At 38.3% G+C, this 129,329-nt stretch overlaps 2 protein-coding genes across 2 annotated transcripts; one reads left to right on the top strand and one right to left on the bottom strand.

Moving 5' to 3' along the window:
- Positions 1-7,691: 7,691 nt before the first annotated feature.
- On the bottom strand, positions 7,692-105,431 carry LOC139737320 (SH3 domain-containing kinase-binding protein 1-like). The gene is made up of 16 exons (XM_071647993.1): positions 105,357-105,431; positions 66,367-66,524; positions 62,210-62,397; positions 56,460-56,851; positions 46,804-47,025; positions 44,935-45,134; positions 38,643-38,766; positions 36,757-36,944; positions 35,741-35,789; positions 30,573-30,617; positions 24,585-24,736; positions 21,642-21,771; positions 20,743-20,873; positions 13,958-14,317; positions 9,503-9,761; positions 7,692-8,169 (listed from the first exon to the last, which is right to left on the bottom strand). Exons 1-16 carry the CDS (start codon positions 105,358-105,360, stop codon positions 8,021-8,023), a joined length of 2,751 nt encoding a protein of 916 aa, XP_071504094.1. The 5' UTR covers positions 105,361-105,431; the 3' UTR covers positions 7,692-8,020.
- Positions 105,432-105,810: 379 nt separating this feature from the next.
- On the top strand, positions 105,811-123,764 carry LOC139737339 (pre-mRNA-processing factor 17-like). Its single transcript, XM_071648017.1, has 12 exons — positions 105,811-105,996; positions 109,495-109,581; positions 110,561-110,690; positions 111,539-111,616; positions 112,997-113,139; positions 114,017-114,113; positions 115,326-115,540; positions 116,145-116,292; positions 116,873-116,988; positions 117,858-118,068; positions 118,837-118,981; positions 123,579-123,764. The coding sequence occupies exons 1-12, from the start codon at positions 105,811-105,813 to the stop codon at positions 123,754-123,756; spliced, it is 1,734 nt and encodes a 577-aa protein (XP_071504118.1). The 3' UTR covers positions 123,757-123,764.
- The last annotated feature ends 5,565 nt before the right edge of the window (positions 123,765-129,329 follow it).

The following is a 129,329-nucleotide window of genomic DNA, read 5'->3' as shown; positions in this document are numbered from 1 at the left end:
TTATGGCAAAAATTCAGAAAGACATGGGGAATGTGAAAAAAAAAGTTCTACTGTCTCATTTCTTGAACAAAATATGTTGGGATGGAATAAAGTATTTGATAATTCTATTGAAAGCAGATGATGTGAGAATAAAAGATACATATACATATGAACAACACAAAAATTCAAACACTGAAGAATAGTGATCAGAATTTTGAACAATCCACTTTGAGTTCATAATATCTTCAATAACAATTATGGAGATCTGAAATCCACATCACACAAGCTTTAAACCCACACATCTGATGAATGAATCACCTATGACCCTGATAACGAAATACCAAAGCACCATTGAAATAATGTCCCTAAGTAAGCCCAAACAATCTCTTAAAAATCATGACAAGAGATGACAGAAAAAAGTACAGTCAAACCATAATCAAAATGAAGAAAAGAACAAGCAATTGAAGAGCTTGTTTGCAAAAACCGATAAGTCCATATTTGCCAAATGGAGATATATGCGATTAAAGGTCAAGAAAAATAAAGAGAATAATAAGAAAATTTTTGCTTCTTTCGACCATAACTTAAAAAAATATACCTTTACATGAAGTGACCAATGTATCATTTAAAAGGTATAATTTTGTACTTTATGACAGATATCGTACTTCAAAATCTTCAAAAATGGACTTATCGGTTTTTGCAAACAAACCCTTCAATTGAAGAATGAGAGGCATGAAACAGTAGGACACAAAAGGATGGCCGATGAAACTGCAAGAAATGGATTAAGACAACAGTGGGTACACAAGGGACATATAAAATGTGCCACAGAAATCTACTTACATGGAGCTGTGGATTACAATCAATACCATAGAAAATAAAAATATATTTGACAGTAAGACTGACGTTGTAAATGGTATAGCAAGACAAAAATATGCTCACAAAGATATACAGAGATGCCGCGGGCACTGGTATTTCCAGGCACATATACAATAAGCAATATTACATGATAATGTATACACACCTATGTGCATCTACACCACAAGCAATATTGAAAAATAATCTGTGAAACAAAACAAAATGAAGCAAAAACTTCTAATGGAATGAATTTTTCAGGAATGAAATGAAAAGGGTAAGACTTGAAGAAGGTGGAAGAATAATGACTCTGCAGAAGAGAATTTGGTCAAGCTTTAAATTGGAGGAATGATGATCCTGAAAATGCATATTCATCAATTATAATTTGTCTTTTTTTTTGAGGGGGGGGGGGGGGGTAGGAAAAACTTGACCATCAAAGCTGATATACTGGACAACAAACACACACATACACACACAAACCCTGACCAACAAAGCGGGACAAGATCACAATGTTTAGAGATAGAAACAGGTGTATACTAGGGGGAGAGGAGGTATATAAATATTTACTGTCAACACATATTGGGCTGAGGCATTAACTTAAAATTCTCACATTGTGCATTTCAATACCACTGCTAATCATTGCCATTATGGGGGACCTTCAATATAGCATGGACCACCTAAAATTATGACAATTACATTGTTATATCAGGCTTCTTCACTATATCAGAGCAAAACAACAACAACAACAACAAAGAAATATAAAGAGTTGGGAGGCACAAAATCACCTTCTTATAAGAGGGTTTGTTTATAAAATATATATTACCTCTTTAATGATGACATTCCACTGCAGTACTTATTACTCATTTTTCTTTTTTTTTATACACGAGGACTATGCTACTGTGCTTTTGATGTAGAAAAAGCCTAACTGTTCATGAAATGTCACTGGTAGGAGGGAATGCACGTTAAAGATTACTTAAGAACATGCTCAACAGGTTTATCAATAAAAATGTGAATTGGTATGTAACAGAAAATTTTTCGGTGAATGATTGCAGTTTACACTTGACTTATGGGAGTTTTTTTTTTCTTCAAAAGGCATCACAAGCCAATTCATTAAATAGCAAATTCAACCATCTACTAAGTAATTCATGCAACAAACAAATTCACAAATTGTAACCACAAGCCTGCATTTCAACAAAGGGGAAATTTGAAAGCCCCTCTGGTTCTTTATTAAAATTAATATCCACAAATTCGAGTATACACACCAGTGATAAGAGAATTTACTGAATGAAAGACAATTTTCTTCTGATATATAGAGTAATATTCATAGCATAAGGTTTACCTGACTTAAACTGAAATGAAATGAGTTAACATAAATTCAACTGATTTGCAATTTGGTAGCCATTTCAAATTTACATATCTCACATCGCTGCATCAATTTGAAAGATTGTTCAAATTCCATTATGCAAATACTTTCAGTTAATCATGCTCAACAAAGTAAGTACGATTTACAATTTGTTTATTTACACGTCTTGAGTACATGAAGAACAGGTTAACACAATACCGCTTTCCTCTGTTAGACAAAGTTGTGGTTTTTATAAAAGCATTCCACTTTAATTGTAGACTTTTAAAGACTACATGGCATCATTAAGGAACAACAAAGCTAATCCTCACGATGTGCAACTCCTTTCTTGGCACTGAACAGAAAAAAAGAAAGTATCGCTTACAACATCTGCTATCACATTTACACTAGTACACTCTTTGATGGGGAAAAATATGTCAGTGTGTGTGTATATTGGATTGTGGGCATACTTGGAAGTACCAATGTAAAATGGAATATTTGCTTGAATGTTATTTAAATGTTCACGGTCATGTGATTAAAAAAAAAGCAAACAAATCATTTGCTGAACAACATTGCTGCACATCACACTGTATGAAATAGCCACCTAGTTTTACATTAATCAGACATCTGACCATAGTTCTGGAAAACAATCATGTCCATTTGGAAATTCACCCCACGTCACAGCAGCTAGACAATTTGACAAAAATATTCACCCAAAAGCCATGATGTGATGTTGCACAAATTGAACATAGCTCACTAGAAATGAAACGCAGCTTTGATGTAAAGATTGGGTGTCAAGTGTGATCTGAAGGGGGCCAGATCATCAGAACTGAGAGATAATGAATAGCAAAAAAACTATTCTCATACAGTCACTCCCGTTATAACAAACATGGTTATAACGAAATCCCGGTTACAACAAAGTAAAAATTCAGGCCGCAACATTATCAGCTCTATGTATTTCTATTGTTTATTTGTTCGGTTATAACGAAATTTCGATATAACGAAAGAAAACTGCCGGTCCCGACGACTTCATTATAACGGGAGTCCACTGTATTAAACTCCTTTGTTAAGCTATTTCTTTCTAACATATTGCAAACATCTTAAAGCAAAAATTTCTGTACCCTGTGAGCACATGATTGTATATATATATATATATATATATATATATATATATATATGTATATATATATATTTTCACTTACATATATTTATATATACATATATATATATATATATTTATATATATATACAACACACATGGGAGTGATATAAATTCTTCAGTTTCAAACTGCTGTGTACTTTGCGCTGTTGCTTTCTTTCTCGTCTTCTGATAGCGCACTACAAGTCTTTAACAGCTGAGCAGATGTGATGTATTAAATATGGGCCCACCATAGAATACAAACACTCATATTACTGCGGTGCTCCCTAATGGGTTCTGAAGGATGATGGACTCCTGTCAAAAAACAAACAAACAAATAAAAAACGAAGACTTTCGCTTTGACTGCCAAACACTCAATGAGGTCATTCATCAATCACAATTGTAGACCCTGTGTTTGGCGTCAATATTTTACGGCGCCATCACCTACGGGTAACGACTGTCTCCCTAATGGTCAGCTGCTGGAGCAGTAAGGATTGTCCACTCCACTTTAAAAGTGTAGTGTACACACAGTGCCTTAAAGACGGATTCCACTCAGTGAGCAAGTGAGTTGCGTTTGCTGACTCTGCGATGATGCCTGCTCAGTGTTGTCTTTAACCCGTTGAGGACTGACTGATTTTGCTACAACATGCATTTCCCACAGACAACGGGTTAATACTGAATGCTCCTTTTTTTTTTCTTTCTTTCTTTGAGAGGTGAATGTCTTGAGATAAACTAAAAACAGAATGGCATGTTGGATCATCATCTGGATGCATTTTAAAAGATTGGTATACGGCAGTAAGTATTTCCATGTGGCCCACAGTTGGCACAAGACAGAAGTGGACGGGGCACCCATTTCTTTGGGTATAATCCCTTTTCAAGATTCAGCAGAGAAGCTGGGGGTAATTTTCTGTTATACTGTACACCTTTGGCTAAACACCGCTGTGTGCACAATCTTAAAACAGATTCAGACTGACTATGAGAAGGTTGGAGAGTTGGCAATCCTCACACATCTGTTATTAAGGCACTTGTATAGAAAATAGCATGAGGTATTACCAACTTATCTCATCCTACTCATGAATCAATTTACCCGTTGAAGACGAGTCCTGAGTATACTCAGACACGTGTCTATGCGTGTTGTAGCAAAATCAGCCCGTCCTCAACGGGTTAATACCCCCAGAAAAATGTTAGCTCTGCCTTCTTCCTCTGCCTTCCATCATTGACAGTAATAGCCCCTCTGTAAACATTAGCAATTTGTGTGTATGTTGGCACAATGCATACAAGCTGGTTCCTGTGGCTTTACTATAGATGACACAATGTCCAAATTTGTAGCGAAAACAACTGTTAATAGGAAGTAATAGCAAAAGACTATGGTGGCCAAAGTGTTTTCCCCTCTACTATATATATACTACTTCTCTGAGGACCAGGACCAGAGGAGGGACATTCCATGTCCCCAGTAGTATACATGTAGCTGCATAAATGGGTTGTGTATGTGTGTGTGTGTGTGTGTGTGTGTTCATGTATGTGTATCTGTGTGACCATATATAGGATGACGAAAGCAATTCAAGAAGCATTATTAAATACATGTAAATGTTGGTGTGGTCCCAATGGTAAGAAAACCAGTCGTAAAAACCTAGGTTGTCAAGTAATACCTTATGATCACACAATCCAATGAGACATGCAAAAAAATAATAAGTTTTTGGTTTTCTCTTTCTCATTATTTGTACTTTGAAAATGGGAGGTACGATGTGGTCAACAGCAGCCCGCCAAAATCACAGACCACAGACGCAACTTTTCCTGCTACACTACACTGAAACAAGGTAAATGAGTAAACTGGAGTGAAAGCGCTGAAAAATAATCGAAACAAACAGTGGAAATGACCGCCAACAAGCGGGATGTTTACACACACCTAAATCGAATGTGTGGACTACGCTTTGAATAAATGGGACTAGATGGAAAGACAAGAATGTTATCACATGGAGAAAGACTGACAGTATGCACAAACAATGTAGTCATATGTTTGATGCACCCACGGGAATATTTGCACCTACCCAAATCTGGAGGAGTCATGGTATTCCGAGGTGAAATGCTGCTCTCACGTAAAACGTGGTATGGTGATTTTTAAAGGACTCAAGCTGAAATACGTCCTAATATGAGGGCCGGCCTCCTAAATAACAACTAGCAGAAAAAAAAAAAAAAAATGGGAGTACATTTTGCAAAAGCAAGAATTTTCATCAACACCTCAAATACAACCAACAAATATTCACAACAAATATAGAGCCTTTTTTCTTCACCCACAACATCCCCCCCCAAAAAAACATAAATCAAAACAATGAGGTATTCCTGCCACATAGAAACATCTGGCAGATATAATATCCCCATACTGAATTTATGGACAAACATAATTTCTAGGATTGCATATCTCTCATTGGATATGTCAGTTTCTTTGAAAGAGAAATTGTACAGCAGCATTTGAAGAGAAGAGTTAAGATAATGCATGGATTGTCTCATTGCAAGACAGAAAGGATTTGATTGATGAAAAGGAAACTCAGATTCTGGGCAGCACTTGATAAACTGAAAACAAGTATGGCCAAAAGATGTAAAAAGCTTAAGTTTGTCTGCCAACTGGAGATTTCATTCTCTTTGCTTCCTACGGAATTTACAGGTCTCAAGGTCAGATGTACTCTAGGTCCTCACACAAGCGAAAAAGTCAGGCTTGCATACAACTTTGATAATTACTCTCTTCTACAATCGGCAGTTTGTGCACGGATTGGGAGGGCTTGTTAATGAAAAAAATCTTGATTTTAACACATCCTACTGTCAGTAAGTGTCAGGTGTATGTGTGTGTGTGTGTGTGTGTGTGTGTGTGTGTGTGTGTGTTTTCTTTTTTAGGGGGGGGGGGTTGCCCTTTTCTAAGATAGACTGGTAGGTCATTGAATAGCCAAAAGTTAAGGATGCTTGAGTTTCGGGGCGTATCCTATCTGCTTACACTTCGCAGAAGATGCATTCCAAAATGAAGCAAAGAAAAAGAACAAGTAAAAGTAATAGAATGACAATGGTAAACTTGGCGTACTCCATTAATGAGAATGACGTGTCATTAGAAACAGCACGGACAGACTGCTGCATGTTTTCACTTCTTTCCAGTGTGCTGTAACTCACGCTGTATGATATCTAGCAAACTTACTGTTAAATTTTCCGAAACGCACGAAAGCATAAGACGACTGATAATCAATTAAATATCACAATCCACACAAAAATTTTGAAACAGACCACTTATTGTTACATATTCTTGTTTTAAAAATGAATACAACAGACATTTTAGCATTCAGATGGTGCACCTACTATACTAAGCAAAGTATAAATATTTCATCATTCTGAAAAAAAAAAGTATGGGGCCATTTTACTACTCAAAATGTTCTGCAACAAAAATCAGTAGCAAGAAATGTGCATCATGGATTTGTACAAGATCATAAGCTCATAAAGCCCCCTAGAATATAATTCAGATCAAATATATGCAAAATACGTCTTCTTCACAATTATAAAAAATACTTATAGCCATGTTGATTAAACCAACTATGCACTGACACAATGTAAAGACACATTCACTGCACATAATTCAAAATCTAAGGTGTGGATGAAACACAAACCAAATTTGGTCACTCTGGAAATTGATGTAGAGTAAAGCTTTGGTCCTACTGCCACACATATTGCGCTGTAATGTTAACCATTCTTCTTCAAGATTATTACTTGGAGAATCTTTTCACGTTTAAACCATCACCACCGTATCTGGTTAGCTGAAGTCATCTTAAATTGTATGGATGAAGGTTAATGACACGTTTCTTTGATTTTTGTGATAAATTTTAAAGAAACAGAGTGTTATTCATACCAGAGGTATATTACATCTCCCTGCTTAGGATTTACCTTACTCTCCTTTACTCCATGACAAATGTATTGACCATGAAATCACTGTGCTAAGGAAATGATATGTACACATTTGGGTTTTTTTCTCTTGTGAGTGTGAATTTCATAGGGCCTGCACAAGGCATTCAATGAGTCCGTCAAGCCACATTCCAGATGCTCAAAGAGTATCTGTGATATTGAGATGAATATCATATATATATATATATATATATATATTTATATATCCGTTGGGTATATATCCGTCGGGAATATATGGTTTGTTGAGGGTCGAAACAGACCACTTTGTCAGTCTGCCTGAAGATCGCGACAGCGTGAAACCGCCGGTAGCAGACAAGGCACCAAAACACAGGTACGCCTATATATTTATATATATATATATACATACATACATACATATATATATATACATATACATATATATATATATATACATACATATATACATATATATAAATGTATGTCATCTTTTTAAACTCGGGTAAATATACACACACAAAGACAAGCATGTGTATTTGTGGGACGGGAAGGTGAAAGTGGACAATACAGTAAAGGCGGTAGGCTGATCGGTCAAATAGCTGAGTAGCATTTTGTGCTCATTCTGAAAGAAGGCGAGGACGACAACGATGATGACGACGACGACGATGATGATGGTGATGAGGATGAAGGCAAAATATCAGTCTTAGGCAGATGCAGCTGTTTCTGTCTTTTTTTTAAAAGAATCTTTAAATCCCCTTTGCTTCGTTCTCTCATCCGGAAGTTTAAAACAAAATCCTCTGGGGCTGTGGTTACCATGGCAATCAGTCTCCCTCCATCACAAGTTTCTTTATCCGTTCTAGTTCCACCTGCATCATCATCCGGTGCTTCTTCTCCTCATCCACCTCAGTCATCAACTTCTTCACCTCCTTCTTGAACTCGCTCTTCATCGCCGCTATCATGTCATGAAGACCTACAAAGCGGGGGAAAGAGACGAGTGATGAAGTTAGAAGCACAACTATGCCGCATCTGACATTTTCTACTTTCATGTTACAATGGTATTCCATTTTCCCGTTTATCATGCATTCACACAACTGAATTCACACACTCATGAATATAAAATAAACACAAAGAAACAATGACACAAATGAGCCAGTAGGGAGATTTGGATTTGCAACGCAGACGATGATTGCATTGGCTGTTCTTCTCTCTCCCTGTGTCGCGTAGCAAAGTAGCTTTAGATTATGTGAAGACACAACTTGTAAAAAGTAAAATGGCACCACCTTATGATCAGTGCATCAAGTAGCTCTCTGTGATGTGAATTGAGCGGACATAAAAACAGCCGAGAACGTGTAGTAAAAACTCAGATGATGCAAGCTATAAATAGATCGATTTTGATATACAATTCTGCGCATGCGCCAAACATGTTTTTTTTTCTCTCTGAACGGCTGTGTCGCAAAAAATCTGAAGCTCCCTAATACTTTGGTGGAAAAGCAAATGCGATTAGGGGTCTATAATAAAGCTTATATAATTAGAATCTACCAGAGACAAGGATGTTCATTACAGACAGGAGAGGATATACAATGCATATGTTATAAAGGGACATAAAAACAAAATATCAAAACTGTTTCAATAGGAGGCATCAGCATAATGTCAATGGTTGCAAATATTTTTGATACACTAAATTCACTGTGATCTGTTACTGCATCACTGAATTTATACACTTTAATACAGATGCTGATGTACCATCTGAAACAAAATATTTCAAAACACTGTGATCCATCCAAAGTATTATGATGCAATTTACGCATTCTAGGTCATATGCTAAACCACATCCACACAATGTATGTCGGTTGACCACTAACCGTGATGCCACAAACTTTTAGGGATTTGTAAAAAATACACAAACAAATTCAAGGGAATTTTCTAAGGGAAGCAGCTTATTTACAAAATTGAGTATTCGATGGGAATAAATACTCAATTGCATATTGATGAACAGTACAATGCTAGGCACTCTTGCACAATGACTTCCCATAAATAACAACTTGCCACAATAGCAGTTGCCATGGCAACAGCTATGAGGCCTCAGTGCTGATGGAAGTAGCTATGGAAGCTGTTTGGAACAATGGATATGCACAGTTAGGCATCTTGTGCACTAGGACCCTGTACGTTCCACTCACCTGTTCACCAGAGGTAAGGGTATCATTTTCAGCACAAGGCCAAACTGATAATCGTTCTTGATGCTCCAACAAACACACAAACAGACAGACAGACAGATGGACACATGCACACACACGGGCACACACCTTTGATTTCTTTCTTCAAGTCCTGCACAAGTTCTGCCGTCCCTGCACTGTCGCCCGAGGGCCTTGCCTCCGCCAAGCTTGCTACTCCTGTTGCCGCCGCCGCCACCGCTGTGGGGTCTGCCGTGCTGATGGGGGCGGGCCTGGGCGGGGCACCGCTGGTGTCCGGCTTGGATGCCACGGATGTGGTGGATGAGGCAGCCACAGAGGGCATGGGTGTGGTCTTGGGCCTACCTGGAGGGGCGCTTCCATTCTCAACAGACTGCCAGGGGCAAGGACATTGATGAAATAGATGACATGATGGAATCGGTGATATAATGATTGGGACATACACCACAGAAATATATTTATATACTCTTTGACATACACATATATTAGCATAATTTATGGGAAGCAGACGGATGGTTTTTTAATTGATGTAGATATATTACATATCTTCAAATAACTTTGGTGTGCTAAATGATCTCTTTAAGTCAGGAAATTCTGTCAACTGAATTGCTTTGTAGTTTTTCTGTACACATAAAAGAGGGGTGACTCTGATTTAATATAGCAATCTGCAAGCATTCCTTTAAAATATGAGGCATTTGTTTGGTGTGCCCTTTATCATTTTAATGATTACAAAATGAAAAAAATGGCTATGGCTTCAGGGTAGATGGTATGAAATAAGCAGAAATTTACCTGTGTCCAGCCTTACAATCTAATATATCTACTATGAAATATGAAATTTGAGGTATGGTATACACAATAAATGAACGATTCTAAACTATTCTGTAAACTCACTTTCCCTGTCTTGATTTCACGTACCAGTCAAGATTACAATGTGATGAAGATCGCAGATCTAAGAAATTTTGGCCGAACGCACTGTCTTTAATGGCACTAAATTATTCCTGCTGATCCTCGCAAAAGCCTGAATATATTTGACCGATTCATAATGCTATCCAAATGGAAAGATTCACAGCTGATGATTTGTCTCAAATTATGAACCCCATGGCAAGTCATTCTAAACAATCTTTTCGTATATTTCCAAACACCTGCCCGATACCGTCTTCTGGAAAATAATTCCACTGCTTCATAGGAAGAGATTGCAAACTAATACCTTTCTGTTTTTGGTCCCATACTGTACTGCTTTCAAAGTATAAAGTATGTTTACCTGACTAAACTCTTGGTATGGTCTAAAAATCACATATCAGTTTTTGGGAGGAGGGGTTTTGTAGAGCTATTGAGACTTTGAGTTTCTGGAGAGAAATTAGAAAGCAAATACACAGCAAATGAAAGCCATAAAAAATTGCTAGTTCCTGGTTAAATTTTTATTACAAGGTGAGTTTAACATTGCATTTTCTTTTTTGTTCCATGTCTTTGTTTTTGACTGTTAATAAAGATCGTTGTTATTATTTTTTGATAACTAGCATCAAAATAATAATTATCATTTTATTTCAATCTCTTCATTTTTATTTTCATTTATGGCATAAAGCAGACACTATGAAATGCATTGGTGGTGGCATGGAAAAGCAAGAATGATACTCAACCTGCGCCAGAAATTTTCTTTTCTTTTCTAATCAAAGGTTGACAAATGAACACACACGAAAACATACATACACACACAGACAGACAGACAGACACACACACACACACACACACAAAATAAGAAGCAGGGAAATAACTATAAATGCCAGCAATGGGCCACAGTGTAAATAAATTGTGCCCGCAAATGACTACTCTTACTTTTTTCCTTACCTCAGTTTCAATTTGAAGTGCTCATGTTACTACATGTACTCCTACTACTGCCACTACTAATAGTAATATAAATAGTCATGGCTTTAATAATAATAATAATAATGATAATAATAATAATAATAATAATAATAATAATAATAATAATAATAATAATAATAATAATAATAATAATAATAATAATAATAACAATATCAGTAATAATAATATAATAACAACACTACTACTACTACTAATAATAATAATGATGATAATAATCATAATAATAATAATCACGATCATTTTTATTATAATTATCATCATTATCATTATTATTAGTTTCATTCTTATAAAATCAAGAAAACAAAATACTACTTCGAATGCCATGTCTTGGGCTTATGAACTCTCCCTATCAACAAATCATATCAAGACTCAATTGGCAAATTGGCAAACCTGACGTATAACAAGACAAGACTAAGTTTGCTCTAAATATCATTTCATCTTCCCTGGGATGATCCAAATAATATGTACATTATATGACTGAATTGTGCACCTATGCCCAGATGGAAAAAAAAAAAAACTGGCATATTCAAAGTTCTGTTCTAGTGGGCACAGCGGAAAAAAACCAAACAAACCAAAAACCAACAAACCCCCCAAAACCCCCAAAACAACAAAAAGTACCCACACATGACACAAACACATGCATTGGGCAAACCAAGAAACATAACGTTGGTGGGGTGACAAAACCTCGTATCTCAATATTTGGTGAAAATGAGTTTTCTTCATTATATTGAAGCTAGGAACCATTACTATGTAATTCCCAATCCTTATATGCCCATCTGCAAAATTAAGGTCACAAATGATAAATAAAAGTTGGCTGTTTCCATAGACTTACATGTTATGGCAGCCATGTTTTTTAGCTCTCCTGAACATTTGAAATTTTTGAGATACAAGGTTTTGTCACCCCACCAACGATAAGTAAACAACATACTGAAACACACAATGCATTGACATGAGTTTCCCAAACAGTTAATGCACCAAGATGCAAGTCCTATTCTCACACAGTACTAAAGGGGAAGTTTCGTCCCGATGATGTGCACAGACTCGCTGAATGCAGAAAGACTTGTGAAACACTGAGGTGAAGGTTTTTAAGAGAAAAAAATTGACAGTCCATCCAAGAGTTCTGAATGGTTTTAGTTCTTGTTCTCCCTAGTAATACCTTCTCTTTAATGAGATCAATCAAACAAGACAGAGATAACATGATATGGATTTCACAAATTATTTTATATTTAATGAAAAGGACACAGTCCCTCTATGCGTCAGTGAGATAAAGTCACATCTGCCTTGACTTGTGGGGGAGCATGGTGAAAGGTTTTTTTAAATTTGTGTGAAGTTCTTTTCATATTTTCTTAGTATTGTGATATATGACTGTGACAGGACAAATGTGAAGTTCAGTTCCTGTCTGTAGAGGGCGCCACATGGGATTGAGCAAAAATTGTAGCTAACATATTGTGACTGTTGAAAAAGTTAATCTATTTTTTTTTTTAATCTTTCACTGAGTGCTTTACTAATCTTTATGCATTCACTGAATTTGCATACATGTTTGGAAACTTCCCTTCTCATAGCACATGTGATGTTATTTCCCACACAATCACAACACAAAATGATGTTAAATTCTGACACCTTTAAACAACAGACACACACGGAGAAGGAGATTTTCCCAAAAAAATTTCCTCTCTCGGTTAATTGCAATCTTAAAAAACACAACAGGAATCAGTTAATAAAGGAAAAAGAAAGAAGGAAAAGGAAGTCATAAAGCTGAAGTAATGTTAACTGCAAATTGCAAACAGATTTGTGTCAAAATTCCCTCTCACACCCAGCACTACAGAATGAGGTTTGAAATCACCTTTCACAAAAATTATTCTAGTGTCTTTAAAGGTCAGTGTCTTTAAAGGTCAGTGTCCCAAAGGATGTGACCATCTTTTCTTCTCCTTTAAGTTGGAATTCTCTCTTCACAGGAGACCGGTAAGATGTTGAGACATCAATCAAACTTTTCTTTTTTTTTACAGTCAGTGATTCATGAGTAGGAGCTCAACACAATGACCCTTGATCTTTTTTTTAGACATTTTCTTTTCTTTTTTTATTTGGCAGGTGCAATTCCACTGTTCAGTATGTATGTGGATTTATGCTAGTACATTTACAATATGAAAATATATGTAGCAAAATTCAGATGTCATTGTACTATCAAAAAAGTAGCACAGTGATGTATAGGTATTTGGTTGGCTTGTAAAAATTCAAAGCTACTAACCCTTGTTGTGCCAAGGTCTTTAGGCAGTGTGTAAAATGCTATGGGATTTTTTTTTTTTTTTTTGCCAATTAGCACTTATAGCACACAAAAGTTAATAAAGGAATAAATGGCAAATGATTACTGTACAAGTGGAAATTTTCGAGCATTTGGTGCAACCAGAAATCAGCACGAATATTTTTGCATGTCATATGTTCCCCTAATACATGTCTTGATTCTGCGGAATCAAAAACACACAAAATTCATCTCACCCGGCCAAGTGCGAAAAATTACTCGCCCAAAAGTAACCACTTTTACGGTACATGTATATCATTGTACAATGTACTTGCTTCAGATCTCATTCTGTAGTGCTGATAAAAAAATAAAAAAAACAAGGCAAAATAAAATTGGTTAAAAGAAGGCACATCCAAAGAACTCTGCCTTCTCTTAAAGCGCCCAATCACCTGCAAGCCACCAGCATGACTGACGTTTGCTTTCTGGTTGCGGTTTTTCAACTCTGTCTTCCAAGGAGGCTCGTTGCTAGGCGCCGGCTCTTTGGAAGCAGAGATGGAAGAGGAAGAAGGGGCGTGGTCGGAATGGCGGGGCGGGGGATGGTCCGGGGGCTGGGGTTTCGAGTGGGGGATCGTGACCGGGGGGTGCGTTTGGGTCGGGGACTTTGAAGGCGGGGTCACGTCGTGGGTTTTGAGGGGGCTGTCGGTCTGGGCTGGGATGGAGGCGAGGGGCGTGTGGTTCTGGAGAAGCTTTTTATGCTTAGAGCGGGGCAGTATGGGAGGGGTGTCCGACGGGGGAGCGCTGTCCACGCTCTGTGGAGAAGGGCAAGATTTGGGGAAGGTTACTGGAAACATCTATGTGAGCATGAGCGCCAGCTTGGCTTGAGAAGAAGAAAAGAGGGGGGTTAGTGAACATCAGAACAGTCTGCAATTTGGAACCATACTCCCATACTGAAGTACCATTTGATTGCTGTACCACATTTTCATTACATTTCATGAAGCGACAGTTTCATTTAAAATTTGTGGCGATTCACTGCTTTGCTTAATTTTTGTTTTTTTAGAGCAGTTGATAGTGGTTGTCATGTAATCTTGTCCTTTCAAACACAAGTCAGTTAGGTTGACCCAAAAGACATATCATACTCCATGACTGTCTAAACAGCTGTCTGACCAGTTACAATGTACTATGAGCTGTTCACCTTGAAGAAAATATGCAGCCTCAGATTTCAAATGAAAGTGCATATACACTATAGTTGTGTCAGCCACACAGTCTGGATTAACAGTTCCAAATTACAAACTGATTTTTCATAATATTGAATTTACACAGTGTATGCTTTTCATATCTATATAGATATGCCATCAACACAGAACATGAAAAAGATTTCTGCCCTGTTGTATAAATATGATGTCCAGTTAGAGTGTTAGATATACCATCCCATGTATTCCGAGTCATCAAAACGTCAGTTGTGCATCCAAACAAAAGCGGCTATCTCAAGAAATCTAGCTAGCATGCTCTCATGCATAACAAAAAATTCCATGCAAAAGACATGACACATACAAAGCATTCTATGTAAGCACAATCCAGAAATGCTTGACAAAAAACAAACAAACAAACAAACACATGCAAAAATGCTTCTAGCTTTCCATGCGCACAATTCTTCATAGCACAGACAAAAATGTCTCCATACATGATGGCAGTCAATAAAATCAGATATTAAATCAGACAACAAGATTGAATTCTCTGCCTTAGTAGAGTGCAAACACAACATGTGAAATAATAAACAAAAAGAAAAAAATGATACGGCTGGAGTATTGCTTTCTATTTCTATTTGTGTGTGTGCGTGTGTTCACAATCAAATGTGGGGCATGCTTGCCTGACTGTGATACTTTGATAGATAGTATATAGATAAATAAAGAGGTAAAACAACTGTTAAAAGTAACAAAGAAACTATTTAATGTTTTTTAAACCTACCACACTAAAAGATTTATCTATCATTTATGATTTTTTTTTAATGCAAATTAAGCTTTAACTTGTTTCTATCTTTTTTTTTTCTTTTTGCAAATGCATAAGAGCATGAGAAGAACAGATTGATTTGCAAAGATCGGTTGCTTTCGAGGAAGAAATATTTGAATAGACTATGCACGTTGCTGATGCCTTTTGAAGACTGCAGGCCACAAGTGATAAAGTGAGATGGTGACATCACAGCAGTGACAAGCAAAGATATCACGATCACAAAATCATTCTCAAAACCACGCTAAAGTTGATTTTTCTTCTTCTTTTTTTCAGCAGCTGCCAAAAGAGAGATCTGCAGGTGTTCAGTATGAACCTTCAATATAGCACCTTTGTTTATGAGGTAAGGAGAGAAAATAAAATTGAATGGATGATGACAATTTGCAATCATTTTCTTCTTCAGTGATGTTGAGAAAGATTGATTCTAAGCCATAATAACCTGTGCTCTTTTCTAGGGCTGCCAACATTCAAACGTTAAAATAAGGGAAGTTTTAAAAAGTCCTCAGAGAGCTACTTTTGTGCTATATGTATTGTAAAACCAGAAAATGTTCACTCTTCTTTTGATTTTGCAAAATTCATGACAGCCAAGATTTGCCAAATTAAAATGCATGTGAAAGTTCTTGTCTACACCATAATGCACTGGATTGATGCCAGTGGCAATTTGGAAAACTTTCGTTCACAGAAAAAGGCTGTTGGCTCCAATTCGCAAACATTTTTATGCTGCGAATATTTCTTGCTTTACAGCATCTCAATAATCAATATTGTTCCCATATCAGGAAGAATTTCATATTCTTTTGTCAGGATGGGGGAAAAGAGTTAATTTTTCAGGAAGTTGGATTATTCCATGCAAAAATCTGTGGGGTAGCCCATAAGAGATTGCTAGGAAAGAAAGAACTACATATCTACATATCTACACACACTCACACACATACAGTAACCACAATCACACTCACATAAAAACCACAAATATCTAGATCGCCTTTCAACGCACTGCATGTGAGAAGAATGTTGGAGCGTCAAGAAAGCTGTGGACACATTTTGTACATTAGGAAATGGACACTGTAAGAGTGCTTGATGTCAGATAGGAGGTAGATTTCGAAAGCCTCGTTCTGATTTGATTTTATCACCTTGTCCTGAGATGGCAGCTGAATGGGCGGTTTACGCAGGGACTTTTTGATGTCCCGACTCCAGGGGGGAGGTTTTGCGGGCTCGTCGGGTTGGGGGGAGGTGGCGGTGGCAGTGGCGGGGCCGGGGCCGGGGCCATCGACGGCATCACCCCATGTTGGCGATGAGTTGGCCAGGGGTGAGGGACCTAAGGGCGTGGACATCTGTGTGCGTGTGTTTGTGCATGTGTGTGAGTGTGTGTGTATGTGTGTGTGTGTGTGTATGTGTGTGTTTTTGGGAGGGGAAAGGTTAAGTAGGGGGGGGGTTAGGTTGGCAGTGTTGGGTATGATGGGGGGGGGGGTTGCAGATGGGTGTTTTGTCACATGTAATGAGTACAGCATTGGAGCATGACCACGTTAGTTTCGATAGTGGGGGGTGGGGGAATGGGTGAGTGGCATATATAGTTGAGTTTGATGAGTGGTGAGATTAAGTTTTGATCCATTGTTGCCAGGTGGTAGAAGGTGGTAATGTGATAACAAAACTTAAGAAATTATATTATACACAGGATTACCATTTGATGTTGTGAGATATCAGCACAAAGATGATATTTTAAATAAGCAACGTTCCAATAAGCAAGATTCCAGATGGAAAACAAGGGGTAATTTTTAGGGTAGCCCAACAGCAAAGCGATAACACAAAGAGAGGAATGTACAACAGACACATTTTGAGATATATCATCAGTTTTAAAGGATACATGGAACACAAATAGATTGCGGTTTACAATCATCAGACATCAGAACACAGTATGGTATTCAATGTTATGATTAAAAGGAAATGTTCATGCCAATTTATTTTTCAGAAATGTGTCAGTCGTTAGTTTGGAAGATGGGTTATTCAAACATGGTTTTGAAATGAAATTGGATGGAAATCAGTCCAGATGGGCACAAAATAGGGGTGGGGAATAAAAGGGGGAGAGCAAAACAAAATATAAATGATACTTCTGCAAGCAAAACCATTGCAAATAAATCAACGCATTAGCATAAAATGCATGCAAAACAGTAACACACTGTATTAACTTGCCAAAACTAAGGCACAATATGCAATTAGAGCTACAATTATAGGGTGTAAATGAACACGACTTGGAATCTGAATTCAGCTGTGAAGGACTGCATTTGTAAACTGCTGCCCCTAAGTCTTCTGCTGATTACAATGAAATAAGTAGCCACTTTGCTATTTCTCTAGTAAAACAAGATGATTCATGTTTTGTATTGCATTTCTGTAGTTTTTTTTGTGGCTACCACTCTTGGATAGGAAAATATGTGCTGTGAGCTATTTTGAGATCTTAAACATTTTTTTTTCTTCTGACAAATCAATTATTATCTACAAATTTGGATAATGTACTCATAAAACAAAAACCTAACATGTGCTGAGGAGACAGTTGGTAATTCTAATAGTCAATTTATTATTTCAACAAGTCATGGAGAACTCTGAATAACATGGTCACATGCATAATTCCAATTCTCAAAAAAGAATTTGTATCTAATTTTGATCTTGTTTTTATAGACTCTTCAAACTGATACGCAAATGCCAATAGCAAATTTGAAGTGAAAATTTTAAGAACACATTAAACTACAACCACAGATCAGAAAATGGAAGATATACTACAACAACAAAAAGATATCGACTGTTCCACTGTGCATACATTCATGCACTATATAAAAGCACATTACCTGGAATATCGATAACAATAAACAATACGCACTGTACTATCATGAACCATAACACTAAATGCATGCTTAGTACACTGTATACCAGGGCCCTGTTTTATCAAGATAAAGTTAACTTTATCCAACTTGAAGTCCGCTATAACTTTAAATCAACTGCAAGTTTCCGTTTTACGAAGAGACTTAACAGTCGATTATAGTTATAGGTGATCACCATGACTTAATTATTGATTTAGTCAAAACAAAAACACGGGACGAGGCTGGTCTCCGGTACTGTCTGCTTAAAAACAATACAATACTTTAAGCAAAACAAACAACACAAACATGATTGTTTGCCATGGCCACGGAAGCGTAGTCTGCTAGTGCGACGCAGTATTATTAGCGCTACAGCCGCTGAATTAGAAGTACATTGTATCTAAGTTGGCAACAGAACCGTAAAATACGCCGTTTTGCGTTGTATTGAAGAAAGTAGGTCGATAGATCTAATAGCACATCTCGAGCTCAACGAAAATCTGCGTACGCGCGTACCGTAAAGATTCCGCACACTACGTAGGGATTAATTAAACACTCAATCAAGTATTCATTGACAAGGATCTAAACGTACAGTAACTGACTGTCCAAGGTGAAGGTCATGTAGGCCTATATCTATGCATTGTTTCAAGTCTTAATTCAATAGGCTGAAGTCCTGTGTGTTTACGTGTAGGATTATGGAAACTTGTGAGAGTGTGGTGACTACAGTAGCTTGTTTTTACCTCTACGGCGCAGATCGGCTTTGTAAAGGATAGATCGCGAGTCTACATCAACATGTCGAAATTCTAGACTCTAATAGACGTTCTAATCTGCAGTACGTGTTACGGTAAGTACAAACGACTCGCTGAACGTTACTTAGGCCTAACGTAATAAGCCTATACTGGTTAGCCTAACTTCTAGATCTCAAGTTACTGTCGTACTCAGTGCTATAGAATTAAACTTCATTTTCTGTATAGGCCTACTAAACTGTTAATTAGTATCTATTGACGAACTAGCTCTACGTAGGCCTACGCACGTCAGGAATCACTGGTTTCCTCTCATATGAGTTCTTTGGCAAGATACGCATTGCACATAGACGCGGTTCCAGTTATAGTTCCGTACTCGGTTACTTGCCCTCGCTGGCGATGGCTTGATTGGCGGGCGGGCCGAGGCGCCGGGCGCACAGGCTGGGATTGAGACTGCTGTCTAGGGTGTTTGCGTGCAGCAGTCGCGTAAGCAATGCGTGCCGATCGTGAATTTCATGCAAGGAAAAGACCATAATTACATGAAAGAAACGCAACAAAATGTTAAAGAAAGGTGAGCAGTTAACAGACAAACATTTGTGACAAGACCCCAGCTAGACTAGGAAAGTGCGACAGTCATCTTTCTTCTGTAAATTGCCTTACAATTGAGTCTACCGAGACTGTTTCTACTTAAAGTTGATATTTATCAACTGTTAAGTTAATCATGGATTTGGAGCGGTTGAGAAAACTTATATGTTGATCTTGGAGGAAGTTAAATTTTTTTCCAACTGTCAGTGTCTTGATATAACGGACTTCAAGTTAACTTGGAAGTTAATCATAGATTAAGTGGACTTAGAGTTGATATGAGAAGTTAATCATGGATTATCTTGACTTAACGTTAAATTATCTTATGATAAAACAGGGCCCAGAACACATTCATATTAATCATTGGAATGATTTCTGTACAGGGGGTGCTGGCACTTTTTTATTTTTTCCCTATTTTTTTTTTTGGTTCTTTTTTGTTTTTACATGACATAACATTATATTGTAAGTAACGAACACCATTGGAATCGCAAGTACAACTATACCTGTTGAAAAACGGTAGAAAATAGACAGTCTTTATAGTACATACAGGTTGTATCACTGATGGCCCCCCCCCAAAAAAAAAAAGAAAAAAGAAGAAAAAGAAAATAAAATCCACTAGTAAGACAAGTAAATATATGTGAAGCACACTGCTATTCATATATCATTTATTAGCTCAGGAAAATGGTCAGTATGGACAGCTCAAAAACCACACACTGGGAATCACTGACAGAACGGTGTGGAATGAATACAATTTGGCATCTCCATGTCATTGATTAATCAAAATATGAGATAATCAAAAGTTATAATATTTGAAGCAGGAAGACTTTAAAATCCTATGACCAATGTTGTATCACAAATTGCTGTGATTGCACAAATCCATACGGCAAGGTTCCAAATGCTGTTCTATAGTGTCATATGACACGGCACAATGCTACATGCATGTCCAATATGCACAGAAACATGCACACACATTTAATTGACTTGGAAGTTGAGTAAAATAAAAAATGGGGGGGGGGGCAGGGAGGAAGACAGATTGGAAAGAGGGGTTGGTTGGTGGGAACTTACATTTGAGGCTGGCTGCACTCCCGGACCACCAACAGTAGAGGGCGGTCTCCTGTTACCCACAGCTTTTGGTCTCGAGAGGTTGAGGTGGGTGAGCTTCTCCGAGCTGGGCTTTATGTCGTCAAATGTGGCTTCTGGGTAAGACAGACAGTGGAGAAAGAGATACAGGATATTTGGTTGTTTATTTGCTTGTTCATTTGTCTGCTTTTGTTTTTTACTTTTTTATTTTTTTGGGGGGTAAAAAACATGATTGACTGGTGCATAATCATTAAAAACTCTGTTAGATATTTACTATATTGTTGAATGGAAATTAGAATTATGACAGACTGTCCTTCTTCATGATAGCCATAGAGCCTTCCATGTCATGTCATTTCAAATTGGACAATTGCGGTATATAGTGGAGAAGGCTCCCAACCCCCAAACCAAGACCCATACTTTGATTCCAGTGTGGAGATGATATCCACGGACAAGATATTGCATACACCAAATATTTCGCAAGGATATTATTTTTGGGAATTTAAAGAGTTGGGTGCTAATTGCGAATTTAAAAACACGCAGAAATATCAACTCTCATCCCGACATGAATGCATACATTTCGCCGTTCAGTACTGTACTCCATAATCGCGAACTTCACCACTCCCAAAATTGTCGGGAAGTCCCGACTCGCGAAAAATCAGACTTGCTGAATATACGGCATATACAGTATTCTACCCAGCAAGCCTCTCCTAAAGGGCCATTCCACATCACGTTCATATTGACTTTAGTACGTAGAGCAAAATCTAATGAATTCTAAATGAGGTAAAAGTTGCACCAAAATTTGACATAAATTACAAACTTGAGGAATTTGAAAGTGGCACATACACTGTAGTTGTGCATCCCTTTGAATCTAACGTAACCCATACCTTTTGCGTCTGCTTTCCCTGCTTCCGTGCTGTCTTTGCTCGTGTCTAACGAGTCGGCGCTTTTGTTGTGGACTTTGGCAGCAGAGGGTTTTGAGAGCAGGGGAGGCCTCTTTGAAGGCGGTGGGAGGACCTGAGGGTAGGAGAGGAGAGATGCCGTTTCAGATGCTTGGCAAATATACCGTCTGTCCCAAAAAATGCAATGGGACCCTCCACAATGATAACTTTACTAATAGTGAATCAATCAATCTTGAACCTTGAACCTTGAAGTATCAATCCCTTTCAGCAGCTCCTTGGAACTATCCTGGGATGGTACAATTTCAATACAATTTCAGTGTATGATACTATAACTTATTACCCACATCTTTACAGACAATCACATTCAATGGGCTTCCATGGTCAAAGAGAAGTGAGGATTTTTGTAGAGCATGTCAGGAATCCCCTCCCTCCAAGTTCTGTCCAATGAGTTCACACATTAAGATGCAGTTCCAAGAGCATCCAAGTGCTGAACTTGGAAGAAACAGACCCACGACATGCTTTACTGCGATCCCCATTTCTCTGTGACCACTTAACCAAACTGAATGGGATTTTCTGTAAAATGTAGGTAAGATGTTAAATTATAAATAGCATTCAGACAGTTTAATCATATCGAAAGTTATCAATGTGGAAATCCTCTTGCAATTTTTTTTTTTTTGGACATTCGGTACTGGCATACCAATGTAGCATATAACAATGTAGTAACTACCTTGAGGGGAATATTTGAAAATATTAAATGGTCTACATAAATACTGATCAGTGATTAACCAAAATGCAATCACATGATTACTGCAGCAATAAACAAGGCAAGTGCCATAATGTGTCCTGCCCATTCGTGTACAAGAAATTGTGCCCGAATGGGATAGAACAGATAAAAAAAAGAGATATAACCGATAAAAAGGGATAAAAAAGGGTACAAATTTATGGCAAAAAAGAAATGTGCCATAAAATCTTAACATTGGGCACTTAAAGTTCGTTGACCCCTGCCTGTGACCTTTGACCTTGTGGTGACCATCCACTCCCCAAGAGACATCTACCATCCAAGTTTGGTCACAAACGGACCTATGGATCAAAAGTTATGACCCATAATAGAAAAGCGCCATAAAAACTAAACATTGGGCTCTAAAAGGTCGTTGACCCATGCTTGTGACCTTTGACCTTACCATGTGAGCTCCAACGGCACCATAACATGAATGTATTCCAAGTGCATCCATCACCCAAGTTTGATTGCCATTGTAGCAACATGTGCTGAATTACGTGCGATAAGAGAGTCTTGCAAGTAAACTTTAACGTATGACCCCAAATGACCTTTGACCTTATCATGTGACCTCTTATGGCACCATAACATGAAGGTACCCCCAGTGCATCTATGACCCAAGTTAGGTTGTAATCCAAGCAACTTATGTGAAGTTATTTGTCAAAAGAGAGTCTTGCAGGTAAACTTTAACATAGAAAAGAGTATTGCACATACAATTGTACTCTTTAATATATGACCTCAAATGACCTTTGACATCATCACATGACCTTCGACAACACCATAACATGACCTCCGACAACACCATAACATGAAGATACCCCTAGTGCTTCTATCACCCAAGTGTGGCTGCCATTGCTGTAACAGTTCCCAAGTTATGCATCATAAGAGAGTCTTGCAGGTAAACTTTAACATTTGTGACGGACGACGGACGGACGACGGACGATGGACGGACGCCACTTGGATCCCTTAGTCTCGCCTTCACCTCCGGTGGGCGAGACAATAAAATTGTTATATTGCAAGTAGTGACAGCACATCAGATGATATAATTCCACTATTTAACTTGCTGCCAATGGGGCTAGAATGAAACCATTTGTATTTCTGTGGACCAAACAGTATAAAATATAATTATTGCCATCTCTATTATTGACAGTTGCTCCGGAGTTATGCTTTCTCCTTGAAACAATATTTTTCAGCGCTTTAGAAAGATATAAATCCAGCAGGGAGGTCAAGTGTGACATTACACCTCTAAAAAGACAATATAGGTGCATAATATTGCCCCAATGCAATCTTATCATGGAAATATACACTGCATGTATACAATACGTCACTCTTTGGTGTGAAAATGTTACTAAGGGAAACTTAAAGAACAACCTGGCTATGGGAGTCATGAAAAGATATGAATGTTTCTCTCATACAATGCCTATGACATAACTCCTTGTAATGGCACTTGGTATGCTATAAAACATTTGAGGGCCAGCTGATTTTGCCATAGCACATATTTCCAATAGACACCTGCCTGAGTATACTCAGGACTACATGATGTAGTCTTCAACAGATTTAGAGCTCAGGTGAAATGATTGGGCCAACCACAGACATGTTCAGCAGCAAGAATATAATGCCACTCCTTTCATATGTCAACTCCACTGGCTGCCAGTCAAAGCAAGAATATCCTTCAACCTTGTCCTACTAGTCTACAAAGTAGTCAACAATAAAGCTCCAGCGTATGTTGGGGGAGTGTCTGGTACGACACTCTCACTCTAGGTGCACTCGTCTTTCGTCATCCGTTACCTTCACTCCACCACGCACTAACAAACTAGCTGGCGATGTAGCTTTCTCCTCTACTGCTCCCAGACTGTGGAATAAGTTCCCTCCTCTTCTGAAATCAAAACCAACACTTGATCACTTCAAACAAGATTTGAAGACCTACCTAGTATTATAATATTCCTGTATGTGCACTGGACTTGTACTGTCACTGCCTGGTAATTTGTATATATTTATCTCCTATGGCGACTAGGGGTGACATGTCATAGCGCTTTGTATCCAGTGGAAAAGGCGCTCTAAAAATGTCAACTATTATCATTATTAATATAGTCGTCAGGATAAAATGCACTGCATTCTATTCAGTATGGGAGGACAAATCTATGGGCCCTCACCTGCCGAGCCCCAGCTGGCACATGCCTCTGCTGACCGTTGGTCGACGATTCCTTGCCCGCCGCCTTGGGCCCGTCCTGGGACGACTGCTTGGCTATCGATGACTTTGGCGGCACCGCCCCTTTCTGATCTCCGCTCATGGGTCTCGTGGGACCTGGCATGGTTCAAACCGATATTATAAAGACTCCAATTAATATCAAAGCAGTCGTGTGTATCTCCCCACGTTAATGCTTAATGAAATTAACAAGGATTTGTGAGCTTCTCTTGTCACTTCTCACACACAGGCCTACACAAGAACAGAACGACTGACTTGGGGAAGAAGTGTGGAATGTACTTGCAAATGGCAGTCGCCGTTTAATAAGACTCACAGTGTGTGTGAAGCAAAATATCACACAATACACAGACCTAACAACTCCCATGTGGCTGCAATTACGATACTATAAATATTTGTATATACAAAATGTATGCAGTATGTATATGATATTTGCATGACAAAGCAGAAAAAGGAATGTATGGGATTAGTGAAAAATGTTGCAGTACTGTCTTACGTAGACTGATGTAGACTGAGTAAGCAGACTGAGTACATAAAAGGAGTATTTAAACACACACACAAACACACTTACATACAATTTGTACATACATATATAGCTTCTGATAAACAATATATGTGACCCGCTACAACAAAATGATCCTAAAGTCGGGCGAGGTCGATTATTTGAAAATTGCATGACACAATTCCCTAATCTTTCTGCTTTAAATTGATATATAACACATCTTATAGAAATAATCGGCTGCGGAGATATCGATGTTTAAAAGAGAGCATGTCAAGACGTCTGGGAAATCACTGTTTCGAGAAAAGCGCCCTAAAAGTTCTCCTTGCGACGCAATCACAATCAAGAGACACGCAAGTCAGTATTCACCTCCTGATAATAGAAGTTAAGCCCTAGCAACCCCCGAAATGCTCATTCAAACACAGCGTCGGCGGTCTCCTCACCGACCAATCAGTGACCAGAATGTCAGGAGAAGCGGCAAGGCGTAGCGCAACCCGCCCGCACGCACCAGTTGACCGGGCAGTGTGCGAGCTTCACGCTTCGGTTAGCGGCAAGCAGCAAACTGACCAATGAGATCACTCTGGTCGTTGTTAGGGGCGGAGCCTATGTGTGGCGCTCAATCCAAATGTTCGAACCAGTTTCTGATTCGTTGAAACGCCAAAAAACATGGCCCAGAAAAACGCTATTTTTTTGTCTTTCCTTTCATCATTTTGCTTCAAAATTTTGACAGATGATAGAAGACATGTCAGACTCTAATAATATGTCAAATTCAGAAAATCGTAAGTTTTGACCAATTTTGATGCTCTAACTTCAAACTCGATTTTCACGGCTTCGACTGTGCGCGACTTTAGGACCATTTTGTTGTAGCGGGTCACATATACATTGTACACATATCGAGAGAAGAAATGGCCATAAAGTAGAGTCTGTATGGGCATTATTGCATTATCAATAAACAGGACCTCTAGATTACATTATATATTCCATTTTATTTTAGAAGAATAAAATAAAGTACAAAGAGAGCTTCAGACAGTTCTTCTTAAAAACAAGTATTTTCCCACAATTCACAGCTGAGGCACATGGAAATGTGCACTATGAAATCTACAGAAAAAAAAAAACGGTCAGCGGTAGCACTGATACCTGAAGCCGTAAATTTCACTGACCACCACTGAAAAACATTACCTGGCAACCTTTTTTTTTTTCTTTTTTTTTGCATTGTGATATAAGAGCACACATATAAATTTCTCAAGTGCCACTTGAAGATTTATAGTCAGAGGGATACAAAATATTTTCACTCTCAATTGCACCAAACGTATCGCTTTTCAGAGAAACTGCAAGTATACGAAAAGTCAGATTTCGCTGGCGGAGATGATACACCTTCCTGTGCACGCCGACAGCAGTGTTCAATTTCACATGGTAGCATCCTTATATCAATGCTCCATCATTCATTTCTGCACGTAGCTCTCTCGTGTTTAGTGAACAGCAGTCTTGGATCAAGCTGTGACATATGACTCTCTTGCTCGCTCCCTCTCTCTCTCTCTCTTCTCTCTCTCTCTCCTCTTTCTCTCCCTCTCTTTCTCTCGTTCTCTGTCCGTATCTCTCACGAGGTTTCAATGGGACCTCTAGATCTGCCAAACAGCAAACTCTGCAGAACTCTTGACTAATTCCAAGTAATCATGTCCTTCGACAAATGCCATGGAATGAATGCAATGTCTTACAAGCGATGCTCTATGATATCCATATACTTTTCCAGAGGGAAAATGGTAAACATCAAGCAAAAATTACAAATGAAGAAAAGGTTAGATGATTCCAGCACCATCCCTTCCCTGACACCCATCAAGTTAACAGAGCACCATGGAATATATGTGGTATGGTAATTTTGTGAAAGGAAAACCACTGGTTCGCAAAACGGTGCCATTATTTCGCACGCCACTGCATCTGTACATGATATAGCAGATGATAATGGTAATCGTTAAAGTACTAGACTTCTTCTAGCAATCGTCTGTGGAAGGAGGTGGAGGCTAAAGAAGACAACTTCTTGCTGTTACCATGGATACATGTGCAGCAGAACTCACATGATGATGATGATGAGGATGATAATGGTTATGAAGATATAGCTAGGAATGTTATTGGACATACCAAATTTATCAACTCTGGCAACACCACGCACAGCCATGTACAACATGTATATAAGAATAACTAATACATTGGTAGTCATAATATGTTATATACAAATGTATATCATTTCCAGCAAGAGTTTTAAAGGTGGAAATATTGACTGTGGATGATAATTGTTACTGCTCTTCATGATATCCATATGCAGCGCACAACAAATGCATCATGACACAATTGTTAATGTTAATATGACAGTCTAATTAAAGGCATTGTTTAACAATGTTTGCTTGTTGTAAAATACATGAGCTGCATTATCCTACATGCTTCCAAATTCACTTGCATCATGTATTAAGAATGATGGTTAAAAAAAATAGGAAGTTGAAACTCAGGTAGATGCTTCAGAAGAGTGAATATCTGGCACTGGATTTATCACACTTAATCCACCCCCCCCCCCCCACCCCCCGTATAATTTTGAAATGAACAATTCCAGAAAAGTTTACTGTCTCTGTAATATTTGTTCAGAGAATTCTGCACAGCCCAACTTTCACAAACTTTTGTATGCTTGACTGTCCCTTTATCCATCTCTGAATATCGTCACACAGCTCAGTTAAAACAGAGTTTTTTTGGTTTTTTTTTCTAATTTTTTAAGTGGTGAGCCAGTATGATCATATGCACTTACTGTCTTCAACCCAATATGTTCCTGGTGAAATCTTCCTGCAGGAATTAAGGAATTATTATTTTTTTGTTGTTGTTATCATTCAGTAAATTGGCACCTCGAATATTAACTGCAGGGCTCTACATTAGTGGCGGTCCCGTGGCCTGGGGCCACTAAAAAGTGACGTTGACCCAACAAATTTTCAATAAAAAAATTTCTTCTGGTTGCCTAATTAGGCAGCTAGAATTCAAAATGAATTTTTACATTTCTTTATATTCCAGGTCACTCCATTTCTTTTTTAGGCCACAAAAATTTAAAAACCAAAGATCTTAGTGGCCTGAACGGGCCATCAGAGAAAAATGTTAGTGTTGAGCCCTGCCTTTTGCTGTTCATAGAAAGGTTATGGGAATGGATTAGATTCTGTAAATCTGCGCAAAACCAAAAAGAAATTGTACAAAAATTGGCAAACAGTGAGAGAAACAGGAAATCTAATCTTTCATAAGTTGCCAATTTGAGGATCAGTTAAAACTTCACAAATGACTGAAATGTCTGCAAATAACACAAAGACAACTGTTTTACTCTACCTTACAGAGCACTGACAGTAAGAAGTATGGAATCATGGTAGTGAAACACAGCATGTAATCACAAAAGCGTGCTACTGGTTTCTGGGATTTGAGGGGTCAAAGTTAGCACTTCTATGTCCTTCGTGACCGTCCGACAAACAATGGATACCTGATGCCCAGCTGCGTCCCAGACAGCCTCACATACACTTCCTTCCCATTTGCTCTCTCTCATAGCTCTATCTGGAGGTGTTCCAAGAACATCTCACACTTCCCCCTTCTGAAGAGAAATATTTACAATATTCCACACGAGGCACTTTAACCCTGTAGCGTACTGTTCGCCAAATGGCACGTACGCATGCTCGTGGGGTACGCTCGTGGGGTGCTCTCTCCGTCGATTGGCACAGATACCTGGAAACTAATTGTCAATGAATGAGATTACCTACTCCACTTTTAATCACTATTGTGTGACAGTGGCCTTCCAGTTGGACTGAAGCACACTGTTGCATGTGAATGGGATTACAAATCTACAGCCAAGTCTGGTATGGATACATTTACTGAATACCATTGAAAAAAACTTGGCAAGCAAGCAAGCTGAGCGAGGTACCTGGGCACACTAAAAGGTTAACAGACATGTAAAATCATTTCATTTATATGTTTTTATTTATGAGTAAGAATCAAAGAGTAACCAAACCCTTGGCATATTTATACAAGGGGTGTACACTAAGCATGCCACATTCTGACTCAATGGGAAATTGCCTCATCCAGTAGTCAACGTATTTTCAACATGACTCCATTGTTCAATCAGTGGATTTCACAGTTAGCACTGTTCTTTGGCCATACATGACCTTATATCTGCTCATGGCTACAGCACAGCCACAAAACTCATTTCTGCATCTCCATGGTATTTCTCTTCTGAGTATTCTGGGAGAAATTCAGCCAAAGATTCAAGAAAATGCTTGATATACTTTCAAATACAAATTGACAAAATTGAAAAAAGAAAAAGTTTTAAGATGTTGCTTTTTCGACACGTCACAGGTAGTGAATCAATAAATTGTGCAGACTGATATTCATATTGATTATCCAACAAATTCTTGTGCAAGTGGGTCTATAAATATCAATAGAGCAACAACAAAAAAAAAAATTGTAAAGAAATAACTATAAACCAATATCCACAAGTGACAGTCATACCGGACTGAAAGCACTGCAGCAGCTGAAAATACCTTAAACTAACTTACTGGTAATCTGCATATTCCCAAAGTAGAGAAGTGGGTATATATATTCGATGCAAATTTTTCAAGCGGAACTCACTCACACACAGATATCATAAATTCATGGAAGTCTGTGCCACTATTTCATTCAACTGAGCTGGCAAAGAGTAAATGAACTAATTACAGTAAGAAAATGCTGCAAAGTTTCCTCTCCAACTCTCCCAAATATCCCCAAACAGACAAACAAAGATGAAATAAACAGAAAGTCTAAAAATGTCTCTCCAGTGTTTCAGATGAAACCCACAAAGTAAATATTAAAAGCAATCTAATATCAGAGTTCAGTTTAAGTTTAACCCACGCAACCAAAGTAACAAATCAGATGAATAGTTCAAGATAACTGAAAATGTGAATCAAAAAGCACAATAAATCTATTGAAGCAGATGAGCTGACAATGATCTACAGCAGCAGAATGAATGATGTCATATGAGTAGGTATATGGAAACTACAAGCAAAATAAAACGACAAAATAATAAATCAAAAATGAGCAGAAACTTGTGCTATCTAAGGAACAGCATTGATGTATCCCTTACAAATTTGACTGTGAATGCTGATGAATACAGGAAATGATGAAAGAAATTATCATGACCAAATGAGAAGCTTTTTAGATATGGGAAAAGTAAACTCGCAACATCAACAGAAATGCCGTGGTGATGTTTATGACAAAGCACCATTGATTAGTATGTTTGGGTATGTGTTTAGAAATAAATGTACATATATAATATATGCATGAAATTGCATAAACATATAGGTATTGTATATATACAAGCATAGAAGAGCATATTACAAATACATGACTCCTCCTTTCCCGCAGATAGCATAAAATGATATAGTTTGTGCTTACGTGGTAGTAGAGGAGGCTGCTCACCACTCAGCGGTCTGACGGGCCCTGATTGGTCCAACAAGTCACGAATATGCATGAGATATTTTGTATTCTCTAACTCAAAATTTAGCTTGCCCCCTAGACATGTTGACTAATTCTAATGAAAGGTTGGCATAATAGGGAGCTTTAGATTTGCGACGCATATGTTTGAGACGATTATTGCATTAGCCGTTTTCCTCTCTCCCCGTGTTGTACTGCGAAGTAGCTTTATATCATGCGGAGAAGCAACCTATAGAAAGTAAAACGGTGCCCCCATACGATTGGTGCATCAAGTAGCTCTCTGCGTCATGAATTGAGCAGATGTAAAGACAGCCTAGAACGCTCTAATAGTGAAAACTCAGACGATGAGAGCTACAATGTATGAATAGATGGATTTTGATAAGGAATTTTGCAGATGTTCAGAACAGGTTTGTTTGTTTTTTTCTCTGAATGTCTGCGTCGCGAAAATCTAAAGCTCCCGAGTATCTGTTAGGGATACTTACTGATGGTATTTATTACGGAGGATAATGTGAAGAAAAACTTTCATTCTGAATTCAGGTCAAATCTTATATGAGTGACACGAGATGAATGCAAGAAAAAGGATCATTGCAATTAAAAAAACAAATATGAAGTTAAAGGAATTTTTTAAGTTGAACATACTTCTGTGAAATGAAACTACTGATCAAGAATACAACTTTGGCATTAAAATGATGAACAACTCAGTATCTAAAGTTTACTACAATTGTAATTAAACCTCAGATAATACATATCTATGGCTGATGCTGTATCTGTGTAATACATATATATATATATATATATTTCTTTCTATTCTTCATAAGCATTTAATGAGTGAAAGTAAAAAAAAAAAGATAATCTGAGCCCTCCCTTGGTCATTTCATTTTGTTTATTCCTGTCGCAGAATTTTTACAAGCCTCTTATTAATTGCTAAATCTGTATCAAACCATAATCTTAAATTGGCTCCACATTTTACAAACTGAAAGTTTCCTGTATCACTCTCAAATGTGCATTTTTTTCTTTTACATTTCTTTGTGATTATGTGCAGCTTCAATAAATACACCAAATTTAATCTACACTTTTTCCCAGTATATGATATGCAATCATATTAGAGTTGCCAATTTGATAACAAGATCATAGCTTCTGCAGCAAAATTCCCAAGGACTTGGTGGGTTTTAAATAAGAGGGCACAATGTACACAAATGTTTATCTACAGTTTTCATCATGTTTCAGGGGTTAAAGCCTTTTGCTAACATTTGCAGATGAAAAAAAAAACAAAACTTCAGTGCTTCAGAATAGTTCTAAAATGTAAGTTAGGGATAAAAATAACCAACATGAAAATGTCAATCAGTATACATGTAATCATTGGTAAAGTATTGGTGAATATACAAAATAAGAACAATTTGGTTTTATTAAAAACCGTTTCGAGAATAAACCGTCACCAAGACAGTTTATTGAGAAAACTAGTGATATCTCCTTATATTTGCAGCTTTATTGCAAAATTTCTGTATGGTATGCCATTTTGTGATACAACTGAAATACACATATGCATCAAATGTGACATTTCATGCATTTTTTTATATTTAATCACTGCTCCCAATATTAAATAGTGGCTTTAATACAAGACAACAATAAGCAGGACAGTCCTCTAGAAGTACTGTACAAAATCCCAGCAGAGAATTTGAAGAATGAGAGGAAAGGAGTCCACTCCACCACGAAACAAACACTAAAGCTGCCAAGAAGTCAAGATTAAATGCTGAATCCCACAGCCAAAATAATCATCCCCATGCCAAAATAACGAAATACCATGAGAACTTAACGTGCTCAATATTCTACATGTACATCTACAGTGTTGTTTATCAAATGTACCCTGTATCATCTTGACACAAATTGAAACATGAAACAGGGTGAATGTGTTGGACTGAGAATGTGGCTACTCTGAATTAAACAAATTAAAATTCAAGTCTGTTTGTTATTAAATAGTCCACTATTATGGCAACATGTCAAGTACAAGGATAAATTTGTTCCTATCAAAGGTTATGTGGAATGGAAGTAAGCACCCAATTCTGGGGGAGCTTCGATATGTATGTGTCCTCTGTGCATAAAATCAAGACTTGCATGAAGATTAGAGGAATGAAATCATGAAAAAAAAAAAAAGAACGAGAATGGCATCATTTAACATGACTTGGAAAATAAAAAAGAATGATTTTTGCCACTCTTTTAGAAAGCCAAAAACAGCCATAAAGAACCTACAGCTCTTACAGATAGTATCTACAGGCATACATCTGATTTGTGGGACTATTAGATGATGGGCACATTCAAATCTATTGGGATGTGTTCGCAGTCATGAAATAATACTGAGGGGCTCATCATTTGGTTTATTTAAGATAAGAGGGAAAGTCCTGGATCAATACCCAGTCGTAGAGTAATTTGAACATAGTAGCTTCTCTTAAGAAAAACTTGACTTAATTTAGATAAAAACGATTGCATCAGTAATTGATTTAAGTTATTATATGGAATGCCAAATGTGAAAAAAAAAGAGTTATTTGGACTTGCTTAAGGCCAAGTACCCTAAAATACACAAACACAGATGTATTATGTATGGGACTAGTGCAATTATCTATTAATTTCTTTTAAGGCTGGGGAGGGAACCATTATTTAGTTGTTTGGTCTCAACCGTTTTCCTTGCTCATTCTCATGTCTACCTACCCTGCATGCTGCTTTGTGAAAGTTAGAAGAAAGGAGAGCAAACACAGAAAATTTTCCAGAATCTTTGTCCCAAACAATATAATGGCTCTAACCTCAATTAAATTTAGAAATAATGTCAAGAGAGAATGAAATAATGTTGGCAGAAAATGCAGAAATGGCTCTGTTATCTAAGTGCTCCACATTCCCCCGCATTTTCTTGTCAGATGATAACGAGCTTCAGCTCTGCGATGTGAACGCTAAAGACGATGCTATTAGGCAAAAGAGACAGTCATTTCCATAGTCCACCAGGGAGGCTGCGTCATCTTAAAGCGTTCACAGTGCAGATCTAAAGCTTGCTAATACATGATGCAAACAACACGCATGTGTATGTTTCCTGTGCGTCTTGTTCTAAGCATAAATTCCCACTAAACGGCCAAGCCTTTTTTTTTCAATGCTGAATTAGAAATGGGTTGACTGCAAATGAAGACTGCAAAAACAGATTCTAGAATGAGAATAAATGGCATGTCCCCAAAAACAGACAAGAAGGGGGGAAAGAATAGCACTGTCTATACATGCGGGTATATCACTAGAGGAGAATGTGGACCATGCAAATCCTCTGACTTAATCAGGTTGAAGTCATATAGAGGAGAAAAATGAAATGTCCATCCTGCGCCACCAGAGCAGATACTGTATACGCCATATATTTCATGGTGTTTTCATCTTCATGCAAAGCTCAAGTGGAGCAATATCCTTGCAATCAACAACATGCCAAAATGATGCCATGGGATAAAACAGAAATGCAGAGCATAATACAGTGGACTCCTGTTATAACGAAGTCCTTGGGACCAGCATTTTTCTTTCATTATATCGAAATTTTGTTATAACCGAACAAGTAAGCAATAAAGAACATAGAGCCAATAATGTTGCGGCCTGAATGTTTACTTTGTTGTAACCGGAAGTTCATTATAACGGGAGTGCACTGTACAACAAGGTGGAAAATACAGCAATGGGCAAGTTTTCTCTTTGAAATGGGATAATTCTTATTTCTCAATCCGTCTTTCCTGTGGCTCTCTATTGCAAATTCATCTGTTGTCAAGATACTATTATACAAATCTTGATTCGTCGATTATTATGGTCATGCAATATATGGCGTATACAGTATGAAAACGGTATGGAATGAAGTTTGATCTGATTGGTGGAAAAGTATATTTGTGGTTGTTTTCTTTTATCTGTCTCGGTTGGCTTACGTGGTAGGATGCGTGGCGGCTCGCCACTTGGGGATTGAAATAATCCTGTTTGATGCGCAGAATATTAGGACGTACATGTTGGAGAAACATATCAAACATCTTTATCATTCCGCTGATCAACAAATTTTTAAAACATGCAAACATAAAAACAAAAAAGCATCTGACATAAGACAATGTGATAAACATTTGGTACAGTCAACATATATGTATGTCTGAAAACATAACACATTACACATTGAACATTTCTCAAAATTTAACAGATGACACTGCTGGTGAGCATTTCATTGTAGTTGTTGATTTGTGTGTGTGCTTACATATATATATATATACACATATAATACAAAATTGTATCAAGAAATAGCCCCTCAACACAAATTGCTCATGGATAGTGTCAGCGACTAGCATTGCATGGTCTGCTCTAAAAAATGTCCTCATCCAAGGGAAGAGAACTGTGTATGACTTTGTGATGGCTCTACTGCATTGACATGAGCAGAACAAAAGAAAAGCCAAACAAAGAAGAGCACCTCAAGAACTATGAAATAATAAACTAAAAGGGGAGATGTTATTGGTTTCCCCACACTATTAAACCAAATAGCAGTTCTTGCTCAAATGTTTCATCAACTTATAAGTTGTATCATGGTGCTTATCTACCAATTTGCAAACAAAGTTTTGGGATTTTTTTTAATTTTTTTAAAAAAAATCTTTGAGCTTAGGCTAGGTGGACAGTGTCTACATGAATTATTGTGGTAAACAACAAGTGTTTTCAATCCTAGTAGCACCTACTGGTATGAATAACACTTTAGCAAGATTCAGCAATTCTGTTTCAAAACCAGAGCGCTGACACAGTGCAAGTACTCACGAATGTAAATTAAAGAGCTGGCACACAATGTTTTGCACTGTGAGTGCATGCTACAAGTATTTAAAATCAACAAAGAGGATAGATTTCTGAGAGCTCCTGTGCTTTTGTGAGTCATGAAATGTGTGGATTTCCCCTTTAAGATTCCTCCCCACCACCGTGCGGTTATGACATTTAGCGTGCAAAAAGACACAGCTCTGCTGGAACACAACTGGCAATCACTTAAAGTGATGAAATGATGGATAGAACCTGAGATATGTCTCAACATAGAGGGGGGGGGGGGGGGGGTTCACTTTTTAGAGAGAGATGGAAAATGTTTGGAAACTTTTTGTGCCGTCCCTTACCTGACGTCGGTCTCGCGGGGCCCGGGGCTGGTGTTTTCTTCTTGGACTTCTGCAAGAAAATCACGCCCAGAAACTGTTAACTTCGGGAACAACTTATCATTGAAATGAAACTACACATGCATAAAAAAAAAAGAAATATTTTCATGTGTCATTCCATAACCTTGCCATTGGAACTTTTCATATTCTTTTTTTTTTCTATACTTCTGCAGCCATGATCTATCTGATAAAAGTAAATAACTACATACGCTGTATATTTAGCGAGTCTAACTTTTCGTCAGTCAGGACTTTCTGATAATTTTGCAAGTGGTTAAATTTGCGATTGTGGAGTGCAGTACCGAACAGAGAAATGTATGCGTGCACGTCACATTCTGATCCCCAAAGTTGATATATTCATGTGTTTTTAAATTCACGTATAGCACCCGACTCACAAAATTCACAAAAATTCACCTAGCAAAATATTCAGCATATACAGTAGATGGTTGTTACTTGTTCACTTTTTTCGAGAAAATAAGAAACCTCTTTGTCAGAAATATGAAAGAGCATACAATTCTAAGAGGAATTCAAATTTTACTTGATGAAAATCAGTTTTGAAATGGCTGAGATATCCAAAAACAAAGTCACACAAAGTTGTTCCAATAAGAGGCGGGTTCCACCTTTTATTAGGACCTCTTTATTTTTGATATTTCATCCATTTCAAAACCAATTTTCATCAAACAAACTTTGAATTCCTTACTAGAATCATATGTTCTTTTATATTTCATAAGAAATTTCTTATTATCTTGCTCAAGAAGTTGGAAAACTGAAACCCAATCTCAACCAAAACTACACCATCCCTTTAAGATAAGGGGAAGTTGGCGTATCAGGGCTAAATAGAGCTTAGTGATGAGGTTACAGTAAACATTAGGGTTAGGTTTAGGTTTAGGGTTAGAGTTTGGGTTAGGGTTAGGATTAGGGTCTGGGGTAATTGCCCAGGGGGTAATTGCCCTAGACCTGGAAGTTGGAGTGCAGCCACTTACATCTTCCGGGGGTATCTCCTCCGTGAAATTATCTGGGAAGACACCCTCCTTGCCGTTCAGTTCGCCCCTCCACCACCCACTGTCTCCTGCATCTTTGTCGAGTACGACGACGATGTCGCCTTTTCTGAGCTGGAGCTCGTCGTTGTTTTTGGGATCGTAGTCGAATATGACCCTAACCCGACATATACCTGGGAAGGGCAAAGAAAGTAAATGTACAATGTATGAGACGCTTTTACCTCATGGTAATGATGACATTACCAATATACTTGTAATAAAAATGAAAGTAATGATGATAACAATAAAAATACTTTTACTGCTACTGATAATACACTCACATTAATGATACTACTAACTAAATAATAATAATGATAACAATAACATACCTATGATGTGCATACTAAAGACACTATACCAAGGAATGCTTTTCAGAACAAGACGTACACAAGAACACAGTGACAATCCACAAATAAATCCCAATGTCCTTTGCACACAAGGCAGACAATAGGCTAATATCAAAGGCTGGTCTTGTAGTTCCTACATCATCAATGGCAGATAAAATCTTTTTTTTTTTTTTTCATTTCAATTTTGGTGAACAAACCACAGGGAAAGTCATGAGTTATCAAATGACAGCATCACCTCAGCTAATTTGCATATGGGATGAGACATTTTAAAAATTTGTAGCTCTCAATTTCTATTAACGTGTAATTTCGATGAGAACTGCCGTATTTATGTTGCCCAATTTTGCTCTCTCTATTAGACTTGGTGTTGAATTTCCCTGTAATGTTTTCTACAGATTGGAGTATTCAAGACACGAGGTAGCGATCTGGAATGATTTTGAAATTAAATGGGTAAAAATCAGTGCAGTAAAGAATGACATGTCTACCAGACACTTCCTCAAACTAGAGTACACATGACAGACCTTCCCACTGGACTAGAAAACTGTAAAGCAAGAAATATTCGCGGCATGAATTTTATTGCAAATTGGAGCATACAGCCTTTTTTCACGGCAACAAATTTTCTTGAATTGCCACTGGCATTCAATGCATTATAGTGTAGACAAGAACTACTGGTGCATTTTAATTTCACAAATCTTGGCTCTCATAAAATTTGCACATGCAAAAATTACTGGTTTTACAGTGCACAGAGCACTTAATTCACAGACCACACTTTTACCCCAACGCATGTATAATTTATATCAAAGCAATCTTTAGTTTTGCTATGCCTTCTTAACAAACAATGTATAACCCAAAGATATCAGCTTATGACAATACACAAAATGTGTGCATGCAACTTATCATAATCAATTTGGCTTACCATAGGTGAGTTACATCAGTGAATGACCACATTATGTATAGTTAACAACAAAATTGTTCATACCCCTCAGAAATTATTAGTTTTGAGCAGATTTCTCACAAGTGAAGGATGGAGTGATGGTGATTGGGTGTCAACTTTTTACTCATATTTGTCCTCTATAAATTGACATTAATTACAGTTTCATCTCATTTGCATAACAATAGAAATGTTGAGATATAACAGCCAATCACCATCACCCAATCCTTCACTTGCAAGAAATCTGCTCAAAACTAAAAATTTGCCAGGGGTATGAATAACTTTGTTGTTAAATGTATATAGCCCTATTCAAGCCAAAACTTGGCTGGTAAAATTACAGAAAAAACAAGAATAGTCGGAAGATTAGTTGATCCTGACCGCGAGAAAGAAACCAGAGAACTGATAAGGAGCTTGACTGTGGAAGAATGGCTGTGAGATGAATGTAGGGTATGAGAAGGATGACTACATTGTTGTATGTAATGATACATGTTGTTAACACCTACATCATATGGACACAATACTTCTTGGACATACACAGTACACAACAAGATGCAAACCTTTTGCGGAATGGTCGGTGTGGTCCTTCTCTGATTTGGCCTTCTCCTTTTCGCTCTCCTCCGCTTTCCTCTTCTCCTCGGCCGCATTCTTGTCGGCGCTCGCCTGGTCTTTTCGGAGGGACATCTGTGGGTTGAATTGATACAACTGCCTCAATATTGCACCAGCCACAAGAAATGACGCATTCAAATGGTCAGGACAATGTCGTGCAAAGCTGACAACCCCCGAGACTGACATTCCCACACTGGACAATGCGGTCACGTGTGAACTTTTCTTCTAAGTGGTGTTGGATTTGTTCCAAGAATTGAATCACAGCTCGGGTTTCCTTGCATTAAAAAAGAGACGCGAAAGGGATTGAGACAATACCTACACATACACATGTAAGTGGTGACACCTGATTTGGGATTGCTTCTCAAGTGTTTGATTAAATATCGAGAATCAACAACCTCCAGCGTATGACACAATGGGTGACCACTACGCTCGATGGGCGAGTTTCCGAAGCTTATCCAACTGCAAGTATTGGTCGTTAAGAAATACAATACCTGGGACTTGCGCACAATCAATTTCACATTCTCACTGCTTGTAAGATGACAGCTATGAGGGACCATAAAATTTGAGTCCAGGTTTCTAGATCTCAATGTTGTTTTGCAAAGCACAAGACACTTTGGCGTCATAACAATGTCACACTGAGCCTGAAAGATTATTATTGATATACAATTGTATGTATACAATTGTATACAGCTGAGCCTGAAACATAATTATTGATATACATGTACAATTGTATGCATACAATTGTATATCAATAATTATGTTTCAGGCTCAGTCTGCCTTTGTTGTGTCGCAAAAGTGTCTTTCACGTTGCAAAGCACCTTTACACTTTTGTTGTTCTTAAAATTCACCCAAAGAAAATGTTGAATTGTTTGTGTTGGAATAGAGTGATTACCATAAACATCGTGGACAGAAATTTGATGAGCACAGAGCAATAAACTAGAACCTTGGCTGGTATACAATGAAAAATTAAAAATAAACTGCTCAGGTATGGTCAAAACTGCCATGGAGTAGGATCAATAAAACTGAAGACAATTTTTTGCTTATATGAAGAAGTACAGACTTGCACACAGGAGAAAATTTTCAGCATTTGTGAAAGATAGTCTAACAATGGTGATTAAAACTATTGTGCTATTTCTGCACGTGTGAATATGAAACTCAGTTTCACTTCCTGCCCCAAGGCAAGATGAATTCCTACACTGGTTACATGTATGTAATGGTAATGGTAGTATATGAGATGGTTACACTGAGAGAGTTAAGCTGGTATGACAGAATGAGAACAGACCTTAAAGGACAAGTTCACCTTAATATCGTCGGGTGCCCGTGCATTGGCCGCTAACGCAATACAATTTGTATTGCGTTATCGTCGGTCGGGTGCCCGTGCATTGGCCGCTAACGCAATACAATTTGTATTGCGTTAGCGGCCAATGCACGGGCACCCGACGAGATACATGTATGTGGATTGAGTGAATGCAGCAATGTCAGTAGAACGCATCGGTGAAAGTTGAGAAAATTTGGACAATCTGTTCAAAAGTTATGAATTTTTTAAAGTCTCTGCACAGTCAACGCTGGATGAGAAGACTAAAACAGTTTGTGATGTCACATGTGTAGAACAAAATAAAGCTACTCTCTGTACTTGTTGGGGGCTAGGTAATCACATACACAGCAATCATTATCAAATCTACAAAATTTTAAAAAGGGACTTCATATATCTCCACGAACAGCAAATACAACATGCTAAAGAATGATAGAACTAACAATATGGTTTACTCTAATGGTACCACTAGCATGTTTATTCACCAGCCTGCTTTCTTGTAGGCCTAAAAGCAGGGACTAGATCACAAACAATATACTTTTCTCACAACGTGGTTGAACATCACACTCGTCAGAGACCGAATTACCACCATCTCACTCAGTGGGAAGGGGAGGGGCTTGTTAGAAGGGAAAAATGAAGTTAGTGGGCATGGCCACTTATCTCGGCGCCTGTACGGTCGTCAGATGAAGTCCTCGTCTGCATGTCAATCTCTTCCATGGGGCTAGGGTGTCCATTGATCAGGATGAGCGGTCTGTCTGTTTTCACTGCCACACTAAACACTTCATCACCATCATTGTCCATTTTCTCCATGCCAGATGGGGCACTCCGATGCCTCCAAGTTATGACACCAGTCGACTATTTGGAGTTTGTAACTCTCCTAATTGGGGTTAAGTCTGGCTTTTATATAGTGATGCACTGTTTCTAATCTTGTGCCGCCGCTCATCAGTTCAATTACTGGGGAAGTCAGCTCGAGATCATCATTGTTGTCACATTCACAGAGTGTATCTTGCCAGCAGAATCAGCATCAGCGTAGATTAGTTTTTAACCAGGAAGGGATATGATGTAACATGGAAGGGCTAAAGCCTTATCTCAGTCGTCTCCAACTATTCTCAAACTTCCTCAAATTTCCAAAATACTCTGCAGCCTTTGCTTCAAACCTTTTCTCAGTCGTCTCCAACTATTCTCAAACTTCCTCAAACTTCCAAAATATTCTGCAGCCTTTGCTTCAAACCTTTTCTCAGTAATCTCCAACTATTCTCAAACTTCCTCAAACTTCCAAAATATTCTGCAGCCTTTGCTTCAAACCTTTTTCAGTCGTCTCCAACTATTCTCAAACTTCCTCAAACTTCCAAAATACTCTGTAGCCTTTGCTTCACTATCCACATAGTCTGAAGCTGCTTCCATTGTGCTTTCAACTTTCCTCTCTCAAACATGTTTTTTTTTTTTTTTTTTTTTCAATTTGACTATCAAATGTACTTCCCTTCCCGAAAAATTTCATTGGCTAAATCTTATCTTGGGGTGTGGTGTTTGCTGAAAATAATTTCTTATTGGTCAAACGTTCTATTAGCTCCTCCCATTCATTTCTGTGAAAGCTCCTTTTCCATGATTGTTACAACCAAAATCACACTGAGAATGATACGCACAAAAGAACAAACACATTCTGTTCAGGCAGTTTATCAACAGTGATATTTCAGGTACAGACACTGATCTGTAAGTATAAGTACTTCATGATCGCTTTCATATATGTGTTACGGTCGAACGTAAAAATCACAAGTTCCATGTAATCCCTTGGAAATGTCCAAAGATGATGTGTGATGGACAGATGAACGATCCTCAATGAACCAATTAATGATCCCTCAGACATGAATCAATGGGCTCAGGTTACTGTAATCCAAAGTAGAAATTCCCAGCGATACGTGTAGAATCCAGATGTTGTGATGACCGCGTCCAGTCAATGTGTGAATGATAATCCAGCAAATAATCTCCAGCTAGGAATCCAGCCAGTCAAGGCTTTGATGTAGCAATGTCCATAGACATGAGAATGGAGTTGGTCACCAATGTATAGGTGAATCAAGTTCTCAGCAGGCAATATGTCTCCCAGGCCTTTAATATTTCCACAGAATATAGCAGGTCAGCAGGTAACACATGACTGATTATAGCAAGTAACTTCAGAGCCAGAGGTGACATGACTTTCAGAGCAGAGTTGTTATGTACTCTGCCTACTTCAGAATTTATATGGCATATATAGGTTCCTCCAACCTTCTTGAATGTTCTGTAATGATCTCCAACCTAGGGCTACATACTTGTGAGCTCAAGATCATTCTAGACACCCTGACTCACTGTCTAGTTATGTGCATGACATCATACCTGAAAATAGCTACCAAAAATAACTGGGCAACAAGTACAAAGTACAGTGTACTATATGTATTGCATCACTCAGCCAAATATGTAGGCACTTCCTAGAATATTCTGGATTGGGTGAGTTCTTTCCTTTTGCATGCATGTAACAGCAGCTTTACAAGGAGAAACTTCTCCACAAATCTGGTAAATCTGGGCAACTAGGAAAACATGACTGCAGTGTTTTGTTTTGTTTTTTCTTATTTCTTATGTGCCAGTAGCCATCTGGGCTACATGTATATTAAAGGGGATGGCTAGTAACCGATCAGTGGAAATCAGTGGGAATGCTGAGGGATGATTGTTCCAATCCTTGTGAGATTCATTTAAGAGTACATTATATATCTACTGTTGTGTGAAAATTATTTGCTTCAGAATGGTCTCATATTCAAGTAATGTGCAGATTAATGCCCCGTCACTGACCAGGGACGCTTACCTGGAAACATTAAACTGCACATTACTTGAATATGAGACCATTCTGAAGCAAATAATTTTCACACAAGAATAGATATATAATGCACTCTTAAATGAATCCCACAAGGATTGGAACAATCATCCTCCAGCATTTTCACTGACTCACTGATCAGTTACTAGACATCCCCTTTAAGGTAAACTTGTCCTTTAAATTCAAATTTATATCACATTCACTCTAACATTTACATTATAAATGAAGGATGTACTCACAGAAAGGATAAGAATAAATCAATCCACAGAAAAGGGGAGGTTTTAACCCATCTATTGCAGCATCACCCTCTTTAGCTTGTTTAGAATCTTGTCATAATGATAGCAACAGCCTCAACCAGTTCTGTATACAATATTCTGAAGTTCTCATAAACTTTGTAAAGGGACAAACCAGGTTTCCATAGGCATTGGTTTATCATACACTAACAGAGATGAACAAGAGCTTTAAATAGAAAGAAGTTATTGGTAAACCTAAGACACCTCAAAAAATTCAAATAGATTGAAAAGAAAACTCCCATTTGTCACTTCCAACACAGGTATTACCTGTTGCTGTATTAGGAACTGGAATGATATGTGAACCGTCACCACAGGACCCTGAAAATGGTGCCACTAAGTATCAATTTTCTGATACTGGTTTCATTTGTTACATTCACACACAGTTGCCAAACTTGAAGTTTAGGTCAAAAACTTAACTATCGATGATCAGCTCCACTCGTGAATTCACGACACGGGTTCACACGCCCACCTAAACTTTAAGTTACAACTTACATGGCGTATTGTATGAGTGAGCCCCACTTGATGATTACAATGTCAATGAAAGTGCAGAGTCTTTGCTACATGACCTTGTGCCCATACAAAATAGCGCAGCAAATGAGACGCGAGGTTCACGCTAACTCACAAGCTCGTTGATTATTGTGTCCACAAGGAGCAAAACTACGAGTGGGGACCCCCCGTGGCTCATGGAGAGAATGTAAACCCTAAGATGTCCCGTGGTTCTAATCATCGACTAAACTTTAAGATTGCCAACTTTTGAGTGCGTCCACACGGTGCTAAACTACAAGCCAATCATCAAGAGTTAAGTTTTTGACCTACACATAAAGTTTAGGAACAGCGTGTGAACCTAACTATTGAATTGCCCAGATTTTATGCTCTCTAGTGGTCAAATAATTTGTTCTGTTTTCTTTCTAACAACCTACCACTGATTTGTTAGAATTCCAGCCACCAAATGAAGGGTTTTGAGAATATTTGCCTTTTAGCAAAGATGCAATAAAGCGTGCAAGAATTACGCATTTGAACTCAATACTCAATTCAAAACAATAGTTGCAAGTTTAAAAATATTTTAAACATTCTTAGACTAAATTTCTGGTAATGGGGTTGTAAAATGTTTTGAACCTTTCATGTTAGAACACCTATCAAACATTTCTTCTGACCATTTCGGGGGTTAAAATCCCTCATTTTAGCTGTTTTCTTCATTTCAGTGTCTGCAACTATATCAGGCTTTCATGGCAATGTGCCACACACATTTTATATTTTAGCTCTCACACCCAATGTAAGTTGTACATCTTGGACATGTGGATGCCGCTGGACAATAGTATAGAAACGTCTTCAAATAATATAAATTATGATGTCATTTTGATACTTATGAGCTTTCTGGACTTTCAGTCTTTTTCATGGTTGTTCAAAGAATGATTCAACTTTTTTTTAAGGCTTTGGTAATTGAAAAGATGTAACTATGGTACTTTATGCAATGTGGTATTAGGTTCTGTGAATAACTTGTGTTATACAGTGTAAATACAATGGAATTGTGTGATCTGATGTAAATAAAGACATTGGTTAGATATTGTCTCAACTTGGCAGCTACAGAAACTAATCTAGCACATGCTCAAACTATTATATATAGAGTGTGGCTACAGATAAATGAGTTTGGCAGAAAAAAAAAGAAACAAAAAGAGAGAGAGAGAGAGAGAAAGAGGATTAAAACTGAGCTAAACATCCCTCTAAATACCTGCACACGGGTGGGTAGATTGTTAGGAAATCAGGAAAAAAATTGTAATAATAATTCTGAAATTCCTCACCCTCTTCAACGCAAACGGGAATGGCTCGGATTTGGGAGTACCTACATCTTTACTCGGGGCGGGAGTCTTCCTCAGGTGGGGCTGCCCACTTTGGAAGATGTTACCGAACCCCATGCCGGAGCTCTTGATCTTGGACTTCGGCGGCCGCTCCTCCTCTGCGGGTGTGGTGGCGGCCCCGGCGGCAGCTGATGGACCCGATGCTATGGTAGTTTTAAGGGGAAAAAAGGAAAAGAAAACAAGGAAATCAATGAAAAACCTTAATTTTCACGAGACAATGCCAGCAAAAAGTTTTTTTTTGCTTGTGGTAATTTGTGTATGACATCCTTTGGAAATGATGACACAAGGCCCTAGAAGCCGCCCCATCCCCCCCCCCCCCCCCCAAAAAAAAAAAATTACATAACATTCCTGAAGGCCAGGAGACTTTGCATGGTTTTTATGAAAGCTTTGCTTGTGGAAGGAAAAGATAAATCACATATTCTTGTTTTCATTGTATTCATCACAGCCAACTCGCACACTCGTGTGAACCTACAATTGTAAGTACTTAGACAGTCTGGAGAAAAGTATCACTAGTTTAAGAGAGAAACGAAAACCAGGTGTGCAATTATACATGAAAGCATAAGACCATCATACAGACTTGTAGCTTTGTCTTAAGTGGGAATGAGTGGGTCCAAAGTTCCACTATCGATGCATGAGTAGGGCACAATATGTTGTTTATGAGCCCCCTCTTCTGATTGGTCAGAAGTGGGGGCATAACCATGACTGCACCCAGTCCAGCCATTCATCATGTTCAGCATATACATGTATTCCCCATGATCCTCATGTTTGTAGCATGCCAATCATGGATATATGAGAGTTAACTCTCTCATGAACGAGGATATCCAGTGTCCTGTCCGTACTGCATCTGGGTCGGGATTTTTCACATAGGGCTGCCACTGCAGCAACATCAATCAAACAATGATTGGTCACTGGTGATGTCACATAATATATGCTATGCTATGATTTTTATGCCCAGTCAAACCAGTCTTTTTTTTATCATCTCTGTAACTATACAAAAATTATTTTCATCACAGAAGAAAAAAAAAAATACAATTCTTGAAATGAATGAGCTGAAATTGCTGCTTGGGTATTGTCTTTGGCATATTGTTGTTTGTGATGATATTGACCCAGTTGATGGGCTTCATATGGAAAAGTTACTTTCATCACAGAAAAACAATATCACAATTCCATAAAATTACTGCATTCATCAATTTAAGTGGACTTTCTACATTATGAATCTTGATCTTTATGCTGAAGTGGAATAAAACCCAAATATATAGATGGATTGAGTAAATGCAGTGTATTAGAAAACATTAGTACACTTTTGAGGAAAATCAGACAGTCCTTTCAAAAGTTATGAATTTTTTAAAGTTTAAGTGCAGCCATCACTAGATTATTATGAGAAGACTACCATAGTTTGTGACATCATGTATGAAGAAATTGTCATACTTTATGAAAAGTACAGATTCCTTCGACTTGTTGCTGACATATGTTATAAAGGGCACTATCATTTCCCCTGCTTTCTGAAAGAGATAAGTCAAATGCTCTTTCATTATGCTAGAAAAGTGGAAATATGTTGAATTTTCTTTATATCTTCTTTATATAATTTTTCAAACATGATATCAAAAACTGTTATTAGTAGTCCTCTCATCCAGCAGTGGCTGCACCAAAACTGTAAAAATTCATAACTTTTGAACTGATTGTCAGATTTTCTTCAAATGTTCACTGATGTGTTCTACATTTTGTACTAACACTGCTGCATTCACTCATTTGAAATGCATCATTTGGGCTTCATTCCCCTTTAAACACAAATTCCTCCGCAACCGTTCTCACCTTCCGGCCTCGATTCGTGCACTTCGTCGTCCTTGATGATGTTGACAAAGTTGGAGGGGAACATGCCCTGCTTGCCGTTGATGATACCCTCCCACCAGCCCTCCTCCGGCTGGTTCAGCACCTCCACCGTCTCATTCACCACCAGCTCCAGCTCGTCGTCGTTCTGCGGGTTGTAGCTGTAGGCCACCTTGGCCCGCATCAGCCTCTTTTTGCTACCGCCCTCTGGAGACGAACGGGAGAGAGAGGGATGGGGGACACAAAGAGAGGTGGGGAAAAAAATATTAGATGCTGACATCACTATACCCATCACATCACCTTAACCCATAGGCCTGAATTCACGAAGGTGGTACAAATGAAACCATGGTTTAAACCATGGACAAAAGCCATGAAGCGCCAATTGTCGCATTGGAATATTTCATATAAAAATCGGTCATTTCATCGATGAAATGATTATTTTGTAACGAAATTACATTTTGTAACTAACTGAACATTTCGTCCACGAAATGATAATTTTGTTAACGAAACGGTCATTTTGTCAAAGAAATGACCAATTTCATAACGAAATATTCCGTGTGACACTTGAGGCTCCATGGTTTTATTTGTACCACCTTCGTGAATTCGGCCATAGAGGATGAATCCGGAGTATACTCGGGCAAGCGTCTATGGGAAATGAGTGTTGTAGCAAAATCAAACTGTCCTCAACGGGTTGTGAAATACCCAGCAGTGTGGTGAGACATGGTTGATTTGATTGTATTGGTCCTCATTCGCTACTTCCCATGGTATGTACAAAACCACAAATAGTGTCCGTCAGCCGTGTGTCAGCGAATATATGCAATCAGGATGTAACATTACATCCTGATTATGACAATGTTATTTTGGCATGCTTGGAGACAACTGAAAAGTGAAACTGCAATAATTTGATACATAAGTCATTTTGTTCCATGTATTTATAAATGCTGGACTTTTGGGTAAACTAAACTTGTTTCATAGATGACAGGAAATACCATACCACTAATGAGAAAATACAAGCAGTACACTTGAATCATTTGTGTATCATACAGAGAATTCATTCATTTATAATAAATTATGTCTTTGAATCCTAGCATGTCATTTAATATCACAAGTGTATTGATTAAAAGTGATTACAGTCTTGGTAGTCGCAGCAGCAGCAGTAGTAGGAGAAATTAATGTGAACCAATATTGTTAAGTTTTTGAATAGTGTAGATATCTTAATACACAGCACCTTCCATTGTTTTTTTTTTTAAATGCTCTTCATCTGATTCTTTCTAAAGCTGTCTGAAAGACCTACTACTGTTGAAGGTCTCTTTTTTGATTAGCTACGATTTTCTGTAATTTCTATAGGCTTACTTCTTAAAACCTGCTCTTTTCTTTATTCTACTATATTTATGAATACAGCATTACACAGGAGAGTGGATGTGGTGCGTTCTAAATCATATCGATTATTATCATTATCAAAATAGAGTTGATCAAAAAAAGTAGTCAGGGGTATCACATCAGTAGCAGCAGTAGTAACAGTCCTTCATAGTGTTTATCTTCTGATGTGCTGTTTAAATACACTCGTAGAAGAAGTATATGGCTACAAGTGTGTGTGTGTGTGTGTGTGTGTGTGTGTGTGCATCTGATAATGCTTGGTTCACAGTGAGGCACTGCACATACACACATACAGCAGTTTGGTGCCAAAACTCTGCTTGGCAACCAGGAAATAACTCTCAGGCTGCTTAGAAACATAAGAACAATTCCTTCCTCCTTCCCCGCAGTCATCCCCATCTCTCACTCCGTCTCAACCTCACATTCTCTCTCACTGTCCTCTTTAATACTTTTCTTTGGCTTAAAGGGATATATCAATCAAAACTATACCATATGGCATAGTTTTGATTGAGACGGGGTATTCAAATTATTCAACTTTTTGTGAGATAATCAAAAACCACTTTATTGAAATATCAAAGAGTATACAATTCTAAGAGGAATTTTCAAAGTTTACCGGATGAAAACCAGTTTGAAATGAGTGAGACATCTATCTAAAATTATGGTAAAACAAAGAGATCCTAATAAAAGTCGTGGTCTGTCAATTTTATTAGGATTGGTGTTTTTTAGATATCTAAGCCATTTCAAGGTCAATTTTCATCAAATAAACATTGAATCATTCTTGATATTACAAACTCTTTCATATTTCATACGAGGTTTCTCATTATCTCACCAAAAAATGTTATAAACTTTAAACCGTCACCTCAACCAGTACTGTACAGTCCCTTTAAAGGTATGGTATAGTTTTGATTAAAATGGGGGATTCACATTTTAACTTTTTGCAAGATGATTACAGACCACTTTAATGAAATATTAATGAGCATAAAATTCTAAGAGGAATTCAAAGTTTATCTGATGAAAATAGGTTTTGAAATAGTTGACATATAAAAAATAAGAAGGTAAAACAAGGGTGGTCCTAATAAAAGGTGGGTCGGGTCCACCATTTTATTAGGACATCTTTGTTTGGGGATATCTCAGTCAATTCAGAAACAATTTCCATTAAATAAGCTCTAAATTACATTTAGAATTGTAAGCTTTTTCATATTTCATAAGAGGTTTTTCATTATCTTACAAAAAAGTTGGAAACCTAAAGCTCCATTTCAACAAAAACTACGCCATCCCTTTAAAAACCGAGTATAGCTCTAGGAAAGCCACCTCTGTGTCCAAGAAGATGGCAGACCTTTAATTTTCATTTCACACAATATCATATGGGCTGGTCACAAGACAGCAAGTACATGGATTTCATATAAACACAACCAGGTGTAATTTTACTCTCTCATGGGCAGCTATCATTATGGGATTCTCACCAACTAGGAAAAACTATTTCTTGTTTAAATGGCAAACAATATCAGACGATGGAACAATGATATCTTTATAGCAACCAGGGACCAAATCTTACACTCTACATCATGCCAAATGGTTGACTTGTAATTTCTGAGACATACAATTGGTGTACAAGGTATGGTGAATGAGGGAAGTACATTGTAGCATGAACTGCCCACATTAGGCTATAAGGTGCTACAGTATGCATGCTGCGATGGTCATATTGGTGAAATAATCTCACTCTTAAAAGAGTCTCATAACATCAATACTTGAACTCAATTCTACTCAATTCGATTTAATTCAATTCTGATCAATTTGATTTCATTTTACTTTTAAGAACAAGTCCACCTTCATATACATGTGGATTGAGTGAATGTAACAATATTAGTAGGACACATCAGCGAAAGTTTGGGGAAAATGGGACAATCCATTCGAAAGTTATGAATCTTTAAAATATCTGCGCAGTCACTGCTGGATGAGAAGACTACTACAGTGTATGATGTCACTTGCGTATTTAATAATGATATACAAGGAAAATAAAAAGAGAATTTCACAAAACTTCTTGAATGAAGTGCAAATTTCTTCCACTTGTTACTGATGTATGTCAAGGGTAATATTATTCCCCCACCTTCTGAAAGAAAGAAGTCAAGTATTCCTTTGTTATGTGAGAAAAGTGAAAATATGTTGAATTTTCTTTATTCTTTCTTTATATCGTTATACACACATGACATCACGAGGTATAGTAGTCTTCTCATCCAGTCATGACTGAGCAGAACCTTCAAAAAATCATCACTTTTGAATGGATTGTCCGATTTTCCTCAAACTCTCACTGATGTGTTCTACTATCGCTGCTGCATTCACTCAACCCACATGTGTATGAAGGTGAACTTGTCCTCTAATTCAATTCAATTCAATTCAATGAAACAAAATGAAATAAAATACAATTAAATCAAATTAAATTGAAAGAAATCAAATTGAATTAAATCAAATCAAATCCTCTCATACCAAGAATGTAAATTCAATTAAATGAAACAAAATAAAATAAAATACAATTAAATTAAAAGAAATCAAATTGAATTAAATCAAATTTAATTATATTAAATCAAATCCTCTCATACCAAGAATGTAAATAAGGACAGTTGAACACTCGAGTACAATGAGGCAATTGCAGCAACCTTACGCTGATAAAAATGCAAACAGATTAACAGTCAAAATCAATGAGCTATATCCCAATAGCCTACATCTTACAATGCCTAATAGAAAGTCATAAAAGAGTTCTTAAATGCCAATATATCAGAGTGGCAGTTTGACTTTAGTACAGCAGTGTGCATTCATCCTAATGGCCAAACGTGCATTTATATAACACACATTATGGAAAGCAGGAAGATACAACGGACTTGGCTTTACATTTGAAAGTCCGGTATGGTTTGGAATTCATGATATCTGAGAGAATCTCATTTAAAAGCTAAGAAGCGCTTGTGCTTCTTTCATAGAGCTAAGGTTCCAATGATTGCTAAACCTTTGCACAAAACTGAAACTATGCCATTCCCCCATGGGGTCTACTGAGTCAGGGCAGAGGGACCCCCCCACACACACACATGTATACGAAATGACAGGATGCTAGTACCAGCCAAGCATGCTTGCTTGCCCTCGGGCTGCAAAAACTCAGTTTCAGGCACAGACCCCCTGTTCAGACGCAAGCCAGTTCATACAAAAACTTGATAATTCAAATAAAGAAACGATGTATAAAGAATCATTGTATAGTTGACAGACTGTTCAAACGCTTATCTCGAAAATGTTGTATGGATCAACATGTGCAGTTTCCCAATGTGCAGCGCATGTTGTTATTGTCATAACATTGCTGCTAGTGAGAGGAATAGGGTCACCTTTCGCGTGCGCTCGCACTAAGCCCTGCCCAGTCATACAATGTACAATTCTATGGTGGCCATTCCTTAAGACGCATACATGGACATTATGGAATACTGATTTGTTATCGCGTTCTAGTTTGAAACGATGCTCTGACCGTTGTTTCATTTTACGTCGTTTTGTTATACATCGTTTCATTAGTCAGCATTCAGATGTACAAATTCATCACATAGCTACATGTATACCGTTTTAGTAATAATTGGAGTGGGACATAAGGAAAGTTGTTGGAACAGTTGTTGTTGTTGTTGTTGTTGTTGTTGTTGTGGTTGTTTTCTTTTAAAGGGGATGGGAGGTGTCAGCTTTTGCTACTGTTCTTTCCCCCCCCCCCCCTTGACTGCTGTACGTATCTAGTCCTAAATAAACATTTCTGTATGAGAACTAAGCATGGCTGAGTAATAGTGAAAATACTGCAAATGAAAAGTCTAAGAGGCTAATAGGCTAAGACTACATACGACAATGATGCCTCTCCCTACCCCATCCAAGTCTCTCCTCTCCTCTTCCTCCCTTACCCCACCCTCATTCCACCCTACCCCTCCCCCATCCCCCCATCCCCCTTTCCATCCAACAAGAAGAAATGTATCCAGAACTTCTGGACTTGATCAGCAGGGGTGACGCAGACAAAAGTTTCCTCCCATGAGTGTGTGGAGGAGAGCTGTGGTTAAAGTCTAGATGGATAGGGATTGTGTGCTACTCACAAACAACAATAACAGAAATCTGGCTCGCAAACTAACGATTGTTTGTATACATTTACACATGCATCGGGACTTCTCATCACTTTCGCGAGTGGTTAAATTCACGATCGTGAAGTACAGTACAGTGTAACAGAACGGAGAGATATGTATGCGTGCCCGTCAGATTATATCGGGGGTAAGAGTTAATATTTTCGTGTGTTTTTAAATTTGTGATAAGCACCTGACTTACAAAATTCATGAAAATAAAATCCTTGTGAAATATTCAGAGTAAACAGCACTCAACACAAGCCCTCACACACAAATCACATCTCTCAAAATTTGTCTTTAAACACTGTTTTAGGAAGCATTTGATCTTTAGGATTTAAATCTATTCTAAAATTATTACAAAGGAAGACATCACTTATACCATCAATTATGTGATCACAAAACTGCTACAAGGCCATAATTTCAAATTTTCACTGATGTGAATATTTCCCATAATCTATAGAAAGACACCATGTGAAGTTCACGCAATAATACTGTCCTGTATTTTTGTTGTGTGTGCTTTAATTTTAGTAATAATAATGTTGATGATGATAATAATAATAATAATAATAACAATATTGTAGTAAATATTCAGTTCTTAGAAACACATAAAATTACATAAAAAATCTATGTTTGTATAACAGTAACATAATCATCAGTAATCATCAAAATGATGAGGTTTTAGCAAAGATTTGAGTTTATCAAAATCTGTAATATTTTACTGTTTACAGGGAGATTGTTCCAAAATGCTGTTGCCATTTTGCCAACAAAAGCCCAATCACCAAATGTTCTGGAAATTCAAACATTTCAGAGAAGAGTTTTTGTTTTGTTTTGTTTTGTTTTGTTTTTTAATTTGAGCTTGGATTATGACCATGCTGATTATAGCTAATAGATCTAGAACTTTCCTCTTTAGTACTTTCTCCTTTTGTATGCTGGTGCTGGTATTAGTACTAGGTTTATATCTCAACACTGGCACAAGTGATAATCCTGGGCCCCGTTGCATAAAAGCTACTATTGTGGTAACTTTGCCATCCCATTGTAACTACAACGTACCATGGAATTCTTGATTTTGATTGGTTGTTGAGTATTGTTACCATGGTAGTTACCATTGGATGGCAAAGTTACCACAATAGTAACTTTTATGCAACGGGGCACTGAACTTAAAGTCAGGCAGTGATAGCAGGATGTCCTAGAAAATATGACATAGTTTCAATAGCTAGGGTTGGGCCTGGTGCTGAATGTCGTTTGCTGAACAAAGCTCCACTACTCTTGTTCACGATTATGTGTATACCTGTAGACATGTATATCACTGCCTTTACTATGCCTTGTGCTCTATGTGAGTATGCTGTCCACCTCTGAGACAGAGACTCCAACCCAAAGCACCTTCTGATCTGGAGATTCTCCCGCCCGAAACCCCTAGCAAACGGGAGACTCCAACTTGATGTGTGCAAAGTTCCTAGGGTTCTAGATGTTCTTTGGTGCTATTTAAGGCTTATTTTTTCAACATCTGATATCAATAAGTAAGAAATCCTTTCCACCGGGAGACACAGAGCCAGGGCGGGAGAAATCAAATCTCAAACGGGAGAACGGGAGATTTTGCAAAAATGGGCTTTCGGCGGGAGATCTCCCGTCGAAAACGGGAGAGTTGGAGTCTCTGCTGAGACATTTGTTGAAATGCATCTAAACAAACACACATCAGTTGCATCATTTGGTTGATCAAAAAACAACAATAATTGCTCACTGCACGATGACTATCTTTGTTTATTTTGTGAGTCCGGTACTATTGTGAATCTAAAAACACGCAAAAATATTAACTCTGAGCCTGACATGAATGTGACGTGCACAAATACATTTCTCAGTTCAGTGCTGGGCTCCACGATCGCGAATTTAACAACTCGGGAAATTCTCAAGAAGTCTCGATTTGGAAAAAAAAAAATAGATTTGCTAAATATATCCTATGGTATATAAAGTACTTGCAATAAACCCTGTTAAAGGAAAATTAAACATTTCAAGTAAACATTAACTAAAAGAGGAAAGAAAAATGAATAGAAGAGTGAATATTTCATTACAATTGGACGTGTAAAATACACACACACACACACACACACACACAGAGTTAGGTAATTTCAAATTTGCTGTTTTCATGTTGACAACAGCAACATCAACATACTACATATGCCAAATATTCCAGGAGGTTTCTATTTTCACAAATTATATAAAGTGTCGAGTGCTATTTTTGCGAAATTAACAACATGCAATACAGTATTCATCGCATAATCGGGACAGGTTGGGAGTAGCAAACACGGCCCCTTTAAGCGAGGTGCCCGATTTCGCGATGAGTACTCACCACACACTAACGGCATACGACATGTGTCATGTAGTGCGCACACACACACACACACACACACATGCATACATGTACTGACGTACTGTACATGTACATGAATACACAACACGCTACCCCTCGGCGCGACCCTCCAGCTCTCCCTGCATTCTCGCAATGATGTAGAGTAATCGCAACCGGGTTCGATTCTTCTCTCAAACACGCGTGTACACGTAATCAATGTCAGCTCATCTGATCATAGTCAAGATTCATAAAACGTTACGTATTCGCACATACATTGAACCCTTCTCATCTTTCACGCTCTCCCTCCCACTCTCTCCCCCATTTCACTGAATACGTAACTGTTCATAGCCCTCATTTCAATCACGTAACTTTTGCCCAGTCACAACTGAGGAAGATTGTGACGTACACACAGATCACAGTGTACAGCTGTATTGAAAGTTGAAACCAAAGAGAGTAGATAACAAGATACGAAGGCGCGCGATAACAATGGACTTTGCCCTCAGAGTGTATGACTGAGATTAAACAACGCACACAGCCTGGGCTGTATGAGCGAGGCATGTTTTTTATTGGATGCGAGTCGAGTAGGAATTGCAAGCGAGCACATGGCTTTGCTTATGTAGGGGAGAAGAATGTTCGCGAAGGCATGTGCTTTGCAATGGCATGGATACTTATACACGGCGCTTTCGTGGCTATGCATGTACATGTACTGGATGGACGGAGGTCAAAACACACCAATCCGAAGCTTGCTTTGTAAGTTTGTTGTAAACGACAACTGATACGGAATCTTTGAAATATTGTTGTGGTATTTTGGTAGATTTTTTGTGTAAAATATTAACAAAATCAAAGATCGCTTGAAGAAAAATTGTCCCGTTTATCAGAGGTCCCCGCCCGATTATCCAGTGAAAATAACGTGCGTTGGAAATGTTTCTGGGAAGCGTATATCATTTAAGCGAGGATCCCGATTATCAGATGCCCGATTATGCGATGAATACTGTATTATCAACTCTGATCTCAACATGAATTCTGCATGCACACAACCATTTCTCCATTCATTTCTGTCACTCCACAGCTGTCAATTTTATCGCTTGCGAAACTATCGTGAAGTCCCGATTCGAAGAAAAAAAATCAGACTTGCCAAATATATGGCGTATACAGTATGTAACATAGATGGGGGTAATGATGTCATTACCAAACCATTTTATGTAACAATTCTTGTGTGGCAGCAACACAATCAATACCCCCTCAACAAAAGTCATCAAATGTTGCATAATCACTACAACTCTAGAAAACATTCTATGCAAAGCATAGGCAGCACTGTATACATGTATAGTAGGCCTATGTCATATATTTTCAAGAGCACAATTTTTCGTAAATCTGGGTCATGATATTACATTTTGTGAATTATTGATTTCAAGATCAAGAACCATAATAATGGCATGAGGAGTGAGTGAAATATTTCCCTTTAAAAGAAGTGCAGTCAACTATTTCCAATCCTGGCGATGATAATATGCATTGCATTCCGGTAACGGGAGACAATGTTTTGGCTGCACTGATTTTGTCGCAAACAATAAATTGTGCAAAATTAAAACCACCAAAAAGAACCACCTGGAGATACACATTTATATGACATACATATAGTATACTTTGCTCCTTTATGCAATTTATGGCAGTGATGAAGTTTTAATAGCAAATATGTGTCCAAGTCATGGGGGGGGGGTTGGCAGTTCTTATGAGGCAGCTAATAGTTCTAGCTCCAAAGTTTCAGAGAAAGAGGAAGGCCCTCGTAAAGGCTGGCTTACCTCGTTTTGTTACTTTAGAGTCCTGGTCAGGGGTGTTCATGCCTGACGACGCGGCAGCATCCCCGTTGGCGAGCGGTGCTTGCGTTTTTGACTTCATCGACGACCCTTTCTCCTTCTCTTTGTCTTTGATGACCTGGCGGAGTCCGACGTTGAATGCACAAGAACATGTAACGAGAGAAAAGAGCAAAATAAGGCAAAGGGTCTGGTGAAAGAAAAGGAAAAAAAATGACAGGAAATATAACAGCAGCAGAACACCGCCAGATGGATCACAGAGGAAGTATATAATAGTTGACTTGGAATTCCTCCCAAAATTATCTCTTCTTTTTTTCCCCTCCCCTCCGACTGTCGTACAAGCACAGTGTACTCTGAGGAGAGCTGGATAGTACAGGCAGCTGCGTTAGCATTACACAGAGATTCCCACTGACGTACTTAACGCTGCTCAGTGCCGGAGATAGGTCAGTATGATACAGGGATGTATTTCACAAAGTGGCCAAAAGATTTCCTCGTCTTCCTCTTGGCCTTATTGCCTGATTCCTCTTTGCCCCATCCCACAGTTTCACCCCAGCCCCCCCCCCCTCCACACACACACATAAACATACACACACGCTCACATAATGTCTCTGTGTTGCGTACTCCCTACTTATAAAACCTTTTGTGTACAGAAATTTGCAAGAGTCCGCTGGTGTTGTTGACAGTGTCTTAGTTCCTTGTGAACAAGTGAACAAGGGCATTACTCCTGGCTACCTGTAGAGGCAACTACAGTACAGACACTTTTCCCCTTTGCATGTTCATGAATTAACCCATGAGAAGTGATTTTAAAGTCACAATACCACATTGTGCTCAAGTTGACTTTGAATACAATGACCGTAGTCTGAGGATTATAATAGCAGGGTTCTTTGTTTTTAAACTAAAATTGGACACAAACTAAGAAGTTATGGAATTATAAAGTTCTCCATGTTTTTTTTTTTTTAAATATTGGTGTCAACCACAGATGGCATTCAAATTACAATGTAGGTCAAATAATGATGTCATTAACTGACAACTCTCACAATGATTGTTTGGCAACTACAACCTTTTGTCACTAAAAGCCATTGTAGCTTGTTTATTGCAGCACAACAAAAATTGATACAAAGGATAAGTACATATACATATTTTAATTCCAATTAAAAAAAAAAGGAAAATCAGTGAAGTTTTGTGTGGTGGTCAACAGGAAACTTGTTTGGCCAGGACTTTTAATCACCTTATGTAATTTGAGTATGAGGTTGGTATATTTATGTTTCATAAACATATGAAACTTGAAAATTCCATCGAACTTTCTGTTTCCATTTACTCAATGTACCAAAGACACTTTGAAGATGGTGATGTAGAACTAAATTGGTGAAGCACATGACAAAGAAGACCTTGACTTACAAGTGTAGAGTGGGGTATTTCCTTGCAATGTATGTAATATGAACTTTCACTTACATGCGAGCACTTTTTTTGTTTGTTAATAATCTTCGTTTGATTTCTACAATTTCACATGACAAAAACATTCATCTCGAATGTCTAAACACAATATAAATTAACCATGTTTAATCAACTATGAAAAAAAGAACAACACACACACACACACACATAAATTTATACAGTACAGGTGTCACAACACTTTTACACCTTATGATGGCTACCAGACTTTCATGAAAAATACAGAGTTTTATATCTAACCTGAAACCCAGATTAAAATATATGATCTGCAAATTGCAACAGTGCCTGGAATATAAAATGTTCCATTTACATGATTTATGTGCAATTCATCACAAATACAAAACGACGACAACAACAACAACAACAAACAAAACAAACAGGTTTAAATGTGGTATTTTGATCAAGAGTAAAAATATTAAAGTGTATTGACACCAATGGGAAAAAAGTTTTAAAATTCAAATCCTATTTTCATTTTTCAAATACCACTTCATGAAACAATACTGTAATCATCTTGTAGACGTAATGTATAGTCATAGAATTGTTCAAATTTGTTAATTGGCAGTCTGCCACACGCCAGAGCATCACAGTCTTATCGTCACGTGCAGAACTGCCAAATTATGCACCTACAATTGTATTTAGGACTAATGTTAAAGGACAAGTCCACCTTCATATACATGTGGATAATGCATCAATATTAGTAGAACACATCAGTGAAAGTTTGGGGAAAATCGGACAATCCGTTCAAAAGTTATGAATTTTTAAAGTATCTGCGTAGTCACTGCTGGATGAGAAGCCTACCATAGTGTATGATGTCATATGCGTACAACCATATAAAGAAAATAAAAAGAGAATTTCACAAAACTTTACTTTTTGAATTAAGTGCACATTTCTTCGACTTGTTACTGACATACAATGTATGTTAAGGGTAATATTATTCCCCCTGCCTTCTGAAAGAGAGAAGTCAAGTGTTCTTTTGTTATGCGAGAAAGGTGGAATATGTTGAATTTTCTTTATTCTTTCTTTATTATCGTTGTACTCATGTGACATCACAAGCTATAGTAGTCTTCTCATCCAGCCTTGAGTGAGCAGAAACTTCAAAAATGCATAACTTTTGAAATGAATGTCCAATTTTCCTCAAACTCTAACTGATGTGCTCTACTAATATTGCTGCATTCACTCAACCCACATGTCTATGGAGGTGAACTTGTCCTTTAACCATCACAGACTCTTCCCTACGGATGACACTGAGCTTTTTGTACACTTTGGAAAAAAAAGAAAAGAGGAAGAACGCTATCTTACATAGTGCCAACTGTAAACATCCCATACTCCATTTTTAAGTTTTAACTTCCCCTATAAAATTTCCAAATCAAGGAATTTATGCTGTCAATAACTTTGCTGATCTCCCGTGGCACTCACAGACAATGCAGACTCAGAATCCAGCAGTTCTGGATGCAGATTTAAGTAGAGCTTTGAAAACTAGCCAACTATGGCTGCGTTCATGCGAAACTAGAATTGCGTTTCTAAACACGTTTAGTCGCTAAACGTGTTTAGTTGCGTTGCGTTCATGCGATTTTTCCATTTAAACGCGTTTCAAAACGCCGATCTGAAACGCGGAAAAAAGGGCGTTTTGAATCATGATTCTGCCAGAATCACGATCGCAGAAACCGCATGAACGCAACCGTGATTTCAATCGTGATTCTATGACGTCTTTGTGCGCTGTGCGCATGCGTGTCTCGTGGGGTGTCCCATCCACAGCTTCTTGCTCTGTTTGCGCGCTTGTGTACGTATTATGAGTCGTGCGTTTCGGTACCATACTTGCACTTGTTTGTTTACATCAACGCCATACACCGATTCTATGCTAGGTTTTAACGTTAGCTGTTTAATATAATAATACATGTAATTACTCTCCGATTGAGTTGATAAAAATAATGGCTGCAGCGCTGTGTCTACCAAGGGAAACAATTGGAGAGACGAAGAATTAGGAATATTCCTCGATCTGTGGGTAGAGCCTGAATGCCAAACCTTACTGGAAAGTATTCACCGAAATAAAAACGAAAAGGCCTATAATAAACTGACTGATCAGTGGGCATAAGGAGGTCTGGCTCGAGTTGCAGAGACAAGGTCAAACTGCGCAGTGCGCTGCGCAATGGCAAAGGATGAGCAGAGCCAGAATCAGCGTTGCGAAAGCCCGCATGAACGCTCTTCCACTGAGACCGTGATTTGAAACGCCGTTTTGAATCATGATTCATGTTTGTGATTCTGGCTACGAAATTCGCATGAACGCGGCCTATATCACGTTGTGCCCCGATTGAAATTGGGGTCACCTACAATGTAGCAGATCCGAGGAACCTATTGGGACCACCCATGAATAATTTCTAATCTTTACCTAACAGGAAATCAGAAAAATACTTCCCTCTATTACTGTGATCAGGCTGTGACTATTAACTATCAAAAACAAAGCTCTCATATCATCCTTGTACATTGTTATCTTATTTTCAGAACTCTCTTTTAATAGCTATCTAATTTAATATTCATTAACAGCACATGGATCTATCTTTTGTTGGTTTATTTGCTTCTTTCTTTCTTTACTTCTCTATCTATCTCTTGACTTTATATTGGAACCCTTGCCTATGTTCTCTATGAATCATGGTACTAATTGAAACAGCTCACAATCTTTAAATTTACCCCACTAATAAATCCTGCCAATTTTTGTCAAATCTACGTGTACAGTTCCACTTCAAAAAAAAAAAAAAAAAAAAGGAATTTAATTATTGGTAAAAATGATACCTACATCGTATGAGGATTTCAAAGGAAAACTGGGAAGAAAAATGTGTGAGAGGGTAGGAGAGAGGAAAACAAACACTGTGACGGGCAGCAAAATCCTGCCACTAGGGGGCGCTATACTCATCAAGCTGAGGAAGACATTGAGATAAATCATCTAGTCTAACAACTGCACATGAATATCTTCTTGCACATCAATATCTATAGTGTACCTGCACCAAAAGGCACTCAAAACCTACATGTACAATGCAGGGCTTGATATCAGCGGTGGCCCCGGGCCACTAGAAGGTGGTACTAGGCCATCAAATTTATCTTTTGGTAACCCGATCAAGCACCTACACTGTACGATTCAAAATGGACTGTTACTTTTGCTTTTATTTTGTGCCCCTACATACTTTATCTTTTTCAGACCAACAAAACTTCAGATTTAAAGATTTCAGCGACCCGAACGAGCCATCAGATAAACTAGAAATGTTGCTATGGCAACTGGTATGCCTCTACCATATTGCATGGTTCTTCCAATACATAGAACTATGGCACATGTACATCTTGACAATGTGAGACGACAGTTTCACATATAATACTGTCATTCTAATGTTTGCGGTTGTCATAACTTTGTATGCACAGGTGTAGCAATAAATAGTTAAAGACAAAGAAGAATAAAATGACTTTCATTCAAGTCTGCAACACAAACCCACCGTGTATCTAATCACTTCCAATTCACTGTCGATATTAAAACTATAAAGACCACTCTGCATTCCACACACAGGAGACATCTGTGCAATGCTTGCAAAGCATATTTATGTCCCCTTACAAATCTAAAACTACTTCATGATTTCTGGGATGATTTCAGATTCTTCTACACAGATTCATTGACATATAAAAACTTGCATGATCAGCTTACAGCACTAGGAGAAGCTTCTGTAATAAGTGGATATTTTCGCGCGACTAATTTTTTGCGCTCGGCCCGGTGAGAAGAGTTTCGCGTATTTTTAATTCCGCGGAATCAAGACAGCAATTACAGGAACATATGGCAAGTAAAAATATTTGTGTGCTTTTATTTTTGCGCTAGTTTCTGATTGCGCGAAATGCGTGAAAATTTCAACACAGCGAAAATTTCCACTTTTACAGTAATCACAATCATACTGTATGGGTGTTCAAAACAAATGAATCACTTGATTGATTAGCACTATTATAAGAGGAACAACCTTCTAACACCCCCCAATCTACAGGGAAGGGCTGTGATTAATCTGATTTCTGATGAGTTGGAGTGGGAAATGTTTGAGTTGTAGTAGACCATTAGCAACTAGACCCAACCAGTGTACAAATTTAGACTCTGATCATACATTTCCCAACAAAGTAGATACATGCAATCACTGTCAAATCACTGTCATCATCATCTAGATCAAGTACATTTCAACTCCAGATACATCTGACTGCTTTGACTTGGAATGCTGCGCCCTCTCTTGGCGAGCTGGAGTCAAGCAATGTGTGTTGGCTCCTACTGACAAGAATCCAAGATCTTTGAACATGACTGTGATTGCTGCGGACCAAAGTGATTGCTGTTGCTACTCAGAATGCCCCACTTGGTGATATAGGAATGCCTGAAGCTGGGGCGCCATAAACCCTGGCATATTACCTCTCCCTGTACATCACACTCTGGTGGGAACAGCTCGCAATGAACTCCGCATCGCTGCTCATAAACATCACACCAGGGTGACGTACATACATATTAAACTGCAGACTGCAAGCTGGCTACGTTTATTGCTATCATGTGGGAGCACAGTGGGTTGACATCACAAAACCAGTACTAGAAATCAATTAACAAAACACACGCATTATCATATTCTTAATGTGTAAATGTCACATCTATTTTGCGAGAATAATTTCTGTACACTTGGACATGGAATTTGGGGAGTGGTTAAATTTGTTATCAAGAACCACTCTACGGAGTGAGAAATAAGTATGATCCAATGCTTAGATATGAAGCAACAATACTTGTACATCAACAAATCAAAAATACTGTCACACATAATACATCTGTCTACTGGTATCTTCCTGATACACGCAATTTCATTCGATGCAAATTCAAGCAAAGAGTGATGAAAATGATGCCAACACATCAATAACAGATGAACAAAAACAAAAACAAGAAAATATTAAAGTGATGTGTAATCACGGATTTCAAGCTTTGCCATCAGATATAGAGTCATATATCCCAAGTGAAACTACAACATCTGCAAGTTTGGCTAAAGACTAAATATAACTGTCATCAAACTCTGCCAAGTACCACTTCAAGTGACTACTGGGAGTGTACCAAGCAATCAATCAACTGTACATACTTCTGACACCAACTAATTGACGGGTCAAGCTTTTACTCCTTTACAATCTTGACACAGGGCTACAATTTGAGTTGATGCAGTACTTGTATGCTTTTGAATGAAAAGTGATTAAAACGATGCAGATGCAGATGCCAAGTACTATTGAACAAGTACCACTTGAAATCGCTGACATTGACTACCAATAATGCACAATGTTACCTACTAATTGCCTCTAATTCTCCTGCAATTTACAGCAATACACAACTTGATTTCTCCCTGGAAACAATGAATGCAAAAGAAAAGTATTGTCTTTCAATAAATACCACACTTATGTAGAGATATAAATGTGACTTATCACCATGCTATGCACTTATGCCTATACATTTGTAAATGTCGCAGAATAGAAAAAAAGGCAAAGAAAAAGAAACATGGGAATGCAAGGTGATGTGGCTGAAAATCATTTTTTAAAAAAAAGATCAGTCGGATACCATAACTATTTCATGTGCAAATTTCAAAATCTAGAAATGTTCAAAATTTGAGTCCAAGCTTCTGATTTTTATGAATACATAATACTAAATTCTCATTCTGATTTGAACAATGGTTTTAAATGTTCATAACATCTAAAAGCTTAAGGCTAGTTTTATCCATGCTGTGCTTATCTGGCTGCTGGATTTCACAATGTTTTTTCGGCAAGTTGTTGGTAAAAAAGAGGGACAATGTCTTGAGTATCGATACTAAAGCCTTGGAGTGTATGTTGAATTAAAATATACAGAATTCCTGAGATCTTATAAGGATGTTGTGGTATAAATATTTTATAAATATTTTCTGATCAATGTAGGGTCTTTCCCTTTCCCACGTGACTAAAGCTTGTACTGGCAAAATATCAATCCTAACCCTGTTTCCCAATGCATAGTAATTAAATCTAATTTGCTGGGGTCATTTGCATCGATGAATGTGGTCATAAAATGGTATTATGGCTCTATTAAGGTCTAGTTGGCAAGCTATAGAGATAGAGAGGGGAAAAGAGAGGGAAGGGGAGAGAGAGAGCGAGAGAAAGAGAGAGAATGTATGACAGACAGAGTAGACAAAATTGACTGAGACGACGCTGGCTTATAGCCGGTATCGAAACAATGACATGCTATTAAAAATTGCTTTCATCCATGCACACTCTGTATTGGGGGCTGCATGGTTTTGAACTTCGAACTGATTTACAGTATTACATTTCACAATGCCAGAGTACAATGCAACTCCCCTTTGTCATACTGTTATAAATACAGTAAAAGTCTAATTAGAGTCTTGTGTTGTTCTGCAGCCTTTTTCAGTATACAGTTTGCCAGACAATCTTGCCATTTGTGCATTTACTCATTGTGGCATGTACACGTATATATATAAATTTATCAAAATAATAGAAAACAGGGAAGAAAAGTTATTATCATTATATTGGCACCCTGAATTGTGACAATATTGATATGCAGTGGCCCTCCATCAAGGGACCTGAAGGTTGGTGGCACTCTGCTTTGTTAAAGGTATGTATACATTGTGGGATGCACATACAGTAGATTCTGACAGTGCATTTGTTTGCAAAGAACTTGCAGCACTGCATGACCAAAAGGCATTCTAAAGGCAGAATTTCATTATGGATATTTATTGCCAAATCTGTGTACTACACAAAATCAGTCTTTGCTTTTGATTTAATTTCTGCATAGCATTAAGATCATGAAAAAAAAAAAATTATAAGTAAAGAGTGGATACATTTGTTTGTGTTTATATCTAGACATACACATACGTACATAGTTCACAACAGTAGTAGAAAAAGGAAACTCCGTGAAAGACGTTCTTTTTTTTAATTTTAGCCCATAGGGCTTTGTCATGTCAATGCAAAGCCCAATGGGCGAAAATTCGTTAAAACAACGTCTTTCACAGAGTTTCCTGTATATATTAGTACTGTTGTGAACTATTCTTCGTAATCTGAGTAAAAACCTTTAGCTGTTATATATACACTCACATCATATCCAATATCACTAATGTCTTATGAATAATATCTATACTTGATTATGAAAGTAAGAACTACTTGTAGTTTCCTTATATCAATGTTGATACATTTGAGAAAACAAAGTTGTGAAAACACTCTTTTTCAAACTTGTCAAAGCATGAATATCATCTTACTAACTAGTATAAAAAGCAAAGGTGAACTACCAGAGGATATGAAATAGAAATTAAAAAGATATGAAATTGATATTGGTTTTAAAATGAGGCATTGTGGTTGATTTAATGACACTGTGTGTATTCCCCTGTACTGAACTACAGTAGATGCTCCACTGCTTGCTATCATACTAAACCAACCTATCACCACACATTGCAACTTTATACGTTTGCGGAAGTTTCAAATTTTCACGTTGACAACTACAACAATCAAATGCTTTTACTCTAATATATGACATCCCTAGGTACTGTAATCAATATTTTGATGCATTTAAAGTAAGTACTATGGACTGGAGTGCCTAGATTGCCTTGCTGCAGATGACTGGGATGTCCAACTTCTCAAGCACCCACTATAAGTACACCATACAGTGTGCCACATACACAGTCCATGGTTCTTCAGTGATATTTCTATGATCTTGGTATAGATGGACGGATGGACACTCAATCCAAAAATAACAGCTCTGCCATCCTTCGGGGAAGGGGCATACATTCCTGAATACTTATTGTATGTATTAATGCATGAATTTGCATTATTACATCCTTCATTAATGATATACATGTACTGTTCAAGGATTGGTCTACTTAGTGTCATGTGACAAAGCATAACAGTGCCAATTTGAAGATATAAAAGCCGCTGGAAAAAAAAATGTGGTATGCCTGGACATAATATTCATGGCATAGTCCGCATGACCATGAATACCTTATCACACGTACACACGTACACAATCACTCAATGTCTTTATCAACAGCATGTGTCAAGCATATTGGTATAGCCTTCTGCTCTAATAGACCACCATGAAAATTGTGTGCACTCTGGCATGCTTTGCATCAGCGCTGCAGTATGCAAATATTTCAATTTCAACAAATTTACTATCTCTTATAATATGCATAGATCAGTTGTAATTGAACAAATATATCATGCACTGTTTTGAGCCATTATTAAAATCATGGATTCCTCTTTGACAGAAATTGTTCTATTTTCCTGCCACGTCACAATCCATGATTTCAACTAGAGCCTGTAAAAGTGCATAATATTTGATTATCATCATACATTACTACACGTACAACTCCTTAATAACTACTAGTACTATTATCATCTATCATTATTTCAAATACGAACGAATATTCGCAGCACTCACCTTGACGAAGTTGTCGGGAAACATACCCCGCTTGCCGCCGACCTCGCCTTCCCACCAGCCCCCCTCCATCATCTTGATGTTCTTGATGACATCGCCCTTCGTCAGGGTCAGCTCGTCCAGGTTTACGGCCTCGTAGTCGAACTCGACCTCCGCCTCCACTGCCGGCGACAACAAAGAAAAAGGGATAGTGAGGTCATGCCTATCTAACCTGCATCCTGATAGCACCACAAAACTAACATGGAGAGTTGATCATGATAATCTCTGCTACAAAACAAAAGGGCCTTGTGTAGTAAGGCTTCAATCACAGTGCCAGCATCATGAAATATGTCAGTCTTCTTTTATTTGTTTTTTATGTAATACACATTATACCTCATTAAGCTTCTTGAGACTGTATCTGATCACAATGCATTTAAAATTGTTGTAGGGACACACTGTAACATGTGAAATGTACCTAAATAATTACTATTTATGGCAGAAACAGAACAAGACAGAATTACAGATTTTCTTTTCTTATTTCGACGTTGCTCTCCATAAATACTTTAAAAGATCGTATGCTCAATCTGTATCATCATGGATGCCCACTGAAAAAGAAGGAACTAGCCTGGGATTTGACAGAATACACCACAAAGCATTGAAATGCCACTTTACTCTCCAAGACAACGTCCAAGGTTTACAATTAACAATAACCTTTTATTTGAATTTCACAGTAAAATATGGAGACACACACATTCATTTTAATAGGCATTAGCTACTTTACCAGCACATTTTGATTAAAAAAAATCTGTGATGATTTAGTTGAATATAAGAAAACAAATGCATGACACCCTGCCTCACATGTAAATATGTACTTACAACTGTACATGAAATATGATTTGTATGTTTTCATAGCTCAAAAGGAAATGTGTTAGAAATATGAGCCTAAAGAACCAGGTCCTAATATTTTGCTTAAACTTATATATTGTACATGTTATATCAAGTCTTCTTTCACATAATTATGAAAGAAAATGACACTTGCACAAACAAAGCATTTTGTTTTGGTTGCCTATTTGGATTTTACTTGAGATGGTCATTACGGAAGCATGTACATACCACTTCAATGCTCACAAGCAAGCTACTACTGGACTACTAAGTCCCCTCCAAAAAGGGTAAGCATTAATGGGATTCAAACTGATGTAAATTAAAAGTAGGATACAATTCTTGAGATTTGCACCGAGATTCAAATCTTGAAATTATGGCCTGTGTGGACATAAAAATCCCACTTAAATAGTGTGATCAGCATCACGATCTAAATCCCAAGAAATCTTGCAATTATTTCGGATTTATTGCGATAACTTGAGAAATAGTGTGATAACTCACACCACAGCGAGTGTTTAATGCTGGAGCAAAAAATCTTGAGATTTTTGTCCTACAATGTACATGTACATGTCGATCATTCAAAAACACATGAAAGCCAACGAACACAAGGGAAAGGGTCACCATTCCGGTAGATTTCAGAAATGCGCAGTTTGGTTGACATTATCACAATTGGCAAATCTCTTTCTGTCCGTCTGAATGGAGGAGAAAAAAAAATCAGCATTGCAATAGCGATCATTATCTTGCTATTTTGTTGTATGTGTGAATGCGACTATATCAATAGGGATACTTAAGGTGCCTTGCCCATGTGTACAACCACTACTGCCAGCAGAATTGAACCAAGGACCTTATGACTGAGAGTCAGTGGTTTGATCCACTGAACCCTCAAGGCTAATTGTGTCTACTTAACCTCATTCAACTGTCAGCATTATATTTTTTCTAATGAGTAGTTTCTCTTTCGACGGGTCCATACAGTCAGTCCATTTGCTGCCAAGGACTTTATGAATTTAAAGCTCAAGGTGGCCTGTTACAAGCTGCCACAGAGAACACCCAAGACCTGGATCAACCTGGACATTACAGATTGTATGTGCGACACACAGATCTCTTCATACAACACAGTATACCGCTCAGCTGCATAAACCATAACTAGTCTTCACATTGAAAGTGATGGTAATACACCGCTTTACTTTCGATGTGAAAAGCCATTCACGTATCTAGATTGATTATACCTGATAGCCAACAGTTTCTATGTACCTATTTACACATAAAGTCAGTAAACGACTGTGCAATTAATTAGTTTTAAAGGTCAACTCCGTGATTGAAGGTGGCTTGACGAAAAGAGAGTTAAAAAAACATAAACAGTGAATTTACCTTTGAATTTGCACCTACATTGTAAAAGAAGAGGATGTAATTTCTTTTTTCATTAATCATTTCAAACAAGAACATTTTGTGGAGGTTTATGGACAGGTCAATGAAAGACTGGTGCAATAATTAAATCATATCTTTAACTATATTGACAGCATATCTTTAACTATATTTGCATAGTTTAATTACATAAACTAATGTATAAGATTGTCCTGGTGTTGCTGTTCAAAAACATAAAAACATGTGAATTTTCCAGTTCCTACATTTGTTAAACTTTCATAATTTGTTTGATTCAATTCTATTAAATCATCTTGACTACGACATGGAATTTCGCTTTACATGTATGTAAGGCTACATTACCAGGGCTGTGATTCTGACTATATTTGCATTTATACATGTATGTACAGTGTGTCATGCATGATATGTTCTGTATGGAAGGGGACAAAAAAAATCAGAGATTGTTTAATTAACGATTGGAAAATATGGGGGGGGGGGGGTGAAGAAGAAAACACTAAATACAACCTTGCTCAGAACACACACACACATACACACACACACACGCACACTTTCTCTCAATTGCTTGAAAATGTCTCACTCGCTTTCACTGTTGAGGTGAAATTATTAATCTGATTTTTCAGTTCTCTGCCATCCCCCATCCCCCACCCCCCCCCCCATCCCCGATTCGAAGCGGAGTAATTGGATGGGCCGTCGGAATCCTTGCCCTCCCACCTGCAAGCGTTTCCTGCTCTTAAAGAGACGGCTCTCGCAACCTCGCTCGAGATCACGGAAAAGCGCATGCCCTGAATCGGCTCTTCATACTCTTTCAGAAAACTACAACACAGTACGACTTACCATAACTCTTGCGGAGGGCAGTGGAGAGATACCCATTTCATGGCACAACAGTGTACGATATGGGGGGGGGGGGGGGGAGAGGTAGAGCAAGTCATCACACAATAAACAACTTTACAATTTTCAACAGATTGGCTTTCTGCACTTTGCTTTAACTTGGGGAAACCCCCTCTCATTGCTCAAGATGACCCTGACAAGGAGAGTAAACACTTTATATACACAGAACAGTGCAGTCTCAGAACAGCCAGACAAAGAAAGTACAGACGTTAAGGAATGTCAAAACTTCTACTTTCACAAAACAGCGATGTCTGTCACAATCACACACAATGTATGTAAATTAGGTGAGGCACTGATATTGTGGTCCACACTTCCCCTATTGGTTTGTCCATACATTGTATAAATAATTTTAATTCACAACTGACAGCAGATCAAAATAAATAGTCCATCTTAAAAGTTACTCAATCACTGCGATATCCCAACAACTATAGATTAATGAAGACAGTGAAGCACATCATTTCCTCTTTTCTAATTTGTGACAGTCCCCGGAATCAAACACAGATTTGTCAATAAACACCAATGGGAGACTACGTATAGGGGATGACATAATCATCTCTATGAATTTTTGCTTTGTGATTATGCAACTGGCACTGTTTATGAAAATGATGTGGTATTTAAAACTCATTTATTTTTCTCTTCTTTATGTCTGACTCGATTGACTCTTTCACTGTATCTTTTTTTTAAAGTCAATTTGAACAAGCCTTGAAGTTCATCTCTTTATGCAAATTCATTCCAGCATCTCAGTCAAGATTTCCTTATACTCCACTTAGGCTGCACTTAAATCTAACTTCAGAGAGAGAAACATGTTTCAAAACGCCTTTTGAATGGCGTTTTTAATACGAACATGGTTTGACACACAATTCTCGGAGTGCTGTATAAAACCATTATATAATCATTCGCATTCATGAAATTCTTCTGCCGAGACGTTTTCATTGCAATTGATTGACAATTGCCCTTGTTCACGTCGATGTAGGGCAATTTGTCAATCAGTTGCATTATATAATCGCGATTCAATTGTTGTCACTGCGCAGCTGCTTTGCACTGTTCGACCCTGGAAGTAGAGGTCAACTGCGTACCACCAAACATGCCTTTATCATTCATGCATGCACAAAAAATGGGTAGAAAACACAAATGAAGCGCATTTTTTTACGCAACCGGAATGCTCTGGAAGTTGACCTGGGCAGCTCGGATCCCCTGCAAAAACGTTTCAAAACAGCATTGCGATTTGGTATTTACTCGCACAAAGACGATTGTGGTCTCAAATGCATTTAAAATTGCCCCTTTTTTGGCATTACAAATCAGTGTTTCTGTTTTAACGTGTTTGAAAACATGTACCTTGCTTTTATTCATCACCTGTTAATGCCCCCAATAGGTTTAGAATCGTGATTCTGCCTCAGAAAATTTTGAGATTAATGCACCCTAAAAGCGCTTAATAGAAATTCTAGGTATACCTTCCTTGGGGGTTGAAACTGCAGAGAAAAAAATATAGTGCTGCTTAGAGTGACCTTCCTTCCTTAGGAGGAAGTGGAGGCGATGAGGTATGAGTTGCAGAAAAAGGATAACATCAAAATACAATTTAATCCGCAGGAGTCATTTACTGATCACAGGGATAAGAATAGTGCCAGCTAAGTGCTGAAATGTATCCTGTCTCAAAGTCACAACCTAATTTCCTGTAAGCCGAGATGTAAAAAAAAAAAGGTACAACATAATGTCCCATATTTGAGTTTAAACCTTTGCCTCACAGAACTAAGACCTAAAACTTGTTACTTGAGGACATCGCCTACTGGGGAACCCTGTGGTTCCCAAAACAAAGCCAAGAGAAATTTAACTGGTGTAGAGAGTTTCAGACAATCAATGTAAACTGCACAGGCTTGCACGGGTGACAAACTGTGCAGCCTTGTTAGAATGGGGCAATGCAGTTGGGCAATCGTGGCTTCCTCGCTCTCCGTTTCAGACAAAGCAGCACCTCAAGGAACACCTTATACTGGACGAGCTGAAATTTTCGCGTACAGATATTTTCGCGAATTGCTACTTGGAGGATATTTTCGTGTGTTGTTAATTTCGCGGTTGTGAGGGTCTAACTGAACTTAGTTATTAGCACGTTGTTATTTTCGCGGTTCAAAGGCTATTCGCGAAATTCGCGAAAATAAAACCACCGTGAAAATTTCAGCTTATACAGTATGCATTGACACTGACTACTGATACAACATAATCACGGGGTATCTAAATATTCATACAATACTCAAACCATGACAATATCACACAAGTAATAAAAAATCAATTATCAGTATTGAATGCGTCATACTGCAAAAGTGGACATTTTCACAACAGTAATTTTTCACGCTCCGCTGGGTATGATGAATTTTGAATGTTTTTAATTTTGCGGATGGTGACGACAATTGAGCAATCATATCAACAGCTCACCACTGCCACAATGGCTACGGGTTTTGGCAGCACATACAAGTAGGGCCTACACCATACAAAAGGTAACAAGTCCACATTATGACATTTACTCACGCTGCAGGACAAGTGAATGTGAAAGAAAACTACCACAGCAGTTATATCCATAATATATCAAACTTGAAATCAAAACTACAAAGTAATATTAAATTGATACTTTACGACCTTTAACAAGTAATAACTAGCAGACCACTTTTATTTTCACTCTAACTTCATGTTGCACAAAATTCGCCAAACCTCCTACCCCACACATAGATCCTCACTTTTACAGTTAAACACATGAATTATTACTACAATTGTTTTTTGTGTGGCGTTCTCTGCCACAGTCAGTCTCACGAATGGATGACTGAGGATAAATAGAGTATGGGTCGAAATCTGGTGCTCTGAACTTTATGCGTGAATAAAGATGAAGAAGATTACAAAAGGATAGGGAAAGCAAAACCAAGTTTGGCTCTTGACTGATCATACCGAACAGTCTGGCGACTCATTCGTCCTTCTGTCTTTTAGAAGTCACCACAAACAGATGCATTCGCAAACTCCCCGCATCAGGCAAAACCTATCTGCGAGTCTGCGATACTGAGTGAATATGAAGTCACAGAAAACTGAAGATTGCAAATGATGACTTTAAATGAAACTACAGATAATGCTTCCAAGTCTGTGTGTGACAGGATTCACCACATTCAACATTTCCTATAGATACAGTTGAACCTCTCTTATCCGGCCTCCCTTTATCCGGATCTCTCTATTATACGGACGCAATCTCGCCGTGATTTTCTTATTTTTTAATAATTACGGGAGGAAAGGGGGATTCCCAACTCCTTGAGAACTCCTACACAAACACACACGAATTACATATACTTGATACATTTCTTAATAATTATTTAGGTAAATCATTCCAAGAATTTATAAAAGAAAATGATTGCATTCTTGCAAACACGAACCTCTATTTTGAGGTCTGTTACTGAGTGTAACAATGAAAAGGTTGCAGTATACACATTACTACATGTGGTACTACAATGGGCTACATCAGTATTGTGTATGTATATGTTTATGTATAAAGCATTGAGTCTCCCATATCCGGCCAAATTCCTTATCCGGATGAGCCCCGGTCCCGACTTGTCCGGATACGAGAGATTCAACTGTAGTCCCATTGGTATGAACCACCCAATTTGCACTTTTAGAGCAGAGCAAAATTTGTTTGCACATCCAGATCTTTCTGATAGTGACAGCATTAATCTCACAGCATTTTGGTGCTGCGTTGTTTGTTAACCCGTTGAGGACGGGCTGAGTTTGCTACAACACACATTTACCATACAATACTGTAGATGCCTACTATAAACAGATCTAGAGTTTACTCGGGACTCGTCCTCAATGGGTTAATGTCCATCAGAACATGACCACTACAGCTCAGCCAGCAGAGTTTGACAATTAGCTGAAATTGAGCCTCAAGAATATGAAGCGATGACTCTGAAGTGACAAAGAGAATCCAACACAGAGTCAGGCACTGATATTCAAGTAGTTAGAGGCCTCTTCTCCAGAGATATGAACTTAAATGGAAGTCTACGAGTGCATTTCAATCCGGAAGAATGAGATACTATGATTTCACACTACACTTCACACAAGGAGCGTGTTTCTACTGAGAGCACCTCACATCCCTGGCATCGCCACGAATTTTGTCCAACGCAGCACCTCGTATTTTATGACCACTCAAGCTGTTTCTACTGAGCGATAAAATACGAGGTGATGCAAAGGTGACGTGCAAATGCGGCGATTCTGGAAGTCAGGTATTTTTAAGTCACAGATTTGGGTCACGCACGCACTGCCTGTTAATACGATCCGAACCCTGCCTGCTTTGCTACAACTGCGTCGGCTATTTTTTGATTAGCCATTTCTCTTCGTCTTCCCATCCAATATACCCCGAACTAAGATACTGGTATCCTGCCACTGACTGATGAGAAATCTTTGGAGATCGAGGGTCCAGTTGAGATTTTCTCAAGGCTGCGACATACTAATGTGGTACTCTCGCGATTCGAGACAATATAAAATGAAATAACGCGGTGTAAAATCAAGTAAGTGATGAGGGCTTAGTAATGCAATAAGTTAGGCTGTTAATCATGCGAACAATAGGCGATGAATGCCACAATTCACATGTAACGTAACGTATAGGGCCTATAACACATACACAAGCGAGTTGGTACCAACAAAGCATGATGCGAACACGGTCGCTGTGTGTACACACGTATTTTGTACACATGTGTGCGATGAACCGATTGAAAAGCGCGGGGAGAAATTCTAGACGTCCGATACACCACGAATTTCGCTACGCAGTGTGTTTCTACTGAGAATCGTCCTTCGCGTCACCACGCATCGACCACCTCAATAGATGGACGACGGAGCACCTCGCATCAGCCGGCATCGGCCACTACCAGATCTGTTTCTACTGAGGAAAAATTCGAGGTGTCACCACGCATCGGCCGGTATCGGCCGGCATCGGCCTGTATTGGCCGGTATCACCACACATCGGCTGGCATCACCTCGAATTTTCGTCGCTCAGTAGAAACACGCTCAAGGTTAGAGGGCTGGGCATGATTCTTGCTATCAAAAGAAAGAATTTGATCCAGTTTTCAATGGCCAATCCCATTATTCCTCTGAGTGGAAAACCACACACATACAATTTGTACAAAGAGGAGAAGTTCAAAGTTCAGATTGGCAAGCTTTTCAACACATCATCTCTCGAGCAAGATTCTCTCTGTAAATTATTCATCTTTTTATTATTCTTATCTATCTATTTTTCACTCATGAGAAGGATTGCCCTTATGGGGCACATAGTTAGGGCTGATTTTCAAAGGGGTCCTTGTCGTACATCAAAAGCAAACAAACAAACAAACACTTACACTCAACATTGTTTTTACACTAAAAAGAGAATCAATTATGGTGCACGTAATCTTACTCATGATGTCTATACACTGATACACATACACATAAAAAATGAATACAATGAAATGCAAATACTAATCAATACTAAAATCAAAATAGACTTTAAAATCAACTTCAATATCACATATTATCACAGCTGATTCCCAAAGTGTATGCATGTGGTCCTACGCAAACTCACCACCAGCTGGCTCAGAAAGAGACTCACCCACCTCGGGAACCAAATATGAAGCACTAATTCTACCCTGGATATCAACTCTGCCTTCCAGCAATATTGTTTCACAAATTGTGCAAACAGCTCACAAAGATATGATCGACAGAACAGATATCGCCCTTTTATATCATACAATTATTTTTAGGAATGTTCATAATGACCATGCTCTCCGTAAAGGCTAACTCAAAGAATGACTGGCCAAACAAGACAAAAAGAAATCCCTACAATTCACAAATATATCTAGAAATAAAAATAACAATGGACAACTGCCAATGGAAGAGGTACTTTTGAAATTACCTCATCACCGATTCTTGGCAATTTTGGAGGGGCTTTTGAATTACCTAATTCTTTCTCGCAACAGCTCAGTGAAATTGGGCCATTATATCTTCATGAGTGATCTCAATGCCAAGTATGCAAATGTGGGGGGGGGGGGTGGAGGGGGAGGGGGAGAGAAGGGGATGGGCGAGTTAAAGGGAAGGGAGGAGAGGAGGAGGGGAGGAGGGGAGGAGGGGAAGGGTAAGGGTGAAGAGGGGAGGGGTAAGGGGAGGGGGAGGGATATGAATCATCAGTCAGAAGGGTTGTCTCTTTATAACAAATGCTATTTCTACAGACTAGCGTAAGACTGTAATCGATACATCAACTTGTATTAAAATGCTCTCACCCATTCAGCGTTTGGACTTGAACATGCAAAAACTGTTTATCGGTCAAGTTGAGGTACTGGACAGCCAGAGAACAATTACGAAATACTATGAGCTTTATGGATTGATTGATTCCTATCCGAAGTGTATGTGTTGCATATTTATGGTACATAAACCACTTTCAAGTATTTCTACCATGTGAAAATGTGTTTGGCAAGTCCAGAGATTGCAAGAGGCATGCCTAACCTAGCAACAAGCAAGGACTGCCATACAATCTCACATATATAGTCAATCTAAATGACATTCAGTTCATATAGTATTAAATTAGTATTTAAATGAAATGGCATTGTATGAAGAACAGTGAAATAGTACTGTGTGACAGACACTACTGCCTAAAAACACATTCTCTGACTAATAGAGCTTGTTGTATTCACATGAGCGCATTTTGGACAGCGCACATTTCATTGTGTGATGAGGCCTAGCGATCAACTTGTATGGCACAGGAGAGCATTTACTGGCTGTTGATAGTCACTTTCATGGGAAAGGCAAGTGATCATTAAAGGACAAGTCCACCTTCATATATGTGTAGATTGAGTGAATGCAGCAATACCAGTACAACACATCAGTGAAAGTTTGGTTGAAATCTGAGATTCTGTTCAAAAGTTATGAATTTTTACAGTTTCAGCGCAGTCACTGCTGGATGAGAAGACTACTATAGTATATGATTTCACATGCGTAGAATGATATAAGGAAAACATAAAGAGAATTTTGCAAAATTTCATTTTTTTAAAAAGTGCACATTTTCTCAACTTGCCACTGACGAATGTTAAGGGTAATATTGTTCTCCCTGCCTTCTGAAAGAGACAAGTCAAGGGTTCTTGTATTATGTGAGAAAAGTGAAAATATGTTGAATTTTCTTTATACTTTCTGTATAACGTTATACAGATATGACATCGAAGCTGTAGTAGTCTTCTCATCCAGCAGTGACTGAGCAAACTTGAAAAATTCATAACTTTTGAACAGATTGTCAGATTTTCCTCAAATTCGCACTGAAGTGTTCTACCAATATTGTTGCATTCACTCACTCCACATGTCTATGAAGGTGGACTTGTCCTTTAAGGGATGGTACAGTAAATAGTTTAGATGGGGCTGCAGGTTTCCAATTTGTGTGTGTGTGTGTGTGTGTCTGTAATAATGAGAGACCTCTTATGAAATATGTAAGAACATGTAATTCTTAGAGGAATTCACAGTTTATTTGATGAAAATCAGCCTTAAAATGACTGAGATGTCCAAAAAGGTGATCCTAACAACAACAAAAAAATGTGACACACGACTTTTATCAGGATCTCTTTGTTTTACCTTGTTTTTGGATATCTCAGTCATTTCAAAACTGATTCACACACAAAAAAACTTTCAATTCCCCTTAGAATTGTATTATCTTCAACATTTCATAGAGTGGTTTCTAAATCTTGTAAAAACATCAAAAGCTGAATCCTCACTTCAATCAATTCGATACAATCCCTTTTAGCCAATTTCCCTCTGTGTGGGGGTGTGTATAATGGATCAGCACAATATGATTGGACTGACACCTCACACTCTATGAGAAATCAAAGTGGGACCTACCTGCACAAGTTCTGACTATCTCATTAAAAGCCAAAACCTCTCACAGGTATCCAAGGGATGAAGTATCATATCGAGCTTCTTTTAAAGACACAATTTACCTTTGCCTTGGCTTCATCTATGAACAAATTGTTGAACTTTGCTTGCCATGTAATGATGTTCAAATGTGTGATTAACAAAAGAAACTCACACATTCACGACTTCTGAAAAGTATGCAGACATTTTCACGATGTCTGCGATCAACTATCAGCAGCTCATAAACAGTTCAAAAATAGTGAATTCTATCAAATACTACTATCTATGGGCAAAAATCTACATATATGTAGTACATGGTGGCTCTGATGGCCACTCACAGATCTTTTCCTTTTCAAAGCATCTTATTGTACAATGTAATTCTAACTTTCAACTACTCCCCCCTCCCCCAATAGTTTCCTCTCTACACAATACTGGAAGCACTTGCACATTAATTTTGTAGGTGGTCCACACAGTTGAGCTTTTTCATGTTCTGGAAACAATGTTAAACAGTGCCTCAAGTCAGAGCTGAGATTTTTGACAGAACTGCACTCGTAACGACAGAGTCACTTTGTCACCCTCTACCCAAAGATGGCCCTGTTCCATGATAAAGGGAGGACCACAGTAACTGTGCCAACACACGTTGCAGTTCCAGAAATATCAGGGTTGTTGGGGTGGTTTTTTTTTTTGTTTTTTTTTTTTTTTTTTTTTTTTTTTTTTTTTAGAACAGCGGTCCTGCACATCTAAACGTATACATTCCTGCTGCACATTTAAGTTTGGCAAACCCGGCTCAACTGCCAACGTGTAATGCATACTAATAGGGAACTGTGTTACTCACACCACCATTACACCCCTCCCTGACCCCCTAAGATATGCTGCCATGTGCTAGTTGTTTCCTAAAATAGACACTCCCGTAGCACAGCTTTGTGTTCTCTTTTCTTAACATGACACGGTTAATCACAGTCATTACACTGACTTAGCCCTGAACCCCACTCGTCACAAATTAAGGCTTTAAGGCTAACAGGTACATGTAGTAGCAGTCCATCCTCCTTTACAACATAACTGTGTTATGAGAGATCTGTACAGCATGAACTGTATTGAGCATATCCTGCACATTCCAACTTGTAATGTAAACATACACACATGTTGGAAAGAAAGAATGATAAGCAGCTGGCTGCACATAAAATACAGTACAAGTACATACTGGTATAAATCATGAAATCTATTAACTCTTTTTGGAGCAGATACGTACAAGCTGTGTTCAATCATAAAAGCAGGGAAAGTAGTCATGAAAAAAGGTGAGAAAAATTGTCTTCATATCCATGTTCGATGTGCATGTGAGTGTCCACTTGTTATACAGAAAATGTATGCAAGCATAATGCAATAAATTATAGGCTTTCCATTTAACGGCTCTTACAGAAACCTAAAATCAGCAGCAACACAACAAACTAAGCGAGTGAAATACAATTGCTAGAGTACAAAACAAAAAAAAAAATCTATTTATATATAGGTGATAAATTCTGGAATGATTTAGATTCAATTTTTGGGAATGTATCCACTCAAAGTGCTTTTAAGTCTAGATAAAAAAAAAATATCTTTTAAATGCCTATTGAATTGTATCAAATGTATCAGTCCATCTTTGTTAGTTTTGTTCTGTCTGTTTGTTTTATTTGTTTAGTGTAGTAGCATATGTTTTTTATTTCATTTTATTTGTCTATGTAATCTGTAACTGTCATTAAGTACTCTGAATGTAACTCTGAATCTGCATTTTATGTATTCAGGTACAACTCTACAAAGGGGATCACTTTGTATCATGCCTTTGGCTTTCTTTGTGAACTCCCCGACACATTTTACACTGTATATATATTTCTATTTTTATGATGATCAATAAAGTGAATTGAATGAAATGAATGAACAACAAAAACAAGATTGCTTACTGTATTCTTTCTTCTCAAAATCAAACATTATTCCACGTCCAAGCTGTGTGCCAACATATACTAGAGCAAACATTTTTTTTTTCAGTGAATTTGAAAAGGAACAAGGAAAGTACTGAGAAGACATAGATTTTATCCTCAGCCCAGATAATTTCATCTTTCCTGAAAACATTGTTCCTGAAAACATATCACCTTATAAAAACTGGACTTGGTTATCACAAGGCAGCTACAGTAGAATTTCCCAGATGTGCACACATTCCTCATTAACAAAGAATAACAGGAAAAGTCATGCTTTCTCCCAAAACAGCTGAGAGAAGTTTGAACAAATGTTGACACAATGTATACCACAGAAGCAAAGATGATAAACCCCCTGCTTAAAATATATCACTAACAGATACAAGAATAGGTGGGACTACAGTGGCCTTACTTAAAAATGGACTACACTTATCAAGTTAAAACAAGCAGATTCAACTGCAACAATAAATAAAGATGGCTGGAAACAGAGATTGATATGCATCATGCTTGTACCTGTACTTGTAGAATAAAACCATTACAAACAGATCACTATCACTATTAAAACAAAGTGTGACTCATCTACGAGCTGATCACAGGAATACTGCGTCATCAACACTGCAAGAATGTCGACTGGCACATCGAGCACACGAAGCAAGAGAAACACACACACATACACACCATAGCTAGTCCGACGTGATTTTGGGTGGCCAATGGCCAGCGGACCATCGCCAATTTCGAACCCTGCACACACACACACACACACACACACACACACACAATATCATGGAGGAACAAAGGATTGTGTTTGATATAAAACATCCCAAACCCCAAAACACAGTAGTGCATTCTTACTGTAGTTGACAGCTAAAACATGCCTACAGGATACCCAAATTTGACTAACCCAGTTTACCCTTCTGTGACATTTGCTTCAATGTTTTCTTTGAATTTTGCTGAATCGACGTGCATGTTCAGGTGTACCTACAGCTTATTTCCTTTCATCTTGTCAATGACAAAGAAGTCATGACATCACAGTAAATTACATTGAAATAGTGAATATATAAACATTTTATTGTCAAGTGTGCACAGCAATTGTTTCATGTTGTTATCACTTCAGTATGCATGCGGTCTTGTCAAAGTTTACTATTCATCCAATTTGCTTCAACTACAGTACAATGTACACGGTATTAAATATGTAGGGTCATTTTGATAGCTTTAAAAAATGCACTGAAGTACAATGTTCCTACAGTCTGACTAAATAATCCATAAGGCGTTTTTTTTTTCTTTCTTTTTTAAGAATTCGTAAAGCAACCAAAGCTGAATCAATGACAGAGTACGAAGTCACACATGTACAGCGTAAAGCTGTGATCTGCATTCTCGATGGTGTTACCATGCCAACCAAGAATGAGAGAGTCAGGCTCTTTCCCCCACAGGTTTCTGACTCAGTGTCGGCGTCACTCCGTCAAAATCAGAACACCAGAACACTTTAGGGAGTCCCCCCAAATTATGCAAGTCACTACTGGGGGGCATGTCATAGAGCGCTTTGTCAGATATTTTGCTGACAAACTGTTGTAAGCTACGGAAATCCTTGCATCTGATTGGCTGAGAGTAAATTTGTGTGGAAAAATATTGGAGAACACTCTTCATGAAATACCCCCCATAGAGGCTCCGGTGCCTTCCATGACTGTAGCTTTATACAAGGTTATGAAGTTGCTCACAACCATATCCCCTTAAGTCCTCCCCTCCCAGATGCTAAATTGTACTGGCCAAGAGAGAACCCCAGGAGGGACTTCCCCTGGAGGGTGGGGGGGGGGGGGGAGGGAGGCATGGGTGGCCTGAATCAGACCCTTGCTATCATCATTTGCACACTATACATGCAGTGGCATTCAAAGAGGAAATTCACCAGGCTTAAAACTTATCATTTTGTGGATTCTGTGAATGCAGACATTTTAGTAGAATACATCAATTGGTGACATGTGAGGAAAATTGGACAATCAATTCAAACATTGCAACAGATTGACAAATTGCCCTACATCAACACAAATATTTACGTCAATGTACACGTACGTAGGGCAATTTGTCAATCACTTGCAATGAAAACATCTGGACGAAAGACTTTCATGAATTTAAATTCAAACGTTTTGACTGTTTAATGTTTTAGGTGAAATCCATAAATTGTGTCGTCATCACTGGATGAAAAGGTTTAATATAACAATTCGTGATGAGGGGAACCTTCATGTGTATAAAAGGAAAGTATCAACAGAATGCCACAAAATTTCACTCTTTCTAAAAAGCACACACTCCCTTGATTTGTTCCTGACGTATGTATACATGTATACTATTAAAAAGGGTGATAATGGTACAACTAAACCATGCTGAACCTTTGCACAAATCAACAATCCCCAAAACACATTCATTGTGAATCAGCAATAAAATATGAACATAAATATTAAATGGTCATAATTTATAGCTCTCACTGTCTCATACTCTGCCCTAATTTAGTGATGAGACAAATCAAGTGAATTGTAACCAGGAAAACATTTCCACTGAATCTATAAAACATAATAGATTGAGTCATTTCAAAAAAACATTCAGTATCACAATCATGTGAAAATTCACTCCCACAAACCCACATTTCACATTTCACATCCTGAACCAGGAAACACACATCAATTTTTATATGGCTAGTGAAAATTCACCCCCACATTTTACAACTAGAAAAAACACACAATTTTTATACATGGCTAGTGAAAATTCACCTCAACTTTCATTCTTTGCAAGAGTGCGAGAAGCCTAATTCAGTGCAATACTTTCAGTATCTAAAGAGCGAGACGCTCCTCGATCCTTCACCCTTCTTCCCCTCACGATCTCTCTCTCCACTATCAAAAGTCCTCCATGGGACATCATCCTGTAGCACAGGTCTACGCATGGACATTCCCTCTCAAGGATCCCGATTTCCGGGAGGGGAAATTCCAAGCGGTTTCCGTGACGACGTCTTCGCTGCCAATTATTCTGACTGGCAGCAAGCAGAAGAGAGCATAGCCCCAGTCTCCTTCTCCTCCTACCCCCCCCCCCCAATCACCCTAGCCTTCACTCACTTTTCCTGAACTCACAGACAATGATATCACAATGCTGCATCAAACTTAGCACGCAATGTTCCCATAAAATAAGAACATTTATACAGGTAGCATTGTACATAATGTAACGTGCAATTTTCATGTGATTCAACTGTTGTAAACAGTGTTAATGAGCAAGAGTCCATCTTACATCAAAGAGGCATCTTGCTTTTCTTTTGTTTTCTTTTTTTTTATAAACCTGATGGTTTTCTACTGCTGTACCATACAATGTAAGTGAGCTTCCAAGATGTGTACTAAGTATTTCATTTCATTTCATTTCGTTTCATTTATTTCATTTCCAACAACATTTTCATACACAAAATAACACAACATCAATGCAATGTAGTAACAAAGAAAAATACGTGAAGTTGACAATACTACGTATCACAAAAGCAAAGTAAACAATGAAAATTACAATATGTTATGAATAAACATCCTACCATTCTTCTTTCATTTCATGGAAATTATCATACAGGTGTAGTTATTTTTACTTTATAATTGCAATTATTATTACCACTATTATCATTATTCTTGGTGTTATGATATCATTATCATTATCATCGTTCTGAGTGTCCTTCATACACTGTATATACACTGCACATAGTTTTCATGGAAACTACTGCAAATCCATCAAATACTACATATGTACACACTGCACAAAGCCTGCATGGAGACTGGTACATCACCAAGTTATGTACTTATGTTGACTTTCTTTTTGAATACCTCTCACAGAAAGAAAACATAAATATCGATATGCTCACGTTTCATCTGATTTCAAGCATTACTGACTCTGGGATGTGAAAAGCATCAAGTTGCAAAGGAAATGAGAGCACAAATCTACAAGTGTAAATTCAATATCAATACAATACTCTTCCGCTAGGCAGCATCTTCTGAAACGAGGAAATTCCATACTATTGTAGACTTCTGTACATTGCAGGTCCGAGACATTTCCCACAAAAGCAGCAATGCAACAAAACATAATCTACAGTGTATCATGCATCTTTTTCTTCATATCTTTTTTTTTTTTCAAACAGCTCCTATGACCAGCCCCATAATTATACAGTAGCTCTGTAAATACAAATTTGTAAATAACGTAGCATTATTCTTTGTGCAGATTTCCTGTAATGTACGTTGTTCACCCTCAATCAGAACCACAATTAAACAGAACTGAATCACTGTACCATCATTATCAATCTGCAACAGCCCTTTATCGTACAGGCTGCAAGAGATACCAATACGGCCAGATACAATTCCTTCTGGAGTACAGAGATGTGATAACGCACATTATGTATGTTGTCTCAAATTACACTCTGCAGAGAGCCTTTGTCTATCGAACATTTCTATGTGATATTGTGGCATCTGAAACATGAACAAAACTTCTTTCTCTCCAGGCTGTGCTGAGTGCATGAGATAAATTGCAATATATGCACTTTACAGTATTATAACGTATTAGTCAGAGATAAACTCATGCGCCTTTCGAATACAGTAGGTTTGGAGTTCCATTCATGAAGTCATGACTGTATTTTCAAATTAATACCTGTCTATAACAATAACAGATACAGTTGTAAGTAGCCCGACAGGCGCTAAAAAATTAAACATTCTTGCTTTGGGTATGCAAATGCAATATTAAAGGACAAGTTCACTTTCAGAGACGTGTGGATTGAGTGAATGCAGCAATATTAATAGAACACATCAGCAATAGTGGGAAAATCGGACAATCCGTTTAAAAGTTATGAATTTTTGAAGTTTCTGCTTAGTCACTGCTGGATGAGAAGACTACTACTATAGATATCACATATATTAGATACAAGATATTTTCACTTTTCTCGCATAATAAAAGAATGCTTGACTTCTCTCTTTCAGAAGGCAAGGGGAATAATATTACCCTTAACATACATCAGTGACAAGTCGCAGAAATGTGCACCTTTTTTAAAAGGTAGAATTTTGTGAAATTCTCTTTATATTTCCCTTATACCGTTGTACGCATGTGACATCATACACTGTAGTAGTCTTCTCATCCAGCAGTGACTGTGCAGATACTTTAAAAATTCATAACTTTTGAACTGAGTGTCCGATTTTCCCCAAACTTTCACTGATGTGCTCTACAAATATTGCTGCACTCACTCAATCCACATCTATGAAGGTGGACTTGTCCTTTAAATGAGATTTCACTTGATCATATTTTAATGCATCTAGTAGGGTAAATGAAAAAAAAATTCTGATAATTGCTGGGATAATTTCTTGGGCTGGGATAATTTCTTGGGGTGTTAAACTTTTATGAAGGACATGGCTCCCTGCTATATCTTTAACAAGATTACTGCTTAAATGCGAGTACACTGTATTGTACTGTAAATTCTTGCTGAATTAAAGCACTTCTGGGTTTAGAACCTTACCAATTTTCTGTTGTGCATTATCCGGTAATCAGACAGCTTTCCTAGACTCATAGCCAGGAAGTTAGAGTGTTACAGATATAGACTCTTCCTGCACTATACATGGAAAGCAGTCTGGGCCCAGCAATTAGAATCATTTAACATGTGTGAAGTTACAAATCTATTATATAGATTTTTCTTTGTTCTGTTTTGTTTTGTTTGATTTGGTTTGGTTTTTAGGGGGGTCCTAAAGACTTTGGTTCCCAGCAAACCAATCAAGGGAATGTGGTTCAATTTTAGCTGCAACATCATGGCACCTGCCAAACCTTGGGTCTCAATCAAAAGGTTAATTGCGAAAATCATCCACAGGAGATTTTAAATGACAGAATTATGAGGGGAATGTGGACAAGTTTGCCAAAGAAGGAGTACAGACCCCCATCCTACTCCCCCCCCCCCCCCCCCCTTCAAAAAGAAAAAAAATGTTCCATGAATAACGGGAAGCAAAGGTGTCGCAAATAATAATAGCCCATGCTGGCATGCCAAGCTCTTGACAGAGACATGTCACGATGGAGTTGTGGAACCCCACACGTGGGGACTCCTGAGGACAGGAGGCATGGTGATGTGCAGCGTACTTGGCATTAACGATTTATTAAAGTGACGTGAGCAGCAGCAAACGTATTTCTTCAAACTTTGCTGGCAGCTGTGTCTGTGCGACAGGTATTTTTGGTTGCAGGTGGTGGTGGGGATGGGGGGGGGGGGGGTTAGAGGGGGGATAGGGAGGGAGAGAGAGAGAGGGAGCAACAGGTAGACAGGAGAGTCCCTCTCTCACGCTCGAGCCAAGTTGGCATCTCTCCTGTCTGGGTGCTGGAATGAGCAGAAAGAAGGCCTCATTGCTAGAGACCGCAGTGGATTTACAGGTAATTAACTCACACACGAAGCAGTGGGTACGCTACAGGTGTACCGTCATATGCATACTTGATAATTAGAGTGGAACATGATCACTACATGGTGACATCCTAACAGTATTCAAAATCAATGCACACAGGCAGCACACAAGCAACAACGACATTTTAGGTTTATTGTAAAACCAGAAATTTCTATTTGCATATTAATTTCACAAATTTTGCGAGAGCCAAGATTCGCAAAATTAAAATGCACACAAAAATTGTCTACACTATGCATTGAATGCTAGCACATGGCAATTAGCGAAAATTTCATGCCGCAAATATTTCTTCTTTTACGGTACTTTTTTTCTTTCGAAAGGCCATACAATTACTTGAAATGTAGCACATATTATGTGTACTCACGTGTCTACCATAAACTGAACCTGCATTACTGAGATGACTGAAGAAAAACTGGCATTTGATATGAATCCTTAGGATAAAAATAACATCATCCAGTTATAAAGTTGCTGATGCAGAACATTTCGCATCCATGCACATCTACTATGGCACTTCACATTTGCCTCCTAGACACATCTATCTATCTGCAAATATTTACAGCACGCAAAAACATTAACTTTGATGATCCCGACATGAATGCCACATGCATGAGTGCATTTCTTCCTCCATTCATGTACTCCATGACTATGAATTTAACGATCCGCGAAATTGTCCAGCAGTCTCAATTCGTGAAAAATTCAACTTGCTATTGTACATGGAATATATCCGACCCCAAACCTGCATTAGAGAAGAATTTGCTACATAACTGTATAATTGTTCCTGTACCGTAAAGTTCCGTGTATAAGACGCACCCGTGTATAAGACGCACCCCTAATCTCGAACCTAAAATTAAAAAAAAAACAAAAAAAACACAAAAATGTCCACGCAAATATTGCGTGTGTCATACATATTATTTCAGCTCAATATTTCCCTAGAATGCAGCATGTATTTGCTCTATTTTTCGTTTCCTTTTATATTTTCTTTTAACGGTATTCATCGGATATCAACAAAATATGGAAGACGCAAAATGCGAGACTTGTCTTGGTACTCACTTGCTATTGTTTCGCCTTTCAATCGTGGCACATGTGTCATGCATATCGTACTCATGAGTATACAGTACGATCTTTGCTGTCATACATAGCAGAGGGTGTCTCGCATATTGACGCATGTCAGACTGGAAGGTTCATTACGAAAAATAAGAAAAACATCAACAAGTGTAGCAGAGGGATCATACGGCAAGACGTACGGTGCGTACGGTAATTACACTCATGCACTATTACCAGTAACATGTGTGTCTCTTGTATCATGCTTGTATGCACAGTGCTAGCCTTTTGCAAAAGGCAGCTCGCTATAATTTCAGCACACGCACACAGAGAGCAATGGACTTGCACACACAGCGTGCAACGGGCAAGCGCGCTTCGATCCGATCGCTGTGTGCACGCGAGTCCATTGCAAAAGCTTCTCTGCAGCTGCTGCCTTTGCCAAAGGCTTACTAGCTAGTACTAGCTAGCTACAGCACAGTGTAGCTATGCTATCCTAGCTGGTCTCGCACTCGTGAAATGAAGAGCAAACGAACGACATGGATATGCATGCATGCTTTACACATCGTTCATATTTACGGTGACATAGTGTCGATCCTACTCCGTATTTTACAGCTTTTGTCTATGGCCATATTGATACTAGTACATTGATAAGTTTTACGGTATCGGTAATTTAGTAATGATACCATGTACATCGCGTATTCCAGCTACTAGGTTGGCTGTTGGTAGCTTGGTAGACTGACATCGGTAGCATACAGCAGTGCTGTTACAGCTGTTGTCTATGGCCAGATTGATACATCGTTACTGCACATGCAAGGCCGATGTAAGTTTATCTCGTATTTGCAGCTTTTGTGTGTGTCCAGATTGAAAGATCGCTCTTTTATCCGTAAGTTCTAGTGATTGCTTACCTTCCAAACGTCGATGGGCATACATGGCCCCAAGTTGGCCTTATAAAATTGGGTGTACATGACAGATGTTTTTCCGTGATTCGACTGTACCCATGTATACGACGCACCCCCGATTTTCAACGTTTTCCGACGAAAAAATAGTGCGTCTTATACACGGAACTTTACGGTACTTTATTATTTTGTTTTGCTCTATGTTTCGGTCAGTGTTGTACCCGTGCTCCCCATCTTAATCTTTAACTCGATTCTAACATTCATTCAACATATTCCAAACTCCTTAGATCGACCACTATATGTTTTTTTATATTTGCAATATTCTATATATGTCTCCAGCTGGATACTATGTATCTCATTTAATTCTGTTATATTTGATGTATTTTTTTCATCAAGAAATATGAAAATAAATTGAAATTGAATTGAATTGAAACTGAATATACAGTAACATACGGTGATGACATCATTGGCTCATGACTCTCACTAGAGTATACAGTTCAGTGTTCTTTGCACACAAGCGTTTCTGTTCGTAATTCAACAGTGACATCCCCTTTGATAAAGGTCATCATTGCTTTACTGTTACAATTCTGGATGAATTCAATGTGAACTCCAGACGTTTTTCATCATTCTCAATCTATTGAATTCGTAAGTCTATTACAGTGATTCTAGTCAACTTGAGCATACATCTATAGGAGTGTATATCTTTGCAATATCGTCCTAATTCTAAACCCAAATCTGGACATGAACACAATGATTTCTACATCATCCTTGCTTTATTTCCAGAATTCTTCTTGAATTTCAAGGTGATTTGAACATGGGAGTGATTATTCACTTTAACACCAGGAAAATATGAACAGTAGTATCCATTCAAATTATATTACAGGTCGTGTATTAGAAAAAAAGTATTACCTTAAATTACCTTTTCCCAATGTCATCACATCCCCTTGAGGTTGTCAACAGGAAGTTGGCACCCTTGCAGGCCTATTGAATTTGCTACACCACACTTATAAATGAGGCTAACTGTCATTGTTCCCTGTGTGACTAAGTGGAAAACAATTTAAACATATCGATATGCAAGTCCATTGATGACTATGGCAATACACTGATGCGTTCTTCTCTCTCACTGTTAGTTGGTGAAGTCAACAAAATTAACTCTGCAATTACCACTGACAAACCTTCTTTCATAGAATTTTACTGACATTTATGAATAATGGCAATGAAGGGGTTAAACCTCAAGAAGCAAAAGAGGGAGCTATAATGTGTTTGGAATTTTAAATAAATTTGAAAATATGTAGCTGTGACTGACATTACTTTAGTTTACGTTCAGATGGTGATCCTTCACCTCGAGGATAGCTATCTTTGAGGATAAGCTCTGGCCCCTCAACTACAATTGTACAACTATCCCTGCGTTCACATTAGACCCCGAGTTGCGGGGACAGTCACGAGAGATCTTATCTCTTTTACGACTGACCGTCCACACTGCTATCTCATCTGTTCCTGAGCTGTGGGGGCATTTGGGGCTTGGAGCGAGCTCTGCCACTTGATACCAGGCACAGCACATGCGCACATTTCATGAATACAGCTGGACGCCATAAATTTCGCCCAAAGGTCACTTTCCCCTCCAAATCTTGTCCCCGTACTTGCTTCGAGGGGACAAGTCCCAGCGAGCATTCACATTATGGTTTTTGAGGAGAAAGTCCCACAGCACAGGACTTTCCCTGTGTCGCGGGGACTAATGTGAACACAGGGACAGACACACGCTCACATGATGAAGCTTATCCTCAAAAGTAGACGTAGCTATCCTAGAGGTTAAGGATCACCGTCTGAATGTAACTAATGTCAGGCGAATGTGTGAAACTTTCAAATTTCACAGTATTCTTTTGTTCTTCATTCAGTGTTCACTAAATTTACACCCATAACCATTCTTTTCCCTGTATCTTTCTACTCATATAGTCAAATCGGAAATTGAAGCTTTGTGCTTCCCCTTAAATAGATAATCTCAAAACCAATTTGCAACAAGACTCTCTATTTCCTCTAGTCAAATGTTGACAAAGTTGAGCACCTCTTCATTTATAGCACAGCGTGTTGCAGGCTTTACCAAAACATGCGACCACACTTTCCACATTATATATTCCCGGAATTTGCCACTTGATTTCTTTTACAGAAGTACATTTGCAAAGGAAAGCCTTTGATTTGAGATGAAAGCCTGCCGGGAAAGAGCATAAACCAACCATGACGGTCCTTCCGGACATGGCTGCCTGAGGAAAAAAGAAAAAAGGAAAGCTGCGTAGATCTCCGCGGACAGCAATTTGACACCCTACAACTGCAGCGGCAACAGCTTCCTTTTGCTTGTAGTTGTACATATCAAATATTACTCTGGCTGGGTGATGCTCTAATAGATCAAAAAGACAGTGTTGAGTTGTTCAATTTTATTTTATCATATTTTTTTTTGGGGGGGGTGGGGTGGGGAGTTTTTTTGTCGTTTGTTTTGTATTGCTGTTTTCGGTTGCTTCATACATGTACAGATCAATGCCTACTGTAAAGCAAGATATTTTCATCGCATTCATTTTTCGCAAATTGGAACCGACAGTCTTTTTTTGCGGCATGTAAATTTCGCAAATCGTCACTGGCATTTGATGTATATACATTGTACATTGTAGTGTAGAAGAATTTTCACCTGCATTTTAATTGCACAAATCTTGGCTCTCGCAACATTCACGAAAATAAGATGCGTAAACATTTTTGGCTTAACAGTATTTTTTCCCCACTCAGATATCAATTCTCTCTGGTCTGCCATGCTAATAGCAAATGCTTCCTTTAATATCAGTTCTGGAAAAAAAAAAAGAAGATATTTGAAACTTTGATATTTCATGCCTTGGTCAGTTCACTGACAAAATTAAAACAGAGCTAGTGGATTCCAGTTTCCACTAGAATATTCACCTGAATGTTTGGCATTTTAGTTTAGTGTCAGAGTTGTATTGTAAGCCAATGTTCAGCTAACATGTTTGTGTCTGCTACCATGTGCCACATTGCACAAACAAGGGCTAGTACCTTCCCTTTAGGTGTGCGCAATGCATGAAGTAATTTCAAATCACACACAAATAATGCCCACTTGTATACAGCTATTTGATTTCCAAGAGAGTAGACAAGATGCCTACATACAACAGAACCAACTTTGCCCTCTTTTTAAACAGCTTGATGAGCACTTTGTGATACATCTTGTTTATATATTTCAACATAAAAACATCTGAAGATCCAGTAGTATTTGCAACCACTCCCATCATGTAACACAAGCGGGGCATAGCCAAAGTTCTATTCTCCGTCCAGACAGTTGCACTGGTTTGAAACATGACTATGACAGCATTTGGAATGGTGATCATTTATTGTTAAATAGTTTTGGCTGAGACATACCTTCAGGTTTCTAGCATTTTTGGTGGCATAATGAGAAACCTCATATGAAATATGAAAGAGCATGTAATTCCAAGAGGGATTCAACGTTTATTTGATGAAAATTGGTTTTGAAATGGCTGAGATATCCAATCTATAACAGGGCAATCCTAACAAAAGTTGGGACCCACCTTTTATTAGGATCGCTTTGTTTTACTTTGTTTTTGGATGTCTCGGCCATTCCAAAACCGATTTTCATCCAATAAACTTTGACTTCCTCTTTGAATGGTATTTTCTGTATTATTACATAAGTGGTTTCTTGGTACAAAAAGGTAATAGCCAAATCTTCATCTCCACCAATACTATACCATCCCTTTAAAGGGAAATTCTGGTCCTGTTAAGAGTTAGTCTGATTAAAGGAAGAGTAAAATCTTATAAACACATTGGTAAAAATTTGACTAAAATTGGAATGTCAGAATAAAGGACGTTATAAAGTTTTGCTATTATTTTCGGAAATTTTTGGTGTTCAAATGCACTTTACAATGTGTATGCCCAAGTCTCAAATCCTAATGCACTGTATTTACATTTGACTGATCATCATTCCAAAGCTTTTCAGTCAGGAATAAAATTTTTGTTTTACAACTATTGTGAGACTAAAATTTGTGAGCTGATGACATCATCAGCTCACTCATATGTATAATACATATCAACTGTTCAAGATCTGTTTTGCAAAAATTGGAGTAATTTTCTAAATTCCCTGATAATTCTTAATAGATTTTTATAAATTTTCACTGTTCTGTTTATAAGCATTTTACTCCTCTTTTCATTCAAACTTTCTTTTAAACTGGGCTGGAATTCCCCCTAAATACAGTTTTTATGACAGACAAATCCCTCACACTACATGTAAGTCTGACTAATAAATGAAGAAGCAGCTTGGTGCATGAGGAGTAGTTACAAAGGGTTCAGACTGACAAGGGGGGAAGTGCGCTGTTATTTTACAGCTTGTCCTGTTTATACCAGACACAGGAATGTGCTTTCCTTTCATATGGAAACCTGGACGAAGAGAGTAAGGGACAGTTACACCTCTGGTGTAAACAGAGGAAGTCGTTGTAGAACTCTGTGCGGTCACAGAAAGAACGCACCTGTCTGGGGATGTGTCTATGGCGGTGACGCGACATTTGCTTCTGCGACAAACGCTTCAGTCTTATTTGTCCCACGGATTTGGTTAGGATTAGGGTTAGGGTTGTGATAGGGTTTTACGTTTAGTGTGATGTGAGGACTAGGGTTCGGGTAATATGTTTGTGGGTAGGTTTTATGTTTGGCTTTAAATAGTAGGCAGATATTTCATGGGAGCAATTGTCACAGGAGCAAATGTTATGGAAACATCTATGGCATCTGTGTAGCCATATTGCCACAGTTCGCACAAGTCAGCATATTATTTTCAAGACAAAACATACAGCACTGTAAAGAAAAAAACAAACAAACCAGGAATTCCACAATTGCTATAAAATTTTCTGGTATTTTGACGGAGAGCTCGAGCTCAAAGCATGATCTTTTTTAATGATTCACTGAATATCTATTAAAAAAACTTTTTTTTTCTGTATTTGCCATAAAAGCACAAAAGACTTGAAAGCAATTTATATACAATTGCGATGTAGAAAAACAAACAACACACAGCTACCTTGCAGCAACTACAAACAAATCAGCACTCTTTTAAATTGCAATCACGTGCAAGTACGTGCCTTTCATATCACAGAAAAATAAGGCTAATGATAAATATCAAAAAACAATGAGGATGAAATAACAGAGCAACAGATCCCTGACAATTTTGACATTATCATTCCACAACATCGTATTGATCTGTCAAATCTCAGGTGATGGTACTCCCCATGTAATTAACTCTACTCCCCCCCCCCCCTACATTCTTCAAGGTTGATGTCATCTACAATTGTAGGTGCAAGCCCTAGCTATGTATGTAGTATCATCTCACCTCAACTGCTAGTGAAGAGTGGCATTTTTAAAACTTAATGCTGGTCCGTGCAACACAAACTCTTCATTTACATGCTTACGTGCAAGTGTATGTACTGTGCACACGCAGACACAACATGACAGTAGTTGATTCGATAAGGGGAAAACCACAATTTCTATTAAAAGCTATACCACCTCCAGATTCACAATCCAGTGTTCAATCCATTCACACTACAATGCACATTACCCCAGAAATCAAGCGAAACTTGACTGGAAAAAAACCCCAAAAAAACCTGTATACCAAAAAATGGCCAAAGGTAATTTGAGAAATGTACTTGTGAGAAATATGATTCATCAGGGGTTTGCTCTCAGACAGAAACAAAATCATTCCATTTGGGTTGAAATGTATTTTTAAACGGTGTGAATACTTTGACAGTCTATCAGAGGGCTAACGGATGATGCTAGACCTTTCAAGGAGTTCCTTCATCCGGGAGAAAAAGACACACTGGATGAATTATGGCACGGTGGCTACAAAACTGTTTTGACTGTCAGCTTTCTGATCTACGAATGATGTCCCATATGAACATACATTGCTATAGACTTATTTGGGTGCATGAATGCAATAATGCTCCTTGAGTGATATTATTCATTTCTTTGTATCAAACAACACGAAGAATAAAGATTTTCTTGCTTTCACATCAAGATGGAAATTTACTGACTTTGTGAACTAAAATCAGAGTAGAATCAAACACCCTGCCAAAGATTAATCAAATTTCTAGGCTTACATTTCATATTTCAGAACCATTCTTGCACCAGCCTTCTCAAAATAATAAATTTCCATTCCTTCTACAAATGACGATTTTTCTTTTAAATTTACTGACACATCTTTCCTAATGATCCATTACAATTTAATTTCTGAGGCCTCTTGCGACAGCTGCGCTACATGTCGTATATGCTATGAGCTCAGACCTTGCGTTTCAGACCTCTCTTGTGTTGCTCTCATGCAAATGAGAGGTACAGACTTTAGTGTTCCTTTCGGAAGCTGATCTATTTTAGCAAGCCAAGTGGGAAGGGGGGTTCCTAAAAGGTCACATTTCCTCCGCATTTTCCGATCCCGTCCCGGCACTATATTTGTTTCCTTGGGTCCAAGACATTGGTGACTGTGCCTTCTTCTCCTTTCCTTTTCCCTTCCCTTCTATCCCCCTCCCCAACCCCCCCCCCCCCCCCCCCCACCCCACCCCCACCATTTCTCTTTGGCTCTTGCTCAGCTCCCAATATTGCACAACTTTGTACTTTCATTCTCTTGAGTTTCAATTTTATCTGTGTCTTCCTGACTACAAATAGATTACTAACATGACTTTCTCTACTGGTATACCTAGTCTGGCTGCACAGTTGAAATACGACACACATGTAATGGTTTACTCATGTTGTAAATAGGGACTTTTCTATAAATTTGCACGCCCGCATCTTGTTTAAGACAATGCTCATGTGCAGCAACCGTCCACGTTTATTCCCTCCCAAAATCAAGAACATGTTTTCCCCGATTTTCACATCGTTCTCAATATGCGATGGCGGCCTTGTCACTGCTCACACTTCCTAGTTTTCCGCCACGATAACTGCCGACACTTACTTAAAAAATGGATTCAGTCACCCTTATTCTGCAAGAATGTAGTGCTGTAAAGATTAAATTCCATTATTTCCTTTGCAGGTATAAGACAGCGTAATTGAACAATCTTTTCCTTCATTTCTCTTTTCTTTGCTGACTTTGACTACAACTTCTTTGACTTTACCATACTATATATATACATGTATGTTTGAAAAACTTATTGAATTCTCAATCTCCAAATCCAAAAGACATCAAAGGTATATTGCAAAGAGAGAGAGAGGAGGAGGGGGATGGGAGGGTGAGGGAGAGGGTGTGTTTGTGTATGCATACATGTGTGTGTGTGTGTGTGTGCTATGACTGAGTATGGGAGAAATATAGCTGTTACATATATGGAGGTGCATACAGATGTATAGTATATACTGGCAATTTGAAAAGTGTACATATATGTGTATGTTTGTCATAACTTCTGTGAGCTACTAGTAACACTGAACCTGACAAACATTTGGTTCCTTCTCAAATCCATCAGCCAACAAAGAACACAAACAGTACACTTTTCAAAGTGTGACATACGACAATTCTGGCGACTACTATATGCACATCAACTATAAAATGCACCTCATATGATCACTCCAAAGGAAGTAGCCAGATTCTGTGCTTGGTGAAAGACGGTGAGCCGCACGGTGAATAGTGTCACATTCACACCGCCAAGTAACTGGGATCCTGCCATTTCCAACAAGAACGCCCGGAGCAGAGGAAGTCTTGGCCCGCAGTTTTACCCTGACCGTCTGTCATGTGGGCAAGCACCATACCTCTTAACCCACTGCACACCAAATTAATTTCCTGTCCATAGGTTTGTGTGCAAAATTTGTGCACATTTGAATCATTGGAACACAAAGAATTATAGGAAACCTCATCAGGACGTCAGTGGCCCTTTGTGAAAAAGAAGAAGAAAAAGACAAAAAAACACTCTGCACTGCTCTGCAATGAAGTTAAAAAGTTCCAGAGGAAATCAGCAATCTACAGTGTTGTACACAGGAAGCACACCTTTGACTTGAGGGGGAATTTTGATTTTGATTTTGATTTTTTTTTTTTTTTTTTTTTTTTTTGGGGGGGGGGGGGGGGGTCCAGTTGCACTCTTACTTGGTAAAAGCATCTTTAATATGAGGATGATTACTGTACATAGAACAAACCTTTCTGATACCAGGGGAAAAAAAAAATGACAAGTGTGCTGTTTGAACTCATGAGACATTTTAAAGGGTGTGTACAGTTCTGGTCGAGGTGAAGATTTAGCTTTTAACGTTTTGTGAGATATTCAGAAACCACTCTATGAGATGTCGAAGAGCATGCAATTCTAAGGGGTATCAAAAGTTTATTCGATGAAAATCGGTTTTGAAATGGCTGAGATATCCAAAAACAAGGTGAAACAAAGAGATCCTAATAAAGTTGTGGCATGTTGCCTTTTATTATTAGCACTTTCTGGGATATCTCAGCCATTTGAAAACCAATTTTCATCAAATAAACGTTGAATCCTTCTTAAAATTACATGCTCTTTCATATTTCATAAGAGGCTTTTCATTATCTCACTTTTTAAGGAATGTTCAAAACATGAACACCTACTTCAACCAGTACTATACAGTCCCTTTAACAGCATCCCTGTAGTTGAAACCTACAGATGTATGTGTTGCATCCCTACATACAATGGTATAAATTAGGACACTGTCTCGTTTCATAAATGCATTGATGTACAATGTACTGTAGTTTATATACCGACAACTTGCCAGTGTGACATGTTGATTGTTTCAATGTATCTGTTTCAGAATTCATACAGAGTGCGCCTTCTAATTCAAGTTGTAACAAAATCACCATTAAAGGTCCTGTTTACCTTTGGGAACAGTGATTCAAAAACTTGTCAAGATATGACATTTAATGCATGTGTAGGCCTGTTGTTGATACCACAAAACATCCTATAATATAAAATTTTCAAGATAAAGTCTTAAATATAAGGAGATATCTGTATTTTTCTCAATAGACCGTAACTGTAAACAGTTTAGTCTGGAAACATTTTTATTATAACTTTTGTCCACATTTTGTATATTTAACAATACTTAACATTGATTTTACCAATTCAAATTTTTACAGTGGTTGTTTCTATCCCTAACTCATATTTTAGAATTATTTTAAAGCACTAATGCTGGGTTTTTGTTTCATATGCAAATGGCGAATTTATGCCTTTAAGTTTATTCCTTTAGGTGCCAAGGCACTAGGCTCAACTTGCTAAGCTTTTTCATCAACATTCACTGACTTAATCCTTACAGACTTAACCTACATGTACATGTAGTTGTAATTAGCAAGCCCACTCTCATGTATACAATGTGCTTCAGTTCCAGAAGAAGACCAGAGTGACACTATAGGGATTAAGGGGATTAGGTTAACTCTGTCTAATTGACAATTAGTTTCCAGACATCTGTGTCAATCGGTGAAGAAAGCCAAAGAAATGACCACATAGTCAGTGAATAGAAATCTTAAAGGCATAATTCACAATTTGCAGATGAAACAAAAACCTAGCATTAGTGCTTTAAAGTAGTTCTAAAATGTGAGTTACGGATAGAAACAACCACTGTAAAAATTTGAATCACTAGGTAAAATCGATGTTAAGTATTGGTAAATATACAAAATGTGAACAATAGTGAGAAATAATAAAAATGTTTCAAGACTAAACTGACTACATTTGTTACGGTTTATTGAGAAAAATATAGATCTACAAAATATCTCCTTATATTTTAAGCTTTATTACGAAAATGTTATATGAAGTATGTTTTGTGGTACAACAGATGTACACATATGCATTAAATGTAAAATCTTGAAAAATTTTTTAAATCACTGTTCCCAAAGGTAAACAGGACCTTTATTACAAGAAGGCACCACAAGTGTTTGGACACAAACAACACAAAATCTTTCACAATCTTTTGCGCACAAGTAATTGAAATACAATTCCATTCACACAAAAGCACAAAATTCAATCTCAATGATGTACTGTACATGTACTATCCACTAAAATCCTTACACCTGGATCTTGGTATTGTCCTTTGTCTACACTTCAGCAAACTGAATTCAAAAGAAAGTCTAGTGGGCTTCTTCTCTAGGCTACTATTATAGCATGCTTTGTACAAACCTATGTAAGTGATGGCTTGTCAAATTAGCTTGTGACTAATCAGAAGAGCAGTATCGATTGTCCATAGAAACACACACAAGAAAGAAACAAACTCTTGAACAGACCTAGAGAGCTGATTCGAGTCCTTGTAAATTCCCTGTTATAATCCCACGATGCAAATGCCACGGGTGTATAAAAATCAAGGTACTGTGACATATCATCACTGTATTGACTTCAGTATATTACTATACAGCAAACTTCAAACAACACTTGTAGGAGATTTCTTACTAACACTCACATCTTTTCCTTTTTGTTTTTTTCTTCATAAATAGAAACCTTCCCATCTGCATCAATAATGGGGCTCAAAATTTGCGCTAGCGCTTGATTTTAGCATGCAATTCATCTAAAATACACATGTATGACATTAGTTGTATTGCAGGATATTTGTTCATAACCTTCATTAATCTTTATTTGATTTCTATAGTTTCACCAAGAAAACATTTCTCTTGAATGTACAGTATAACACAATATACAATCAGCAATGTGATCAATGAAAAAGAAAAAGAAAATAATGGGTGCCCCCCCCCAAAAAAAAAAAAAACAAAAACAAAGTTTACATTTATTTTGTTTGATGACTCCTATCAAGAATATCAGAACATGCAAGAGAAACAGACCTCAGTCCTGATTTTTTTTTTTCAGTAATTCCAGAAAAATCATATGTTGGTCCTTATGCAAACAAAACAGAAGAAGAATTATGATCAGCAATTTCACATGAGCTAGACAATTATTTGGAAGGATGTTACATTGATGACTTCCTAAAATTCAAAGTCTTACAAACACATTTGCTGTGGCCTTCATATCTAGTCAGAGACAGACTAGTAACTAGATCTGAAGTAGTCTGAAAGCAATTTGACTAGTCTGCCATCTCTTCTAGCAGCTTTTATTTGAACTACCCCCTATTCAGACGCATGCCATTTTATACCAAAACTTGTTTAACAAAACAACGTATAAAGAATCATCGTACAGCCGATAGACTGTTCAGACACTAATTTCGACCGTTCTGGGAAATGTCGTATAGATGTGCAGTTTCCCACTGCGCATGCTGTTATAGTCATGAGTGACAGCTGTGGGGTCACCTTTCGTGCGCACTCCCATTAAGTCCCGCCCAGTTATACCGTTCTATGTTCGCCATACGTTCAGACGCACACGGAATGCTGATTAGATCGAGTTCTAGTTCGAAACGATGCTCTGACCGTCGTTTCGCTATACGTCGTTTCGTTAGTCAGCGTTCAGACATATAAATTCATCGTATAGCTATACCGTTTTGGTAAAGCTATACCGTTCTAGTATAAATTTTTTGCGTCTGAATGCCCTGCTACTTGCAGTACGTCACTGGCTAGTGTGGGCTGTTGATAAGTTGTAATCCCTGTGGTATGTCTACCTGATATGATCCCAGGCCTCCCTGCACCTTTTGGAAGTCAAACAATTCCCATTCCTGAAATGGGGTAATTAAACTCAGCATTCCTCAGTGCATGTAGCAACCAGAGATAACAGTCAGAACTTGGAACCTTGCCCAGCACTCCTGTGTGTATGTGTGTTTGTTTGTGTATCATACACGTGTTTGCGTATCTGTGTGTCTGTGTATGATGTGTGTGTGTATGATGTGTGTGTGTGTGTGTGTGTGTGTGTGTGTGTGTGTGTTTGTGTGTTTGTGTGTGTGCATTCACAATGATACTTTGCATAAATACCCATATTCTGATGGTATGTCAATTGATGTCACTATCTGAGAGCTCCATACATGTATGTACCATACCTGTGCTAAAATTTACAACATGCAAAAAGAATTTGACAAAAAAGACCTTTGATACAATTTGAGTGTCATCAGTACCAAAAAAAAAAAATAAATAAATAAATAAATGTCATATGAATATACACTCAGCAAAAAAAGTATGTTCCCCCCTAGCATTTGTGGATATATCTCAAAAAGTATTCAACCGATTTTCATAATTCAAACGGAAATGGATAAAGAATTTTATTACTCACAACATGAGTGGCAAATCATTGCCACCAGATATCATTATTGGTGTGAAAAAATGCATTTTAAAATGCATGGAAACAAAAGTTGCACTTTAGTGATTGCAATGACTTTTACACAAATAATCATACAATCACTCATGATTCTGAACATTTAAGCATGGGTTATTGCATATTTCTCTATCTCTTTCTTTTCATGAGCATATAGTGAAGTATTTGATAATTGATATGTCCACCACCCGCAATGACCAGCCGCATCTCCTCCTCATACTGTTAACTAAAGTTTGTACTTGGCGCTACTCAATGTTGGCCCATGCTCTCTGCAAGATGCGCTGAAATTCTTGCAGTGAAATGTCATCTTTCAACTTCTTGCTCGCTTTCCACTTAATGATATCCCAAAGATTCTCTACTGGATTACAGTCAAGGGATCTTGCAGGCCACTCCATACGTTCGATGCTATTTCCCTCAGCAAACTTATCTACAACTTGAGGGCATGATGCAAAATGCCCACAGGCACATTAATGTGATCAACCTAAATTGGAAGTACAAATCACATGGCTTGTACCAATATTTTCATATTGAGAAGGCCTATTGTTCAAAAAGTAAGCATAACATCTGTTTAATAGGGAAGCACATTGTACCTGAAGAAATTCCTGAGAATTACACAATTTAAAAAGATCATTTGATAACTTACATAGGAAATGTATACAATATGCTTCCTATGGCCTAAAGTGCAACTTTTTTTCCCATGCATTTTGACATAAAATGCGATTTTTTACACCAATAATGATATCTGGTGGCAATGATATGCCATTCATGTTATGAGTAATGAAATTCCCTATCCATTCCCGTTTGAATTATGAACATCCGTAAAATACTTTTTGAGATATATCCAAAAATGTTAGGGGGGAACTTACTTTTTTTGCTGAGTGTACTGTATATGCTACACTGTTTCAGCTTGATAGAGTTAACTGTCCCAACAATATATGTACCCTCGGTATATGCTGCAATATTATCACAGTTAAGCATATTTTTGTTGTAAGCATAGCTGGTTCCGACATAAAAGGGAGAGTAACATGTGATACCCTGGTAACACGGAAGTAAGACCAGGGAACCAAACACGCCTCTTGTGAGCATTACTATCAAGTTTGTTTACCGTGCGCAGATCTCACTCAATTAAAACATTTTCATCCCTCTTTCTGTAGTTTGTACATTTCTCTTCTGCCTGCAAGGACCTGGTTGGTCTGGTGCAGCATGAGAATTTTGTCATCTAGTAGTTGTAACACTGCTTGTGCGCTGACATTCATATACACGTAACCTCTACAAACAAATTTCAAACAAGAGTTTACATCTGCAGTGTTATACACTGTAGAACAAAACATGACTGGTTTTCCTTTGCTCAATGGAACAATATGTACTGCAATTTGGTGAAACCTGGGATGTTTTATTCAGCTTAGCTTCACCTTGTTAAACCTCTAAATAGCATGTGAGAAATCATGTACCACTGTGCTTTAATACACACGTGTGTAAAGACCATTCACCATTAGAATATGATCAAACATGGCTTGCCTTCATTTAATGATTCTATTAAGAAATGTATTCTGTTATATGAGACTGTTTCACAAATGTATTTATTGTTACATGAATTCCCATGCGGAGACATTTCTTTCCTTTTTTTTCTCCCTCTATTCTTTTCCTTACTTTTCCTTTCTTTCTTATTCATATGAGGATCCCTACAGAGACATAACATGGAGAACACAGTACCTTGTATCATTGAGCTCCCATGCTGAGACATCTATTATGAGCTTCCTCGTGCAGACATTAATATGCAATAATGATGATGTTTTAGCTGTTTATAACCTCTAGATCTGATCTCAGTATTGTCTGGGGCAAATTATTTTTCAACAGGGCCCCATATACAGCTGTATATGTATTTTCTCTTTCATAAACAAAAACATTTTATGAAAGGACAATCACAATCAAGAGTCTGAGTTTCAGTTTGACCACTTCAATTACAAAGGTCTGAGGATGATTGCTTTTACACAAACATACAACGTCATGGACCTGTTAGTAAAAGAATTAAAAAAATACGTTGCTGCTTTTGCTGGACTTTTCACATGTTTTCACAATGACAGAGTCATGCAAACCTTGTATGATTCAGTAGAGACAAAGTGCTTGTACCACTGCGCGCACGGCAGCCATTTTTGACAATCCTTCTGATCATAACTGAAGCAATTTCTTTGAACTGAGAATTGAGCAAAAACAGTGTAAAAAATGTGATTCTACACCATGCGGAGAAGTGTGAATTCAGTGTTCATATAATATTTAAATCTTCATTTTCAGTAAGTTGTACATAGTGTATGTCAATATCGATAACACACCCATGAAAGCTAAATTGATCAAGACAGTAAACATCTAGGTCTGAGTAACAAACATGATGTGATGAATTCAAAATTCATATTGTCGTTCAGAATAGGGTGATCTTTTGGATCTCGACTGGTACAGCCCTGTCGCAAAGTACAGTGACAGGGCTGTGTATGTAGTTGAGGTTTCTACATGTGGTCCGAAGTCAAATTTTGGACATCAACTGGCGTGATGATTGAGTTATGGGCAGTTTGTTTTACTTTAATTCTCATAATCCGATGAATGATTGTCATTTTCTGCTGAAACAAACAAAAAAATAATACCGTTCTCTTGCTTTCATTAGGGCGAGATTACACAACACACTAGTATTATAGTATCTGCCAAAACAAGTTGCAATAAATCTTAAATCTAATCAGCCTATCAGTATGGAGTTTAAATCTAATGTAAACTAGGGAAGCACTCTGAGAGCACAGACCTCCGCCAAGCAGCTCGTTTCCATCACTGATATAGTTCTTCCATAGAGATCAGTGATTTCCAGCCATAAAGGGGTATGCATGTTGAAATTTGCCCGATTTCCGAATATAGAGGCTTTTTTCATACGTCATCAACATACATTCTAGCTGTGCAGCGTGCCTTGCCCTACCAGAAACTAGAGCATGCACTTAGTGTGTGCATGCAAACCTAAAAAATCACGCAACTTAAACTCCCAAGTTCACAGACCTTACCTGCCAAAATATAAAAAATTCCTCATAAAATCCATAAAAATTCCCAGATCACTTGCAAAAATTTAATCATCTGGTCCTTGTGTCATTCTCATCCTTTCCTGTAAAGCTTCATCCAAATCCGTTTACAACTTTTATTTTGCACACAGACAAAAAAAAAAAAAAAAAACACCGATGAAAACATAACCTCCTCCCTTGGTGGAGCAATGGTAATTAATCATTATTACTAGAGTAAAAATTTTTATATTGGCAACCACGCCGCTTTCACCGAAAGTTTTACATAGGTTTCTATTAAATTCTACATGCACAATGTATGATGTAGCAGGCGGACAAATCATGGATGGCGTTGCTGTTGATTGTGGTCAAATCAATTTTATAGTTACACATGTTATGGGCAGCTTGCATTAATACTGGAGAAATCTACTTCACTCTTGATCCAGATCCAGCTCAGATCTAGAGTAAAATATCCCGTTTGCGGCAGTTTAAGCATTGTTAAGGGTTTTTCCAACTTGTAAACAAATCAGGCAAATTATTTTCAACCTTTTCATATATCACAGACAAGATTATTCATTAACGCAATTGTTTTCATAAAAGAAATTTACCATTGACCAACGCAGTTTTCATGATTTACCAGGGCAAAACCCGGCACAATTCTCGCCGATAAGGGCGATATGCGACGTAGTATTTCTGCTTGCGGCACGATGTACAGTACAATCCCTATGCAATACGCACGTGCTCCGCGATCTTTAGCTGAACGCCTTCACATGTCTCGCGAACATTGCGTAAGTGCCAATTCCCATTGTGAAAGCACGTGAAAATAGCGGGCGCACATGCATTGGCTGCAAACAAGATCGCAATTCTGGCGGTGTTGTTGATGTCTTTCTCGTGTTTTTCTGAATTTTTTCGATGGTAACATCCACTTTCCGAACAAAAATGGCGGCTCACATCGGCTCACGAAAGTTCTACTTTATGTGAGGATATGTTTTCAAAATCCATGAGCATCGGGAAAACGACAAAAAATCAAGTTTCTTGGACCATTATTTCTTAATTGTTATGTTAAGAAGTACCGAAAATTTTATTTTGGATGCGATATGTTGTCATTTAGGTGAGAAAATTTCACTTTCGTCAGAGATCGTGCTCATTTTATCGGTTGGTTTTTGTTGATTGCTAGTGTGTTAGTATATGTGTAGTGTGCATGTAACAGTGCAATGCTGTGTTAGCGGTATTACCGTGTATGTTGTACCTGCCGCGAACGACTGCACGGCCGCTTACTGACGCAGTTACTCTAGATCTAGATCGAGGCCATTTAAATTAATCATACTAGGCCTATAGGCTAGCGAGGATCATGATATGGCTCGCTCTCTCTCTCTCTACAATCGTCTCTCTCTCTCTCTCTTAGTCTTTTTAATACGAGTAAATTAAATACTAGGTCTAGCTCTCGAAGAAGCTCTCCCACTCTACTATTCTCTAGCCTATAATTCAGTAGTGAGCTATACCAGTTCGGGAAACCCACTCACAAGGGGGGCCCCTCCTTATAAGTAACCCGTCCCCCTTATAAGTAACCCCGTCCCCCTTATAAGTAACCCCCGGGGCACCCCTTATAAGGAGTCTCCACGCTTTTTTTGCAATGCAACGCGAAAATGCGAAAATGCTTGCGGCGCGGCAATGCTTGAGTGCAGACGTGGCGACTGAGTACAACTCAGTCGCCACGTCTGCACTCAAGCATTGCCGCGCCGCCGCGCCTGGCGACACTCACGCCAGTAATCGCTCGCATTTCAGCATTCGCATGGGTCGTTTGACATCGCATTTAAATCCATGATTTTAGATATGATGCCTCGAACCGATTTTGCTCAAATTTCGTGAGTAACTAGGAAACTTGTGAAGCTTTATGGACATAATCAAGCGAATTGCCGCAGTCCTTTCATTTTCGCATTGCATTGCAAAAAAGCGTGGAGACTCCTTATAAGGGGTGCCCCGGGGGTTACTTATAAGGGGGACGGGGTTACATAAGGGGGACGGGTTACTTATCAAGGAGGGGCCCCCCTTGTGAGTGGGTTTCCCGAACTGATACAATTGTAAGGCTCAAGTTCTGCTTCAGTTCTGGTTCATTGTAGGAACTAACATTAGAAGTAGAACTTCTACTTCTAAATCTAATGTTAGTTCCTACGATGAACCAGTAATAGCAGGCATGAATGATAGCTAGCAGTAATACATCCAGTGTATCCCTTGCCTTGGCATTCCGCTCAGACAGCTCGCTAGCGCGCTCGTGTCCTCTACCCCGAGCTTAGGCCGAGGTTGCCGGTGAGCACAACCCCGGAAGTCAACAGGTTTCAGCTGTGTCTTGGTGATCTTGCCGTCATGGAAAATGGATCATGGCAAAAAAGGTCAAACAACAAAATCTATTCTATTAATAACAATGCAACTTTTGCTTTGTCGCAGTACTTACCCATTTTTACAGGTATTTTGAGTGTCGCATCCAGAGACTTCAAATCGAGGAAAGTGACAACACGGTGTTCGAAGCAGGTACACCAATGTACGATCGGTCACAGTAGACTTAATAAAATAATTACGCACATCCAGGCGGCGCGCCCCCTTGTTACAGTAAGTTTAGAATCTAATTGTTTAGATTTAATTAAATGCCACAGAACTTTGCAAATTTATTTTTTTTGCTATGTAATTTTATTTCAAATACATCTTGATTATAGAATTATTTGATAATTGAAAACAATACTACACGATCTTTACAACCAACAAATAGGAGGGCAACATGAAAGCGAACTTGCAGAGAGCAATGAAAAGACTATTTTGATTCGTTATTTATTTTACTACTTCGAGCTTTTGACCAATGAGAATATCTGTTTTATTGACATGCAGCAGGTGCATACTACTAGACTAGCGACATGGCAGCGATCGCAGCGTTGCAGGCATACGGAAGCGACGAAAGTGACGATGAATCTAATGATCAGCATGAAGTTTCTGAAGATGCACTTGCTCATCTTAAACCCTTGGAGAAAAACAATACTGTGCAGACTCTACAAGCAAAACTGCAACTTAATGCAGCACCTGTCGTGGACGAAACTGCAGATGTAAGACAACGTTATGATAGTCCGCCTGTAGTCCCATTAATTTAGATACATGTCGTGCATGTAGGCCCTAATGTTTATCTAGAGCCTGTGAAAGCTGTGTGCTGTAGAGTGTAGGCTGTACGCTGTAGAAATGTGTCCGAGCTACATTACGAGTGTAACGTTAGTGTCTCTCTAGAAACTGCCTCTGCTCTGCCTCTGAACTCTAGTGCAAGTACATGTACAAGCAATGACAAGCCAGGTCTATTAGTATTACTAATAAATTTACTAGAAATAAGTGGGTTATAAATTCTATATGCCCCACCCCAGCCAGCTCCAGCAAGCGCAACCCACTCTAGAGACGAGTAACTGCGGCAGTAAGCGGCCTCGCAGCCGTTCGCGGCAGGTACAACATACTGTAAACGTCAATATTTTTGCGCGATTAATTTTTCGCGCTGAGCGGCTCGAAAACGTATTCGCGGGTTCTTAAATTCGCGCTCCGCAGCAGGTTACTTTACTGTAGTACACATTCACTGCTTTCATCCAAAGCCTCTGCTACATAGCTTGCTATGCCAGCGTACGACAAGCGACGTAGCGAGCGGCTCGACTGCGAGTACAAGCACTCAAATACGTAGTACAGCTGTGACTGTAGTACCGTAGTCACGGGGGAATGTAGCATCGGTGCGCGCGGTGCACACTGCATGCTACAGTACACAGCAATCTATCGTCTCTTCGCACAGTACTAGTAGCGTAAACATGCCTGTACATTGTACTACGTAGCAGTATCATCGATGAAGCGCACACAATTCATCCCGTTCAAAATGTGCATAGAAAATTGTGAAGATATATTCGCGCGTTTTTTAATTCGCGCTAGCCGAACGTAGCGCGAAATCCGCGAAAATTAATGTACCGCGAAAATTTCCACGTTTACAGTACTTGGTAATATACCGCTAAACACAGCATTGCACTGTTACATGCACACTACACATATACTAACACACTACCAATCAACAAAAACCAACCGATAAAATGGGCACGATCTCTGACAAAAGTGAAATTTTCTTACCTAAATGACAACATATCGCAATCAAAATTTCGTTTTGAGTACTTCTTAACATAACAATTAAGAAATAATGGTCCAAGAAACTTGATTTTTTGTCATTTTCCCGATGTTCATGGATTTTGAAAACATATCCTCACATAAAATAGAACTTTCGCGAGCCTATGTAGGCCGCCATTTTTGTTCGGAAAGTGGATGTTACCATCGAAAAAATTGAGAAAAACACGAGAAAGACGTCAACAACACCGTTAGAATTGCGATCTTGTTTGCAGCCAATGCATGTGCGCCCGCTATTTTCACGTGCTTTCGCAATGGGAATTGGCGCTTACGCAATGTTCGCGTGACATGTGAAGGCGTTCAGCTAAAGATCGCGGAGCACGCGCGTATTGCATAGGGATTGTACATCGTGCCGCAAGTAGAACCCACAGCTTCGCATAAATCGCTCTTATCGGCGAAAATTATGCCGGGTTTTACCCTAGTAAATCATGAAAACTGCGTTGGTCAATGGTAAATTTCTTTTATGAAAACAATTGCGTCAATGAATAATCTTGTCTATGATATATGAAATAGTTGAAAATAATTTGCCTGATTTGTTTACAAGTTGGAAAAACCCTTAACAATGCTTAAACTGCCGCAAACGGGATATTTTACTCTAAATCCCAAATTTACTTCACCACAGTCTTCAGAACCTAGAGTCATAGAATTTCACAAAGTCTAAAAATTGAATACAATATATCGCTTTGATAAATGAGCAGAATCCATCTGGCCCGGTCAGAATTCAGCCGCGTGCGTGCTATGCATGTTCAATGTCAATGAGCATTCATGGCTGCTGAAAAATGCCCCCCCCCCACAGCATACCTTGTTCACGCAAGGTGGCATCGGAGACATTTGTGGTGCATGGCGCCCTTTGACGGACAAATTTTGCATTTAACCCCTGTACATATAGTCATTGCATCAGCACACACAGAAATATTTTTTCTTTTGCATTTTTGTTGTGATAAAGCGAGAAATCTCACAACAGGATGGTGCATTTCTCAATTTTTAGCGTTTTTTCAGCAACCGTGATTCTCAACATTGGACTTAATTCTGGTGCCGATTTTGCATTTTTGATGGCAAAATTTGGGATTTTTGGAGGATTTTTGGAGGTGACTAGTAAGGGACTTTCTTGTTGTGAATGACAGTGCCAGTGTGTAAAATGATGTGATATGCGTGTGTTGTGACAATAGAATTTGCGCACTTGTGATTAAGTGATTAGTGAATGGATCTTGGCAGGTGGATGAATACTGATCGGCATACAATTGTACTCGATGTCTAATTTTTCATCTACCATCTGGTCTGCAGGAAAATAACTTGTGCCCAAAAAATTGTTTTAAATGTTTTAGTTACTTACCTTATGTACAGTGTAGACATGTACAAACTTTTCATTTTCAAAATTCACCAAAAAAATCCACAAAAAAATCCATGTTGCTGCTGCGGACTGGTGCTGCACGGATATTTGCCCACATATCTTCTGACAAGCCCTCATTTGTGTGCAGAATTTGATTTGTGTGCCTAACTGTCGTAGAAAATTGTCTGTTTAAACAGTTTGAAAAAGAACTCAAATTTCATAAAAATCAGACTTCAAGACTGCGCTCTGCTGCCGACTGTGTGATGAATATGTAATTTCACAAATTGACCAGAAAAAGCAGCATAAATTGCCTCGGCAGCAGTGAGAACTGATCAAATTTTATTGTAGTGCGTCAGTTTGCACTCTGTGACTTTATTGCGAGTTGCACTGCTTCTCTACACTGCACCTCTCACAGGAGTTCAAACTGTGTATGAAGAAGTTTACATATTATATTTCTCAGACTTGTTAGCATAACCCCCTAAGAACAGACTTTAGCTTTTAGACTGCACAGAATCGTACTCAATCTGGGGGGAAAAGTTGCAATACATATTTGAACCAATTAGTTTTTTTTTTTGTTATGTTTCATAGGATTGCCAAAAGTAATTTGAACTTTTTCCTGTTTATCTCCTTCACCATTGCTAGGTCAACATTTGCAAAAATATGCCAAGGTTTTGTTTTTGTTTTTTTTTTTTTTGTAAAAACACTGCACATGTTAATCTTTCAGCCATTTACACTTTGCATATCAGGCTTGTTTGCATGCGCACATACAATGTGCCATCCTGGACTGTTAGAATTCTTGTTCTCCACACCGTCACTCAATGTACCATAGGTGTAATGCACTACCTTTCAGGATAAGTACCTACAGTTGTAGCTGTTTACAAAAAGAAATCTAAAATGTAAGATCTGAAATCTGAATGTGTTGCAAAGCTAGAACTCCTGTTTATTCTGTATTCACATTCACATACAAATTCATGTTTTATTGGTCTATGATGGGACATGGAAATTTAGCTTCCATTGACATTTGTACTATAATTTTTTTCTCTCTCCTAATTGTTACCTATAATTGTCTTCACAGTTTGGAAATAACCCCTACCAACCCCTGGACCCATCAACTAAGCTAGTAATGTACAACCCTCAGTATGAACAGATATATACACCAGAGGTAAGTGTGATACAATTGTATATATATTATGAGAAGGATAAAGTACTGTATGTGTTTAACACAAAATGTTATTACCCATTCAGTCCAGAAGTAGCAGCTCTTCTGGTAAAGTTGTTTGTATTGTGTAACTTGGCAAGTTACAAATATTAAATTTAGATTTAGGAACATATCTTTTATAGTAAAGTTGTACTGGTTTTCATGAAATATATCACTACACAGTGGGAAGAGTTTAGAAGACGCTGGAGGTACTCAATATACCTTCTTCCTATCAAATTGCTTCTTTTGGGGACTTACACAATAGCTGGAGAATGTTATTATTTGGCTTGGAACTTGACATAGTTCATTATACACGCTTTAGATATTTAAAGCTTCTAATTCAGAAAGAAAGCCCTTGTGGCATTGCTGTGTTCAGTCTTCAAAGTAGCTGAATTTGATTTCATTAAGAAAAGAAGAGGGAGAGGGAGATAGTAAGAAAGAGATAGACAAAAAAACAAAACAAAACTAAAACAGAACAAAGGATAGATTGGATGCATACATGTACATGATCTACATGAATGTGTGGGAAATAAGATGCTATTGCAGGAAAGACACTGACAATACGCTGATTTCTCTGCTGTCAGTATTTTCTCTTCTAGTTGTCTTGCTTGCTGCTTGTTTTCAGACACCATTGAAGGTCACCATGCATTCTGTACTGTCCTTCCCACATTGTATATTACCCTGTTTGTTGTTTGGTTGTATATTTTTAGAGACATTAAAGGTGACAATAATTTCTATTCTCCCTCACAGGTATATTTGTTTGTTTCTTTTTCTTTATTCATGAGTTTTTCTTTCTTCATGAGTTCATTGGTGTGTTGCTTGTTTTTAAACACACAGGAGATGATAATATGATCTGTGTGTGTGTGTGTGTATATATATTTTTTCTTGTCTCAAGTGATTTTAGTGGTATGTGGATTATTGTTGTTGTTATATCCAAAAACAGGCTGGTCCAGCAAACCCATTCAAGACCCAGCAACAGAAAGCAGCCAAGAACATGCTGTCTGGATTTGTAGAGCCAGCACATCTCAACGCTTTCCATTTTGAAAACCAGAGGAGAACATTTTCCAGTTATGGTGAGCTTTTCCCCCACTTCAAGTTTGGGTGTATATTCATACTTGCCAAGTAGTAAGATTTTATCAGATTCAGTAAGATTTTTTACGTTAAAAATAGCAAAATCAGATTTTCTGTCAGAGAAATCAGATTTTTAAAAAATATTTAGATACACCTTTCATGTGTATTTTCTAAAGATTTGACCGAAAGTAAGATTTTTAACTTCAGTTTGCATATAAAATAAGATTTTTGCAATCCACGAGTAAGATATTTCATCTTGAAATGTTGGCAGGTACAAATTGTATGGTATATTGGAAGCATGTTTGGATTTTGCCTTGCTGTCACTGTTATCCGTCGTAATTTCTTCTTTTTTTATAGTTTTTATGTGTTTCTCCTCAATTTCATGCTCATATGTTAGTCTCTGTAAGCCAAAGAATCAATATTATAGAAACAAAAAGTGTTGAACAAATTCTTGCATAATTATATGTTGCCTGTGGTTTGCATATGATTTTGATAAAGGTTGTAGTATATGAATGTATTTCACAAAGCCTGATAGAGCCATGGATGGTTATTTCATTTTAAACAATGTTATTATTCTCTCTTGAAGGCTCTTTTTTAGGTTTCTCTTTACTTTTCATGTCGTGTGTCTTTTTAAGTCAACTCACTATTTTGGCATGTCTATCTTTTTGCTTTGAATAACTTTGTACATATACTTTGATTTGATTATGGGTCGTCATAATTCTCTCCATTCTTAGCAGTCATCTTCTTCCGTTCCTGGTGGCTGTGTTCGTCACCTTCATTTCCACTTTGTACATCACACTTCATGCATATAATGCACTTTTTGTCTCTACCACCATTTCTCTCCCATCAGGGTTTGCTGTTGATCCCAGTGTGGAAACCGGTGGTCAGAAAATGGTCAGCAGTACGGAGGGCACGGTGGCACCTGAAGGTCAGTATGACTTGGTGGTCTTGCAGCACTTTAGCATTCTCAGTGGTCATCTTAGTCAGATACAATCCAGGGACAGCAAAATATTTTGTAGGTTGGGGGAGGGGGATGTGAGGTCAAGGGTCAATGGTAGCCTCAATACCACACCCCCACTTCGATAAGAATCTGAGGACAAAACCTTTGGAAAGTTGTGGGTGTTGTTGTTTCTTTTTCCATTTTTGTATTCTTTTTTTTTTTTCAGGTAAAAAAATGGGGGGGGGGGGCTGTAGCCCTCAGCTCCCTCCACTGACCCCCCCCCCCCCCCACCCCCACTTCGATAAGAATCTGAGGACAAAACCTTTGGAAAGTTGTGGGTGTTGTTGTTTCTTTTTCCATTTTTGTATTCTTTTTTTTTTCAGGTAAAAAAATGGGGGGGGGGGACTGTAGTCCTCAGCTCCCTCCACTGACCCCCCCCCCCCCCCCCCCCCCGATTCAGCAGCCCCTGCAGTCAACCATGTAAAGACCAATAACAAGAGTCAGCAGGGACCAAAGTGTGGAGAGTTTAACCAGTAAATGATCATGCCCTGTGGACACTACCCCTCTATGCATCTAACCAAATAGGACACTCCCCCTCCACATATCTAACCAAATAGGACACATTTTGTATCCCACAAAGAAAGTCATTTATTGGGATATCATATGCTTTTCCCATGTCTGAGGAGGGAAATATTGGCATTGTGTTTCTTCATGCCAATAAGGGCATATATGAAAGTTATGTCTTTGGTTGATATCAAAGTAGAGTGAGGTTATCAAACTTCATGGTTGTTGGACATGTCATTCTGCCTCAAACCTGTCAAATTTGCATTCACCTCTATTGCAAATGTAGAATTCTGATCTGTTGAGTAGAACATTCCACTCTCATGACTTCTGGGCATTTGAGGTAGCACTGAAATTTGTTGAAAATAAGAGTGAAATCTTTACAAATTTACAAATCAATAATCCCATAAAAAATGCAACGTCCTCATGAGAAAATGATGCGTAAAAAAAAAATGGATGCTATCAAAAGTACACTGAATGTAAACAATTGGTTGATTGAATTAGGCCATTGCCAGAAATAATTTAGTACATATGATTTATACATATATGTGTAGATGCATCATTGTGTGTTTCAGTGTATGATATGCCATTAATGCTGTTCTGCCACCAGAATGGATTATTAATGGAAAGTTATGATTTTATTGTAACACATACTTGATGGATAGTTCTCCATGTGTGGAAATATGCAGATGATGCTATATAAAACTGCTCAACGTACGGCAAAATTATAGAGTAGAGTGTAGAGTACTGTAGATTCAGGTGAGCAAGGGTCAGTCGGTTATTGTCACGTATTATTGCGATGCGCAGGAAAAACGGTGTTTGAAAAGACAAGCAAGCGAGAGGGGGACAAAAGGAAGAGGGTGCGGAATCTGGACGCGTCTGACATCGAGGGATTTGAGGGCCCGTGGGGGAAGTACGTGGACGAGAAGACGGTTGCCAAGCCATCGGAGGTGGGTTTGGACCTCAACGGCTGCTCATTTTTTGGGCTCCCCTTGCCGAGGGCTCAAGGGACTTGAGAGGGAGCCTTCCTGAATGTTTTTGTTGTTGTTGTTGTTTTGGTGTATATATTTTGTTTGATTGTTCTTGTGAGAAAGGGATACCAAGTTGTTCAAAAGGCAGGACATTAGGACAAGGGGCTCCCAAGAGCCAAAGTACTGTAGAAAAGTGTCCAGCATTATTTTCATTCTTGGAAGAACGACAGATGACAATTGTATCATGGTAGATGGCTCTAAAATGGAAAAAAAAATGTTCAAAGTATCTCTGAAGAAATATGGCAATTTAATTCATGACTTACTGCAAGGGGTACAACAGAGATATCACATCAGAGTCAAACTTTTTGTGGAGCACAGCTGAGTATCAATCTGCCCTTGGGCTCTTGTTTTATTTTCTAACTCTGAGATGGAGGTGATCAAGTATTTTGATTTCTGTTTTTGATAAACTTGATAAAGGCCAATATTAGAGGGGTATTGAACTCAGTACTTTATATTATATTATTCCCATCATGGTAATTTTAATTTTACTAATCATGATATGACTTCTATATACAGTGTAATGCAATTCTATCAAAGAACTCAAAGTGAACTGAAAACTGAGAACTGTATTACTGTAGTACGTATATATAGATATTAATGTGTGTATATGTGTGACTGTTTCTTCTGGGAATGGTCTGTACAGCCTGCTACAGAAGTAACAGTCTCCCATATTCAATGTTTTATATATGGTATCAATGTATGTGAATATATATATATTTCTTTTGCTATATTATACATGTTTGTGTATACATGTGTATGTACTGAATGCATACATCTCTCATTGAATGACAAACAGGAGGAACAGACTGAGTTGGATGAGATTCTTGCAAAGAGAGCCAAGCGAGGAAAGGTCGTGGATGATAAACCTGCTGACGAGAAGACGACATTGCACAGTAAGTTTCACAAACAGTCCGCACTAATTCATGGACTACATTGGTCAAATTTCAGCTCCAACAGCCTCCAGTTTTATTTGTGTATCTACTATAAAGCACATTATTTTCGCGGCATGAAATTTTCGCAAACTGGAGCCGACGGCCTTTATGGCTGCATGAAATTTTCGCGAGTTGCCTCTAACATTCAAGGCGTATAGTGTAGACAAGAACTTTCGCGTGCATTTTAATTTTGCGAATTTTGGCTCTTGCGAAATCTGCGAAATTAAAATGCACGCGAACATTTCTCGTTTTACAGTATTGGATTTGTTTTGAGAATGAGAGAGAGAGCTGCAGAAGCTCATCAAATGGTTTAGATTATCTGTGTTTATGTTTTCATGTCTTAGGTTTCCTTTTTGAGGTAGTTGATCCTTTGTGAATACTCTTTAAGGTATGTGTGTGTGATGTATAGTCCATCTGTGTTGTCATTCAAACTTGAATTTCTTGCTAGGAGACATGAAATTATCTACAGGAAAGGTTGATTGGCCCCCAACCAGAAACAATAACTGTGGGTTAGTAATGCTGAAGTTTGGAATGGCTTCTAGTTGCATACTCTGAACAGACATTTTATCAGAATAGATAAGGAATTGAAGTAGAACCTTTGACAGAGGACCAGAAATTTTGGGGAAGTTATGTCATTATATTAATTAACCCTCGTGAATTAAATCTGTCACAAAATTTAGCATGAGCATTTTTTATCATTGATATGTGTGTACGGAGAGTGTTTACTCAGAGACTACAATGCCAAGCACCTCTTAAAGGGCAGATTCTCCAGCGTGGATCGGCTAGCAAACTGGACACTTCTGCGTGGTTATGTGCACGTCCCTTGCAGCACGGGTCCAGGGCCTGTTGCAAGGCCCTGGGAGCTCTCTCGTGGTAAATGTTCTCTGGTGCTATCTTATCCTTAATTTTGACAAAATCAGTGTTGGGCAGGAGAAAGCTAAATCTTACACCAGAGAAAATACACCTTAAGCAGGAGACACGCAGCTAGAGTAGGGAAGAAGTCAAACTCAAGTGGCAGAGCAGGAGACTTTGAGAAAATGGTCGCAATGCGGAAGAGTTGTAGTCACTGCTTACTCTGAGTCAAATTCAATCATGGGTAGAGAGAGGTCACAATGTTGAATGCTTAATATGTGATTTGCACTCACTCGACCCTGCTTCAATCTTGTCTCTCAGTCAAAGACGCCTACGACTACCAGGGCAGGTCCTACCTGCACATCCCGCAGGATCTGGACGTCGACCTGAGGTCGGAGCAGCCGCCCGACAAGTGCTACCTGCCGAAGAAGATGATCCATGCCTGGACAGGTCACACCAAGGGCGTGGCGGCCATCAGGCTCTTCCCCATGTCCGGTCACCTCCTTCTGTCTTGTGGAATGGACTCCAAGATCAAGGTAGATTTTCATTTTTTAGATAACCTATTCCTTGATAGGATTGTTAACATTCATAATATCTCTTGTTAGGGGGTAGATAAGTTGTTTCCAATCTGAAATTTGTAAGCTCAAATTATAATTAATTTAATCTAATTTCATTGATATCCATTTCCAACAAAAATGCAATTACTATTTACAGTAAAACATTTGCACATACATAGTTATGCAAACCAATACAACATTGCAATAAAGGAAAACACTGAACAAAAGTACAATTTTATGCTGGGACTTTTATGACCATATCGAGACAAAGTTTGATATCTGCACACTGTGCCCCTTTCTGAATCATGCTACCTACCGTGGATGAATTAAAAAAAAAAAAAGAGCCCAAGTAGATATGCAGTATATTGGGGAGCTCTTTGCAGATATCTAACGCTGATAGTTAGACTTGGAAAGGAAATCAGTTCCATTTGGTGAATGCAGAGACAGTTTTAGCTATTTTCTTTGGGATAGCAAGTATAATCTTGTGCATGGCTAGCCTCCTGATTGAAATTGAAATGTGACCACTAGAGTGAATTTTCATTGTGTGATGTGATTTTTTTTTTCTCTCTGTGTGTGAAACCAGCTGTGGGAGGTGTACAACCAGAGGAGGCTGATCAGAACCTTCTCAGGACACAAACAGGCAGTCAGGGACATCTGTTTCAACAATGAGGGCACAAAGTTCCTCAGTGCTGGCTACGATCGCTACATCAAACTCTGGGACACAGAAACGGGTGAGTTTCCAAAGTAGGAGAGATACTAACTCTAAAACAGGTGTTCCTGCCGTTGTACCACAGTGCTCCTAATATTACACCAGAGTGATCCAGCCAGGACACCACAGTGCTCCAACCATGACACCATAGTGCTCCTGCCATTACACCACAGCACTCCTACCAATACACCCAGCCTTTCCTCTGATACACCACAGTGCTCCAACCATTACACCAAAGTGTTTCCACTGATTCACAAAATGCTCTTTCCATTATATCACAGCACTCTCACTGTCATAAGAAGTGCTCTTACCATTACACCACAGTCCCTCCTCTATTACACCACAGTCCTTCCTCCATTACACCACAGTACTCCCTCCACTGTACCACAGTGTCCCCACCTTTAGACCACAGTGACTCCACCAATACACCACAGTGCTACCACCATTATGCCGCAATCCATCCACATTTTACAGCAGCAGTGCTTCCAGCATTTACCCTGCCATCATATCACAGTGTTCCCACCAGTACACCACACTGCTTCTACCAGTCTCCTTACCGATGACTCTGACTTTGTTTGTGACTGCTAACTTTTTTACTCCAGGTGAATGCATCAAGAAGTTCACCAACCGCAAGGTGCCCTACTGTGTGAAGTTCAATCCTGAGGAGGACAAGCAGGACATCTTTGTGGCCGGCATGTCAGACAAGAAGATTGTTCAGGTGAGGAGGCCATCAATTAGCCAGAGACTTTTGATTCAGAATGCATCTTGCAACAATTCCACTTGTAGTTATTGGCAGATACCAATGCCAGCAGCCAGGCATGCTGTAACAAAAATTGTTGCTCCTTGCTATTATTGCAAACCAGTGATTGGTCGTAGAAATTGGTCCTAGTCCTGTCAGAGAGGTTTTTTTTTAAACCTGGTGTTGTTGTTGTTGTTTTTGTTTTCTTGATCAGCATTGTTATTTTCTGACAAATCTGTGGCATTGGCTATTGAATTCTTCAGAGCAATGTGATTGTAGTTTAGTATTAGTTAATTTGTGAATTCTTGCCTCTATTTGTGTTTATTGCAACTAATTGACAAATTTGCCCTTCATCGATGTAAATAAGCACCAGTTATCAATTGTTCAGTGTCTTCAGTGTTTTGACACAATAATTTCTTAATTTGGTAAATATGCAGTACCCCCTGCATGCCATGAGAATTAGAACCAGCAGTAGCTCTTAGGTGGAAACTCGGGGGTCTAGTGGATACAACACCTGTCCAGTAATCAGGAGATTGTGGGTTCAAATCCAACCCGTGTATGTATGCTCGTGTTTTTTTTATCGTGGCTACTCCTTAAACACTCAGGTCACTGTATAATCATTGCTTATTTACGTTGATGAAAGGCAATGCAAGAAAAACAACAATAATTTATTAATTTGAATATGATAGTATGTGTTGAGTAGTGTCAAATTTCCCATTTAATAATCATCAGACAAGCAATTACTTATAGAACAATTACTTATAGCTTGCACTGAATTCAGTCGTGATCAAGCTCGTCCTCTCTCTCTCCCTCTTTATTTCTCTTCTTCCCTTTCTAAAAAATCACAGTATGACCTGAGGACCGAGGAGGTCGTTCAAGAGTACGACCGCCACCTGGGTGCGGTGAACACCATCACCTTTGTGGACAACAACAAGCGCTTTGTCACGACGTCAGACGACAAAAGTCTGCGCGTGTGGGAGTGGGACATTCCCGTTGACTTCAAGTACATTGCCGATCCCAGCATGCACAGTATGCCCAGTGTCACCCTCAGCCACAACGGTACGCATTAAAAATGATTGGCACAACCCTGTCATTCGATTGCAGTTCATAGAATTGTCCAGATGACTTTTGAAAATCTTGCCCTTGCACTCGGAAGTTCTTTCAAGTGAAGACATTGTATGATATGTATGCATTTTTGGTTGAGACTAAATGATATATATTCACCACAAGAAGAAAACTTTCCACAGTCAAATTAGTGATGTTCAGGTGAACCCTGTTATTATAAGAAGCTGCTTGGGACCACTGTAATATTGTCATCTTGGGTATCTCGTTATATCAGGGGTAAAAACAAAAGAATATAAAGGAAAGAGACCTGGAAAATCACCTCATTATATTGAATTGATTTTCATTTCTTCTTTGCCTTCAAAAAAACAACAACACCCTATTGATGTTTCTTTATGAGAAATTTCAAGTCAAATCAATATAGGAATTGTCAAATTCATAACAACCACTGTCCCTGATATGAAAATAGATAAGCAAAGCTTGATGTGGACGAGGCCCTATTATAATTTTACCATACATTTATTTATTTCAATTCAGTTCAACTACTGTAAAACAAGATATATTCATGACATGAAGTTTTCGTGCATTAGAGCCAACGGCCTTTTTTTGTGGCATGACGGTATTTACGGTACTGACAATTAATGATTCAAATTTGAACTGAAAGATTCAGCACCATAGCACAGATATATGTGGGAGGGGGGGGAGACATGAGGGGTTAAGAAACATTGCTTATCCCTGTATGACTGTGTCTTTTATTGTCTACAGGCAAGTGGCTGGGCTGCCAGTCCATGGACAACCAGATCGTCATCTACAGCGCCATCAACAGGTTCAGGCAGAACAGGAAGAAGATCTTCAAGGGTCACATGGTGGCCGGTTACGCCTGTCAGATGGACTTTGCTCCAGACATGAGGTGAGGGTCGTCACTTGTCCCTGAGATTATTGTTATGTTTTGTTTTTTCCCCCTGTTATTCTTCCTGTGTGTACCTTGCTGATGTGCAATACTGAGGTTTTCATGATTTCTGTTATTGTCGTTATCTTCCCTGTGTGGAAAAAAAAAAGATGTTAAAACTCGTTTAGAGTGAGGGAAAGCAGAATTTTTATGCCTCCGCCACGAAGTGGTGCCGGAGGCATTATGTTTTCGGGTTGTCCGTCCGTCCGTACGTCCGTACGTACGTCCGTCCGCATTCGTTTACGCGATAACTTGAGTAATATTGACTGGAATTTTACCAAACCTGGTCCAAGTATAAAGTATGATGGGGCAATTACTTGATTAGATTTTGGGTGAAATCAGTGAAAGTCCAAAGGTCAAAGGTCAAGGTCAAATCATGAAATTGTATCTTTTTACGCGATAACTCAAGACTGGATCAAGCAAATTTCACCAAACTTTGTCCGAGGATGATGTATGATGGGAAAATTACTTGATTAGTTTTTGAGTGAAATCGGACAGAGGTCAAAGGTCAAAGATCAAGGTCAAATCCTAAAATTAATATGTTTATGTGATAACTCAAAACTGGATGAAGCAACTTTCACCAAACTTGGTCTAAGGATGATGTATGATGGAGCAATTAGTTTAGTAGTTTTTTAGTGAAATTGGCAAGAGGTCAAAGGTCAAAAGTTCAAGGTCAAATGCTAAAAATGTTGCTATTTCCCCCATGTCTATGCAATGCCCGAAGGTATTTTCTTGAAACTTAATGTAGACATGTACTATGTGTAAAGATTCTCCAGAGAGAGTTTCATGTCATAAGGTCAAAGGTCAAAAGGTCAAAGGTCAGGTGAAATGTTACAATTTCACTTTTTTCGCAAATGGTTCAATGTATCTTCATGGAACTTGGTACATACGCATGTACTGACTGGCAGGGATTATGTAGGGAATTTAGGGGTCATGGGTCAATAGTTAGGGGTCAAAGGTCAACTCCTCAAAATTTTACTATTTCCCTTATATACAAGTATATGTATGCAATGCTTGCAGGATTATTTTTAAGACTTACTATATACATGTATTACGTAATGGAGATTCTCTGGGAAATTCCTGCCCGAAGGTCAAAGGTTAAGGGTCAAGACCAGGATTAAATGAAAAAAAAAATTATTTTATACTGTAATTACACTCTTTCTTCATACCTTGAAAATTACTCAATGCATGAACTTATAAAAGGGTCGGTCAAAAGTCAAGTGAAAATCCTCAATTCCCCAAATACATGTACCTGCACTCCTAGACTATCATAGCAAACCTAGTTCAAGGAAAGTGAACATTCAAGACATTTCTGACAAACCTGTCATTTCATTATTTTGCCAGTTATGTGAAACTGTCATTACACATTGTGAAGACATTGTACTATTCACCTATTGGGAGAATCATGCATTATGGCGGAGGCATCAGTCGCCATAGCGACATTTCTAGTTTTTAAATGTGTTTTTCTTACTCCTTATTTGTAATCTTACTATTATACAATACTGGGATTTTCCTGACTTCTGCTTTTGTTTTGTTGTTTATATTATCCCTGTATGAAAAAAGTTTGTTTGTTTGTTTGTTTGCTTTTTTTTTAAGGGTCTGGTAATGCACACTCTTTGTTTCTCACCAGAGACTGTAAAATTTTGAAATTTTGCAGGATTAATTTTATTTTTGCGTTTGGCCATTTTCGGGGGACTATATGCTCACCTATGATTTTGTGAATTAGAGTATTTATGAGGATACTGATGCTTCGTTATTTTTGCAACAGTTCTGCTCAAAAGCATGAAATTAGCAACATTTTTCCACATCTACAGAATGCTCATGCAGTGGTGACTGTACTTCAGTGGCAATTATGTGGGTTTTCCTCGTAGTTGGATTGGGTCTTCGGGATTGCATGCTGTACTTTTCAACAAGAAAGTTGTGGGTTCAAGCCCTGCTTCAAGTTTTTGTGTTTTTATGCCTCCGCCACGAAGTGGTGCCGGAGGCATTATGTTTTCGGGTTGTCCGTCCGTCCGTCCGTCCTTCCGTCCGTCCGTCCGTCCGTCCTTCCGTCCGTCCGTAATGAATTTTGTGGACAGGGTAACTACCAAAACCTTTTGAGGTATCCTAATGAAACTTGGCATGTATGTGTATTAGGGGGTGAAGTTGTGCCTATCAACTTTTGGGTGCACATGCTCAAGGTCAAAGGTCAAAAGGTCAAGGTCAAATGCTCAAGATTTTACAATTTCCCCCATATCTATGCAATGCCTGAAGATATTTTCTTGAAACTTAGTGTATACATGTACTACCCAATTAAGATTCTCTGGTGAAAGTTTGGGGTCATGAGGTCAAAAGGTCAAAGGTCAAAAGATCAAGTAAAATGTTAAAATTTCACTTTTTTCTCTGTATCTTGGAAGTTGTTCAAGGTATCTTCATGGAACATAGTGTATATGCATCTACTGACTGGCAGTGGTTATCTAGGGAATTTAGGGTTCATGGGTCAAAGGTCAGGGGTCAAAGGTCAAGGGCAATACTTCAAAATCTTACTATTTTCCTTATATTTATGCAATGCCAGCAGGATTTTTTTTTGTTAGACTTGATGTATGCATGTCTAACCCAATAGAGTTTCTCTGGGATTTTTTTTTTGCCAAGAAGGTCAAAGGTCAAAAGGTCAAAGATCAAGTGAAAGTGCTGAACTTACTTTTTTCTCCATATCTCGGAAGTGGCTCAAGTTATCTTGAAACTTAGTACATGCTGAATTTATGTATGTTCTGCCTGACAGTGCTTCTCTTATAAATCAAAGGCCAGATGAAAATGATAACAATTTACTGTTCAATACAGAAATTGCACTTTTTCTCCATACCTTGAAAATTACTCAGTGCATAAACTTATGAAATGGTCAAAGTCAAGTTAAAGTTCTTAAATCCCCAAATACATGCTCTCCTATTCATCCAATTAAACATAGGTCAAGGAAGGTAAACATTCAATACATTTGTGACAAACATGTCATTTTAATATTTTGCCAATTTTGTGAAAATGTAATCACACATTGTCCACATATACTATAGACCTATTAGGAGAATCATGCATTATGGCGGAGGCATACCAGTCCCCATAGCGACATTTCTAGTTTTAAGCAAGGCATCGGTCATAAGGTGATGGGATGATAGACGTGAGGATGATACACAATCACTCATTAGAATCAATGATCCAGTGAATACAGGAAGATTGAGGCAACACCAGAGACTCCAACTCTCCCGCTTTCGACGGGAGATCTCCCGCCGAAAGCCCATTTTTGCAGAATCTCCCGTTCTCCCGCTTGAAATGATTTCTCACTTAATTTCATTGTATGTTGAAAAAATAAGCCTTAGATAGCACGAGAGAGCATCTAGAACCCTAGACCGCAAGGAACTTCGTGCTCGTGATGTGGGCTTCGCGCACATCAAGTTGGAGTCTCCCGTTTGCTAGGGGTTTCAGGCGGGAGAATCTCCCGATCAGAAGGTGCTTAGGGTTGGAGTCTCTGCAACACTCAGTGAAAGGTCTGAAAAAGACTGAAGTCTGACAATCCATTCAAATGTAATGAATTGTTTGAAAGTTTCAGACAATTCTACATGCTGCCCTCTCTAGTTTACCTTACTTTTAATCCCATGATTATATCGGATGAAGCCTGTTCATTGATTGAAGCTTGTGATCTCGAATGTTTGTACATTTTCCATGACTTTATATATCAAGTTGAACATGTGGGAAATGACAGAAATGTGTAAGAAATCTGCCATTGTTGAAGTCATAGTAGGAGAGTAATGTAAAGAAAAAAGGATTTCACAAGTATTCAGATTTCTAGAATATTCAAGAAGCACTTTACTTTGCTCCTGCAGGGAGAATGGAGAATGATATTTTCCCTGTCATATCTCAGTAACAGGTCAGAGGACTGAGTAATGTATTTGCCAAATATTTCGTGAGGCTGTTATTTTAGTGAATTTCACGAGTCTTGTGCTATTTGCGCATTTAAAAACACGCGAAAATATTAACTCTCATCCCGATATGAATGTGACATGCACACATACATTTCTTCATTCAGTACTGTACTCTACACTGGCGAAATTAACCACTCGGGAAATTGTTGGGAAGTCCCAATTTGCAAAAAATTAGACTCGCTAAATATATGGCAATGCTGCATATACAGTATGTTTCATAAAAAATTACATTTTGTTTGTGTTTGTTATTCTCTAATGTTCTGTTGCACTGACATCACAAAGTGTTGTAGAGCTCCTTACCTGAATATGCAGGATATAGATATTAATCAGAATTGAAGCGTTCGTAGGTTTTCAATGACTTGTGCAGTTTTCTTCATACTTTAAATGAGTTTGTCACTGATCTCTCTGCATTTGTTCAGTCCACAAATATTGCACTAAAAGGTTGTTAACAGTTTCTAATCAAGTGAGTGATTGTCATCAGTTATATATTTCTTTGAATGAAGACAAAATATCATTTTGATGATGGACAGGCACATTGCCTCGTTGTTGTGTTTTATCGTACTAATTCTTTGTCTCGTTTCCCTCTCTATACATATGCTATCAAGTTACATTGTGTCTGGTGATGCTGACGGCAAACTGAATGTGTGGGACTGGAAGAGCACCAAGCTGTACACCAAGCTAAAGGCCCACGATGGAGTGTGCATCGGCTGCCTCTGGCACCCCCATGAGACATCAAAAGTCATCACGTGTGGCTGGGACGGACTGATTAAGCTGTGGGACTGAGGAGTTTGTGGGAGAAACTTTGTAGAGGCATGATGGCTTCACATATGTTCGAGTCTGTATGCCAGGATGGAGGAAACACCCACACGGGCATGATGTGCTTGTGCCTGAAGTGTGGTACACACTAACATGAAGTTCATCACGTGGGACTGAGCATAGCCTGACCTGCAGTTCATTTAGGGATCTCTGTAGAGTGCTGTCTTTTCTAAAAAATGTGGTTCCCAAACCATGACAAACTGCGAGCTTGTTGGGTAATCAGACCAATATTTACGATGCTACTCTACATGCCATGGACCCAAGGTACTTGCTTTGCAGATAAACATTGAAATGCGTAATGTGTTGGGGGCGCCCTCCAGGTTGCTTGTTTCACACTCTTCCAACATGAACCTTAATTTGTGGGATTAAGAGGAAGCAATGTCACACACATTCTGAAGGAACTGTCATCAGTACAAAGATCAATGTCTTCATGATGTTTCAAGCAAGGTTTATACAAAATAGGATGGGTATCTGTTGAGATTTATTAAGCATCTATTTTGCTTTTCTGAGCTGCTACATAGTCATTTTCTCAGCGTCCACAACATGCATATTTTTATTCCTAAACAATACATTAACGTACATATTCATGCATAAACGTACATACTGCCCCCAGTAATCATACATAAACATACATAATCATACATAAACGTACATATTCATACATAGACATACATATTCATGCGTAAGCATGCATTCACACCAATAATGATAGTGATGATGAATGTACTTGGGTCTATTTCCTGTTTGGCTGGTGTGAATTTGTGACAGTAGGATTCTTTTTTGTTCCCATGCAAAGTGTACAGATGAGTAAGGACAGGGTATTTAAGACTCTTCCCTGGAATATTCACATTTTCTAAGAAGAAAACTCCACCATTTGATCTTTCGTCAAAAAAGTAAAAGACAGTAAAATCATTCTGATTCAACTTTGAAATACTTCACAGTTGCATTTATGGGGTCCAACACACCCATGCCGATTTCCTTATTCAGGAAATTTGAGACAATTGATTTCCAATTTCCATCTAGGATGTGCCTGTATAGGCCTGTGTGTGTATTATGAGTATCGCATTGTCATATCTTGAGCGTTCTTGGTTCCATCTATCAATAGCTGATGTTTACAAAGCTAAACATATGGCAGAGAAAGCGTATGCAGTTGTGAAAGTAGGGGCGACATGAGGGCAATGTCATCTGTATTTGATGCATCACGCGTTACCCCGGGGTACCACGCTGTGTAGCACCACCTCACGTCCACTCGAGGACAGCCGCAGAGAAATGCATGCACTGTGTGTGGGTGTACATAGTCATTCCCATGCCACTGCATGTTATACTATGCATGCATGGTATGCTGTACTAGCAATAGCGACTGCTTCAGTGCACTGCAGTGCAGTGCAGTGGCTAGCGCACGCTAGCTACAGCTAGCTAAAAAACATGACCTATAGAATTTTTTACAAGGACATGGGGCAAATTGAATGTTGAAAAGAATCACACCAAAATAATTTCCCACTTTTTGGCAACCCAGGGTACAACCTTAAAAATGATAATAGTAATGATTCAACGAAATGGCTGATTTTTATTTGGTACCCCAGGGTACCATTTATGTCATCATTCAAAGATCATTTCAAAATTGGTTCAAGCAGGCTCGAGCAACATCCTTTAGTGTGCATTTCTCCTAGGCCTGCCCACGTGACTGCAATTGATGGGAATTTGATGAGTTGTGTTTACTGGAAGTATGATGTAACAATCTGCCCATATTTTCAAATATAGTCCACGTTGCTTTTCGTGCATGAGAGGAATAGTGCCCTCTATAGATGATGCATTGCTAATGGAGGAGCAATGAATGTCAGGCAGCACATTATAAAATGACTGTATCTAAGTCCCCAACAGTGTTGAATGGATGTTTTCCTGACTCTATTTTGAAAGAATTATGTAATTATGTGTTTATATATACATTTTGTAATTAAATTATCAAAAAAGTAATCATTCATTATGTCATGGCAGTATTACATTGTACAACTGTACTTAGCAGAGGAGAGAGAAAAGGAGAGAAAATTTGCAGAATTGGAAAGTCCCCTCCAATGTAAATCAATGCTTCCCTGATTTTACTTTCATGTTTTATGCATTATCACATCTCTTGACTTGTACACTGTGTAGTTATGTATATATGGAACATAACATCACACACAGACACACACGAACACAAACACACACTCACAAACACAAGTATGATATATAAGTGTGATGAAATTAATGACGGATGTTGTAGGAGGCCAAATTTTGTTATAGCCTTCGACATGTATGTCTTCATCAGCTTTGTCCGCTGTACAGTCAGATGGAATATAAAATGAATAATTATAATAAGCTGCAGTGTATAGATTCAGATTCATTGATTGTCCATTTAGAAAATTCTTTTTGTTGGCATATAGGCGTATACATTGGAATATCTACATGTATGCATACATACATAAATACATTGTATTCCTGTACATATATACATATGAATAAATACAATTTTCGATATATGCACAATTGTATACAAGCATGATTTATACTCACAATAAAGTATAAAGCACATACATTATCACAAGTTTATAATTCATTATAATTCATTATATTTATCCATCAACAGCAAATATATATAGATATATTTATATATGTGCATATATAATATATACTAGTACACACACACACACACACACACACACATATGTATATATATATATATATATATATAAATATGAGATATGAAAAAGTAAGGAGAAATATATATATATATATATATATATATACATATATATAATTGCTCTGTGTATTGGCAGTACTGGAAAAAAGCAATAATAATGCCACAATAGAGGAATGCATTAAGTGCCAATTGCCTTGATTTTAATTCAAAATCCGAATTTTCGGGGGCCTCCCCCTTCGTCAGGGATGAAAGTGCTATATCTATACAAAATGTATATATACGTGTATATATATATATATATATATATATATATATATATATATATATAGATATAGATATATACACATATATATATACATATATATACAAACATATATATATGTATGTATATAATGTATATATATAAATGTGTATATAATTCAGACTAGCAGTGCCCAGGGCAATCTACCATGAATTATCAATAAAACATTCATGTGCCTTGGAGCAAGAGTCCAGAAGCCTAGTCGGCAGAGCCCTGAAAAGATGGTATTCGTGGTATTCAGGTCTATTGTTCAAGGTCATTGTATGCACACGCTCACATATACACATCATTGGTTCTTGTGTAAAGTTCAATTTTGAACAGAGGGTTCAAATTTGACAAAAATCTGGAACTTAACTTTACAATTAATCATGAATTTAACGAAAGTGATTCATGCTCTCCTATTCAAATCACCTCCAACCAAATTGTACACTATTCAACCATTGCTCATTATCAATGACAGCGTTATCTGATGTATAGTGTTCAAATTATCAAGGATCAAAAGTGGGAAATGTTTTTTGTAACACCTATAGTATTATATATATATATATATATATATATATATATATATATATATATATGGGAATTTTTCATGTGTTGGACTTCGAATGTTAATATAAGAAGAAGGAGGACTCTCGAGTACGCCATTTGTAGTTCCAACAAGAAAGTTTTTATTAACAAAATTTTCGGCCTGCCTCGGGCCTTCGTCAGCATATATTAAGGCCAACCCCATTTTTTAGAATTCTAAAAGGGAGACCCTATATAAGTTAAAATGAACAAACATACCCTAAAGAACTCAAAGAGCCCTTTCCATCTCAATTTGAAAGGTCGAGATTCCTTTTGAATTGACAAGAACATTAAATGGCAATCATAGGGGTGACCTATAGAGCATTGTGCCACCGATGCGGGAAGAGGAGAGAGAGAGATACGGGGAGAGAGAAAGGGAGATATCATCACCTACTAACCTCTTGCCATTAGTATGATTTGAAGATTCAATCTATTCCTCTTCTGCTCTGTCTCCCTTCTTCACTCCCTTTCTCTCTATCGTTCCATTCTACTTTTACAGACTAGTACAGTGTGTAGTCTTAACACGTATATAGCATAATATCTCGGACCAAACACTTGTAAATCATCCGCTTTCCCAGCATCTTATACGCGTGTGCTGACAGCGAACTTATAAATGCAAAGACTTGTTTTCTTAATTGTTCATGAATTATGTCCTAAATTCACAATTATTGTACAAAGCAAAGAAAGGAAATTTTTGATAATTCATAAAACATCCCCGCCCAGACTAACCAAGCTCCATTTTATGTATTTATGCTATCCACCAAAATAGATATCCAGCTACTTTAGGAAATGAAAAGGTGAGCGCAACGTGTAAAAAAAAAAACAGAAAAAAAAGATACTTAAGAATATAGATTAAGAAGATTACTAGTAAAAGGAAATGTATTTGCTTTGACAAATGAGCTTTCGTAGCAAAGTCAAGACGGTATGGCTAATGCATTTTTGATGGAGCACCATAAAACGTTATCAGGATCTCCGCATTTATTGGCGCCCGTCGCTCTATCGTGGAGCGCAGAACGTTTGGCCAAGAGGTGGAACTGTGTACCAGCATGTAGTTGCTGCGTTACACCACTGCATTTCCCGTGACAAATTGAGTTTTCTAATCGGACGACGTTTGTCTACAGACGCTGATCAAGACACTGCAGGAATTTATTGTTTCTCATGTTTTTATTGCTAGCGGGCAAACACCGCTTCGTAAGACTTATTCAGCTCCCGAGAGGTTACAGTACATCAAAGTGACGATTCTTTTCGTTTTCTTAAAAGGTAGAGTTGCTGTGTTAAAGGCAATTGCAAGCTCTGCATGGAATGATACGTACACGTATGAGTGAGTGTATTTTTGTTGTTGTTGTTGTTGTTGTGTGTGTGTGTGTGTGTGTGTGTGTGTGTGTGTGTTTGTGCGTGTGTGTGTAGCTTCTCAAAGAATAGCCAGAAAGATGATCAGTCATACAATTAGGGGTATCGAGTATCAAACGTAACAAGTTCTATCAGAAATGGCACAACAAACTTACATATTGATGCTTATTATACAAGGTTCTAGATCTGGCTCTATTAGAGTCTGGTCAGAATGGTTGAAAACTCCAGCACTGCTACTCTTCAACAGATGATACAAGATAAGGTAGAGAGGTTGCGGTAACGGGTTCACGTCACGAGACCGACACCCACGAGTCATACAGCCCACGAGTCATGCAGACCATGAGCTATACAGCCCAAAAGTTATACAGCTCACGAGTCATACAGCCCATGAGTTCGTCACTAAGCAAACAAGGCCCACGAGACCGACACATTAAGCGCCGTGCTGTATCTGTCGAATTTGTGGGCTTAATTTGCCTAGTGTCAAACTCCTGGGCTGTATGACTCGTGAGCTGTATGACTCATGGACCTGTTTTCAATGTCGAACCCGTGGGCTGTATGACTCGTGGGTGTCGGTCTCGTGGGATGACCCCGCGGTAGCACCATCGTTCTTGAAAGAAAATGTTTGGAGAATAAATTACCCATCAGGAG

The sequence above is a fragment of the Diadema antillarum genome, unplaced genomic scaffold (assembly GCF_040938485.1).
Source record: "Diadema antillarum isolate AM-2024a unplaced genomic scaffold, OU_Dant_1.0 seq00000689_RagTag, whole genome shotgun sequence".
In the NCBI taxonomy this organism is placed as follows: domain Eukaryota; kingdom Metazoa; phylum Echinodermata; class Echinoidea; order Diadematoida; family Diadematidae; genus Diadema; species Diadema antillarum.
This window is presented reverse-complemented; position numbering and strand designations above follow the sequence as displayed.

Coding starts and splice junctions, on each gene's coding strand:
- LOC139737320 (XM_071647993.1), bottom strand. Junction 45,135..46,803: donor GCACGAATCGAGGCCGGAAG/GTGAGAACGGTT, acceptor AAACTACCATAG/CATCGGGTCCATCAGCTGCC. Junction 24,737..30,572: donor GCAGCCTCCTCTACTACCAC/GTAAGCACAAAC, acceptor GAACCATGCCAG/GTCCCACGAGACCCATGAGC.
- LOC139737339 (XM_071648017.1), top strand. CDS start 105,811: ATGGCAGCGATCGCAGCGTTGCAGGCATACGGAAGCGACGAAAGTGAC. Junction 116,293..116,872: donor ACTCTGGGACACAGAAACGG/GTGAGTTTCCAA, acceptor TTTTTACTCCAG/GTGAATGCATCAAGAAGTTC. Junction 118,069..118,836: donor TGTCACCCTCAGCCACAACG/GTACGCATTAAA, acceptor TATTGTCTACAG/GCAAGTGGCTGGGCTGCCAG.